This window comes from Tasmannia lanceolata, unplaced genomic scaffold (assembly GCF_043159265.1).
Source record: "Tasmannia lanceolata isolate RefF3 unplaced genomic scaffold, GAP_Taslan_0.1 ptg000037l, whole genome shotgun sequence".
In the NCBI taxonomy this organism is placed as follows: Eukaryota; Viridiplantae; Streptophyta; class Magnoliopsida; order Canellales; family Winteraceae; genus Tasmannia; species Tasmannia lanceolata.
Window position 1 is genome coordinate 45,305,687 of NW_027518714.1, and position 144,179 is coordinate 45,449,865.

General features: G+C 39.4%; 1 long non-coding RNA gene across 1 annotated transcript in view; it reads left to right on the forward strand.

Annotated features, from left to right (window-relative positions):
- Positions 1 to 4,084, forward strand: part of LOC143860126 (uncharacterized) — a 21,920-nt gene extending 17,836 nt beyond the window's left edge. The window contains exon 2 of the long non-coding RNA XR_013239606.1: positions 3,807 to 4,084. This is a non-coding gene — a long non-coding RNA (uncharacterized LOC143860126). The remainder of the gene's footprint in view (positions 1 to 3,806) is intronic.
- Positions 4,085 to 144,179: the final 140,095 nt, after the last annotated feature.

Sequence of the window (144,179 nt, forward strand, 5' to 3'; positions counted from 1 at the left end):
GGAAGTGGTTGCAGTGTTCCGGGTGGTCTCTGATGTTCTGCCTTAATCACTTGACAAGTTAGAGACTGAGATACATATTGGGCTATTTCCCCTTTCATATTATTCCACAAGAAATTTCCTTCCAAGTCCTTATACATTTTCGTACTTCCAGGGTGTATAGAATAAAGCGAACTGTGAGCTTCTTTCAAAATTTCATTTTTTTTCAAAACAAAGTCATTCAGAACACAAATGTGGTTACCGAACATCAAGGTACCATCATTGTGAATTCGAAATTCAGATTCAGATCATTCTTCTAACTTATTTCAGATTTTACAAAATTCTGGGTCAGATTCCTGAGCTAACCTGATTCTTTTTTGCAATGTGGGCCGTACTTTGAGTGCTGCCATCAGTACCCCAAAGTCTGGACCACGAATTTTTATTTCTGCTCTTTGGAGGTCTTTTAAAATGTACTTCTCAGAAGTAAGTATTCAGCAGTTTTTTATTATTTTTCTAAAACTTCAACAGACCATAACTTCTTCGTTTTAGCTTCGATTCGTGCGTGATCAGATCCGTTGGACTCGTATCGACGAGAGGAATCTGATCAAGGCTTGAAGGAGGACAAGGATTCAACCATTGATGGAGAAAAATAATAAAATTTTCCTGGTTCACAACACTGCTCTTCTACTTCTCCATCGGGTTCCTCATCATAAATTGGTTCTTTCTCCTCTTCCCCAAATCCCTCTTCAACAAGGCTTACTTCAGCCTTCTTTGTTGGGCATTCATAAGATCAATGGCCCGGTTCTCCACATCTAAAATATTTTGTTTGAGGAAGAGACACCCTTACCACGATCCTTGTTTCCTCCCGCATCGCGTGGGTTTGGACGTTCAAAAGTAGGTGCAGAAATTCTCTTTTCTTGCACAACCTTCTTTTCCTGCAAAACTTTAGAAGTTTCACCTCTTCTAAAAGAACTCCATTTACACTTATCTTTTGCTTTGAGTGCCATTTGATATGCCTCTTCAAGAGATTGAATTGAGTGCAACATTAGTTCACCACGAAAACTAAATTTCAAACCACTTCTATACCGAGCAACAAGTTGGCCATCACTTTTTGTCGGGCTCATTAACTTGTAGAACAACTCTATATAATCAGCAATTGATTGATCATTAAGCTGATGCATTTGATGAAACTTACTGTAAAGTGATTGAGGGTAGTCCAGCGGAAGAAACTTCTCATCTAACTTGAATTTCATTTCTGCCCATGACCCAATCCTTGGAACTCCTCTTCAATCTCGATTTTGTTGGTATTGTTGCCACCAAACAAGAGCATGTCTCTTCAATTTTGTAGCTAGGATTGTACCTTCCTCTTGTCTGAGAGATCCTTCCACTCAAAGAATGCTTCCAAAGAGGCTATCCAATCACAATACTCATCCGGATTGACTTTTCCTTCAAAATCAGAAATATTAACTTGAATGCTTCTATCTGATCCTTTAAGAGCTCTAGCTAAGCGTTCCATATTCCATCGATATTTTGTCGGGCTTCTGGAGTTTCAACGGAACTACATGAGTCACCGTCTTCATTCATATTCTTGCTTTCACGACCAAATGATGCACTCCTCCTACTTAGGGAGAAGAGGGTGCTGGCGCTCTTTCTAAAAGATCATTCACCATTTGTTGAAGGTATTGATTAGATTGAGGGAGTTCGGCAAGTTCAGTTCGCACATCATCATCATAAATTTCAGTAATAGGTCGTCCACGCCGCATTTTAAAAGCTTGAAAATTGAAGGAAATTCGGATTTGCAGTCCCCTTTGTCACCCTCTAGTAAAACGCTAATATCTCCATGTAGAAAACTCCGATTTACGATCCGTTTGTTGCGATAGAAAGCAGACTCGATGAACTTTCCGTTGGTATATGGCTTGCTCAGATCAGACACCGATAACCCCTTCAAAAACAGCACGAAACAGACCCCAACTTTCTGGACTGCAAAAATTCTGGATTGTGAACAAAAGTGCGCCACAGGTTCTTGTAGCTCTGATACCACTTTCATGCAGGCCGGAGCCCATGAGGGATGGCCAAGATCAAAATGATCTCAACAAAGAAGAAAGGATAGTTCCGGTAATCCTTAACCGGAGGCAACTGACGTCACTCAACGTTGCTAATAGCGGAAGCCACTCGACGCAACCATGCCACAAGCTTGATTCGTAGGAGGAATCACTCAACTCCAAGAGCAAGGAAACTTGCAGAGAAATGTTTTTACAACAATCAAAAGTCCTTCTCCTTCTATTCTCATTCATTTTTATAGAGATTACACCAAAAAACTTGTAGTCAAAGACTCCATAAATGCTAGACACATTTCCTAGACAAACACAACTTACTAGCTAGTCTAAGCACATTTTCAAAGCAAAGAAATTACAACTTCTAAGAAGACTGCAACTTTCCAAAGCCTAAATATTAAATACCAAAGACTAATATTAAAGACCAAGACAAAATAATAAATGGGGCTGCATGTGACTTTATGCTCCTGCATCATGTACTCAACCTTCCACATTTTCATTATTGTTCATTTATATGGGTTTACCAAAATGACGAGTTGTGTTTTTATGATAGACTGTTCATCTCTAACTTTTCAGTCAAATACTTGTCATCCACTTAAAAAAATTGTCCATGATAGAATGTTCATTGCAAAAGAGGTCCCTGATAATTTTCTTTTCAGATAGAAGTACATGATTGTTGGATTTCTTTTATGGGCAGCTAATTTTCTTCCATGAACCTTCCATCTTCCATATGTTGGAAAGGCTGATATGGTTGTTATAAAGTTGGCTATGTCAGAATGTGGATAGAATTGTTGTGGCACCTAACTAGTCCATGCCTTGTAATATATAAAGTTACTCATTGATTGAGAAATATGTGGCACCCTATGGGGTTTCTTGGTTGTATGTGGCTGGAGGCAGTTTCCAACATCTTGTGGCTGTCTCCAAGATTTTGTGTCTGTCTATGTATTCATATATTGTATAGTTCTTACGTGGATAGTTCAATGTATTATATCATCGATTAATTGTGTACAAAGCAAAGCGTGCTTGAAATTAGTGCTCTTAGAAGGCTGTAGCTGGAGTATGAAGTGTACTTGTCAATGGGGGTATACTTTATGCGACACGGAAAGCATATTGCTTTGAATTATAATTCCTTTGTTGCCTTTTTTCCATTCTTTTCGCTGGGATTGTAATAGAAATCAGTTGATATTGATGTTGGGGAGTTTCATGCTCTATCCGTCTTTATTTTATTATTGCTATGGTAATTTGGAGAGGGGGGAGTACTCCAATGCTCTTCATTCATGACGATCTTTGTATGTAACTTTTGTTCCTTTTCTATTAAGAGACATCTTAGTTTAACCTATTGCGTTAAAAGATGAAATTGACTGGACTCTCATGCCCGATGGTTAATTTGTAGTAAATTATTTCTCTGATATGAATTAGCTTGTAAATAGTCCAATTTTTTCCATCAATTAGAATCATTACCCATATCCATTGATAGTAGCATTTATATTGCTTGCTCTTAATGGCATTGGTATGTCCTTATGCTCCACTATGCTAGGAAACTGAAACCATAAAAGATAGAAACTAAGGCCATGTTTGCTTTGGATTTTGAGTAAAACCAATTGTGAGTCCAAAACTTATTATTGGACTCGAAAATACGTTTAATATCTTATATTTTCATTCCTCTTGAATTAGAGATGTGTCTCTCCAATTCGTGTTCCTCTAAATTGTGACAACAAGATCTTAACCCATTTGTCTATTGGTGCTTACATTTATATTTTCAATTCTTGTTTGCAGGGATACGGGTCGCTGCTTCCTTTCAAGGTCTCGATTGGTGCTTACATTTATTGAAGTTGAATTTACGTTATAACTTTTCTCGTCTTTTTATTTTCAATATTGTGAGAGCAAACCTTGGAATGACTACTTAATTTGGTTGTGGTTCAAAACGTATTCTTCTTAATTTACGGGTTAGCAGTGGCTCGTATTCTTCATTGTATTCTAGTGGCAACTTGAGTGGTAGTGGATACTTGGGCAGTGGGGGCTCTGGATCATATTATTGAGGTGCTTATTCTCTACTCATGTTTTTATCCTTGGTTGAATGTAATGGCATTGATGTTCATGGTTTGAGATCATAGGGTTGATCAATCGTTAGCATTATGTTGCATAGAGAATCACAATAGCCATGGAATGAAGTTAGATTCTACTTCCAAGGTATGACTAGGTTCTTCTTTAATGGCTCCAAGGTATGATTAGTTAGGCATTTATATTTTCCAAATGTAGCAAAGCAGTCTAATCTACATCTGTACTTGGATATTATTAATATGCATTGGACTCCCTTAAAAATGGGGTTTCTACTTGCAATTGATGTCAGTGTGCTCATAACTTAGTGGAAATGAGCTTTCCATTGAGACAATCCATCTTAGAATCCTGTGAATTGTCTTTTTTTTTAGTGTAAGTGATGTGTCTTCAACCATTATGTTCTTTTGGAAGACAATTTGTAAGCCCCAGGGTACATCCCTCTCTTATTTTGATGGTCAACAAACTCAAATTGATGGTAGTTTGCTAATTGTTGCTCCAGTGTTGTGATTAAGACAAGGTTCATTCATGTCAACACTTGGAGCAAGAAAAACAAGGGCTAGTCTTGAAGTCAAGTCTTGATGGTCTCCCTTCAAGCCGTATCGTGTATTGAAGAATCAAGGGAACCACAAGTACAAGAACATGTTCGAAGACTATCTCAAGACAAGGACAAGATCATGCAAGCGCTCACCAAGATTGAAGATCAGGAAGACCCAGGATTATAGTTTTTAGAATGCATGGGAGTTCTCTTTGCATTTTGTGTTTGCATGTTTTGATGTTTTCAAATCATCTTTAAAACCATTTTTCTAAGTGCATTAATGTATTTGGAAACACATGATTAAAGCCCAAAGACCATGGCCCAAACTCCCTCAAACAAATATTTTAAAACTAGATTTCTAACACAGGGCCGGTCGACCGGGCTAGGCCGGGCGACCGCGGGATGGAACCTGGAATTTCAGGGCATCTTGAAATTTATCGGGCCGGTCGACCGGGACAATACGGTGGACCACGGATTTGTTTTCTGGAAATCCAGAAAACATTCAGATGGGTATTAGAGGTCAACCGTGACCTCCTCGGTCGACCGCATAACTTTTTAAAGCAAAATAATTCTTCAGAAACAGTTTGCCCATGGCGGGCGACTGCGAGGGTCCGGTCGACCGGATAAGCCTTTTTCAAGCCAAAATATTTTTCAACAGTTAGCCCTCTACGGGCGACCGCATTGACCTCGGTCGACCGCGGCAATAAAGATTTTGAAAATAAAAAAGGCGCCCGATAAAGGCCGGCGACCGCGACGGTATCACGAATTAGCCGTTGGGGTATGTAGTGGGTAGGTGCAACCACCCAGTTTTATTACAGTTTTGCCCTTGGTTCTTCCCAAATGAACTAGGGCTATTTAAACCCCAACAAAGACCCTCATTACAACCTTTGAATATTTGAAAATCTAACTTAGAGCTTTCTCTTGAAAATCAAAAGGATTCTTCTTCAAATCTCTTGAGCATTTAAACTTGCATTCACTTCTTGCCAAGAGGTTCTCCCTAAGCTTTTAATTTCAATCATTGGGAGTCTTGTGAGATTTGAGAGTTGTATACGCCTATAAGAAGCTTCGGTGTTCTTCATTTTTCCTTATTCTTTCTTTCCTGTGTATTTGAGATTGCAAAGAGGAGTTTCTTGCTTCAAAGCCGAAGTTCAACGAAGAAGAACATCTTTGGAGGTGGATTTGTAATACAAGGGTGTGTCCCCTTGTTGAAGTGGTGAATGTGTATACGCTTTGTGAGACGGTGCCAAGAAGTCTCACCATAATGGAAAAAATCCCAAGGAAATGCGAAGTACTTGGGTAGTGGAGTAGGTCAAGTTGTGACCGAACCACTATAAATCATCGTGTGGTCTCCTTACTCTTCCTCCTCTCTCTTATAGTGTTGGTAATCTCTTTCCCTTTTATTTTTAATATCACTTGAACAAGGGTTAGAACTAATTAGGCCAAACTCACTTGCCCTGGCTTTCAAATAGAAAAATTTGAAAACACCAATTCACCCCCCTCTTGGTTGTTGCCCTTTGGGATTTCACTTGGTATCAGAGCTAAAGGCTCTTAAAGAGATTTTAGGATAAAATCTACAAGAGAAAGATTCATGCCAACCGATCCTCCTCCATCCTCATTTAATCCCCTTCCTCCTCCGGTAACTCCCTCAGGGTATATTGAGGGTCATGCCTCAAATAGACCTCCGTATTTTAATGGACTAAACTACGGATATTGAAAAATTAGAATGGCCATTTATTTAAAATTCATAGACTTTAAAATTTGGGAGTTAGTCCAAGATGAGTATATTGAACCCACAACTTATAGGAAGGAATGGAATCCTGCCGACAAGAGAAAGGCTACATTGGATGCCAAGGGAGTAACACTACTATTTTGTGCTCTTTCTCTTGAGGAATTCAATAGAGTCTCGACTTGTAAGACGGCAATGGAAATTTGGACCTCACTTGAGACAACACATGAAGGGATAACTCAAGTGAAGAAATTTAAAGTAAATATGCTTATTAGTGATTTTGAAGCCTTTGAGATGCATGAAGGAGGATCTATCTCCAACATGTTCACAAGGTTTACTAATATTGTAAATGAATTGAATGCTTTAGGAAAAACCTATACAAATTATGAACTGGTCCAAAGGCTCCTAAGATGTTTTCCCGACTCATGGGATCCAATGATCACGGCAATAGAGCAATCAAAAGACTTGGATACCCTTGAACTAAATGACCTCATGGGTAACCTCATCACTCATGAGATGAAGATGAATAAGAGGGAAAGCAAAAGAAAAGGAAAGAAGGAAGAATCTAGGAAGAAGGATGTGGCTTTCAAAGCCATGGTGAAAAGTGAAGAAGATGACAGTGAGAGAGAGCTAAGTATGGAAAACCTAACTTTGGAAATAGCTCTCCTCTCCAAATGGATCTCGTGGTTTGGGAAATTCAATCGGAAAAATAGGAGCTCAAGAAGAAGCACCTCCCCAAAGAGTGATAAAGACAGAAGAAGAAGAGATAATGATGATGATCCTAGCCGGTGTTTCGAATGTGGTAAAGAGGGACACATTCGTACTCACTGTCCATCACTAAAGAAGAAGGAAGATAGAAGAAAAGGAAAAGATGACAAGAAGAAGAAGAGTTTTAGTGTTAATTGGGATGGCCTGAGCGACACATCAAATAGCAAATCAAGTGGAGACGAGAAATCCAATTTTGTGTGCTACGTGGCAAATGATTTCTCCAAACTCAATGTAAGTCAAATCTTAGACACTTTTATTCAAAGTAGTGATAGTGATTATAGTAGTGGTAGTGAAAGTGATAATGAAAATGAATAACCTACCATGAATGAATTAATAGATACCTGTCAAAAAGTCAATAAAGCACTACTTCTTGAAGTTTCCAAGAACCAAAAATTAAAGAAGTCACTTGAAAATATAACCAAGGACTTTGGGAACTTGAAGAATGAGCTTGATGAAAAATCTTCTCGAAATGATAAACTCTTCATGGAAAACACCCTGCTTAAAGGAAAATATGAAAACTTGAAGTGTAAGTTTGATCATTTAAAAGAAGAAAATGAAAAATTGTATAATGATAATGAAGAAATATGTGATAAGAACAAGAAACTTAAATATGAAAATGATAAACTTATTCTTAGACATGCATGTGGAAAGGACAAACTTGATGAGATTTTAGCAAGCAAGGTTTTTATTGGGAAGCAAGGTCTTGGTTACCAAGATTCACAAAAGAAGGTTGCTCATAAAACTAAGTTTGTTAAGTCCAAAACCCCTTACAAGAAGTTTAACACTTTCTCTCCTACATGTTATTATTGTGGAAAATTAGGACATTATAATTATCAATGTAGATTGAGAAAATCATCTAACCTTGTCTGGATAAGAAAGGATATGTTTATTGATACTAACATTGGAGGACCCAACATAGCTTTGGTACCTAAGGGTAAGACTTAAATATTTTTTGTAGGGATGCTTGAGCTCAAGTGCCACAACAAATAGATGGTACCTGGACAGTGGATACTCAAGGCACATGACCGGAGACCCCACCAAATTCTCAAACATTATCATGGGAAATCAAGGACATGTCACCTTTGGAGACAATGGCAAAGGAAAAATCATTGGGAAAGGTACAATTAAATTCAAATGTCTTAGTATAAAAAATATTTTTCTTGTTGAAGGCCTACATCAAAATTTGTTAAGTATTAGCCAACTATGCGATGTTAATTGTGAAGTTTTGTTTAAAAACAACAAGTGCAGAGTTAAAAAAGAAAATGAGAGTAAAATCAAATTTGCAGCGGCTAGAGACGGAAGCCTATATTCATTGGTCCTAGAAGAGCTAGATGATCAAGACGTGAAATTTCTTTCCTCTACGGAAGACAATTCATGGATTTGGCACAAAAGGCTAGGACATGCGAATAGGGATCTAATGTCTAGGCTTGCTTCAAAAGAAATTATGAAAGGTTTACCAAAGTGAAATATGAGAATTAATTGTATGTAGAGGTTGTGAACTTGGTAAACAATACAAAGATTAATTTAAACCCAAGCATATCATATCTACTTCTAGACCATTACAATTATTGCATATGAATTTGTTTAGTCCCATGAAAACATGTAGTCTTAATGGTAAAAGATCTGTGTCCGTGATTGTTGATGATTTTTCCCGATTTACTTGGGTTTGTTTTCTTGCATCCAAAGATGAAACGTTTGAAAATTTTAATACTTTATGCAATAGATTACAACTTGAAAAAGGTTGCAAGATTTCAAAAATTAGGAGTGATCATGGAACCGAATTTGAAAACATTCACTTTAGTTCATATTGCAAAGAACATAGAATTGATCACAATTTTTCAACACCTAGAACTCCACACCAAAATGGTGTACTGGAGAGGAAAAATAGGGTTCTTTAGGAAATGGCTAGGTCTATGCTTCATGACAAAAATGTGCTTAGAATCTTTCGGGCGGAAGCCGTTAACACGATTTACTATGTCATTAATAGAGTCATGATTAGGCCTCACACTCATAAAACACCTTATGAGCTTTGGAATGATAGAAAGCCTAATCTTAAATATTTTAAGGTGTTTGGATGTAAGTGTTATATCTTGAATATAAAAGATAACCTTCAGAAATTTGATGCCAAATCCGATGAAGGTATTTTCCTTGGATACTCCACTAGAAGTAAATCATATAGAGTATTCAATAGAAGAACACTATGTGTTGAAGAAATTATCCATGCGAAATTTGATGAACATAGTGAAGAAAAAAAAAGATCACATGATAATGAAGATTATGAGGTTACCCCCCGAAACACAAACCAAAACAAAATTGAAAATGAAGTGCTTGTTGATAATATTAGCGAAACCTTAGAGACATTAGAGCTAAAAAGTCCTCCTATAGAAGTTGATGATCAAGGGAAAGGGAAACAGATTCTATCCGGTCACCCAAGTACCCAAATCATCGGTGATACCTTCTCAAGGAGTCAAAACAAGGTCTCAGTATAGAAATGTGTGTGTGTAAGCCCAAGGGTCTACTCTTCTACTTATTTTAATGATTCTAAACATAATTGATTGTGTTATTGAATACTAATCAATTTACTCTAAAGTGTTGTGTTTAAGATAGGATTGATCATTGATGAAACCAACACACTATATGGTCATGCTTGAAGATGTACCCAACAAGAGCCAAAGAAGCTAAGTGAAGCTCACATCATCTCTCAAGCAAGCATACACAAAATGAAAGATCAATTGAAGACCAAGACTAAAGAGAAATTGAAGGTTGCATAGGTATCATTGTACATCCCTTCTCTTTAGATTTTCAAGTCAAGGCAAAGTGTTTTAAAAATAGTTTTCAAAAACACTTAAAGAACTTTAAAGGTTTAGTGAATGGTTATGTGGTGGACCAACATGTTGGAACCCTCATAAACATTCCAAAATTATCATAGGAGTTGAGTTCCAAAAGCCAAAAATCAAACAAGCAATAAAATCTCAAAATATGCTGATTTTTAGGCTTCTCGGAACTCCGAGATTTTTCTCGGAGCTCCGAGCTCGGAACTCCGAGAGTTCCCTCGGAACTCCGAGAAATGGTCCAGTAGCTTCTGGCCATTTTCTCGGAACTCCGAAAAATGGTCCAGTAGAAAAATTCCATCTTCTGGCCGCTCTCTCGGAACTCCGAGAACCTCGCGACAGCTCAAAAAAGAGCCGTTGGGATTTCATTTAAAAATTGGTTTTTAATTTTCTTAAGCCCAAATGGTCATATTTTTACAAGAGACTATATATACTCATACAAGAGGATTATTTCCTCTCTCTTGATCATTTGAAAAACTTCCTTAAGCCTTCAAACACATTTGCAATCCTTTCAAGCTTAAGAATTTGTTTTTCCCAAACTTGCCTTGCAACTTGCAAATCTTTTGATTTGGGATTTTAGAGCTTTCACTTGCAACCATCATTGAAGAGCAATCAAGGGACTGCAAAGAGCATCAAGCTTTCAAGAAGAAGCCAAGCTATCTCTCTTTCATTTCTTGTAAAGGTGTAAGGGCATCCTATATTAATTCCCTAGAGAGCAAGCGCCTAGAACTCGGCGGAGAAGGAGAGTCATTGTAAAGGTGTAAGGGCATCCTTATTTAATATCCCTTGGAAGTGTAACCACCTCGGAGCCGGGCATCGTGAAGGTCTCGCATAGTGAAAATCCTTAAGGACGATCTTAAGAAGAGTGGAGTAGGGCTTTGCCCGAACCACTATACATCGGTGTGTCTCTTCCATTATCTTGCACTTTCATTCTTTTTGGTTTAGCATTTTACTTTTTCTTTTAATCTTATTTGCACTAACCAAAAATTTAATCAAGAGAAGAAAATTCAAATTAGGGTTCATAATTAATTTTCAAAAGGGCTAATTTAGTGTTAAAATCAATTCACCCCCCCTCTTGTCTATTTTAATTGGTATCAGAGCATCGTCTCTAATTTTTAAAACCCTAACCGATCTAGAATAAAGATTCTAAAAATGGCAAACCATCCTCAACACCATGAAGGTTACTCAAACACTAGGCCACCCTACTTTGATGGAACAAACTATGGATTTTGAAAAACCAAAATGAAAATCTTTTTAACCCAAGATTACCAAATGTGGAGAGCAATTAATAATGAATATATATTACCCACTAGAAATCTAAATGATTGGATCGAAGCCGAACAACAAGCCTCAAACTACAACGCCAAAGCCATGAATTCCCTAATTTGTGCTTTGTCTCCCGGAGAATTCAATAGGGTGTCAAATTTGAATTCGGCTAAGGAAATTTGGGACACCTTAGAAGTCACCCATGAGGGAACCAACCAAGTCAAAGAATCTAAAATGAATCACTTATTTAGGCAATATTAACTCTTTCAAATGACACCCGATGAAACTATTGCCGACATGTACACTAGATTCACGAACCTTGTAAATGGATTAAGGGGACTTGGAAAGCAATTTTCAAATAGAGATTTAGTGACCAAAATCCTTAGATCTTACCTTTGTCATGGGAATCCAAAACCTCCGCAATCACCGAAGCCAAGGACATGAATACATTGAACCTAGATGAACTAATAGGGTCCTTGATAACCCATGAGATGATTTTCAAAACAAAAGCACCCGAAATTGAAACTAAAATTGAAAAAGGAAAAGGAGTTGCTTTTGCTTGTAATGTAGGTGACAATGAAGATGCAAAGGAAGACATGGAAGATGAAGTTGCCCTCCTAACAAGAAGGATCAAATTCTTGCAAAGGAACATGGGAGGCATGAAAAATAGAAGGACCAATCCTCCATTCAAGAAGAAAGAAGAGCTCGGTGATGGATCGTCTCAACCCCGATGCTATGGATGCAAGAAGCTTGGACACATTCGCCTGGATTGTCCACTCAACAATGAGCCTTCTTCAAACAACCGTTTCAAGAGAAGAGAAGGCAAGAAAGGAATGACCGCCACATGGGATGAGGAAATTGAAAGTGAAGGCGAACAAAATGATAGAGAAGATTGCTTGATCGCAAGAAATGTTTGCTTCATGGCCTCAACAAACGACAATCAAGAGGTAAATACTTTAAATAATGTCATTGTTTTAAAAGAAGTTCTAGATTCCTTGCAAAATGCACATCATGAACTTGAGATTGAATTTGATAAAAATGTATCACTTGAAAATTCTCTCTCTAACATGACAAAAGAATTTGGTTGGTTAAAGAAAGATCATGAATTTTTAGAGGATGAAAATGAAAAATACAAAATTGAAATTCATGATTTAAATGCTTCTATCAAAATCTTAAATGAAAATCGTCAAGAACTTTCTATTGAAAACAACAAGCTATAGCATGAAAATAGTAAACTATCTTTTGAATATGATGAACTAAATAAACTATTTGAAAATTTTGAACATAGTTCATTGAAATTGGATAGACTTGTTAACATTCAAAGAATGCCACATGATAAAAGTGGACTTGGACACAAATGGAATACTACAATATCCAACTATAAAAACAAACTTGTAAAGGCCTCTTCTAGTAATACCAAAACTTGCTTTTATTGTGGTCTAGAAGGTCATTATAAAGTTGCTTGCATGCATGCTAAACAAGATAAAATCAAATTGAACTCTAAAGTGAAAATAAATGAACATAGCAAGATTATGAAGATTTGGGTACCTAAAGGATCTCACTTGCCTATTCATATGTACGTATGCCTTAAAAGCCATAACAAGAAGAACACATGGTACCTTGATAGTGGATGCTCTAGACATATGACCGGAGACCTCACTCAATTTGCATCCCTATCATTCAAGGATGGTGGAGATGTTACCTTTGGAGATGACAAGAAAGGAAAAGTCAAAGGAGAAGGCACCATATGTAACTCTACCTCTCCCATACATGATGTGCTTTATGTTGATGGCTTATCCCATAATCTTATTAGCATTAGTCAACTATGTGATAATGGTTTTGAAGTAGTCTTCAACCCCGACAAATGCATTGTTAAAAATAAGATAGATGGAAAAGTAAAATTCATAGGTTCTAGAGACAATAACATTTACACTATTGGACTAAATGATCTTAGACTCCAAAATGTGACTTGTCTTAATGCCATTAGTGAAGACTCTTGGTTGTGGCATAGGAGGTTGGGTCATGCCGGAATGGATCTCATTTCGACCCTCTACTCAAAAGAAATTGTTAGAGGATTGCCTAAGTTCAAATACACCAAAGATCACATTTGTAGAACTTGTCAATTAGGAAAACAATTAAAAAGCTCAGTTGCCCCTAAAAATATGATTTCAATCATCTACCCCTTGCATCTACTTCATATGAACCTTTTTGGACCAATGAAGACAAGTAGCTTAGGTGGAAAGAGGTACGTGTTTGTCATCGTGGATGACTACTCACGATTTACATGGGTCATATTTTTAGCACATAAAGATGAAACCTATGAAAACTTCCTTAAATTGTGTAATCAAATACAAAATGAAAAAGGTATTGCCATATCTTACATTAGAAGTGACCATGGAACGGAATTTGAAAATGTACACTTTGACACTTACTGTAATGAACTTGGCATCAAACACAATTTTTCCGCACCTAGAACACCTCAACAAAATGGGGTTGTAGAAAGAAAGAACCGAACCCTCCAAGAAATGGCTAGAACTATGTTGCATGAAAATGATCTCCCTAGATACTTTTGGGCGGAAGCGGTTAGCACCGCTTGCTATATCATAAATAAGGTATATATAAGACTAATTTTTAAGAAAACACCTTATGAGCTTTGGAAAAACTTGAAACCAAATATAAGCTATTTAAGAGTGTTTGGTTGTAAATGCTTCATCTTAAACATTAAAGATAATTTACACAAATTTGATAAGAAGTCGGATGATGGCATATTCTTAGGATATTCTTCACATAGCAAGGCATATAGAGTATTTAATAGAAGAACTCTAGTTGTAGAAGAATCCATGCATGTGACATTTGATGAGAGAGAGCCAACACATCAAGAAATGCCATATGATGAGGATGAACCTATTGAACATCTATTACCTAAGACAAATGTTCCTTCCCATGCATCTACAAGTGATACATTACCTAGTGAGGAAGTAGAAAATGTAGATGATGACTCATTGCCTAGGGATAGGAGAATATTGGTAGATCATCCGAATTAGAGCCTAAGTCCATCAGGGAAGCCAAAAATGATGAATATTGGTTGATGGCTATGTAAGAAGAGTTAAGTCAATTCGAAAGGAACAAGGTGTGGAGGCTAGTACCTAGACCTAGTGATCATTCAGTCATTGGCACGAGATGGGTGTATAGAAACAAGTTGGATGAAAATGGAATTATCACTAGAAACAAAGCTAGGCTTGTAGCCCAAGGGTACAATAGGAGGAGGGAATAGACTATGATGAGACATTTGCTCCTGTTGCCCGTATGGAAGCCATTAGGATACTCTTGGCATATGCATCTCACAAAGGATTTAAACTCTATCAAATAGATGTCAAAAGTGCCTTCGTAAATGGCTATATCCAAGAGGAAGTGTATGTTGAGCAACCTCCATGTTTTTGAGGACTGCAAACATCCAAATCATGTCTTCAGGCTTGATAAAGCTTTATATGGATTAAAGCAAGCTCCTAGAGCTTGGTATGAGAGGCTTTGCACTTTCCTAGTGGACAAAGAATTTGAGATGGGAAAGGTGGATAAAACATTATTTATCAAAAGAGAAAATCAAGATATCCTCCTTGTCCAGATTTATGTGGATGACACCATCTGTGGCTCAACTAATCAAAAAATGTGTGATGAATTTGCAACTCTAATGAAAAATGAATTTGAAATGAGCATGATGGGTGAGTTAACCTACTTCTTAGGACTCCAAATTAAACAATACCATAATGGGATATTTTTAAATCAAGAAAAATATACGAAGGAGTTACTAAAGAAGTATGGGATGGATAGCAGTAAGACATCAAGAATTCTCATGAGTACAACTACTAAACTAGAAAAGGATGAATTTGGCAAATCTATAGATCAAAAGATATATAGGGGTATGATAGGTAGCTTACTCTATTTGACAGCCAGCAGACCAGACATTATGTTTACTGTCTGTCTCTGTGCTCGATTTCAATCGGATCCAAAGGAGTCTCACCTATCGGCAGTCAAGAAGATCTTCAAGTACTTAAGAGGAACCCAAAGTCTAGGATTATGGTATGAAAGATCATCTGCCTTCACTCTCATTGGATATTCAGATGCAGACTTTGCTGGATGTAGAGTGGATAGGGAAAACACTAGTGGGACTTGTCAATTCTTGGGAAAATCACTTGTTTCATGGTTTAGTAAGAAACAAAATTCAGTAGCTTTGTCCACAACAGAAGCAGAATATGTGGCAGCTGGAGCTTGCTGTGCACAAGTCCTATGGATGAAAAGCACATTTATGGACTATGCAATTAAAATGAAAAATATTCTCATCCAATGTGACAATACTGGTGCTATAAGTTTGACAAAGAATCCCATACAACACTCTAGAACAAAACATATTGAGATCAGGAATCACTTCATTAGAGATCACTCACAAAAAGGGGATATTTGCTTAAAATATATCAACACTGAAGATCAATTGGCGAATATCTTTACAAAACCCCTTAGTGATGATAGAATTTGTTATATCCGAAATGCCTTAAACATTTGGAGTGCGGATCAAGTCAAAGAAATTACCAAATAAATACTTTGTGCCTTTCACCAGCTTATCTATATAGTATTTATATATATCATCCGTGTTTGGTAGTATCTGCATGAATGAGATGTCAAATATTAATCCTAAAAATCACTCAATTGGTACTCTTAGCCTTCTTAGTTTTCTAAGTTGGAGAGGTACCTTCACTTTAATTAAAAATACCTAACAATTTGACATTTGTCAACATCTCGATCATGAACAGGTATATGTGCATTACTTGGTTATATATTTTTATACCATAAGCACTGATTTAGGGGGAGTACCTAACTCAATCTTCATCTACTCCTAAATTGCTTTACTCTCTAGTACACCCTTTCTGTCGATGACAAAAGGGGGAGAAGTTTGAAATTGATTATCTATTCAATTGACTATATGCACCGTATGCTTTTAATTGTTATAATTTATCTATGTGTATATTTTGAGGGGGAGTTCCAGCATTCACTTGCCTACTATGTCACTCCACACACACCTCATAATCAATTTTGTTTGTCATCATAAAAAAGGGAGAGATTGTAAGCCCAAGGGTCTACTCTCCTACTTGTTTTGATGATTCTAAACATAATTGATTGTGTTATTGAATACTAATCAATTTGCTCTGAAGTGTTGTGTTTAAGATAGGATTGATCATTGATGAAACCAACACACTACATGGTCATGCTTGAAGATGTACCCAACAAGAGTCAAAGGAGCTAAGTGAAGCTCACATCATCTCTCAAGCAAGCATACACAAAATGGAAGATCAATTGAAGACCAAGACTAAAGAGAAATTGAAGGTTGAATAGGTATCATTGTACATCCCTTCTCTTTAGATTTTCAAGTCAAGGCAAAGTGTTTTAAAAATAGTTTTCAAAAACACTTAAAGAACTTTAAAGGTTTAGTGAATGGTTATGTGGTGGACCAACATGTTGGGACCCTCATAAACATTCCAAAATTATCATAGGAGTTGAGTTCCAAAAGCCAAAAATCAAACAAGCAATAAAATCTCAAAATATGCTGATTTTTAGGCTTCTCGGAACTCCGAGATTTTTCTCAGAGCTCCGAGAAATGGTCCAGTAGCTTCTGGCCATTTTCTCGGAACTCCGAGAAATGGTCCAGTAGAAAAATTCCATCTTCTGGCCGTTCTCTCGGAACTCCGAGAATTTCTCGGAGCTCCGAGAATGGTTCTCGGAACTTCGAGAACCTCGCGACAGCTCAAAAAAGAGCCGTTGGGATTTGATTTAAAAATTGGTTTTTAATTTTCTTAAGCCTAAACGGTCATATTTTTGCAAGAGACTATATATACTCATACAAGAGAATTATTTCCTGTCTCTTGATTAATTGAAAAACTTCCTTAAGCCTTCAAACACATTTGCAATCCTTTCAAGCTTAAGAATTTGTTTTTCCCAAACTTGCCTTGCAACTTGCAAATCTTTTGATTTGGGATTTTAGATCTTTCACTTGCAACTATCATTGAAGAGCAATCAAAGGACTGCAAAGAGCATCAAGCTTTCAAGAAGAAGCCAAGCTATCTCTCTTTCATTTCTTGTAAAGGTGTAAGGGCATCCTATATTAATTCCCTAGAGAGCAAGCGCTTAGAACTCGGCGGAGAAGGAGAGTCATTGTAAAGGTGTAAGGGCATCCTTATTTAATATCCCTTGGAAGTGTAACCGCCTCGGAGCCGGGCATCGTGGAGGTCTCGCATAGTGGAAACCCTTAAGGACGATCTTAAGAAGAGTGGAGTAGGGCTTTGCCCGAACCAGTATACATCGGTGTGTCTCTTCCATTATCTTGCACTTTCATTCTTTTTGGTTTAGCATTTCACTTTTTCTTTTAATCTTATTTGCACTAACGAAAAATTTAATCAAGAGAAGAAAATTCAAATTAGGGTTCATAATTAATTTTCAAAAGGGCTAATTTAGTGTTAAAATCAATTCACCCCCCGTCTTGTCTATGTCAGTGTGAGTTTGCTGCATTCTTGTCACATATAGAGCCTAAGAGTATAGATGAGGCGGAGAAAGATTATTTTTGGATTATTACCATGCAAGAGGAGCTAAATCAATTGGAAAGAAATAAAGTTTGGAAATTAGTTCCTAGACCTAGAGACCATCCTGTGATTGGCACTAGATGGGTCTATAGAAATAAGTTGGATGAACATGGGGAGATTCAAAGGAACAAAGCTTGATTGGTAGCTCAATGTTACAATCAAGAAGAAGGAATCGGCTATGATGAAACCTTTGCACCCGTAGCCCGGTTAGGGGCATTAGGATGCTTCTTGCATTTGCTTGCCATAAAGGATTCAAGCTATATCAAATGGATGTCAAGAGTGCTTTCGTAAATGGATACATAACGGAGGAAGTTTATGTTGAACAACCTTCCGGATATGAAGATTTCAAATTCCCTAACTATGTCTATAAATTGGACAAAGCCTTGTATGGATTAAAGCAAGCTCCTAGAGCTTGGTATGATAGGCTTAGTTCATTCTTATTAGACAAGGGCTTTGATATGGGTAAGGTGAATAAAACCCTTTGTTAGCCCAAGGGTTCAACAAGTACTCCTATTGAAATGTTTTGATGATTAACAAACTCAATTTGTTATAAAATAAAGTTTTTATACACTAATGATTTCCATTGGCAAAGTTATAATGTTCACAGCATAGCATCCTCAAGAGTGCATGACAAACGGCAATTCATTCTAGCTCAAAGTGATATCAAAGGCATGAAGAAGGCATCACCATCTCAAAGGCATTCAAAGACAAGGTTGAACTCTAGCCTAACAAGAATGACAATCATCTCAAAAGTTCAAGCTTGGCTCAAGCACAAGAATGACAATCAACTCAAAAGTTCAAGCTTCTACAAGGTGCTGAGTGAAGACATGTCAAAGCCTCTACAAGGTGCCAACAAGATTGAAGACCAAGTAAATTTTGAATGTAAATGGTCCTTCATGTTTAATCTAGGTCTATGGCACAAAGGAGAGAGTTAAAATCAACCTAGATAGAATTTAATTGGTTAGTGAATGTTCATAGTGGTGTCTCAACATTTTTGGACCCTCATGACATTCGATTTAACTTGATAAATCAAAGTTCCAAAAGCCCAAACAAAGACAGCAAAAATATAAGAAAATATCTGCTGTCATAGGCTTCTCGGAGCTCCGAGCTCGGAAAAAATTCTCGGAGCTCCGAGAATTGTTCCAGGTTAAAAAAAAAAAGGTCTCAGAGCTCCGAGCCCGGAGTCCGAGAAGACCGTTGGGGAGCTTAAAAATTGTGTATTTTCTCCCCTCTATATATATGAACCTTGGGACTCTTAGGGAACCAACTAAGGAGTTTACAAAGATTTCAAGAGCACTAAAAGGCATTCATTCTCCTTCTCTTGAAGATCTTCACTCTCCATCTCTCTCTTGTGCCATTTACGTTAGATTATTCTTGAGAGACTTTAGGACCTTTATTTGTTCATCTTGTTCTTGTGAGAGTGAGTGAGCTTTACTTTAAATTAGCCTATCTAGAGGCAAGCAAGCTTTTTCATTTCATCTTCTTTGTATTTTGCACAAAGGGCGCTGTAGAAGACCCTTGGAGCGTGAAGCTCGATTTGTACAAGGCGGAAGGAACGCCGTATTTAAGTTCCTTGGAGAAGATAGTGGAATCATCAAGGAGAGTAACTTGAGAAGAGTTGAGTAGGTCTTGAGCTAAGACCGAACCACTATAAAATTCTTATGTCAAAGATTCCTTGTCTCCTCACCTCTTCTCTTGTGGTAAGCTTTTTACTATTGCTTTAAATACTATTTTTGATTTTCTATTCAATCTAAAACTAGTGCAATCTAAGTTTTGAAAATCCTTAAAATTTGAAAAGAAACCCAATTCACCCCCTCTTGGGTTGCTAAGTGGAATTTCACTTGGTATCAGAGCATAGGCTCTTACATAGGATTTCTCTTTGAAAACCTACAAGGGAAAGATCTAAATGGCAACCTTTTGTCATAGCAATGAGGGGCAATCCACTACTAGACCTCCCTTCTTCAATGGCTTAAACTATTCATATTGGAAAGCTAGAATGAGAGTGTTTTTAAAATCCTTAGAATTTGATGTTTGGAGAAGTATCCAAAATTGATATAATGAACCTAGTATTGATATGGAACTTTGGGATGAAAATGAAAGAAAAGAATCCACTATCAATGCAAAAGCAATGAATGCCTTGATTTGTGCCTTATCTCCCGAGGAGTTCAATCGAGTTTCTACTCTTGAAACTCCTAAGGAGATTTGGGATATGTTAGAGATAGCTCATGAAGGGACAAATCAAGTGAAAGAGTCCAAGATGAATCTTCTCTTTAGAGGGTATGAACTATTCATGATGGACCCTAATGAAACCACTGCCGAAATGCATACTAGGTTCACAAACATAACAAATGGGTTGAGATCATTAGGTAAACAATTATCTAGCAAGGACTTAGTTACCAAAATACTTAGGTCATTACCTAAAGACTGGGATCCCAAGGTCACCGCTATTGAAGAAGCAAAAGACGTATCAAAAATGGGCTTAGAAGACTTAATAGGTTCCTTAATAACTTTTGAAATGGTTTTAAAAGGAAGAGAAACCTTAAACAAACAAAAGGAAGATACAAAAAGGAAAGGAATAGCTTTCAAAGCAAGAGTTGAGAGTGAAGAGGAAGAGAGTGAAGAAGACACACAAGATGATTTTGCTCTCTTCACCAAGAGATTCAGGAAATTTCTCAAGTTCAAGAAAGGAGGCAACTCTAGCCAAGGAAGAAATAGGCCTTCAAGCAAAGAGGAGATGAGATGCTATAAGTGCAACAAGGTTGGTCATATACGACCAAATTGCCCACTCATCAACAACAATGACAAGGATAGAAATAATAGAAGAAATGGCAAAAAGGCTTTGTGTGCGGCGGCTTGGGATGAAGGGAGTGCTTCATCCGGAAATGAATCCAACGGAAAGGATGAAGATGACCTTTGCTTCATGGGACTCGCCGATGTGACACAAGATATCTCTGTATCCGAGGTAAATGATGTTGATGATATGTCCCATGAATTCTCTAATGATGAACTAATATTTGCTTGTGAAAAACTTCATGAAAATTTGGATTTACAACTTGCCAAAAACAAAACAATGAAAAATCCTTACAAGATATCACTAGGGAATTTGGGCTCTTAAAAAAGGAATTCGATTTGCAAACCAATACAAGTGAAAAATTGATTTTGGAAAACAAAGCTTTGAATGAAGAAATAGACAAATTAATCCTTGAAAACAAAAGCTTGAAAGAGGAAAATGAGACACTTGTTTTGAAATGCAAAGAACTTGATTTAACGTTTAGAAAATTCTCATGTGGCAAAAACAAACTAGATGAAATTCTTGAAAATAAGCTTGTCTCTTTAGAAAAAAATGGTCTTGGTTGCCAACCCTTTTCTAAAGGAAAAGCTCCATTCAAAAATAAGTTTATAATGAATTCCTCCCACATCCATGTTAACACTAGTGCCTTTATTCCTACTTGTCACTATTGTGGTAGAATAGGACACTTAAGGTTTGCATGCAATGTTAAGAAATCAAAAGCATCTAAATTTATGTGGGTTAAAAAAGATGAGCTTTATGATGTTGCTAACCTTGAAGGACCCAAGAAAAAGTGGGTACCTAAAACTTCAACATGAGCTTTGATTCTTGGAGGTGTGCTTGAAAGGAAAACCCTCAAAGGACAAGTGGTTCTTGGATAGCGGTTGCTCAAGGCACATGACGGGAGATGTAACCAAGTTCGCCTTTGTCACCATGAGTCATCAAGGAAATGTCACCATTGGAGATGATACAAGAAGAAAAATCATCGGTGAAGGTACCATTAAAATTAAGGACATTAAGGTTGAACATGTTTTGCTCGTTGACGGTCTTTCATTTAATTTAATAAGCATTAGTCAACTATGTGATCTTGGTCACAAAGTTCTTTTTGAAAAAGATAGTTGTAAGATTTTGAATGCTAAGAATAATGAAATTGAATTTGTTGCATATAGAGATGGCAATATGTATTCATTAGCATTAGAAGACCTTGAAAATCAAAACATCCAATGTCACTCCGCCATGGATGATAACCCTTGGTTATGGCATAGGAGACTTGGTCATGCTCATATGGATTTAATTTCAAGATTATCTTCTAAGAATCTTGTGAGAGAGTTACCTAAACTCAAATACATTAGAGATAAAGTTTGTAATGCTTGCATTCATGGAAAACATGCTAAAGACTCTTTTAAACCCATAAGTGTATTATCTACCTCTTGTCCACTACAACTCCTTCACATGGACTTATTTGGTCCCATGAAGACTAGTAGTAGAGGAGGCAGTAGATATGTATATGTGATTGTTGATGACTACTCTAGGTTCACTTGGGTATTGTTTTAACTAGTAAAGATGAAACCTTCAAGAAATTTGTCAACTTGTGCAAGCGAATTCAAAATGAACAAGGGGTTTTCATAAATGAAATTAGAAGTGATCATGAAACCGAGTTTGAGAACATTGAGTTTGATACCTTTTGTAACGAAAATGGAATCAAGCACAATTTCTCGGCTCCAAGAACTCCCCAACAAAATGGGGTAGTTGAAAGAAAAAATAGATCACTTATTGAAATGGCTAGAACCATGTTAAATGAGCACAATGTTCCAAGAAACTTTTGGGCGGAAGCCGTTCACACGGCTTGCTATCTTTTAAATATAGTGCTCATTAGACCTCACCTTAACAAAACACCTTATGAATTATGGAGTGGAACACCCCCCAAAGTTAGCTACTTCAAAGTTTTCAGTTGTAAATGTTTTATATTAAACATGAAAGACACCTTGCACAAGTTTGATTCAAAATCCGATGAAGGTATCTTCTTAGGTTATTCAACCCATAGTAAAGCTTATAGAGTCTACAATAAAAGAACTCAAGTTGTGGAAGAATCCGTGCATGTCAAATTTGATGAGTCATTTGAACCTCCTAAAGTCATGAATGAAGATGATGACGGTGTCAATCCTCTAGAGCCTCATAGCCAAGAAGAGTCTATTGTTCAACCCTTAGAAAATCTTGATTTAGAAGGTCAACCTATAGAAGAACTTCAAGTTGAAGGTCTTCCCAAACATAGTAGAATCATGTATAGTCACCCTTCTACTCAAATCATAGGTGAAACCTCACAAGGAGTTAAGACAAGATCTCACTATAGGAATGTTTGTGCCAACACGGCCTTTATCTCCCAAATAGAACCCAAGTCCATAAAAGAAGCTGAAAATGATCAATTTTGGATGATTGCTATGCAAGATGAACTAAACCAATTCGAGAGAAACCAAGTATGGAGGTTAGTTCCTAGGCCTAGTGATCACCCGATTATTGGGACTAAATGGGTGTTTAGAAACAAACTCGATTAGCATGGAGATATTCAAAGGAATAAAGCTAGATTGGTAGCCCAAGGTTACAACCAAGAGGAAGGTATCGATTATGATGAGACCTTTGCTCCGGTTGCCAGATTGGAAGCCATAAGGATGCTACTTGCATTTGCATCCCATAAAAACTTTAAGTTGTATCAAATTGATGTAAAGAGTGCATTCCTAAATGGGTATATTATGGAGGAAGTTTACGTTGAACAACCTCCCAGTTTTGAGGATTTCAAATACCCTAATCACGTATATAGGTTGGACAAAGCCTTGTATGGTCTAAAGCAAGCTCCTAGAGCTTGGTATGAGAGGCTTAGCTCCTTCCTATTAGAGAGTGGCTTTCAAATGGGCACGATTGACAAAACCTTGTTCATTAAAAGAAAAGGAAAAGATATGCTTATTGTTCAAGTCTATGTAGATGATACAATATTTGGTGCTACCAATGAAAAGATGTGTGAAGAATTCGCACAATCCATGCAAAAAGAGTTTGAGATGAGTATGATGGGAGAGCTTACCTATTTCCTAGGACTTCAAATCAAACAATGTAAAAATAAAATTTTCATCAACCAAGAGAAGTATACTAAGGAACTCCTTAAGAAATTTGGGATGGATAGCTCACAAATCAAGCCAACTCCTATGAGTTCTTCCATCAAATTAGAAAAGGATGAAATTGGCAAACTGGTTGATGAGAAAAAGTTTAGAGGAATGATAGGTAGTCTATTATATTTGACCGCTAGTCGGCCGGATATAATGTTTAGCGTATGTATTTCTGCTAGGTTTCAATCGGCTCCTAAAGAGTCTTATTTGAGTGCCGTTAAGAGAATATTCAAATATCTCAAAGGAACTCCTTCTTTAGGTTTATGGTATGAACGATCGAATGAATTCAACCTAGTAGGATTTTTGGACGCCGACTTTGCCGGTTGTAGAATTGATAGAAAAAGCACAAGTGGCACTTGTCAATTTCTTGGAAGGTCTCTAGTGTCTTAGTTTAGCAAAAAACAAAACTCGGTAGCCTTGTCTACTACTGAAGCAGAATACATTGCGGCCGGCGCTTGTTGTGCACAAATCCTATGGATGAAGAACACTCTCATGGACTACAATCTTGTGTTTAGTAATGTTCCAATCCATTGTGATAATACAAGTGCCATCAACTTGACAAAATATCCAATTCAACATTCTAGAACTAAGCACATAGAGGTAAGGCATCATTTCTTAAGAGATCATTCTCAAAAAAGGGATATTGAAATTAAGTACATCCACACCAATGAACAATTGGCGGATATCTTCACAAAACCCCTTAATGAGGATCGATTTTGTGACCTTAGGAGTGGACTCAACATTTGGAGTTTGGATCAAGTGAGAGAGTTTGCACATGAAGCATGAATAGAAGACACAATTCTCCTTATATATATATATATATATATATATCTTGTTTTGATAGTGACTATATGGTTTTAGATGATCCAACCCTAACTCTAAAACTCACTCAATTGGTACCCATAGCCCACTTCATTTCAAGGGGGAGTCGGTACCATCAACCTTAATTAAGATACCTAAAACTTTGGCCATGTGCCATCATCTAAACCTTTGGTAAGTCATATGTGTGATTCATGCATTGGATCATGGTTTCACTTGCAATTTGAAATATCATATGTAACTATGTTCTCCTTACATTCAAAAAAAAAAAAAAAAAAAAAAATTCTCGGAACTCCGAGATTTTGTCTCAGAACTCCGAGAAAATGAACAGAGGGAACCTGGAACAGTTCTCGGAACTCCAAGACAATTTCTCGAAACTCCGAGATCTCGTCCAGGTTGTCCTCGGAGCTCCGAGAAAATTTCTCGGAACTCCGAGATTCGGCACAGTAGAAAAAAAAATGCGTGTTTTCTCGGAGCTCCGAGAATCGGGCCAGGAGCGTTAAAAGCCCTGGACCCGGTTCATATTTTTTTATTTTTCTCTCCTCTTTCCCTCTTCTTTCTACTAGTCCTCAAACCCTAACTCCATATTCCTCGTTTTTTTTTCTTCATTTTCTCCATACATCCACCTCCAAAACCCTCTTCTTCCTTCAACATCACTCTCTTCTTCCTAAAACCCTAATTTTTCCATTCAAATCCTAGGATTTCACCCATTTTTCATTTTTTCTTTCTTCCTTTCTCTATTTCTCCTATTTTCCTCCATTTTAGGGCTATTCTCTTTTTTTTAACACATTATCCTTCTCTATTTCTCCTATTTTCCTCCATTTTAGGACTATTCTCTTTTTTTTTAACACATTATCCTTCTCTACACCCCCATTTCCTCTCACCATGCTTCCTAAAACCAAAAATCTCAACATTGGGGGCTCCTCCTAAGTTGCAGACCCCGAATACGTTCCTGAAGAATTTCCCGAGGAAGAAGGGCCTTCACGGAAGAAGGCGAAGGCGAAGGCTGTGGTGGCCGAGGTTGTGTCCAACTCCTTTTTCACTGGGGATAAGGCCAAGAAACTCTGGGCCGACGTCGGCACTAGGGGCATCCTCACCGGCAGGTACATTGATCCCCCTATCCTTCAAAATTTTGATTTAAAGGCAAAATTTGATGCCATTCATTGGACACCCATCCTTCACCTCAACGAACTCGTTTACCCTCGCTTGGTGCGTCTCTTCTATGCCAATCTCACCATTTCCCCTTCCTTCTTCAAAATCGAATCCAAGATCAAGAAAACAGTCATCAAACTCAACTATCACACTTTTGCCACACTTCTTGGGATTAGCCATGAGGGCCTCTCACACTATTTCTGGCCGGAAGATGGGACACATTCCCTTGATGATCTTGATCATGACACTGTCTATGGTCGGATAACACGGCGCTACCACGCCAATATGCCCGTACAATCTGCCGACCTCATTCCAGTTGCGCGCATGCTTCATAACTTCATGTACCACATCTTCATACCTCGTGCTGGGATGCGTGAAGCCCTAAGACCCTTAGAGGCATATATTATCTATAGCATCTTAGAGGGCCGCCAGCTCTGTCTGCCTTATATCATGTTTCGGTACATGTTTCAGACCCCTGGCCGTTACCGGTCTTCCTTGCCATATGGCATGATTCTCACCCGTGTCTTTCGCCACTTTGGCATCATCTTGGATGGAGAGATGACCATGACTCCGACTGCCCCGTTTGATGTTCAGACCTTTAACTGCATGGCTCTCAATCAAGCCGCGATTGACATTGATTCTGACGATGGAGGCGGCTACGAAGCCGAGGACCATGCTGCACCGGCACCCCAACCATCACAGGATACCTCTCAGTTCTGCACTCGCCAGGATTTGGCTCACATGCAGGAGGCTATTGAGCGATCCATGGCCTCACAGTTTGCGCAGCTGTCTACCCATGTCGCTCTGAGATTTCGACTCGCTTCCAGACCTTGACTACCCACGTTGATGACCAGTGGGCCGCCTATTATCGCTACCTCTCCGGTGACCAGTGGGGCCAGGCGCCAGGCAGTTCTTCTCATCAGCCACTGCCTCCTCCGCAACAGTAGATGGCTCTCGTTCTCTGATGATGGATCCCATTTTGCTCTGATTTAGGCTTATCTATCTGTTTCTATTATTTGTTGGTTGTATGAATCCTATTAGCTAGATGCTTCTCTAGTTAGTTGGATCTTTTTTTTGGGATGTATTCGGTTTATCTACTTCTGTCGCTGTTATGATGTGTCATGAATGCTATGTCCTTTGACTGGTTGTATGCTCCTTTATGTATGCCATTTCACATCATCTATATATATATATATATATATATCTTTGGTTTACTGTGCGGTGTGCTTCCGGATCTGAAGATTTCAAATTCCCTAACTATGTCTATAAATTGGACAAAGCCTTGTATGGATTAAAGCAAGCTCCTAGAGCTTGGTATGATAGGCTTAGTTCATTCTTATTAGACAAGGGCTTTGATATGGGTAAGGTGAATAAAATCCTTTGTTAGCCCAAGGGTTCAACAAGTACTTCTATTGAAATATTTTGATGATTAACAAACTCAATTTGTTATAAAATAAAGTTTTTATACACTAATGATTTCCATTGGCAAAGTTATAATGTTCACAGCATAGCATCCTCAAGAGTGCATGACAAACGGCAATTCATTCTAGCTCAAAGTGATATCAAAGGCATGAAGAAGGCATCACCATCTCAAAGGCATTCAAAGACAAGGTTGAACTCTAGCCTAACAAGAATGACAATCATCTCAAAAGTTCAAGCTTGGCTCAAGCACAAGAATGGCAATCAACTCAAAAGTTCAAGCTTCTACAAGGTGCTGAGTGAAGACATGTCAAAGCCTCTACAAGGTGCCAACAAGATTGAAGACCAAGTAAATTTTGAATGTAAATGGTCCTTCATGTTTCATCTAAGTCTATGGCACAAAGGAGAGAGTTAAAATCAACCTAAATAGAATTTATTTGATTAGTGAATGTTCATAGTGGTGTCTCAACATTGTTGGACCCTCATGACATTCCATTTAACTTGATAAATCAAAGTTCCAAAAGCCCAAACAAAGACAGCAAAAATATAAGAAAATATCGGCTGTCATAAGCTTCTCGGAACTCCGAGAATTGTTCCAGGTTAAAAAAAAATAGGTCTCGGAGCTCCGAGCCCGGAGTCCGAGAAGACCGTTGGGGAGCTTAAAAATTATGTATTTTTCTCCCCTCTATATATATGAATCTTGGGACTCTTGGGGAACCAACTAAGGAGTTTACAAAGATTTCAAGAGCACTAAAAGGCATTCATTCTCCTTCTCTTGAAGATCTTCACTCTCCATCTCTCTCTTGTGCCATTTACCTTAGATTATTCTTGAGAGACTTTAGGACCTTCATTTATTCATCTTGTTCTTGTGAGAGTGAGTGAGCTTTACTTTAAATTAGCCTATCTAGAGGCAATCAAGCTTTTTCATTTCATCTTCTTTGTATTTGGCACAAAGGGCGCCGTAGAAGACCCTTGGAGCGTGAAGCTCGATTTGTACAAGGCGGAAGGAACGCCGTATTTAAGTTCCTTGGAGAAGATAGTGGAATCCTCAAGGAGAGTAACTTGAGAAGAGTGGAGTAGGTCTTGAGCTAAGACCGAACCACTATAAAAATCCTTGTGTCAAAGCTTCCTTGTCTCCTCACCTCTTCTCTTGTGGTAAGCTTTTTACTATTGCTTTAAATACTATTTTTGATTTCCTATTCAATCTAAAACTAGTGCAATCTAAGTTTTCAAAATCCTTAAAATTTGAAAAGAAACCCAATTCACCCCCTCTTGGGTTGCTAAGTAGAATTTCACCCTTTTCATTAAACGTCAAGAAAGTGAAATACCCATTGTACAAGTATATGTTGATGATACCATTTTTGGATCAACAAATGAGAGTATGTGTAAAGAGTTTGCTCAATGCATGCAAGATGAATTTGAAATGAGCATGATGGGAGAACTCAAATATTTCCTAGGTCTACAAATTCATCAATTAAAAATGGCATATTCATTAATCAAGAAAAATATACAAGAGAATTGCTTAAAAAGTTTGGGATGGATAGGTCTCCAACAAAGCCTACTCCTACAAGTACTTCCACCAAACTAAGCAAAGATGATTGATGAACACATTTATGTGTGAATGGTAGTGATAGGAAACATGCATATTTTGTCATTTAAAGCAGTGCTACTAAGGTATTTTCTCGTTTTTGGTGTTTCAGGGGGGTACTTTCAGATTTTCATGGAAAATTTGGGCTAAGAAGAAGAAATTTCAAGGAAACTAATTAAAGCTTGGAAATTCCTAGCTAGAATTTATTTGTGCAATATCTTTGGCCAAATTCACTTATGCCTCGTATGGGTTAGCTTTGTTATTGGCACCCTCACTTATTTTTACAGACTTAAGAGCTTGGATTTTGCCGCAAGCAATTTGAATGGTTCGGATCAGCTATAGACATGATTTAGAGGGCTCACTTGATTAGTACCATGACCTACTAAATGAACAGTTAGATCAGCCCATGGTAATGGTTTGGTGGCACGATTAAGTTATGATGTGGCCATCACTTGCACGATTTGGATCAGTCCACAATATGGATGGTTTGGATCATTTTAGGAAAACAATGGTGAGACAACCCATTTACAGTGAATTTGTTAATTTGGACCATTTGGATTATCTTAGGGGAATAATGATTCTACAATGCTTGAAGGGGTATAATAGGCATTTCAACTTATTCCCAAAAAGTCTGACTTTTATGGCAACAAGCCATATTCTATACTTGGGCGACGTCCAGCACTTTTCCTCAATATATCATTTCAGTTTTAATGTTTTGGGCAACACATGTGGGACCCGCCATGTGTTAAATTTTGGATTATATATGTGGGACCCACAAGGGCTGATATGGAAACTTAAAGCAAGAACTTTAACGATTTTGGCACCTTGCCTATTCCTTTGCATCTATTAAATGAACGGTCAGGATCATCAGCTGAGTTGATTTGATACACGTCCAAGCTGAAGGTAGCCCATCTATTAGACGGTCCAGATTCATTCAAGTCTATGCTCATTAATAGCAAGTTGTAGAAAAGATGGGACGTTGGCTCTTTATTTCTTTTTCTTCTTCTTGATAAAAATAGCAAAGTGGAGGCAACTATAATGAGATGGCAAAATTCAGAAAGTGCAACTTTGGGATGTGCTTAGAAATATCCTCTTACCAATTGGAGCAATTCCCTTATCCCACGATTGGCATCTTTCTTCTCTTACTTAATTGATATTAGCAGCCCTCTTTCTCTATTACCTTGTTAGAATATCATATAGCAGTTCTCTTTTATTCTAATTGGATACATGCTAATTTGGATAAAAAGAGAAGGGGATATATAAAAAGGGGCACTCTCATGCCAAGTCTGTCTGGACGTTTTTTTTTTCTCTCCCTCTCTTGAAATTTCTTCCAATACTCCCTTTTCTCCTAATTTTTGTGCAAAATTCTCTCTACTTTTCTTACCCCTACATACCCTCTATCTACTTCTCTCCCTTTTGCCTCTCTATCACCATTCTCTCTACAATTCTCCTCTCTCTCCATTCTCTCTTATTCTCTCTACCACTCTCAAGCACTCTCTCTTGTTCTTTCTTGTTTTCTTTCATCTTTTTATCTCTTCAACCAAAGATCAACCATCCAAGGCTCCACTCCAAGGTGACATCAAGAGATGGAGAATGACAAGTTGGCCGTTGCTTGAAGGAGAAAAAGACTAAGTTTTTCTTTTATTTTGTTCTTTATTTCAAGCTTCAATTTGATGTATTTTTAGTTTATTTGCCCATTAGTGAAGAAGTTATTTTCTTTTTATTTTTCTTTTTAAGTTCTTATATGGCACTTCTTCCCTTCTCTATCCCCTTTATTTTTGTTTCTTTAGCCTTCTCCATGAGTAGCTAAACCCACTATACTTAGGGTTTAGATGAAGCCATGGGGAAGGAGAATGAGAAGTAATTAAAACCAGTGGCTTATCTAATAAATTATGTAGAGTTTTGTTTTTGTACAAATCCCAATCATCCATGCCATTGGCTTTCCCCTTTCGTATGGATGATTGTTGATTGACAAAGACTAAATTCTATATAATTAATATAAATTAGAGGGTTAATTCGATTAAATACTCATAAATAATTACATCTTTTAGATCTTATTATTTATTGACTGTTTAGTTGGATTTTCAACCTAATTCAAAATAGTTGTTTTAATTAATCAATCCAATCCAAACCCATGGTGGATTCTAACCCTAAGTAATCTTTTATATTGAATTAAGTTTTTTTTACACTATTCCAAATTACTTTTGCAATTTTTCAATTTACTTAAGCCCTTAGAATTTAGTTTTCTAATTAAATTAAATAAGTAGTTAATAGAGATCATTAAAATTTGGTACACTTTGCCTAAATTAGGATTTTAAATCAAAAAGATCTTAGTTAAATTTGATTCTTAGATTGAATAGAATATACGCTTATATATAGTGTTGACTCCGAGGTCTAAGTCCACGGAAATCCTGAGTCCATTCCAGGCAACATTATATCATAGCTAGTATTCTAATCGGTAAAAGAATAGGATTGATAACTAGATTTCTCTTCCTTGAGTTCGACCCGTATTTACACGATCCGTGCACTTGCGGTTATTTAATTTTTCAAACAAGTTTTTGGCGCCGCTGCCGGGGAAGAGAGTTGCATTAGAATCTTAATTATTCGAAGTGTTAGATTAGTAGTTATTTTTATTTTTAGTTATATTTTTTGGTTTCTTGGCTATCCATCTCTCTTACTTGGTTTTCCTGTGTTTATGAGTGAAGGTTGGGTGCGGAACTCGGCCAATCGACTAGAAAGAGCAAACCGGTTAGAGACGGAGGAAGACATCGAACCAAATCCAAATCAAGTAGCCATGGCGGAAGACCAAGAGCCGCCAAAGAGTTTACGCGATCGCTTCTATCCGGCCCGAACCGCGCAACCTTCTTGCATTAGATTGCCGGTTGCGCAGGGCAATAATTTTGAGCTAAAATCGCAATTTATTTCTTTACTTCCTCGTTTTCATGGCCTCCCTTCGGAGGATGCTTATTTATTTTTGCGTGAGTTTGAAGATGTATGTGCTTTGATTAAGTTGCAACAACTTACCGATGATGCGGTAAAGTTGCGGTTTATTACGTTTTCACTCAAGGATGGAGCCAAAAAGTGGCTCTATGGCTTACCAACGAACTCCATCACCACTTGGGAGGAGTTCGCCGTCGCTTTCCTAAAAAAGTTTTTTCCATTACATAAAACTAATAAGCTTAGGAACGATATTTTACAATTCAAACAAAAGCCATTAGAGTCATTTTCTAAGTTTATGGAGAGGTTGAAAGACCTACTCCAAGAGTGTCCTCACCATGGAATTGATTTGTGGCACTTATGCCAAATTGTTTATGAGGGCATAGATTACCAAACAAAGCAACTTCTTGAATCCATGTGTCCTAACGGTTTTACATCTTTCACGGATGAGGCCGCGGCATGGAACTTCTTACTTGATTTGGCAGAAAAAACAAGAGAGTGGGAATCCACTCAAGATGGTGAGAGAGCCACTTCAAGTAAGGGATTTCTAATAGAGGGTGCCGTGGCAAAAGAGGCCCATCTTGATAGCCTAATCAAAAGGCTAGAATCCATAGTTGTCAAAGGACCTTCACAAGTCAATCAAATTGCACATAGTGTTCCTATGTGTAATTGGTGTCAAGCCACGGACCATGTCATGGAAGAGTGCCCAACTCTTGCTAAATTTGGTAATTCTAATGAAAATGCAAGTGCCATGTTTTTAAATAATCCATATAGTAGCACTTATAATCCGGGATGGAGGAATCATCCTAACTTTTCTTGGAATCAAGGGAATTATCAAGGAGGGCCATCAAATTTCCAAGGTCAAGGCCAATTTGTCCAACCTAGGCCCACCTTCCCTTCTATGCATGTTCGCCCACCCCTAACCACACCTCCACCTTTCCAAAACCCAATTTTAAATAATGTTTCAAATCAGCAACCACCGGGTTTTCAAAAACAAGGGGAGTCGGCACGCATAGCTTCCTTAGAAAAGAGCATAGAACTTCTCACTAGCACTTTCATGACAAGCCAACACAATATGGAGAAGCAAATCTCCCAACTTGCCATGGCTTTGCATGAAAGGGAAAAGGGGAAGATGCCAAGTCAACCCATTCCTAATCCAAGGAACGTGAATATGAATGTGAATCAACAGGTACCGCAAAATCAGTTGAATGTCATTCAACCAATTCTGCCGCTGCAAGAGCCCTCCAATGAATGTAATGTCGTATATGCTTTAAGGAGTGGTAAAGATTACCACAATGAGGAGGTCAGATCTGAACCTTCTATAGATCCACAAGATACATCCAAAGAGGTAAGAAAAGACTCCCCTCCAACAGGGTCGATTGTGGAACCCAAACAGGTAAGTGAAGAGCAAGCAGTTTCTCCACCTGAAAAGGAGTATGTGCCTAAAGCTCCTTTTCCAAGAAGACTTGCTAATAATAAAAAGGTGGATGCCATGGATAAAATATTAAATGTGTTTAAGCAAGTGCAAATTAACATTCCTTTATTAGATGCGATTTCCCAAGTCCCTACTTATGCCAAAGTGTTGAAAGATTTGTGCACACAAAAGCGCACAACTAATGTGCCCAAGAAGGCTTTCTTGGCCGCAAATATAAGTTCCATTTTATCTCAACAGATGGTGGCTAAGTATAAGGACCCGGGATGTCCCACTATTTCTTGCACTATTGGTAACACTAAAATTGAGCATGCTCTTTTAGATTTGGGTGCTAGTGTGAACCTCTTGCCATTCTCTGTATATATGCAATTAGGACTAGGAGACCTCAAACCAACCACCGTCACTCTCCAATTGGCGGATAGATCCATAAAGACACCTAAAGGGATGGTTGAGGATGTTTTAATTAAAGTAGGAGATTTTCTTTTTCCCGTCGATTTTATCGTGTTAGATACGGAACCTGTTGCTAATATCAAGGACCAAATCCCTATCATTCTTGGGAGGCCTTTCCTTGCTACTAGCAATGCTCTCATTAACTGTAGAAATGGCCTAATGAAACTCTCCTTTGGTAATACTTCAGTAGATTTCAATGTGTTTCGCTTAGGTAAGCAACCCAATTTTCATGAAGATATTAATATGTTGCATGCCTTTCCTGAAGATGTTATGACTAATTTTGACATCAATTTTGATGCAGGTTTTCAAGAATGCTTGGATGCACTAGGAGATGATGAAGGATATGATTTCTTTTCCAAAGCTTTTGCTATTCAAGACGTAGAGCCCGTGGGACCATTAGCCACATCGCTTCCAAAGCCTTCCATTGAAGAGGCCCCACAGCTAGACTTGAAGCCACTCCCTTCTTCTTTACGTTATGCTTTTCTTGGTGATAATTGTACTTTGCCTGTAATAATTGCTGCGGATCTAACCTCCACTCAAGAGGAGGAACTCATTAAATTGCTAAAAGATAACAAGGAAGCCATAGGGTGGACAATGGCCGACATCAAAGGAATTAGCCCTTCGATTGTGCAACACCACATCAACCTCATTGAGGGTTCCAAACCTTCAAGGGAACCTCAAAGAAGGGCTAATCCTGTGATGAAGGAAGCCATCCAAAAAGAAATTTTAAAATGGTTAGATAACGGGATCATATATCCCATATCGGATAGCCAATGGGTGAGTCCCGTTCAAGTAGTGCCTAAAAAGTCGGGAGTCACAGTTATACAATCCGCCACCAATGAACTCATTCCTACTCGTATTCAAACGGGGTGGCGGGTTTGTATTGACTACCGAAAGCTTAATGCCGCTACTTGGAAGGATCACTTTCCTTTGCCTTTTATTGATCAAATGTTAGAAAGGTTAGCGGGTCGTGAGTATTATTGCTTTCTTGATGGATATTCTGGTTATAACCAAATTCCCATAGCTCCTGAAGATCAAGAGAAAACGACATTCACATGCCCCTTTGGAACATTTGCTTATAGACGCATGCCTTTTGGGTTATGCAATGCACCGGCAACTTTCCAAAGATGCATGATGAGTATCTTTTCTGACATGGTGGAGACCTTTTTGGAGGTTTTTATGGATGATTTTTCTATTCATGGCTCCACCTATGCTGAATGTTTACATCACTTAAAATTGGTCTTAGAAAGGAGTAGAGAAAAGAACCTTGTCCTCAATTGGGAAAAGTGTCACTTTATGGTAAAAGAGGGCATCGTTCTAGGACATGTGATTTCTAAAGAGGGAATTAAGGTTGATAGAGCCAAGGTGGATCTCATTGTCCATCTTCCACCGCCCAAAAGTGTGAAGGATATTCGATCATTTTTAGGCCATGCGGGCTTTTACCGGCGTTTTATAAAAGATTTTTCTAAAAATGCTAGGCCTCTAACCAACTTGTTAGCAAAAGATCAAAAATTTGAGTTTTCCAAAGAGTGCTTCGATTCGTTTGAGTGTTTAAAAAATGAGTTAACTACGGCTCCCATCATTCAAGCACCAAATTGGGCCGAACCGTTTGAAATTATGTGTGATGCTTCTGACTTTGCCATAGGAGCCGTTTTGGGCCAAAGATTCAATAAATTACCGCATGTCATCTATTATGCAAGTAGGACTCTCAATGATGCACAACTCAACTACACCACTACGGAAAAAGAATTTCTAGCGGTTGTGTTTGCATTAGAAAAATTTAGGTCCTACTTGATTGGATCGCATGTGATAATTTATACCGACCATTCGGCAATCAAGTATCTTGTTGGAAAGAAGGATGCTAAAGCTCGCCTCATTAGATGGGTTTTACTTCTTCAAGAATTTGATTTGGAGATTAGAGATAAAAAGGGTACGGAAAACTTGGTTGCCGATCACTTGTCTAGACTTCCTAATGCAAAGAATGACGAAGGTCCAATTAATGAAAACTTTCCTGATGAGCAATTGTTTGCTATTTCTAGTGAACCATGGTATGCGGATATTGTGAATTACTTGGTTACAGGTGCTACACCGAATCATTGGTCCAACCAAGACAAATACCGGTTTCACTCACAGGTAAAGTATTTCTTTTGGGATGATCCCTATTTATTCAAAACTTGTTCGGATCAGATTGTCCGACGATGTGTGCCCGATCATGAGCACCAATCGATTCTCTCTTTTTGCCATGATCAAGCCTGTGGTGGCCACTTTAGTGCAAAGAAAACCGCGCACAAAGTTTTACAATGTGGTTTCTATTGGCCAAGTATTTTTAGGGATTCTTTTGATTTTTGTAAAGCTTGTAGGTCATGTCAATCCTTAGGAAGAGTTACTAAGCGAAATATGATGCCTCTCAACCCGATCTTAGTGGTAGAAATCTTCGATGTGTGGGGTATTGATTTTATGGGACCGTTTCCCAATTCTTTTGGCAACTTGTATATTTTGTTAGGAGTAGATTATGTGTCCAAATGGATTGAAGCCATTGCTTGCAAATCCAATGACCACAAGGTGGTGGTCAAGTTTTTGAAAGAAAACATCCTCTCGCGCTTTGGTACTCCTCGTGCGATCATTAGTGATAGGGGTAAACACTTTTGTAATAGACCTTTTGAAGCTCTTATGAAGAAATATGGTATTACTCATAAGTTGTCTACACCTTATCACCCACAAACGAGTGGCCAAGTGGAGGTTTCAAATAGGCAAATTAAGCAAATTTTGGAAAAGACAGTGAATCCAAACCGCAAAGATTGGTCCATTAGATTAGTGGATGCCTTGTGGGCTCATAGGACGGCATTCAAGACTGATCTTGGTCAGTCTCCTTACCGCCTTGTGTATGGCAAAGCTTGTCACCTCCCGGTTGAATTGGAACATAAAGCTTTTTGGGCCATAAAGAAACTAAACTTTGATTTGTCTTCTGCAGGTGTTCAAAGGCGATTACAACTTTCTGAATTGGAGGAGTTGCGCAATGAAGCATACGAGAATGCAAAGATCTATAAAGAGAAGACAAAAGCTTTTCATGACAAACATATTTTGAGAAAATCGTTTCAAGAGGGCGAAAAAGTACTTCTCTACAATTCAAGATTGCATATCTTTCCAGGTAAGTTAAGATCCCGTTGGGATGGACCATACATTGTTAATAAAGTTTTCTCCCATGGTGCGGTCGAGATTCTAAATCCAAGCAATGGTGAGATTTTTAAAGTTAATGGTCAAAGATTAAAGCCATTTATTGAGTTTTCAAAGCCGGATATGGAAGAGGTCATGGATCTCCATGAACCTTCCTATTCGAATCATGCCTAAACAAATACGGTACGTACCCTCCTTTCTATTTTTTTAGTCCTCATATTTTTCTTTCTATTTTTAATGCCTTGAGGACAATGCATAAATCGAGTATGGGGGGCTTTTAAAAAACTTTCCTTTTCTATTCTTTTCTATGGTTTAAAGTTAGAAATTTTCTTTTCCTTTTGTTTTTGGTATTTTTCTCAAATTAGAAAGAACTTGGTATTTTTAAAAAGAAAGTTGTTTTCCTATTTTAAGAAAGAAAGTTAGTGGATATTTTAATTTTGGAATTTGAAAAATTAAAAAGAATACTTTCCTTTCTTAGTTTTGTTTGCTTTTGGAATCTTTCTTTTAAAAGGATTTGAGTAAGAAATAGAAATAGAAACTTGCTTTTTATATGGTATGGATAAAAAGGAAAGAAAGGTTGAAACAAAAGAAAGAAAGAATGATTTTTTAGAAAGTTTGCTTCTTGATTATAGTTTTGATTTGTAGCCTTTTTGACTTGAGCTATTAAGTCTGAAGGGTTTTTATGCCTAGTTCCTTAAAGCCAACTGGCTTGAGAGCAATTGACTGAAAACTCCATACATGGGTCAATTAGAAAGCTTAATAAATCAAAGCATTGCACGTAATCAAAAGTAAAGCTTGAACTCATATGCATCAATGTCTATGACATATGCAAATCAAAGATTAGTCGGACACTGCTTAGTAGCCTGGGTGTCTGGTGCATGCCCTGCATGTCATTCACGCCAAAAGCAGTAGAGGATTACAAAAAAAAAAATGAGTTCTATTCTTAGAAACTATGGGAAAAGTTGAAAGAATGGTGGACCATATAAATTTGTAAGTTTTCTACGAAGTTTCCGAATCAAATTTCTTTTATGGTACGATTACATCAGAGGCAAGTTTAAGGGAGCAAAGTAGGACAAATTCAAAAGAGGATTCCTTGATTAAAATATTTTTCTAATTTTTCCGACTTGGGATAGGATGCAAAGTTTAAGTATATAGGTATTCTTGTTCTTCTATTTTGAGTAATTTATCAAACAAATAAAAAGGATTAGAAATTTTTAGCTTTATTCTATAGTGAGATTTGGAAAGATAAGTTTATTTTTAGAATTTTGTGTGTATATTCACTGCAAACACTCACGAGACAAAACTCGTCCACTAGGGTAACCTAGGGGTTTAAAGGCTTGTTGCACGTGCTAAGTGCAATCGTGATTCCTACGAAAGTGAGTTAGGATTTTATTTTATTCCTATTATGTTTTAGTTTTTCTTTTTGTTTGCTTGAGGACAAGCAAAGCTCAAGTATGGGGGAATTTGATGAACACATTTATGTGTGAATGGTAGTGATAGGAAACATGCATATTTTGTCATTTAAAGCAGTGCTACTAAGGTATTTTCTCGTTTTTGGTGTTTCAGGGGGGTACTTTCAGATTTTCATGGAAAATTTGGGCTAAGAAGAAGAAATTTCAAGGAAACTAATTAAAGCTTGGAAATTCCTAGCTAGAATTTATTTGTGCAATATCTTTGGCCAAATTCACTTATGCCTCGTATGGGTTAGCTTTGTTATTGGCACCCTCACTTATTTTTACAGACTTAAGAGCTTGGATTTTGCCGCAAGCAATTTGAATGGTTCGGATCAGCTATAGACATGATTTAGAGGGCTCACTTGATTAGTACCATGACCTACTAAATGAACAGTTAGATCAGCCCATGGTAATGGTTTGGTGGCACGATTAAGTTATGATGTGGCCATCACTTGCACGATTTGGATCAGTCCACAATATGGATGGTTTGGATCATTTTAGGAAAACAATGGTGAGACAACCCATTTACAGTGAATTTGTTAATTTGGACCATTTGGATTATCTTAGGGGAATAATGATTCTACAATGCTTGAAGGGGTATAATAGGCATTTCAACTTATTCCCAAAAAGTCTGACTTTTATGGCAACAAGCCATATTCTATACTTGGGCGACGTCCAGCACTTTTCCTCAATATATCATTTCAGTTTTAATGTTTTGGGCAACACATGTGGGACCCGCCATGTGTTAAATTTTGGATTATATATGTGGGACCCACAAGGGCTGATATGGAAACTTAAAGCAAGAACTTTAACGATTTTGGCACCTTGCCTATTCCTTTGCATCTATTAAATGAACGGTCAGGATCATCAGCTGAGTTGATTTGATACACGTCCAAGCTGAAGGTAGCCCATCTATTAGACGGTCCAGATTCATTCAAGTCTATGCTCATTAATAGCAAGTTGTAGAAAAGATGGGACGTTGGCTCTTTATTTCTTTTTCTTCTTCTTGATAAAAATAGCAAAGTGGAGGCAACTATAATGAGATGGCAAAATTCAGAAAGTGCAACTTTGGGATGTGCTTAGAAATATCCTCTTACCAATTGGAGCAATTCCCTTATCCCACGATTGGCATCTTTCTTCTCTTACTTAATTGATATTAGCAGCCCTCTTTCTCTATTACCTTGTTAGAATATCATATAGCAGTTCTCTTTTATTCTAATTGGATACATGCTAATTTGGATAAAAAGAGAAGGGGATATATAAAAAGGGGCACTCTCATGCCAAGTCTGTCTGGACGTTTTTTTTTTCTCTCCCTCTCTTGAAATTTCTTCCAATACTCCCTTTTCTCCTAATTTTTGTGCAAAATTCTCTCTACTTTTCTTACCCCTACATACCCTCTATCTACTTCTCTCCCTTTTGCCTCTCTATCACCATTCTCTCTACAATTCTCCTCTCTCTCCATTCTCTCTTATTCTCTCTACCACTCTCAAGCACTCTCTCTTGTTCTTTCTTGTTTTCTTTCATCTTTTTATCTCTTCAACCAAAGATCAACCATCCAAGGCTCCACTCCAAGGTGACATCAAGAGATGGAGAATGACAAGTTGGCCGTTGCTTGAAGGAGAAAAAGACTAAGTTTTTCTTTTATTTTGTTCTTTATTTCAAGCTTCAATTTGATGTATTTTTAGTTTATTTGCCCATTAGTGAAGAAGTTATTTTCTTTTTATTTTTCTTTTTAAGTTCTTATATGGCACTTCTTCCCTTCTCTATCCCCTTTATTTTTGTTTCTTTAGCCTTCTCCATGAGTAGCTAAACCCACTATACTTAGGGTTTAGATGAAGCCATGGGGAAGGAGAATGAGAAGTAATTAAAACCAGTGGCTTATCTAATAAATTATGTAGAGTTTTGTTTTTGTACAAATCCCAATCATCCATGCCATTGGCTTTCCCCTTTCGTATGGATGATTGTTGATTGACAAAGACTAAATTCTATATAATTAATATAAATTAGAGGGTTAATTCGATTAAATACTCATAAATAATTACATCTTTTAGATCTTATTATTTATTGACTGTTTAGTTGGATTTTCAACCTAATTCAAAATAGTTGTTTTAATTAATCAATCCAATCCAAACCCATGGTGGATTCTAACCCTAAGTAATCTTTTATATTGAATTAAGTTTTTTTTACACTATTCCAAATTACTTTTGCAATTTTTCAATTTACTTAAGCCCTTAGAATTTAGTTTTCTAATTAAATTAAATAAGTAGTTAATAGAGATCATTAAAATTTGGTACACTTTGCCTAAATTAGGATTTTAAATCAAAAAGATCTTAGTTAAATTTGATTCTTAGATTGAATAGAATATACGCTTATATATAGTGTTGACTCCGAGGTCTAAGTCCACGGAAATCCTGAGTCCATTCCAGGCAACATTATATCATAGCTAGTATTCTAATCGGTAAAAGAATAGGATTGATAACTAGATTTCTCTTCCTTGAGTTCGACCCGTATTTACACGATCCGTGCACTTGCGGTTATTTAATTTTTCAAACAATGATCTTGGCCCATCTATTGATCAAAAGAAATATAGGGGTATGATAGGGAGTCTACTATATTTGACTGCTAGCCGACCGGACATCATGTTTAGTGTTTGTTTAAGTGCTAGATTTCAGTCAGACCCTAAGGAATCCCATTTGAGAGGTGTCAAGAGAATATTCAAATATCTCAAGGGGACTCCTAGCCTAGGTTTATAGTATGAAAATTCTAATGATTTAAACCTAGTAGGATATTCGGATGCTGACTTTGCCGGATGTAGAATGGATCGAAATAGTACAAGCGGCACTTATCAGTTCTTACGTAGATCCCTTGTTTCTTTGTTTAGTAAGAAGCAAAATTCTGTCGCCTTATCCACTACAGAGGCCGAATATATTGCTGCAGGAGCTTGTTGTGCACAAGTCCTTTGGATGAAGAACACCTTGGAAGACTATTGTCTCAACTTTAAGTATGTTCCAATCCATTGTGATAACACTAGTGCTATCAATTTAACCAAGAACCCTATTCAACACTCAAGGACAAAGCATATAGAGATATGACATCATTTTCTTAGAGATCATTGACAGAAAGGTGACATATCAATTGAGTACATTCACACTGATGCTCAACTTGCTGACATATTCACCAAACCCTTAAGTGAAGAGAGATTTTGTGATCTTAGGAGTGGTTTGAATATGTGGTCACTTCAACATGTAAAAGAATTTTGAACTGGCATGCATATACATATATTCTATATATTTGAATACTTGTGTGTTATGGAAAGCATGGTCATGCTTGTATGTATCTAGGCATGTATTCTAAAAAAAAGGGGGAACAAAAAAAGGGGGTGGGATTTTCACTTGTTTTATCCTTCCCCATGCTTTTTGATGTGACGAAAGGTGGAGAAGAATCTTAAATTGCTTATGGATGCATGTGTGCTTTCACTTGTTTGCTCTCACACTTTTGTGTTCCATGCATATGATTTCCCAAGTCACCATGTTAGCTTTACCTATGCTTATCGTGGACTCATTGTCATTTATTCTAAATTGTGTCACAAATCTTTTAATCTTCATATGTATGATAAGAATATATTGAGGGGGAGGCAAAATGTACATAAATGTTTTATTAAGGGGGAGCCTCCAACCCCATAATCAATTTAGGTTTGTCATCATAAAAAAGGGGGAGAATGTAAGCCCAAGGGTCATCCCACTCTTATTTTGATGATCAACAAACCCAAATTGATGGTAGTTTGCTAATGGTTGCTCTAGTGTTGTGATTAAGCAAGGTTCATTCATGTCAACACTTGGAGCAAGAAAAACAAGGGCTAGTCTTGAAGTCAAGTCTTGGTGGTCTCCCTTCAAGCCGTATGGTGTATTGAAGAATCAAGGGAACCACAAGTGCAAGAATATGTTCGAAGACTATCTCAAGACAAGGAGAATGAAATAAACAAGAGGGGGGGTGAATTGATTTTAACACTAAATTAGCCCTTTTGAAAATTAATTATGAACCCTAATTTGAATTTTCTTCTCTAGATTAAATTTTGGTTAGTTCAAATGAGATTAGAAACAAATAAAATTCCAAACCAAGAACAATAATGAAAGTGCCAGAAAAGGAAAGAACACACCGATATATAGTGGTTCGGGCAAAGCCCTACTCCACTCTTCTTAAGTTCGTCCTTAAGGTTTTCCACTATGCGAGACCTCCACGATCCCGGCTCCGAGGCGGTTACACTTCCAAGGGATATTAAATAAGGATGCCCTTACACCATTACAACGACTCTCCTTCTTCGCCGAGTTCTAAGCGATTGCTCTCTAGGGAATTAAGATAGGATGCCCTTACACCTTACAAGAAATGGAAGTTGAATAGCTTAGCTTCTTCTTGAAAGCTTGATGCTCTTTGAAGTCCCTTGATTGCTCTTCAATGATGGTTTCAAGTGAAAGCTCTAAATCCCAACTCAAATAGATTTGCAAGTGCAAGGCAAGTTTGGGAAAAACAAATTCTTAAGCTCAAATGGGTTGCAAGTGTGTTTGAAGGCTTAAGGAGGTTTTTCAAATGTTCAAGAGAGAGAAAAATAATCCTCTTGATGTTCTATATATAGCATTTGACAAAATATGACCATTTGGGGGTGTTGATATCAAAAATCAAGTTTTAATTTAAATCCCAACGGCTATATTTTGGCCTGTCGCGAGGTTCTCAGAGCTCCGAGAAATATTCTCGGAGTTCCGAGAGAACGGCCAGAAGAAGAAAATATTCTACTAGACCATTTCTCGGAGTTTCGAGAAAATGCCCAGAAGCTACTGTACCATTTCTCGGAGTTCCGAGCTCGGAGCTCTGAGAAAAATCTCAGAGTTCCGAGAAGCCTAAAAATCAGCAGTTTTATTATTTTTATTGCTTGTTTGATTTTTGGCTTTTGGAACTCAACTCCTATGATAATTTTGGAATGTTTATGAGGGTCCCAACATGTTAGTCCACCACATAACCATTTACTAAACCATTTCTGTTCTTAAGTATTTTTGAAAAAACTCTTTTGAAAACCTTGCCTTGTCTTGGAAATCTAAAGAGAGGATGTACAATGATACCTATGTAACTTTCAACTTCTCTTTAGTCTTGGTCTTAAATTTGATCTTCAATCTTGTGTATGCTTGCTTGAGAGATGAGGTGAGCTTCACTTAGCTCCTTTGACTCTTGTATGGGACATCTCCAAGCATGACCATGTAGTGTGTTGGTTTCTTCAATGATCAATCCTATCTTAAACACAACACTTCAAGGCAAATTGATTAGTATTCAATAACACAATCAATTATGTTTAGAATCATCAAAACAAGATAGGAGAGTAGACCCTTGGGCTTACAATCTCCCCATTTTTTATGATGACAAACAAAATTAATTATGACAAACAAAATTGATTATGAGGTGTGTGTGGATTGACATAGTAGGCAAGTGATTGCTAGAACTCCCCCTCAATATATGCACATAGATAAATTATAACAGTTAAAAGCATATGGTGCATATAGTCAATTGAATAGATAATCAATTTCAAACTTCTCCCCCTTTTGTCATCGACAGAAAAGGTGAACTAAAATATAAAGCAATTTAGGGGTAAATGAGAATTGAGTTAGGTACTCCCCCTAAATCAATGCTTATGGTATAAAAATATTTAGCCAAGTAATGCACATATACCTGTTCATGATCGAGATGTTGACATAAGTCAAATTTGTTAGGTATTTTTAATTAAGGTGAAAGTACCTCTCCAACTTGGAAAACTAAGAAGGCTAAGAGTACCAATTGAGTGATTTTTAAGATTAATATTTGACATCTCATTCATGCAGATACTACCAAACAAGGATGATATATATATAAATACTATATAGATAAGCTGGTGAAAGGCACAAAGTATTTATTTGGCAATTTCTTTGACTTGATCAGCACTCCAAATGTTTAAGGCACTTCGGATATAACAAATTCTATCATCACTAAGGGGCTTTGTAAAGATATCCGCCAATTGATCCTCAGTGTTGATATATTTTAAGCAAATATCCCCTTTTTGTGAGTGATCTTTAATGAAGTGATGCCTAATCTCAATATGTTTTGTTCTAGAGTGTTGTATGGGGTTCTTTGTCAAACTTATAACACTAGTATTGTCACATTGGATGAGAATATTTTTCATTTTAATTGCATAGTCGATCAATGTGCTTTTCATCCATAGGACTTGTGCACAGCAAGCTCCAGCTGCCACGTATTCTGCTTCTGTTGTGGACAAAGCTACTAAATTTTGTTTCTTGCTAAACCATGAAACAAGTGATTTTCCCAAGAATTGACAAGTCCCACTAGTGCTTTTCCTATCCACTCTACATCCAGCAAAGTCTGCATCTGAATATCCAATGAGAGTGAAGGCAGATGATCTTTCATACCATAGTCCTAGACTTTGGGTTCCTCTTAAGTACTTGAAGATCTTCTTGACTGCCGATAGGTGAGACTCCTTTGGATCCGATTGTAATCGAGCACAGAGACAGACAGTAAACATAATGTCTGGTCTGCTGGCTGTCAAATAGAGTAAGCTACCTATCATACCCCTATACATCTTCTGATCCACAGATTTGCCAAATTCATCATTTTCTAGCTTAGCAGTAGTACTCATGGGAATTCTTGATGTCTTACTGCTATCCATGCCATACTTCTTTAATAGCTCCTTCGTATATTTTTCTTGATTTAAAAATATCCCATTTTGGTATTGTTTAATTTGGAGTCCTAAGAAGTAGGTTAACTCACCCATCATGCTCATTTCAAATTCATTTTTCATTAGAGTTGCAAATTCATCACACATTTTTTGATTAGTTGAGCCACAGATGGTGTCATCCACATAAATCTGGACAAGGAGGATATCTTGATTTTCTCTTTTGATAAATAAAGTTTTATCCACCTTTCCCATCTCAAATCATTTTTCCACTAGGAAAGTGCAAAGCCTCTCATACCAAGCTCTAGGAGCTTGCTTTAATCCATATAAAGCTTTATTAAGCCTGAAGACATGATTTGGATGTTTGTAGTCCTCAAAACCTGGAGGTTGCTCCACATACACTTCCTCTTGGATATAGCCATTTAGGAAGGCACTTTTGACATCCATTTGATAGAGTTTAAATCCTTTGTGAGATGCGTATGCCAAGAGTATCCTAATGGCTTCCATACGGGCAACAGGAGCAAATGTCTCATCATAGTCTATTCCCTCCTCCTGATTGTACCCTTGGGCTACAAGCCTAGCTTTATTTCTCATGATAATTCCATTTTCATCCAATTTGTTTCTATACACCCATCTCCTGCCAATGACTGAATGATCACTAGGTCTAGGTACTAGCCTCTACACCTTGTTCCTTTCGAATTGACTTAACTCTTCTTGCATAGCCATCAACCAATATTCATCATTTTCGGCTTCCTTGATGGACTTAGGCTCTAATTCGGATAGGAACGCCAAGTTATTGCTCACACTACGATAGTATGATCTAATTCTTACCGGCGATGTGGCATCACCTAAGATTTGGGATCCAGGATGATCTACCAATATTCTCCTATCCCTAGGCAATGAGTCATCATCTACATTTTCTACTTCCTCACTAGGTAATGTATCACTTGTAGATGCATGGGAAAGAACATTTGTCTTAGGTAATAGATGTTCAATAGGTTCATCCTCATCATATGGCATTTCTTGATGTGTTGGCTCTCTCTCATCAAATGTCACATGCATGGATTCTTCTACAACTAGAGTTCTTCTATTAAATACTCTATATGCGTTGCTATGTGAAGAATATCCTAAGAATATGCCATCATCCAACTTCTTATCAAATTTGTGAAAATTATCTTTAATGTTCAAGATGAAGCATTTACAACCAAACACTCTAAAATAGCTTATATTTGGTTTCAAGTTTTTCCAAAGCTCATAAGGTGTTTTTTAGAAATTGGCCTTATATATACCCTATTTATGATATAGCAAGCGGTGCTAACCGCCTCCGCCCAAAAGTAGCTAGGGAGATCATTTTCATGCAACATAGTTCTAGCCATTTCTTGGAGGGTTCGGTCCTTTCTTTCTACAACCCCATTTTGTTGAGGTGTCCTAGGTGCCGAAAAGTTATGTTTGATGCCATGTTCATTACAGTAAGTGTCAAAATGTATATTTTCAAATTCCGTTCCATGGTCACTCCTAATGTAAGATATGGCAATACTTTTTTCATTTTGTATTTGATTACACAATTTAAGGAAATTTTCATAGGTTTCATCTTTATGTGCTAAAAATATGACCCATGTAAATTGTGAGTAGTCATCCACAATGACAAACACGTACCTCTTTCCACCTAAGCTACTTGTCTTCATTGGTCGGTCCATATGAAGTAGTTGCAAGGGGTAGGTGGTTGAAATCATATTTTTAGGGGCAAATGAGCTTTTTAATTGTTTTCCTAATTGACAGGTTCTACAAATGTGATCTTTGGTGTATTTGAACTTAGGCAATCCTCTAACAATTTCTTTTGAAGAGAGGGTCGAAATGAAATCCATTCCGGCATGACCCAACCTCCTATGCCACAACCAAGAATCTTCACTAATGGCATTTAGACAAGTCACATTTTGGAGTCTAAGATCATTTAGTCCAATAGTGTAAATGTTATTGTCTCTAGAACCTATGAATTTTACTTTTCCATCTATCTTATTTTTAACAATGCATTTGTCGGGGTTGAAGACTACTTCAAAACCATTATCACATAGTTGACTAATGCTAATAAGATTATGGGATAAGCCATCAACATAAAGCACATCATGTATGGGAGAGGTAGAGTTACCTATGGTGCCTTCTCCTTTGACTTTTTCTTTCTTGTCATCTCCAAAGGTAACATCTCCACCATCCTTGAGTGATAGGGATGCAAATTGAGTGAGGTCTCCGGTCATGTGTCTAGAGCATCCACTATCAAGGTACCATGTGTTCTTCTTGTTATGGCTTTTAAGGCATACCTACATATGAATAGGTAAGTGAAATCCTTTAGGTACCCAAATCTTCCTAATCTTGCTATGTTCATTCATTTTCACTTTAGAGTTCAATTTGATTTTATCTTGTTTAGCATGCATGCAAGCAACTTTATAATGACCTTCTAAACCACAATAAAAGCAAGTTTTGGTACTACTAGAAGAAGCCTTTACAAGTTTGTTTTTATAGTTGGATATTGTAGTATTCCATTTGTGTCCAAGTCCACTTTTATCATGTGGCATTCTTTGAATGTTAACAAGCCTATCCAATTTCAATGAACTATGTTCAAATTTTTCAAATAGTTTCTTTAGTTCATCATATTCAAAAGATAGTTTACTATTTTCATGCTTTAACTTGTTGTTTTCAATAGAAAGTTCTTGACGATTTTCATTTAAAATTTTGATAGAAGCATTTAAATCATGAATTTCAATTTTGTATTTTTCATTTTCATCCTCTAAAAATTCATGATCTTTCTTTAACCAACCAAATTCTTTTGTCATATTAGAGAGAGAATTTCCAAGTTATGCGTTTTTATCAAATTCAATCTCAAGTTCATCATGTGCATTTTGCAAGGAATCTAGAACTTCTTTTAAAACAATGACATTATTTAAAGTATTTACCTCTTGATTGTCGTTTGTTGAGGCCATGAAGCAAACATTTCTTGCAATCAAGCAATCTTTGCCATCATTTTGTTCGCCTTCACTTTCAATTTCCTCATCCCATGTGGCGGTCATTCGTTTCTTGCCTTCTCTTCTCTTGAAACGGTTGTTTGAAGAAGGCTCATTGTTGAGTGGACAATCCGGGCGAATGTGTCCAAGCTTCTTGCATCCATAGCATCGGGGTTGAGACGATCCATCACCGAGCTCTTCTTTCTTCTTGAATGGAGGATTGGTCATTCTATTTTTCATGCCTCCCATGTTCCTTTGCAAGAATTTGATCCTTCTTGTTAGGAGGGCAACTTCATCTTCCATGTCTTCCTTTGCATCTTCATTGTCACCTACATTACAAGCAAAAGCAACTCTTTTTCCTTTTTCAGTTTTAGTTTCAATTTCGGGTGCTTTTGTTTTGAAAATCATTTCATGGGTTATCAAGGACCCTATTAGTTCATCTAGGTTCAATGTGTTCATGTCCTTGGCTTCGGTGATTGCGGAGGTTTTGGATTCCCATGACAAAGGTAGGGATCTAAGGATTTTGGTCACTAAATCTCTATTTGAAAATTGCTTACCAAGTCCCCTTAGTCCATTTACAAGGTTCGTGAATCTAGTGTACATGTCGGCAATAGTTTCATCGGGTGTCATTTGAAAGAGTTCATATTGCCTAAATAAGTGATTCATTTTAGATTCTTTGACTTGGTTGGTTCCCTCATGGGTGACTTCTAAGGTGTCCCAAATTTCCTTAGCCGAATTCAAATTTGACACTCTATTGAATTCTCCGGGAGACAAAGCACAAATAAGGGAATTCATGGCTTTGGCGTTGTAGTTTGAGGCTTGTTGTTCGGCTTTGGTCCAATCATTTAGATTTCTAGTGGGTAATATATATTCATTATTAATTGCTCTCCACATTTGGTAATCTTGGGTTAAAAAGATTTTTATTTTGGTTTTCCAAAATCCATAGTTTGTTCCATCAAAGTAGGGTGGCCTAGTGTTTGAGTAACCTTCATGGTGTTGAGCATGATTTGCCATTTTTAGAATCTTTACTCTAGACCGGTTAGGGTTTTAAAAATTAGAGACGAGGCTTTGATACCAATTGAAATAAACAAGAGGGGGCGTGAATTGATTTTAACACTAAATTAGCCCTTTTAAAAAATAATTATGAACCCTAATTTGAATTTTCTTCTCTAGATTAAATTTTTGGTTAGTTCAAATGAGATTAGAAACAAATAAAATTCCAAACCAAGAACAATAATGAAAGTGCTAGAAAAGGAAAGAACACACCGATATATAGTGGTTCGGGCAAAGCCTTACTCCACTCTTCTTAAGATCGTCCTTAAGGTTTTCCACTATGCGAGACCTCCACGATGCCCGGCTCCGAGGCGGTTACACTTCCAAGGGATATTAAATAAGGATGCCCTTACACCTTTACAACGACTCTCCTTCTTCGCCGAGTTCTAAGCGATTTCTCTCTAGGGAATTAAGATAGGATGCCCTTACACCTTTACAAGAAATGGAAGTTGAATAGCTTAGCTTCTTCTTGAAAGCTTGATGCTCTTTGAAGTCCCTTGATTGTTCTTCGATGATGGTTGCAAGTGAAAGCTCTAAATCCCAACTCAAATAGATTTGCAAGTGCAAGGCAAGTTTGGGAAAAACAAATTCTTAAGCTCAAATGGGTTGCTAGAGTGTTTGAAGGCTTAAGGAAGTTTTTCAAATGTTCAAGAGAGAGGAAAATAATCCTTTTGATGTTCTATATATAGCATTTGACAAAATATGACCGTTTGGGGGTGTTGATATCAAAAATCAAGTTTTAATTTAAATCCCAACGGCTATATTTTGGTCTGTCGCGAGGTTCTCGGAGCTTCGAGAAATTCTCAGAGTTCCGAGAAATATTCTCAGAGTTCCGAGAGAACAGCCAGAAGAAGAAAATATTCTACTGGACCATTTCTCGGAGTTCCGAGAAAATGGACAGAAGCTACTGGACCATTTCTCGGAGTTCCGAGGGAACTCTCGGAGTTCCGAGAAGCCTAAAAATCAGCAGTTTTATTATTTTTATTGCTTGTTTGATTTTTGGCTTTTGGAACTCAACTCCTATGATAATTTTGGAATGTTTATGAGGGTCCCAACATGTTGGTCCACCACATAACCATTCACTAAACCATTTCTGTTCTTAAGTGTTTTTGAAAAAACTCTTTTGAAAACCTTGCCTTGTCTTGAAAATCTAAAGAGAAAGGATGTACAATGATACCTATGTAACTTTCAACTTCTCTTTAGTCTTGGTCTTAAATTTGATCTTCAATCTTGTGTATGCTTGCTTGAGAGATGAGGTGAGCTTCACTTAGCTCCTTTAACTCTTGTATGGGACATCTCCAAGCATGACCATGTAGTGTGTTGGTTTCTTCAATGATCAATCTTATCTTAAACACAACACTTGAAGGCAAATTGATTAGTATTCAATAACATAATCAATTATATTTAGAATCATCAAAACAAGATAGGAGAGTAGACCCTTGGGCTTACAGAGAAGATCATGCAAGCGGCCAACAAGATTGAAGATCAAGAAGATCCATGGTTATAGTTTTTAGAATGCCTGAGAGTCCCCTTGGCATTTTGTGTTTGCATGTTTTGATGTTTTCAAATCATCTTTAAAACCATTTTTCTAAGTGCATTAATGTATTTGAAAACACATGATTAAAGCCCAAAGACCATGGCCCAAAGTCCTTCAAACAAATATTTTAAAGCAAGATTTTTAACACAGGGTAGGTCAACCGGGCTAGGCTGGGTGACCACGGGATGGAACCTGAAATTCCAGGGCATCTCGAAATCTATCGGGCCGATCGATCGGGACAATACGGTCGACTGCGGATTTGTTTTCTGAAAATCCAGAAAACATCCAGATGGGTATTGGAGGTCAACCGCGACCTCCTCGGTCGACCGCAGAACTTTTTAAGGCAAAATAATTCTTCAGAAACAGTTTGCCCATGGCGGGCAACTGCGAGGGTCCGGTCGATAGCATAAGCCTTTTTCAAGCCAAAATATTTTTCAACAGTTAGCCCTGTGTGGGCGACCGCATTGAACTCGGTCGACCACGGCGATAAAGATTGTAAAAATAAAAAGGCGCCCGATAAGGGTGGGCGGCCGCCGTGGCTCGGTCGACCGCGACGGTATAGCGAATTAGCCGTTAGGGTATGCAGTGGGTAGGTGCAATCACCTAGTTTTATTACAGTTTTGCCCTTAGTTCTTCCCAAATGAACTAGGGCTATTTAAACCCCAACAAAGACCCTCATTACAACCTTTTGAATATTTGAAAATCAAACTTAGACCTTTCTCTTGAAAATCAAAAGGATTCTTCTTCAAATCGCTTGAGCATTTAAACTTGCATTCACTTCTTACCAAGAGGTTCTCCCTAAGCTTTAAATTTCAATCATTGGAAGTCTTGTGAGTTATACGCCTATAAGAGGCTTGAGTGTTCTTCATTTTTTCTTATTTTTTCTTTCATGTGTATTTGAGATTATAAAGAAGAGTTTCTTGCTTCAAGGCCGAAGTGCAACGAAGAAGAACATCTTTGGAGGTAGATTTGTAATACAAGGGTGTGTCCGAGGAGTCTCACTATAGTAGGTCAAGGAGTCTCACTATAGTGGAGAAAATTTCAAGGAAAGGCGAAGTACTTGGGTAGTGGAGTAGGTCAAGTTGTGACCGAACTATTATAAATTATTGTGTGGTCTCCTTACTCTTCCTCATCTCTCTTATGGTGTTGGTAATCTCTTTCCCTTTTATTTTTAATATAATTTGAACAAGGGTTAGAACTAATTAGGCCAAACTCACTTGCCCTAGCTTTTCAAATAGAAAAATTTGAAAACACCAATTCACCCCCCTCTTAGTTGTTGCCCTTTGGGATTTCACAAATTTTTTCACAGTAGTTGCTTTCTCTCTAATGTTCAATCTTATTTTCAAGATTAAACCAAAAACCAAGACCATTTAGGTTTATAATTACTTTGAATTTTCCAATCTTTTTTATGTCGATATTGTTGACTTGTCCATCTTAAGTTATGTAGCTTTTACTATTATTATTAGGCCACAATAAAGTGATAAGCTATTGATGCTTTCTTTTTTTCTCCCTGCTTTTACACACTTGGGGTTCTTTCAAGTTCTTGCATCTGTTGAATCTCATATGTTTTTAGATATGGTTCTATATTCTATTGTTACGCTATGGTTGAAATCCCAAAATTTATTTTGTAAGCCCAAGGGTCTACTCTCCAATCTTGTTTTGACGATTCTAAACATAATTGATTGTGTTTTTGAATACTAATCAATTTGCTTTGAAGTGTTGTGTTAAAGATAGGATTGATCATTGAAGAAACCAACACACAACATGGTCATGCTTGAAGATGTACCCAACAAGAGTCAAATGAGCTAAGTGGAGCTCACATCATCACTCAAGCAAGCATACAAAGATGGAAGATCAATTGAAGACCAAAGCTAAAGAGGAATTGAAGGTTGCATAGGTATCATTGTACATCCCTTCTCTTTAGATTTTCAAGTCAAGGCAAAGTGTTTTCAAAATGTTTTTTCAAAGAACACTTAAAGAACTTTAAAGGTTTAGTGAATGATTATGTGGTGGACCAACATGTTGGGACCCTCATAAACATTCCATAATTATCATAGGAGTTGAGTTCCAAAAGTTAAAAAATCAAATAAGCAAAAAATACACAAACTGCTAATTTTTTAGGCTTCTCGGAACTCCGAGAGTTCTCTCGGAACTCCGAGAAATGGTCCAGTAGCTTCTGGCCATTTTCTCGGAACTCCGAGAAATGGTCCAGTAGAATATTTTGTTCTTCTGGCCGTTCTCACGGAACTCCGAGAATTTCTCGGAGCTCCGAGAATGGTTCTCGGAACTCCCAGAACCTCGCGACAGACCAAAAACTAGCCGTTGGGATTTAAATTAACTTGTGATTTTTTATATCAACACCCCCAAACGGTCATATTCTTTGGTGAGGCTATATATACAACATCTAGATGATTCATTTCCTCTCTCTTGATGATTTGAAAACCTCCTTAAGCATTGAAGAAAACTTGCAACCCATTTTGTGCTTAAGATTTGATTTTTCCCAAACTTGCCTTGCACTTGTAAATTTATTGAGTTGGGATTCTTAGAGCTTTCACTTGCAACTACCATCATTGAAGAGCAATCAAGGATCTACAAAGAGCATCAAGCTTTCGAGAAGAAGCCAAGCTATTCAATCTTCACTTCTTGTATAGGTGGCTAGGGCATTCCTTATTTTAATTCCCTAGAGAGCAACCGCTTAGAACTCGGCGGAGAAGGAGAGTCTTTGTAAAGGTGTAAGGGCATCCTCATTTAATATCCCTTGGAAGTGTAACCGCCTCGGAGCCGGACATCGTGGAGGTCTCCAATAGTGGAAATCTTTAAGGACGATCTTAAGAAGAGTGGAGTAGGGCTTTGCCCGAACCACTATACATCGGTGTGTTCTTTCTTGTCTTGCATTTCCATTATTAATTTTTGGTTTGGCATTTCATTTTGTTTCTAATTATTTGCACTAACCAAATATTTAATTAAGTGAAGAAAATTACAATTAGGTTCACAAGTAATTTTCAAAAGGGATAATTTAGTGTTAAAATTCAATTCACCCCCCCTCTTGTTTATTTCAATTGGTATGAGAGCCTCGTCTCTAATTTTTAGAAAATCCTAACCGGTCTAGAGTAAAGATTCTAAAATGGCAAACTACCCTCAACACCATGAAGGTTATTCAAACACTAGGCCACCCTATTTTGATGGAACAAACTATGGTTTTTGAAAAACTAAAATGAAAATCTTTTTAACCCAAGATTATCAAATGTGGAGAGCCATTAATAATGAATACATATTACCCACAAGAAACCTAAATGATTGGACCGAAGCCGAACAACAAGCTTCGAATTATAATGCCAAAGCCATGAATTCCCTTATTTGTGCTCTATCTCCCGGAGAATTAAATAGAGTATCAAATTTGAATTCGGCTAAGGAAATTTGGGACACTTTGGAAGTCACCCATGAGGGAACCAATCAAGTCAAAGAATCTAAAATGAACCATCTCTTTCGGCAATATGAACTCTTTCAAATGACACCCGATGAAACAATTGCCGACATGTACACTAGGTTCACCAATCTTGTAAATGGACTAAGGGGACTTGGAAAACAATTTTCAAATAGAGAGTTAGTGACCAAGATTCTTAGGTCCCTACCTTTGTCATGGGAATCCAAAACCTCCGCAATCACCGAAGCCAAGGACATGAACACATTGAACCTAGATGAACTAATAGGGTCCTTAATCACTCATGAGATGATTTTCAAAACAAAAGCACCTGAAATTGAAACTAAAAGTGAAAAAGGAAAAGGTGTTGCTTTTGCTTGCAATGTAGGTGAAAATGAAGATACAAAGGAAGACATGGAAGATGAAGTTGCCCTCCTAACAAGAAGGATCAAATTCTTACAAAGGAACATGGGAGGCATGAGAAATAGAAGAACTAATCCCCCATTCAAGAAGAAAGAAGAACTTGGTGATGGGTCTTCTCAACCTCGATGCTACGGTTGCAAGAAGCTTGGACACATTCTCCCGGATTGTCCACTCAACAATGAACCTACTTCAAACAACCGCTTCAAGAGAAGAGAAGGCAAGAAAGGAATGACCGCCAAGTGGGATGAAGAAATTGAAAGCGAAGGCGAACAAAATGATGGCGAAGATTGCTTGATAGCAAAGAACGTGTGCTTCATGGCCTCAACAAACGACAATAACGAGGTAAACACTTTAAATGATGTCGTTGTTTTGAAAGAAGTTCTTGATTCCTTACAAAGTGCAAATGATGAACTTGAAATTCAATTTGATAAAATTGCTTCACTTGAAAACTCTCTTGCTAACATGACAAAAGAATTTGGTTGGTTAAAGAAAGATCATGAATTTTTAGATGATAAAAATGAAAAATACAAAGTAGAAATTCATGAGTTAAATGCTTCTATCACCATTTTGAATGAAAATCGACAAGAGCTTTCGATTGAAAACAACAAGCTAAAGCATGAAAATGGTAAAATATCTTTTGAATATGATGAACTAAAGAAACTATTTGAAAAATTTGAACATAGTTCATTGAAATTGTATAGGCTTGTTAACATTCAAAGAATGCCACATGATAAAAGTGGACTTGGTCTTAAATGGAATACTACAATATCCAACTATAAAAACAAACTTTTAAAGGCTTCTTCTAATAGTACCAAAACTTGCTTTTATTGTGGTTTAGAAGGTCATTATAAAGTTGCTTGCATACATGCTAAACAAGATAAAATTAAATTGAACTCTAAAGTAAAAACAAATGAACATAGCAAGATTAAGAAGATTTGGGTACCCAAAGGATCTCACTTGCCTATTCATATGTAGGTATGCCTTAAAAGCCATAACAAGAAGAACACATGGTACCTTGATAGTGGATGCTCTAGACATATGACTGGAGACCTTACTCAATTCGCATCCCTATCACTCAAGTATGGTGGAGACGTTACCTTTGGAGATGATAAGAAAGGAAAAGTCAAAGGTGAAGGCATCATAGGTAACTCTACCTCTCCCATACATGATGTACTATTTGTTGATGGCTTATCCCATAATGTTATTAGCATTAGTCAATTATGTGATAATAGTTTTGAAGTTGTCTTCAATCCCGATAAATGCATTGTTAAAAATAAGATAGATGGAGAAGTAAAATTCATAGGTTCTAGAGACAATAACATTTACACAATTGGACTAGATGATCTTAGACTCCAAAATGTGACTTGTCTTAATGCCATTAGTGAGGACTCTTGGCTATGGCATAGGAGGTTGGGTCACGCCGGAATGGATCTCATTTCGACCCTCTCCTCAAAAGAAAGTGTTAGAGGATTGCCTAAGTTCAAATACATCAAAGATCACATTTGTAGAACTTGTCAATTAGGAAAACAATTGAAAAGCTCATTTGCACCTAAAAATATGATTTCAACTTCCTACCCCTTGGAGCTACTTCATATGGATCTTTTTGGACCAATGAAGACAAGTAGCCTAGGTGGAAAGAGGTACGTGTTCGTAGTTGTGGATGACTACTCACGGTTTACTTGGGTCATATTTCTAGCACACAAAGATGAAACTTATGGAAACTTCCTTACATTGTGCAATCAAATACAAAATAAAAAAGGTGTTGCTATCTCTTACATTAGAAGTGATCATTGAACGGAATTTGAAAATGTACATTTTGACACTTACTGTAATGAACATAGCATAAAACATAATTTTTCCGCACCTAGAACACCTCAACAAAATGGAGTAGTAGAAAGAAAGAATTGAACTCTCCAAGAAATGGCTAGAACTATGTTGCATGAAAATGATCTCCCTATATATTTTTGGGCGGAAGCGGTTAGCACCGCTTGCTATATCATAAACAGGGTATATTTAAGGCCAATTTCTAAGAAAACACCTTATGAGCTTTGGAAAAACTTGAAACCAAATATAAACTATTTTAGAGTGTTTAGATGTAAATGCTTCATTTTGAACATTAAAGAAAATTTACACAAATTTGATAAGAAGTCGGATGATGGAGTATTCTTAGGGTATTCGTCACATATCAAGGCATATAGAGTATTTAATCTAAGAACCCTAGTTGTAGAAGAATCCATGCATGTGACATTTGATGAAAGAGAGCCAACACCTCAAGAAATGCCACATGATGAGGATGAACCCATTGAACATCTTTTTCCAAAATTGAGTGCTCCTCCTCATGCATCTACAAGTCATACATTACCTAGTGAGGAAGTAGAAAATGAAAATGATGACTCATTGCCTAGGGATAGGAGAACATTGGTAGATCATCCTGAATCCCAAATTTTAGGTGATGCCACATCGCCAGTGAGAACTAGATCATACTATCATAGTGTGAGTAACAATTTGGCGTTCCTATCCGAATTAGAACCTAAATCCATCAAAGAAGCTGAAAAGGATGAATATTAGTTGATGGCTATGCAAGAAGAGTTTAGTCAATTCGAAAGGAACAAGGTGTGGAGGCTAGTGCCTAGACCTAGTGATCATCCAGTCATTGGCACGAGATGGGTGTATAGAAACAAATTGGATGAAAATGGAATTATCACTAGAAATAAAGCTAGGCTGGTAGCCCAAGGGTACAATCAGGAGGAGGGAATAGACTATGATGAGACATTTGCTCCTGTTGCCCGTATGGAGGCTATTAGGATACTCTTGGCATATGCATCCCATAAAGGATTTAAATTATATCAAATGGATGTCAAAAGTGCCTTCCTAAATGGCTATATCCAAGAGGAAGTGTATGTTGAGCAACCTCCAGGTTTTGAAGACTTCAAACATCCAAATCATGTCTTCAGGCTTGATAAAGCTTTATATGGATTAAAGCAAGCTCCTAGAGCTTGGTATGAGAGGCTTTGCACTTTCTTGGTTGAAAAAAGGATTTGAGATGGGAAAGGTGGATAAAACATTGTTTATCAAAAGAGAAAATCAAGATATCCTCCTTGTTCAGGTCTATGTGGATGATACCATCTGTGGCTCAACTAATCAAAAATTGTGTGATGAATTTGCAAACTTAATGAAAAATGAATTTGAAATGAGCATGATGGGTGAGTTAACCTATTTCTTAGGACTCCAAATTAAACAATACAAAAATGGAATATTTTTAAATCAAGAAAAATATACAAAGGAGTTATTAAAGAAGTATGGCATAGATAGCAGTAAGATATCAAGAATTCCCATGAGTACTACTGCTAAGCTAGAAAAGGATGAATTTGAAAAATCTGTGGATCAGAAATTGTATAGGGGTATGATAGGTAGTTTGCTCTATTTGACAGCCAGCAGACTAGACATTATATTTACTGTCTTTCTCTATGCTCGATTTCAATCGGATCCTAAAGAGTCTCACCTATCAGCAGTTAAGAAGATCTTCAAGTACTTAAGAGGAACCCAAAGTCTAGGACTGTGGTATGAAAGATCATCTTCCTTCACTCTCATCGGATATTCAGATGCAGACTTTGCTGAATGTAGAGTAGATAGGAAAAGCACTAGTGGGACTTGCCAATTCTTGGGAAAATCACTTGTTTCATGGTTTAGCAAGAAGCAAAATTCAGTAGCTCTGTCCACAACAGAAGCAGAATATGTGGCAGCTGGAGCTTGCTGTGCTCAAGTCCTATGGATGAAAAGCACATTGATGGACTATGCAATCAAAATGAAAAATATTCTCATCCAATGTGACAATACTAGTGCTATAAGCTTAACAAAGAACCCCATACAACACTCAAGAACAAAACACATTGAGATTAGGCACCACTTCATCAGAGATCACTCACAAAAAGGGGATATTTGCTTAAAATATATCAACACTGAAGATCAATTAGCGGATATCTTTACAAAACCCCTTAGTGATGATAGAATTTGTTATATCCGAAGTGCCTTAAACATTTGGAGTGCGGATCAAGTCAAAGAAATTGCCAAATAAATACTCTGTGTCTTTCACTAGCTTATCTATATAGTATTTATACATATCATCTTTGTTTGGTAGTATCTGCAGGAATGAGATGTCAAATATTAATCTTAAAAATCACTCAATTGATACTCTTAGCCTTCTTAGTTTTCTAAGTTGGAGAGGTATCTTCACTTTAATTAAAAATACCTAACAATTTGACATTTGTCAACATCTTGATCATGAACAGGTATATGTGCATTACTTGGCTATATATTTCTATATACCATAAGCATTGATTTACGGGGAGTTATCTACTCCTAAATTTTTTTTACACCCTTTCTGTCGATGACAAAAGGGGGAGAAGGTTTGAAATTGATTATCTATTCAATTGACTATATGCACCACATGCTTATAACTTGTATCATTTATCTGTGTGCATATATTGAGGGAGAGTTCCAGTATTCACTTGCCTACTATGTCACTCCACACACACACCTCATAATCAATTTTGTTTGTCATCATCAAAAAGGGGGAGATTGTAAGCCCAAGGGTCTACTCTCCAATCTTGTTTTGATGATTCTAAACATAATTGATTGTTGTTTTGAATACTAATCAATTTGCTTTGAAGTGTTGTCTTAAAGATATGATTGATCATTGAAGAAACCAACACACAACATGGTCATGCTTGAAGATGTACCCAACAAGAGTCAAAGGAGCTAAGTGGAGCTCACATCATCACTCAAGCAAGCATACAAAGATGGAAGATCAATTGAAGACCAAAGCTAAAGAGGAATTGAAGGTTGCATAGGTATCATTGTACATCCCTTCTCTTTAGATTTTCAAGTCAAGGCAAAGTGTTTTCAAAATGTTTTTTTCAAAGAACACTTAAAGAACTTTAAAGGTTTTGTCAATGATTATGTGGTGGACTAACATGTTGGGACCCTCATAAACATTCCATAATTATCATAGGAGTTGAGTTCCAAAAGCTAAAAAATCAAATAAGCAAAAAATACAAAAACTGCTGATTTTTTAGGCTTCTCGGAACTCCGAGATTTTTCTCGGAGCTCCGAGCTCGGAACTCCGAGATTTTTCTCAGAGCTCCTTGCTCGGAAGTCCGAGAGTTCTCTCGGAACTCCGAGAAATGGTCCAGTAGCTTCTGGCCATTTTCTCGGAACTCCGAGAAATGGTCCAGTAGAATATTTTGTTCTTCTGGCCGTTCTCTCGGAACTCCGAGAATGGTTCTCGGAACTCCGAGAACCTCGCGACAGACCAAAAACTAGCCGTTGGGATTTAAATTAACTTATGATTTTTGATATCAACACCCCCAAACGGTCATATTAATCTTTGGTGAGGCTATATATACAACATCTAGAGGATTCATTTCCTCTCTCTTGATGATTTGAAAACCTCCTTAAGCATTGAAGAAAACTTGCAACCCATTTTGTACTTAAGATTTGATTTTTCCCAAACTTGCCTTGCACTTGCAAATTTATTGAGTTGGGATTCTTAGAGCTTTCACTTGCAACTACCATCATTGAAGAGCAATCAAGGATCTACAAAGAGCATCAAGCTTTCGAGAAGAAGCCAAGCTATTCAATCTTCATTTCTTGTATAGGTGGCTAGGGCATTCCTTATTTTAATTCCCTAGAGAGCAACCGCTTAGAACTCGGCGGAGAAGGAGAGTCTTTGTAAAGGTGTAAGGGCATCCTCATTTAATATCCCTTGGAAGTGTAACTGCCTCAGAGCCGGGCATCGTTGAGGTCTCCAATAGTGGAAATCCTTAAGGACGATCTTAAGAAGAGTGGAGTAGAGCTTTGCCCGAACCACTATACATCGGTGTGTTCTTTCTTGTCTTCCATTTCCATTATTAATTTTTGGTTTGGCATTTCATTTTGTTTCTAATTATTTGCACTAACCAAATATTTAATTAAGTGAAGAAAATTACAATTAGGTTCACAAGTAATTTTCAAAAGGGATAATTTAGTGTTAAAATTCAATTCACCTCCCCTCTTGTTTATTTCATATTTTGATTGTTTGTAATTGTTATATGTGAAAGTGCTTTGATTTTTAAGGGGGAGTTGGAGGCATGAATTGCAACAACACTTTGGAATGGATTTCATTCTATTTGAGTATCTCTATGTTTTGGAAATATAGGTAGGTGTTGGTTGTAGTTTTTATATGTTTTGTTCATAATATGTCTTTTTTTTAGTTTCTTCCCTTTGTTTGGTTGTGTTTACTGTTAAAATGATAGTTGATTTTTGGATGTTGGAAGACTCATACACTACAAAAAACCTGGTTTTGAATGTGCATGATGATATTGGATGTAAAGTGAGTATAGTAAGTGTCCCGATATTGGGTTGCACAACAATCAAGACATATTCTCCACTTTTCATTAAATTGTCCTAGATAATATATAAGCCCTTTATTTTCTTAAAATTTGTTGTAAATGCATTATGGATGAGCTTCCCTTGGTTTTATCCTTGAAGTGGTTGTTGTTTGAGTACTTAAGACATCCATGGAAAAGCCCTTCCTTGACTTTGATTGTAATGCAGATTGTACAGGGACATTCATCTTTCAAAGAACTTGTGAATAGGTTTATAAATCTTATTTTATTTCACTGAACTATATTTAAATATTGGAATTAAGATTCTAGATAGAAACTACTGATAATAAAACACAATACAGTGCTATTATTCATCATTTTATCCTCCCTTTCTGAATGGCTTAGGAGCATTACTTTTCGCTATCCATTGATTCATTATCTTATTTCCGTGTATATGGGTGTTTTCTTTTTCTAGGTTTGAGAATGAACTTATCATCGCTGCTGGAAATGGGGAACCTGATGTGGTTATGTCTGAGTACGGATTTATGTGAGAGCTTATCTTATAGTCTTAGTTTGAGTATTCCTGATTTTCAGTAACTAGATTTTTCCATGGCCGATTTTTCCCCTGATTTTCGAAAAATTCATTTATGCCCCAACTATTAAATGACTTTTACATTTGATATGTGTTGGCCTGACTTATTTAGCTTGTGATTTTGATTTTTATTGCAGAAAAGTTCTTTCCATAGTTGAATATGTGTCCTAGCTACTTCAATGACATCGATCCCTTATCTCAGTATAAGAATTGGGTGACCAAGCAAACATTTGATAAGAACAACACCTCCAAGGACATGACTCGGTATGTTGTTGGTGACTTCTATTGCTCGTGGTACTATACTTTCCTATTGTGGACTCATTGGCAAGAATGGAGATTTTGGTTACACATGGTTTCGTCTTCGTGACACAGATTTGACAATGGAGGAGGCTGGTGTAGGCTGTCAATTTTTTTAAATCTTATAGGTGTGATGCCTACATTATTGAGAAGAGCATATATTACCAAGTATAGACAGCCTTTATGTTAGTGTGAAGAAAATATTTGTATGGACGAGTTGGAGGAAGAGCTGTAGGCATTGGCTCAGTGTAGTTCCCAAGTCATGGATTCAAGTGGATGTCTTATCTCGATGTTGAGATGTGTATACAGGAGATTAACTCATGTCGATGTATACTTTTCTTCAGTTCTTGTGAGATGTGGATGTATTTATATGAATGTTGTGTATACAGGTTCTAATAATAGAATTTGTAGATGTTGTTACTTGTACTTGTAAATAGGTTGTGCATAATCTGAAGGTTGTGTATACAAACAGGTTGTGGATGTGAATGTATTTATGTGGATGTTTGTATTCACGTTGTATATCAAATGTAAACAGGCGTGTTTTTGTGGACCCCCCGATCTCGAGGCGTGGAGGATGGGATGAGATCCTGTGGCCTCTCGATCTCCCACGGTGAATGGAGAGCTCCGCTACGGCTCTCTCAAAATAGTGCATTCACAGCATGAGTTCATGGCATGTGCGATACCTCTTGATTTGGAGTAGGAACTCGAAATCAAGACGTACCTAAATATAAATGAAGAGTAGTCATCCAGGATTAAGGCCTGAAACCCATTGAGTGCTCTGTGCAACGGATAACAAGAGAAGAAAAGGTTCGTGCCTGGTTACGAGTGGGGAAGGTGTTAGGCACCCCACTCGCCCAAGCGAATTCAGTCTTTTATGCCATTTTTATTATTTTTTAAGAAGTTTTGGGTGAAAATCATGTAATGGGAACCTCAATAAATGCATACTACAGCTAAGCAGATAAGCAGATGTATGATGAACAGATATGATAAGATAAGATAAGCAAATAAGCAAGAAATAAGCAGATAAATGCTACAGCTAAGCATGTGAATAAGCAAGTGAACAGTAAAGAGGTACAACTAAGAATGTGAATAGATATGTAATCATAGCAATAAGCAAATAGTACTGCATCTAAATATATATGAGCATGCGAGACTATAAAAAAGACATAGCAAAGGAGTAAACAATCCAATCAAGGAAGGAAACACACTATCATAGCCCTATATAAAAGATAATGATAAACAATAAACCTCAAACCCCTAAAACTCTAAGAACCCTATAAAAATGTGCATAGGGTGAGCTGGACCTGGATGGCCGTCCAAGCTGCCTACGTATCCAAGCCTTTGGAATCAAGATAAACGTAGTTCGGTGGCGCTATTCTAAGCAACAATGCTTATTATGCCTAGAACCACTAAACTAGACTTGATCAACTAGACTGGACTAGTGATTAAAGCTTATTGATGATGATTAGTTTAAGTTGAAGTTGATTGTGAATTTTAGGACTTCCTATATGCTCCTATCTAAATTTAGGTTTAACCCTGGACTAATGCAGGTGGGTCCTATCCCTAAGTGTGACTAGGTTGATCCTAGAAGTGAAAGATGGGCTATCTAGTGAATTATATTCTGGTCATCAGTTGAAAATTGTGTACAATTGACCTCACTGAGGCACTCGTAACTCTAGGACTCTTCTGGACATCTAGGACAGATTCCTACTGCAAAAGAAAGAATTTAAAAAAGTTTGACTGGACTTGGGAGGACGGTCCCAAGCTGCCTACGTACCCTGTGGAAAGGGATTAAGCGAACGTAGTTCGGAAACAGCTTTTTCAAAATACATTTTTAGAGTCTTTAACTTTTTCTGATATTTTTGTATTTTCATGTGTTTTCACCCTTTAAGCTAAAGGGAACCTATAAGACTACACTCCGTGATCCACAGCCTGGTGGAGTATCAACACTAATTGAACTAGTGTGCCACTAAATGAACTGATCCCAAAAAAGGTTCCAACAAGACTAAAGCTAGTCTCTATGAATGAGTGGGGATACCTATACTATAGGACAGACTCCTAACTAAAGGACAGACTCCAACCTTAAAAGGGCAAACTCCTAAGCTATAAATTAACTCCTACTCTATAGGGCTAACTCCTAATTTATAGGGCTGACTTCTAAACTAACAATCTACAAAAGGGAGTGCTAATAAGACAAAGAATGTCTCCTAGAAGAAGGGAAGACAAATGAATTGCTAATGAGACTGAGCAAGTCTCCTAGACACAGAGTGGGCTCCAAGTAACCTTATCATTGCCCCTGCAATGATAAATAAGGGTATATGAATGACTGAGTTAGTCTTCATCTAATAGGGGGAGTGTTTTATGAATGAGACTAGTTAAGTCTCATAGGGTGACTTTCTAATGAGACTAAAATAGTTTCCTAAATGATGACTTTTCTAATGAGGCAAAGCTTGTCTCCTAAAGAGGTGGGCTCCAGATAGCTCTTTCATTGCCCCTGAGATGAGGGAAAGAGATCTGAAATCAAAGAAAAATATAAGGACAACTAAAACCCTTGAACCTGATATAGAAATCTTAAAACAAAAAATCTAAAAAGCTTAACTTCAACTTTGTCCAATAAAATGATAAGAACACAATCTAGAAATAATAAGTTGTTCACTTGTACTGTCCAAATATGCCCATTGAGATGTCCAGTATTTTACTAAGGGAATGTTCAAATTTATTTTCTAGTCACAGCAAGAAAATTAAAACAAATAAATAAGTTTTTTTTCTTTAAAGTAAATGAGGTGAATATGACTTACATTTTAAAATTCATAAGGCACAAACCAAAAGCAATTATAACATGACTTTCTTAATTTTCTGGACTAATTAATTCAATCAGTTTCATCTCATATTTATATGCTAACTAGCCTTCGAATCCTTTATTTACTTTTAAAAATAAACAGAGTATATAATCCATGTTGCATAAACTTTGGAAAACATGTAAACCACAGAACTAAGCCAAAGAAAAGGTAAGTAACACTTGAACAGGGGATCAATGAAAGCCATAAATTCCCCGGTTCTCTTATAATGTATTTTACCATTTCTCATAGAAACCAAAATAAGATCGAAGAATAGCAAGTGATATAAAACCTGAACGATCAACACTCTCCTCTTCTTCTTTTTATAAAACATCATACCTGAGCATCTAATTAAATTATTACTGGTATGGTAATTTAGCTGAGTTAATCAAATGATGACTATTACTAATGGAGAGCAAAATATAAAAAAGAAATTAATCATATAATAAATGCAACACTACAACTTATTCATACATGAATCAGCAATATAATGGTATTTGAATCATATATTTCACGGCAATTTAGAAACTTCTAATAAATCTATAAACTTTTCCTCTATAAAGCACAATTTGTTTTAAACAACTACCAATTCTACGGCGATATTAACAATTCTTTGATAAACAAAGAAATGGAAAGGATCAAAATTGTTTAGATCATTAGGCATTTATGAAATAAACATCTAACTATCAACTTCTATTCCACATTTATCCCAAATAGGTACATAGTATTTAATTACAAGGCTGTTTAACAGAAAATGCCAAATGAGAATGTAAAACATTATCAATGCATCCTTTCACTATTCCCAGATAATATAACTAGATTTCTTTCTTTAAATAGTTTAACATTATTTGAGACAAAGAAACAGGATCATACCTACGTAATTTCCATCTCATATGTATCTTCAAAAAGAACTAACTAGGATATTATAGGCCTCATTCAATACAACCATATCAGTATCATTTACCTAAAAGAAATCAAACAAACTTAATGCTATTATAACAAGATAGTATCAATATCTGCCTACACTAGCATTGGCCATGTCTTATTTATACAAGCATACCACCAAAAGTTATGAGAACAACAAGATTTGAGTGTATAAATTTCATGAATAAAAAATATCACACAGTACTACTACATACTTGCTAATACCCTTTTTCTCTAAACTAAATTACCAAAGAAATTTTGGTTCAGCCATATTCTGTACCAGGCTTGTAGAGCATGACAGGATCAACTTTACTTGTCTAAAAAGTCATTATGATGATCATCTTATCTCAGTAACTATGAACATTTTTGTAAATCTCCTTCATTTGAATAAATACACTTAACTATTTCACTTCTTATGACAAAATATGGTCATATATGCCTTATGAATAAACAAAGGATATTAATTAAACAAATAAATCATATTGTGCAACCAAACAAACAATATTCATAATCTTAATACTAAACCTTATTATACCATACACTAAAAAAGATGTGTTCAACTATGCTCGTATAACAGACTCACTAAACAAGATAACATAGATAACATTTTCATATAAACCAACACTCACATCAACTTTCCTACTTGTAAACCATTATTCCAACCTCATTTTATTTTTATATAAATATATTGGCTCAAACTTAGATTACTTCTAGCAATCATTGGTGCATGAATAATTGATAAACAACATATAGAGTTAAAGTAGATGGATTAAGGTGAATTATATGCAAAATAGAGTAATAAACACCTGTCTTCACAAAGAATCTTGAAATTTGCATAGGCTTATAGCAATACGCATAACTAGAATAGTCATAAATTCATAGCTTAATATCCTAAACTTTAAAAATCAGCTTCCAATATCATTGATTCAATTTTATGAACATCAAACAACACCTCTTCTATATCTAACCTCGACTCAAAGCATCATTGCAATCAATTTAAATACATTGAGCTCACATAATCCAAGCGAATCAATGATGAGTCTAACAACACTTCAGATTTACAGGCATTGTAAAAGCAAGTAACTGAATGCAGACAAGATGAGATCTCTGCTAACTTATTCAACACAGAAACATTGCATAACTGGAAATTCAAAGCAATTTACTCATCCTAATGACTCCGAAAGTAGATTATAATCAAACAACAAAAACACATCCTCACAAAGAATTAGCATGCAAATCTTTAAAATAATAAAATGAAAATTTAACCAAAACAAATTTTCAGAGCATATTAACCAAAACAAATTTTCAGAGCATATTAACCAAAACAAATTTGCATGAAAGCATGGGCCATTAACAAGGACAATCAGTAGCAAACTTCAATCCATAGCATGACCTCAATTAAACGTATAAATTTGAAAGAAAAGGGAAGAATCTACCTGTGAAATTAATGAAAACAAGGCCAGAATCCAAAATACTTCCTCACTGCTATTTTGAATGATCGGATCTGGTGATATGGAATCAGAAATGATTACTAGATCTGAAATTTCTCAGATCAACAACAAATACGGAGAAGTGACTGGAATATACACACTCTCTCTCTCTCTTTCTCTCTATCTCTGTCACTCTCGTCTTTCCTCTACAAAATAAACATCTTCATCTCAATTTTTTATTATCTCTCTCTGATTTTTCCTCTATTCTCTATTTTCTCACAAAAATCAAGTCTCTTTAAGAAAGTGATCCAAAAAATGATGAGTGTAGCTCGGATCTGAGTTAGCAAGGGTTAGATTTGATGGCAAATGACTGATTTATAGTGAATCTGTTTAGATCTAGGGTTTAGAATGAGGAAAATCTAAAATTTCTAAAAATAACTATAGATCCAAGGATTTCTAAGCTAGAAAAGATAAGATCTAGCAGAAAATGAAGATTTATAGCAAGGGAAAAGCTCGTTGGAAACTTGCTGGAGCTCCGGTAGGCCTGGCCGAGGAAGATGGCAATGAAAGGGTTTGGGAAATTTTCTTTTCTCTAGCTTTCTCTCTCTAATTTGTAGGAATATGAAACCCTCATTCTCAAAAATGAGGCCCAAGTCTCCTATTTATAGATTTTAGGTATAAATTTTACTCCCATTAGTTTCCTTGGACACCCCAACTTTGAGTATATTTAGCTTGTATTTTGTTTAGATGGGGGGGGGGGGGGGCGGGGGGGGTTTAGGGGAAAATGTAAATGAAAGTTTTTAAAAGAGAAACTTACCCCCTTTGGTTGCCTAGGGACAACTCTCTTGCTGATGTGTTTACTTCTAAAATCCAACCCCTATTTTGGATAATGCACTCTCCTTTCTATAATGTATTACTAACTCGGGTCGTCTTATTAGGTAACTTTAGCCCGATTTCAACTAAAATTTGCAGGGATCTTATTGGGATCCTAAACTACTATAGGGTTAGATTTGGGACACTATTTCATTCATTTAAAGGATTTTTACTCAAACATATTGGTTTAAGGTTCGGTCAAAATGTGGTGTCTATAGTTTTGCCCATATTTTGGTATTTTAAATATTATAAATCATTTAAAAAAAAAATTGGTACTTTTATTGGCGGTCCTGACCGCCGCTATATGGGATATAACTATCAAGGAATACACAGGAAAATTTTAATTTTTAGCAGTAGTTCTGACCGTCGCTATAGTGTAGACATTTAGCAGTGGTCTTGACCGCTGCTATATGGGTGAAAACAGTTGTCTTAAACTTGTTAAATAGCAGTGGTCATGACCGCTGATCTATGGCTGTTAGCCCAAGGGTTCTCATGGGTTCATTTAATCACCTTGTTTTGATGATTAACAAACTCAAATTGATTAGTCGTTTATGGACTGATCATATGCCTTGAGTGTTGTGCTATAGATAGGTAATTCACAGGTCAATTCATGTTATCACAGACCATTGATGGCCTATGCTTGAAGATGGACCAAACACAACGCAAATGAGCTAAAGCATACTTGGATTAATCATACCTTGGAGGATCAACCAATGAGAAGCTCAAAATTAGTCATATCAAAGCATTGAACAAATAAAGGAAGATCAATGAAGGCCAAAGCTTGTGGATCAACAACTTGCAAAGGAGCTTGAACCAAATGGTGGCATAATTCTTAGAACGTGTCAAGCAAAGAAGCTCAACCTTGAAGATCCCAAAGCAAGCCATGCACTCAAAGAGAAGATCAAGTAATGGCTACCTCAAGAGTTCATTCAAGAGGGTGGTAAAAAAGGTAGATTGTATCACCTATCTCTCTTGTGTTCACTTTAGTCAAGGCACATCTTAAAACCCCTAAAAATATATTTTTTAAAGACACCAATAAGCTTAAAGAATGACTTAAATGGATAAGTGAATGGCCATGGTGGTGTACCAACATGTTGGGACCCATATGGCATTCCATCACATTTGAACAAAAATCGAGTTCCGAAGGCCAACCTGGACCAGCAACTAAATCCCATCAAAACATGTTTATAATATTCTCAAATATTTTTGAAAATATTTTTAACTGAAATATCTCATCGTTTTCATTCAAATCAAGTATAAGAGAGTCAAAATCCGATAAGAAACGAGTGAGTTATGAATTTTACAAAATAGGAAATCATGCTGAAAATTGCCTACTCGGAATTCCGAGAATTATTCTCGGAGCTCCGAGAAAACAACCTCGACTCAAAAAATATAGCCGTTGGGGGTCCAACGGCTAGTAGTTTTTTCACCCGAAAAAGACCAAAATACCCCCAAAACGGTCATATTGAGTTGGAACTCTATATATACACATTGTATGGACCTAAAACTTAATGATGAACATGTTCCAACCTTAAGAAACCCTAGAAATTCATTTGCAACTATTTTTGGGTAAAATCTCTCACTAACTTCATTAGGCCTTGATTAGGAAAAATCTTTTGAGATTGGTTTAGGCTTTATTTGTATTCATCTTTGAGAGTATCTTAGAAGCTTCAACTTGCATTATAACCTACTTAGAGGCAAATATATTTTCTTCTTCCTCATTTGTATCGGTGGTGAGGGCATCCGTTTTTAATTTCCTTTGGTTGATCGGTGGAAATGCATCCGTATTTAATTCCATTTGGATTGTAAAGGTGGCAAGGGCATCCTACATTAATTCCCCTCGGTTGTAAAGAGCCTTGGAGATGGGCGTGGTGTGGTCTTCGAATAGTGGATATCCTTGAGTTCGACCTCAAGAAGAGTGGACGTAGGCCTTAGGTTTGAAGGCCGAACCATTATAAATCTTTTGTGTATGTTCTTCCTCTCTTTCTCTCATTTTACATTATCTTGCTATGGTGTTTATTCTTTATTTTGTTTTACTTATATGAACCATCCACAAAGTGTTTGTCAAAGGAACTATAGAGAGTAGATTAACTAGGGTTCCACCAAGTGTTTGATAAAAGGCCTAAACGAAACCATTCATCTTATTCCTTTATCTTGTTGTGGGATTTGCATTATATCATCCACCAAGTGAACCTAAATATCTTAACCTTGCTTATTATTTTTTATACTAAATAACCGTAAGTGCACGAATCGTGTAAGTACGGGTCGAACTCAGGGAAGAGCTTATTGTGATTTCTACCCTTATACTATTAGAAAATAAACTTATGATATATTGTTGCTTGGAATGGATTCAGGATTTCCATGGACTTCAACCTCGGATCCAACAATATATTTTAAATTTATAAACTAAATAGACAATGATCGAAAATAATAAAGAAACGATTACAACTTTAATCCTTATATTTAGGCAAAGTGAACCAATGGAGAATTTCTATTAATTATCTAACCTAATTAGAAATCTAAAATCTAAAGCCTCTATTAATTAGAAAATTTGATTTGAAAAACTACTCTAAAATAAATTATAAATTAATTGGAAAAATAATTGGAATTGGCAGACAAATCTTGATTCAGTTAAAAGATTACTTAGGGTTAGAATCCACCATAGGTTTGGAATAAATTGATTAATTAACAGAATTCTTGAATTTGGTAGAAAATTCAATTAATTAATCGATAAGGAATAAGACCTAAAAGTTGTCATTACTTATGAGTACTTAAATCAAATATACTTCAAATTTAATATAATTATATAGGATTTCATATTTGTAAATCAACAATCATTCGTACGAAAGGGGAAAGCTAATGGCATGAATGATTGGGATTTTCCAAGCACACAATCCTATACAATTTTTCAATTGAGTAGATTGAATTAATTAGAAATATTTCTCCTTCCCCATGGCTTCAACTAAACCCTAAGTAATTAGGATTTAGTTGTTCATGGAAAAGGGATAAAAAACAAAAATAAAAATAGAGAAGAGAGGGAAAAGAAGTACCATCCAATAACTAAAAAGGAAAAGTAAAACAAAAGTACTCTCCGCTAATTTGAGTTTAAACAAAAGTATATCAACTTGAATAAATAACAAAAATAAAAAGAACTTATTATTTTTCTCCTCCAATCTTTGGTTGAATCTTCCTCCTTCAAGCTTTAATGTCACATTGAGTTTGAATGGTGGATGATAATGCCTTGGATTGAGAGTTGAAAAGAAAATGAACTTGAAAGCAACCAAGAGAGAACAAGAGTGTAGAGTGTAGAGAGAATAGAGAGAGCCTTCACTTTGATATATAACCTTCTTCCCCTCCTATATTTTAAACCCAAGAAAAAACACAAAATTGGAAAGTGTCTTGTATTTTTGGAAACTACCACCTGTCTCTGGTAATTTAGCAACTTACAGTATTTGTTAGTAACTCCACAAATTTGTATTAGTATTTGTTAGTAACTCCACAAATTTGTATTTACTCTTCTCACAATTTCAGCAACTCGGCAGTTGGCACCCTTTTTTGGTAACCTTTTAACTTTTGTTGACTTTTTCTTACGTTGGAATGAAGGAAATTTTGTCAACTTTCTTCACTTTGGTGGTGGGTCCCATGTTTATTGTATATTATATACAATACAAGCTTTTAAAAAGTACAAATTTCTAATCCCAAAATCGTGGGCTATTGTGAATCAAAGAAATTTGCATGAATTTGCACCACCATGTGGGTCCTATATGTATTATAATAGCAACCTTTCAACTTGGAAACGACTGTTTTGAACCAAAGACGTGGGAGAGCTGCAATGTTTGGAACTTCAAGGTGGGTCCCACATGATTGTATTCTTGCAATATATGCAAAGTTTAGAAAATTGCTATTTTATTTCAACCCAAAACGTGAGAACCGTCCATCAATAGATTCCAAAAGTGAAACTATTTTGGCCTCTTCCCTCCACCAATAGGAAATTGCTATTTGTAACTCATCTTGTGATCATCCTGCAACACATGGCAAGTACAAGGTGGGCCCACATGAAATATAAATGGAAGGAGAAAGAGAGTTGGCTGAAACGGGGAAGAGAGAGAATCGGTTGAAATTCTTTCCTAAGTTTTCTTATTTGTGCCCAAAAATGACCATGAAGTGTTAGCACAATAACACTTGAACCCATTCCCATTTGATGATCCAAACAATCCAATTATTGGGCTTGATCCAAATCGTCCAAATTGTTAGCCAAAACGTAAATTGTTTTATGTAAAATTCTCCACCAAAGCAAGGATAGAGATAAACTCGGTTGGGACTCTTCTTCGCTTTTGGCAATAATAAATCAATCCCATCTTATTTGCTTTGGATGATCTCAACCGTCCAATTGATGGCCATCATGTAAATTCGTTGTTTTCCAAAATCCTCCACCGAAATAGCAAGGAGAGAGAGAGAGAGAGAGAGAGAGAGAGAGAGAGAGAGAGAGAGTGGCAACCCAAGTATGTGATGTGAAAAAGAACTTTTCAAAGAAAAAAAATCTCACGGCCCTTTAGAGCCCCTTTTTTCGTATGTGATTCCAACACTACTCAAAGTGATATTGGCACCATCCTCTTGATTTTCCCCCGCTTGTAGGCTATCCCCCCCCAGGGCTGGCTAACGTATTCCCACCATTTGACCTCTCTCTCTCTCTCTCTCTCTCTCTCCACACACACACAACAGGAACAGTTGATGGGCCTAACAGAAACCATTGGTGGAATGGTGGGCCCATCTTTGAACAACATAGGCCCCGCCCATATCACACCATAGGATAATCCAAACCGTCCATTTGATGGGCCATAAACGTAAATAGGTTGCGTCCCAAAATATTTTTCCATATCCTAGCCCTCCGATCTAAATAGAAACTACATCTTATGCAACCTCTATAGATTGTAGGGTTGTGATCATCCTACGGAAATGATTTTTGGGGCACAACCTATTTACATTGTGGCCCATCAAATGGACGGCTCGGATCATCCTATGGTCTGGACGGTACACTTCATTTTCAAAAATATGGGTGGGGCCTAAATTGGTACGAACCACACCATAGGATGATCCAAACCATGGACGGCTTGGATCATCCTATGTTGTGGACGGTATGCTTCAATTTGAAAAATATCGGTGGGGCCTACGATTGGGTACCTTACCAATATTCCAAAAGCTCCAGAGCTGATGGAACATGTTAGGCAAGGCCTCTTAAACCTATACAATACTAGGATGGGACCCACGTAATCTCATACCTAGGTGGGCCCCACCGTAACATTCCACCACGCTTCTGCATCCGCCGTCATCGGCAGCCCACTCTGTGACGGCTTTCACTCTCACATTTTTTCCAAGTATCCCTTTCCCTGGCGGCCCACTCTGTGGCAACTATACTCTGGCGGTTTTCACTTTGGCTTTTTTTTACGAGGTAGCCCTTTCCAGGTAGACATCTCCACTGGTCGCCCCTTCTGTGACTTGAACACGGGAAGTAGTGGCTGCTCTGATTCAAAATGTTAGGTACCTTAGTATTACGCCAAAGCTCCAAAGCTGCTAGAGCATGTTAGGTAAGGCCCTTTAAACTTGTCCCATAATAGGCTGGGTCCCATCCAGTCCCATACCTAGGCGGACCTCCACTCAAGATCTTAACACTCTCTTTCTTTCTCTACAAAAATCTTAACACAGCAATAAGATTGTTTTACTTCTACAATCCAAGAGAAAGATACTCTATTCTAAAGAAATTACTTTATTTCTTAGCTCATACAAGCCTCTCCCTAATCACCCAAATCATCCAATTATGAAGATGTTCTGTTATTTACTAAGAAATATGCATAAGTGAAAATCATGTAGAATTTGGAATCAAAAGGATACTAAAACAAAATTGGCACTTCGACGTCTTCACCATAGATTAGAAATACTTCCCTTATAAGAATTAAGAATTGAATCTTATCACTTTTGGTGGGTCTTGTTTCCAAATTAAAATAAATTAAATTTCACAAGATCCCTTCCTTTCTCTCTCTCTCTCTAACAACAAAATGGGAGGTTCCCTAAAAACTAGCTACCCACATCCCATTTCCTAAAATCTTATGGAAGGAAATCTCCTATAATCACGCCTATGCTAACTTCATGCCCAAACTAGACTAGTTGTTTCTTTTATTAATTTTTATTTATACTTTTAGAAAAAGAAGCAAAATAGCTAATTTAGAGTTAATCATCAGAAAACTCCTAAAAATCTTTCCCTCACTCTAGATGAGATAGCTCTCTCAATATCCTTCCTTATATGTCAGTTGTGTGGACCATCTATCCACTCCCATGAGAGTATCATTCTAATGGGGAGCGCTTTCCCATATGAAATAATTTTCAAGAAAAGATAAACAAAATGGGGTGGAAATGTAGGCATTTTGTTTTAGAAACGACAAACAAGTGGGGGTTGAAAAGGTGAAAAGAGGGTGAGAAAATCATTTCCCTTTGCTCTCTCCCATTTTGTTGCATTTTATTTTTTATATAATTGTGTAACATTAAGGGATGATATATCCACCTTTTTTTAATTGGGACTTCCCTATCTAGGGTAAAAGAAATGAACTCCTACCTCGATCTCTCTCTCTCTCTCTCTCTAACAAAAACAAGGAAGAAAAGAACAAAAATAAGCAGAAGGGCAGTGATAAATTGACTCCCCATTTGTATAAATCGACTCCCCATGTGTCTATCTCCCTCCTCTTTCTCTCTCTAACCTAGAGGAGAGACAAAGACACATGGGGAGTCGATTTATCAATTTGGGGAGTCGATTTATCACTCCCCTAAGCAGAAACGATCATTCCTTATAACATTTTATTATATCATAATCCCATTTCAGTGGTAAGCAAGGACCTTAATGGACAAAAATAGTGCTACTACTTGTCCACAACCACCATTTACATGTCCAAAAAATATGTAGGGATATTGGAGTTATTTGCTAGGATGACAACACTTGAAGCAAAGAAATCCAATGACGCAGTTGCAGCACCAGCCACTCGTAATGCATGCATCACGACATCCTGAAAAAAAAAATCCAACCATGAGTCCTCCATATCCTTTCATAAAATATACAAAATTAGTACAAAAACCAATATTGAAAAGCTCTTCTTAAAGCTATTCTTTTCTTGTAGTAAAGTCTCGATGACAATAGAAAACAAAAAAGAAATAGGATGTTTACGACCTAATTTGTTAGGGATACGCATGATGCCATTGAGCTCCTCTACTAATGGATGACGATTTGTTGCTTCAGCAACCTCTTTTGTTACAACAGCTGCCACAAGGAGTGCTACAAAGAAGAATTTCAAAGAACCCATTTCTCCAAAGCTTGTGCCTGGCAATGTCTTTGTATGCGCTATATATATATATATATAGCAGAAGAGAAAAGGAGAGAATTATTTGAATTTCTCCCAAAATTCTATGAGAATTACACATCACTTTTTGTGACTTTTTTTTAACAATGGCACCCATTCAACCCACATAATTTCAATCCTAGCCCCTCCTTTATGCTTTTTAACAAAGGCACCCATTAAAGCCACATAATTTCAATCCTACCCCCCTCCTTTATGCTTTTTTAATTATGGAAACCTCTATAAATTGGAGGCCTAGGATCAGCCTATGAAAATGATTTTTACGAGCACAACCTATTGATGTTGTGTTCCATCACATGGACGGTTTGGATCAACCTATGATGTGGTCCGTACAGTTCTTTGTCGGTCCATGCATCGCACGGGGTTTTTTACTAGTATATATATGTGCCTATGAAAAATATTCTTTGTGAAAAATTTGGATGTCTATGGCAAGTTTATTCATCTTTCTTTTTCTATGGCAATTTGGATATCTATGGCAATATTATGAAAAATCTGCAAGTTTATCTTCTTGACTTGATTAGATAAATTTGGAGACATGCAGACAATGTTGCATTTTTGGAATAGTTTTAATTTGAGGAAATCTAAGGAAAGTTTAAAAATGACTAAAATCTTGACCCATAAAATTGGCAAGCTGGCAAGGGACAAGTTGATGTGGCACCCCTTGCTATTTGACGTAGGTGGTTCTTGCCTATGCGAGGGCTACTACGACCATATTAGGAACATTCTAACTCATAGTTGCAATTCTCAGCCAAACACCCAGTGCAATGAACCATGTTTTGATTGTAAATCGAAGGTGACCCCTTTGTACTGCCCATTAAATTCATTACATTTACTCCTAGTCTCTCTCAACACACATGAACATATATATGTGTGTCTATATCTATATCTATCTCTCGCTCCCTCCCTCGCTCCCTCTCTCTCTCTCTCTCTATATATATATATATATATATATATATATATATATATACACACACACACACACACACACACTGAGAGAGAGAGAGAGGGAGAAAAGTGTTCCTACACGATCGTGTAGATAAGTTAACTACTCCATCGGCTTAAAATACAGTGGGGGCCCACATTGTTTGGGTGATCTAAACAATTCATTTGATGGGCCCTCACATAGATAAGGTGTGACCAAAAAATCAGCTCCATAGGAGCATCCCGGCCCTATCGTTTGTGTGTATGTACGTGTATTTAATGAAACTGATATTAGCACTACCATATCTTATGTTTACAACCGTTTTGGGCACGATCGGTCAAGAGAAACCGGATAACCAAACGATGACCCGTTTGGACTAGGTTAAGGAAGTTATATGCCAAATTGAAATTTAGTGGGAGCAAAGGGAACATTCGAACTAAATGATTATGATAAGTTCCCTCCTACATACTAATTCGATCGGTCAAGTGACCGAGTTACTTAAACTAACCAGTTGGACTGGGTCAATTATGTGGTGCATTTAATGAAAAGTGAATGACAACCACCTAAGGAAAGGTGGATGTTCAAATAATGGAGCTTGAGATAGGTAGTTAGCAGAAGAGCTCCCTCCACAAGAACGTGAGGTAATGACGAGTGGTTACCCAAATAAAGCTATATAAGGAGATGCCTATCTCCAAGGAAGAGGCCCAAGGACCAAACAACATGCTTTGGCATTTTATCATTTATCTTTCTAGTATTGTACTTTTTGCTTTTCGTAGTTGTAGCTTTTACGATTAAGGAAGCAATGAATGCATCCTCCCACTCGAGTCTTTCTCCTTAATTCAACTATCCCTCGTATTGGCATTTCACTTTCGTTGTTCTCTTTGTTATCGAAATCGAACAGTCTGATGACAATGAAAGTCACTTACACTCCGTGTCCACCGGCGGTAGCGTATGTGTTTTGTGAGCATTGACATTCTAACAAAGAGTCGTTTATGATCTGCGCATGTCGACTTGTCGTTCACATTTTGCGTATGTCGACATCCAAACATTTGGCATCTCATCATTACGGTAAAAAGTCCTATCCATTTATGTAAAGGTAGAGCAGCGCAAGGAAGAATTGTCGCTCCCTACTTCTTCTAAAATGCCTGCAATCCTATCCCATGGGACAAAAATGTTTTAGTCGTGGACCTCTTGATTTGAGATTCTGATTTCTTGCCTTCCAACAGACTGGCACGCCCGCACATCTCACACACACACACACATTCCAAAATTGGTGAACTGACCACTGCGCCGGAGCGTTTTAGACCAAGCATCTTAATAAAGACACTACTATGTTTTAAAATTTCTTGATTAGTTTTCCATGGTTGTTACAGTACTCAACATGCTATCAAAATCCAATCAAAAAAGTCTAAACTAGATTGATTTTTATCTTAATCAAAACATTGCTCACCTATATATATATATATTATATATTTAAAGAGAGAGAGAGAGAGAGAGAGAGAGAGAGAGTCAGAGAAATTATATGGTGGCCGACCGTGAAGTCCCGTCAAGGTGTACTTCAGATGTACCACCCTTGATATCTGATCCAACAGCAGCAGTCTCTTAAAAAGTGGGCTACTGTTGGATCAAATATCAAGGGTGGGACCCCTTTGACGGAACTTGATGGTCGAGCACCATATATATATATATATATATATATAAAGAGAGAGAGGAGAGGCTATAGCTTAGATAAGCTTATCTAAGCTATAGCTTCGGAAGACATCTGGCCCCACATTTTTTGGGGGATCCAAAACATTCATTTGGAAGGCCCTTTCATGGATAGGGTGTGAAATACAGGTGTGACAATCCAAGAGGGGGGGGGGGTGAATTGGTCAATTAGAAATTTTAGGCTTAATTAATGGAAGATTAAAAATTAATCCTCTAATTAAACACTAATTAGACTAACCCTTTTTCAAATAGGTATAACAATAAAAGCTAAGGTTTAGACATTCTAATCATGCACATTTGCTAACCCTTGTTCAAATAGGCATTATAATGCAATTAGGGTTTAAATATTTCAATCAACTGCATTTACTAACCCTTGTTCCATTTAAAACATAATCACAAGTTAGGTTAGAGATTACCAATCACCACAGTGCATGAGAACGAAAGGAAGAGAGAGAGAGAGACAATGAACACAAGATTTATAGTGGTTCAGTCTATCACAAGACCTACTCCACTCTTCATGTCCACACGCGAGTTCCACTACCTCGATCCTACTTCAAGGCCGGATCAATGAGCCATTATATGACCAAGCTTTTCCATTCTCAAGTGCCAAAGCGAAGCCCATCTGCACGAAGCCTTTGGCGTGAAGACAAACCATCATATGTCATCTTCACCTTTCTTAACGGCCAGAAGAGGAGACTCTCGTCTTCACAATTCTTAACGGGTCGAAGAATTGAGTACATCAACCATCTGTTCATCCTTCACTGTGGAAGAATGTAGAGATGGACAGAGGAAAATTGAGTACATCAACCATCTTATTACATCTGACATGATGGAAGGAGACAAGTACCATAGACAAGTTGCGAAGGACATATGATTTGAGTGGAGTCCTCCGAAGCTAGAATCTTGGAAGAGATGATGGGACATGACAAGATCAAAGAATCAATTCTCTCTCCGAAGAGATTGTTAGTGGCCTTTGATAAAACCTATGGGGCAAGGCATGACAATATAGAATGGCTATAGATAAAACTGTAAAAGTATAGCTATAGAATCTTATCATGATGAAAGATATCTTTTGATGGCGTCTGAATCCAGGCCTGCGATTGCGCGGTCGGTAGAGGGCCTCCGCGGGGTCTGCAATCACAAACAAAGGGGGTCAGGGGGTCCGGGGTGGGTCCCGGACGACCACTTCAACACCCAAGTCAGTTCCTTCGACCAATCAATATAAAGAACAGCGAGATGGGGAAGGGGTTTCGATCAGGGTTACCAAGGGCAGCGTGCGCAATCTTTTCTGGGTGCGTGAGTGAGTGGGTCGGAGGGGATTAGCAGGGAGAGCAGGATTGAGTTCCTAGCCTCCTCTGTTGTTGCCTCGCCTCTTTTTCCGGTGTCCGGAGTGGAGAATGGGTGAAGTCCTTTTTTCAGCGGACCAGCCTCTCTCCTTCTTCCTTTTCCTCCCTTTTAAAGGGAGGCGCACGGCCCTTTTCATCATTATGGAGAGAAAACCTTCTTTTGCAGGATTGGGCCGTCCCCCTGCTTCGCCGGCGCGCATGGCTTTGGCGGCCATTTCCTTCCATAATTTGTGATGATGAAGCCTGGGCGGCGAGGGGGTGACACGTGTCATGATTGTGTGGTCTTTGCCATTTTCCAACACCTTTTCTTCATGATGATTGGGCTCTGCTCGTGCATGGACGACACGTGGCGATATCTGAGAAAAAAACCGTATTTGTGTCCCATCATAACTCCCCCTTACTCCTTTGGTCCATTGAATGGGCCAAGGGAGTAACGTTTTGTTCGAGCGAAGTCATGATGAGGATATTTACGAGAGCTCCAGGGAACAAGGAGGCGCGCCGTTTTATCCGGCGGCCGTCCCCGGGAATCGGTAGCGTCGTTAAATGGGTTGCCTTGTTTCGAGGTACCAGGATTCCCTTGTTGAGTTTAAAAGGGGGATCGCCCTGGCGCCTTGCAGTAGGTGTCCTTTCGCGCCTTTTTCAACAACATGTCGGGTTTTCCTTCGCGAGTTAGGGGCAAGGCCCGCCTCCTCTAGGAATCGTCAAGTGGCCCCGACTTGTCTTCCGATCCGAGGGAGGATCTTGCGGCTCGTCGGAAGAAGGCTAGGAGGAACCCGGGTTCTTCCTCCGGCTTCCCCCCCCTTCGCCTTTCCTCCTTGCCCAGGGAAGACAAGTCGTCTTATTCCCATGTCGCCAGGGAGTGGTCTTTTTTCTCCCGAGCCTATCACGAGGGGACGGAATTACGTGGCCGTATTGTGAAGATGGGCAAGGAGATCGAGGTCTTGAAGCAGGAGAACGAGGCTCTACAGAAAAAGGTTGACCTTCTCAATGAGCAGCTGTTTGAATATGAGGTGGACCCCCTGCTGGAGAATTCTTGGGAGGAGGAGGGGAACCCTTCGGGAGAGGAGTCTTTCTCCGATTAATCTCTGGCTCTTTTTGTGTTTTTGCGTGCCTTTCCCCTTCCTTGTTGGGGATTTTTTTGGGGCCTGCGTGCCTCGTGCTTTGTTCCTCGTTTCCCTTTCTTTTTGTGGGCCTGTGGGCCAGGAGGATGTGAATGGATGATCTTTATGAATTTGTGCCGTGTTTTTTTTTGTGTTGCTTTTTGTGTTTTGATAGGTATTATCTTTGTTTGTAAGGAATTGTGACGTTCTGATAGTACTTGCGCGGGATTCCAAGCCTTTTCTGGCGCTTTTAATCCCCGTTGCTCATTGTGCTCGTGTGCCGTGGCCTTTGCACCTGGGCTCCGGGCCTCGTCCTTTTCTTTCTTTATTTTTGAAGGCCTGCGCTCCGGGCCCCGAACCTGTGTGGGGTCGAGATAACGATACGTGTTGGATTCGTACGATCTTGCTGTTTCCCATCGCCCTTCTTTATGAAGTTTGAGCTTTATATAGGTGTGGGGGCGACACGTGGCGTGTTCTAGGAATAACGCCGTCTTTATGTCTCATCATGGTATTACCTTTAGTCCATTGATTGGTCCCGGGGAGCGGGCTTGCTTGGTGGTTAAAGAATATCGTGACGAAGGCATTTATGGGAGCTTTGGGGTACGAGAGGACGTGCTGTCTCGTCCGACGGTTCCTTCCCGAGGAATTGTGTCGCCATTACGCGGCGCCGCTCGGTCGTCCAATAGGAAACGAACACGCGGATGGCAATCGCTTCGCTTTCCTACCCCAGGGCTTCCCATAGGGTTTTATAAGGGGTGGGCTCTCCTGCTTTCATGCAGATTGCCTTTTGTTCTTCGTCGTTCTCCTTAATTTTGCTTTCTTCCGGCCTTTCTTCAGGCTTGTCAGAGATGTCGTTGTCTTTCCAGGGCCTCTCTATTAGTGGTGGGGGGAGAGTTGCTACCGAGGGGAGTCCTCCCAGCAGTCCCGAGAGTAACCCCGACGGGTTGGGGCCCCGGCAAGCGATTCCTGAAAGGAACCCGCCTCCAGGGTTTTCCTCGCGTTCTCCCCTTCCTCCGTTTTACGAGAGGGAGTACCATGAAGCTTTTGTCCATCGCCACCGGTCGTTCTTCTCCCATGTCCATCGTAGGAAAATGACGGTTTGCAGTCGGATGATTGACATGGATCGGGAGATTGCGGCCTTACGGGCGGAGAATGAGTTGTTGAGGAATCGGGTGCGCTGGTGTGGGACCCGATCCCGCGAGAGGGGCGTGGTGGCGCGAGAGCCGCCACGCACTATCTCTTGGTCTCTCGTACCCACGCGATTGGCGTGTGCCTTTTATTATTAATTTTAATTCATCTTTTATGTGAACTTGGGATCACTAAGGCAATCCGAATTCCACACAAAAAAGACTGACAGAGTCGCCACCTAGATGTGGGATCTAGGACCCATAATTAACCAGAAATCTAGACTCGCTACCTGGTTACAAGAATGGAAGGTATGGGGATTTATCCACCACATGCACCATTCCTGCCCGATAATCGGTCTTCAATTCCAAAAGTTAACTCTTTTAAATTCATTTTTAATGGCTCATTCAACTCTCTGCTAATGTGCTATCTATGTGACATGCATCCTATGATCTAATTTCAATGTGAATCCTAAATGTGTATCTTGATTTCTTAATTGGTTTGGATTCAATCTAAGTGAAAGTTCTCCTAAAATTCTAATTTCATGGAAAATCCTAAGTGATTCGATTGTTTCAACAGTTTTAAAAGTGATTAGCCCGAGTCCTCAGATGATCTGGTATTCATCCAAAGAAGCCTACGTATCCCCGCCTCCACGAGAATCAAGGCAACGTAGTTCTCCGCGCCTATTCTAAGCTAGGATGCCTAAGACACCTAGACTTCTATCCTAGACTCGATCTAAAAGACCGAACCGGTTATTAAAGTTTCTTGTACGATTATTTAAATTTCAGTGAATTGTGGATTTTATGACACCCTATATGCCCTAACTAAATGCAGATTAGCCCTAAGCTAATGCAGGTGGTTCTTACAACCTATGTGTGACTAGGCTGTATTTCTTAAGGAAAACCAAGGGTGGACTAGCGTATCATACTCTAGTCATCACTCGGCGATGTGGATCGCCGACTGACCGGACGGAGGCGCTCCTATAACTCTAGGACAGACCCCTAACTCTAAAACAAGCACACAACAAACAAACAATCAAACAACCTATCAAAAGAAAAACCCTAACTCTAAAACTCTCTATCTAGGAGAAACTCCTAACTCTAGAGGAAGATCTTTTGAAAATAAGATTTTAAAGGTTTTTGAAGAAAGTTTTAGATATTATTTACAAAAAAGGTTTGGCTGGACTTGGGATATAAATCCCAAGCTGCACTACGTACCTCGGAAGAGGATCAAGCCAACGTAGTTCGAAAACGAACTCTCAAACTACGCTTCTAAAAGAAACACTCACACTTCAGATTTTTTAAGGTTTTTTTTATAATATCAAATGTTTTTGATATTTTTAAAGTTTTCAAATGTTTTTGAGTTTTAAATTTCTAATGTTTTTGGATTTTAAAGCTTTTCCAATGCTCAGGACCTTTAGATGTTTTCAATCTTAAAGGGAACACGCAAGAACAACCACAAACTAGGGCAAAGCCCTAAATCCAAAAGGGGAAACCCCGAACAAACAACTAACGTCTCAAAGAGACGAACCATAACAAGAAAGATAGCGTCCCAAGAAGAGAGAAAATGATCCAAGATCCCAAGCAAGCAAAGCTCTAATAAGACTGAGTTAGCCTCTAATTAAAGCGAAGTAATCAACAACTCTAAAGGAGAAACTCCTAACTAAAAATATTAAAGAAGGGTACAAATGAGCAAATGAGTCAATGACTCTCTAATAGCGGTGGAAAAACGAGTCAAAGACTCCACTGATAACAACTAAAGGATAGACGAGTCAAGGACTCCCTAAAAGAGATGGAAACACAAGTCAAAGACTCACTGACAACAACATCACACAAACAAATGAGTCAAAGACTTTTATATGAGGCAAAGCATGCCTCCTATGGGTACACCAATTTCGGCCCAGAATGGCATCCAAGGGAGGGAATCGTGCGCTCTTTCCTTGCGCAATTTAATACTTAGGTTATAGCATCTTATTGCCTGGCAGATCTCAGGATTTCCGTGGACAGTAACCTCGGAGCCAATAACATGTTATAGCTTAAATATCTAAATTGTCAAAGATTGGTTGCAATTGGGATACGATTATGGATGCACTGGCCATTTTTCGAGGGAAATCTAAAGACCCTAAGATTTCTGTTTCAATGGATTAATGAGTTAACATGTGACAGAGATTTAAGGTTCTTTAGAAATTTTCAGATGATTTTCAATTAATTTCGGATTTTTAATGGATTTTATCAATTTTAAACATATGAGTGTTTTTACAAGTGAAACTGTAGCAAACGAATTCGAAATGAATCAAAATTTCTACAGCAGTAAGATGGGTATCCATGCAGCTTACGGGATGAATTTTGTGGATTTGTACATTAAGCTCATATTTAATTTTGATTTAACAACAATAAGACCAGATTGCAAAAATAACATAGAAACTACTAGAAATAGAAATTTAAATTCCATGAAATTTCTACATTAGTAAGATATAAGTGAAAATAGCATGCTGTAAGATTTCCATGAATTTAGAAAACTATTTACTATCAGTTTCGAATTTTTTAAATTTCAAACCAGATTATGAATTAACACTACAGCTCATATGAAACAAGATCAAAATCACTTGAAAATTTTACAGAAGCAAGAAGTATAGAATTTAAGACTACTGTAAAAATTTGGAGAATTTTATCTGTGATTTGACATCAGTAACAATTCTCCCAAAATCTGATAATTTTCAAAGAATGCATAAAATAGTATACCAAACAAAATCCAAAAATTCTCACAAATTCATGGTAGAATGTATCATTATCATATTATTTTCCCACGAAATTTCATTATTTGTGGAATCTGTTTAGTATATCTTTTAGTTTTCTTCGTTAAAAATCATGCAAAAATCCGAAAATATACCAAATAATTCTAAAAAATTCTGAAAACAGTGTACCTACCTGTGATGAGTTCCTCGCCGAATCCAAAAGCCGAAAAAAGACTCAAAAATCCCGCTATGTGCGATCGCTTCCGCGTTCTTCCTTGTTTTTTTCTTTTTTCCTCTCTCTCTCTCTTATTTTCACTCCCTCTCTTATTTTCTTTCTCCCCTTCTCTTTTTTTTTTCTCCTTCTCTCCTCCTTATTTTCTTTCTCCCCTTCTCTCCTTTTTTTTCTCCTCTCCTTTTTTTCTTCTCATCACCTCTCTTTATATAGTGAAAAACTTAGTGGAGAGGTGGAAATAAATAATGAGAATGGTGGGTGTGGTGGAGAATAATGGAATATATAATGGTAATGGTGGGAATGGTGGTGGGAATAATGGAATATATAATGGTAATGGTGGGAATGGTAGTGGGGATAATGGAATATATAATGGTAATGGTGGGAATGGTGGTGGGGATAATGGAATATATAATGGTAATGGTGGGAATGGTGGTGGGAATAATGGAATATATAATGGTAATGGAGATAATGGTGTTATTTTAAAGGGAAAAATGAAGTTAGTGGAAATGGTAGAGAAAGTTAAGTCATGCTAGTGGTGAGTCCCACTTTGTGGGTTCCGCACAAGCGGGTCCCACATCAGCGGGGTATATAATCTACTCCTGCATCCTTCAAACCTCATTAAAATGCTTTTCATCTGTTAAAGAGAGTCAGCACCTAAAAATCTCATCAATCTACTTGAGTTTTGCTTTCAGCAAAGATCATGCACTCCCATTTATTCTCGGCAGGAGATCGCTATGCTATCAATGAACTCGATATAAGATCGATAAATATTTTTGTGTTGATTTGAGACTCTTTGAGTAGTTAAGGCCCTTTGAGTGTTACAGACTCTTCGGGTAGTTGAGACTCTCTGAGTATAAATGTTTTGATTTGTTTTGAGACTCTTTGAGTAGTTGAGACCCTTTGAGTGTTACAGACTCTTCGGGTAGTTGAGACTCTTTGAGTATAAATGTTTTGTGTTGATTTGAGACTCTTTGAGTAGTTGAGACCCTTTGAGTGTTACAGACTCTTCGGGTAGTTGAGACTCTTTGAGTATAAATGTTTTGTGTTGATTTGAGACTCTTTGAGTAGTTGAGACCCTTCGAGTGTTACAGACTCTTCGGGTAGTTGAGACTCTTTGAGTATAAATGTTTTGTGTTGATTTGAGACTCTTTGAGTAGTTGAGACCCTTCGAGTGTTACAGACTCTTCGGGTAGTTGAGACTCTTTGAGTATAAATATTTTGTGTTGATTTGAGACTCTTTGAGTAGTTGAGACCCTTCGAGTGTTACAGACTCTTCGGGTAGTTGAGACTCTTTGAGTATAAATGTTTTTGTGTTGATTTGAGACTCTTTGAGTAGTTGAGACCCTTTGAGTGTTACAGACTCTTCGGGTAGTTGAGACTCCTTGAGTATAAATGTTTTGTGTTGGTTTGAGACTCTTTGAGTAGTTGGGACCCTTTGAGTGTTACAGACTCTTCGGGTAGTTGAGACTCTTTGAGTATAAATAGTTTTTGATGTATTTGAGACTCTTTGAGTAGTTGAGACCCTTTGAGTGTTACAGACTCTTCGGGTAGTTGAGACTCTTTGAGTATAAATAGTTTTTGATGTATTTGAGACTCTTTGAGTAGTTGAGACCCTTTGAGTGTTACAGACTCTTCGGGTAGTTGAGGCTCTTTGAGTATAAAAGTTTCTTTGATGTGTTTGAGACTCTTTGAGTAGTTGAGACCCTTTGAGTGTTACAGACTCTTCGGGTAGTTGAGGCTCTTTGAGTATAAAGGTTTCTCTATGTAGTTGAGACTCTTTCGAGTATAAAGGTTTTTCGTGTGCGTTTGAGACTCTTTGAGTAGTTGAGACCCTTTGAGTGTTAGAGACTCTTCGGGTAGTTAGGGCTCTTTGAGTATAAAGATTTCTGTATTGTTTTGAAACTCTCAGAGTGTTACAGACTCTTTGAGTGATTGTTTTGAGACTCTCAGAGTGTTACAGACTCTTTGGGTGATTGTTTTGAAACTCCCAGAGTGTTACCGACTCTTTGAGTGATTGTTTCACATTTGTTCGGGTGATTGATTTATATTTGCATTGATAATGGTCTACATTCTCTAAAAATAATTTCATTGTGTTAGTTTTCTTAAAGCTTTGTTGTTAAAAAGAGTGTGTTTGTGTTTGCTTTAATAGAGCCCTTGCGTATTTGTTTTAGATAGTTGAGTCATGAGTATTAGGGAGAGACTATCTCTTTGAGATGTCTTAGTTGCCGAGTTAAGAGTTAGTGAGAGGCTATCTCTCTATTGTTGGTAGAGTTTTATCTTTGTGAATATCATTTTAAAGCTGAAAAAAACCAAAAATTTGTTTTGCTTTTGGGTCAGTCAAAATGTGTCGTCTGTTCAGCTTTGCCATTCGCGTGTTACACACGCTCTGCCAAAGAGGGGCATCTGTAGACACCCCATTTTGACCGGACCCAAGTTCGCTATGCTTGGCGTGTAGACACCCCATTTTGCTCTGCCTTAAGAAATTAGAGTTTTTCCATCGGTTTTCCAATGTCCTTCCTTCCCGCGTCCGTTTGTTACATTTCTAAATATTTTTGGTCGTTTCCGTCATGTTTCGTATTTTTCCGTTGAGTATTGAGAAGGGTTATTCATGAGAATCCGAGCAAAAGAGAATGTGGGACCCGCTGGTGTGGGACCCGTTTGTGTGGGACCCGCTAGTGTGGGACCCGTTTGTGTGGGACCCGCTGATGTGGGACCCGCTGGTGTGGGACCCGCTAGTGTGGGACCCGCTGATATGGGACCCGCTGGTGTGGGACCCGTTTGTATGGGACCCGCTGATGTGGGACCGGCTTGTGTGGGACCCGCTGATGTGGGACCCCCGCTTGTGCGGAACCCACAAAGTGGGACTCACCACTAGCATGACTTAACTTTCTCTACCATTTCCACTAACTTCATTTTTCCCTTTAAAATAACACCATTATCTCCATTACCATTATATATTCCATTATTCCCACCACCATTCCCACCATTACCATTATATATTCCATTATCCCCACCACCATTCCCACCATTACCATTATATATTCCATTATCCCCACTACCATTCCCACCATTACCATTATATATTCCATTATTCCCACCACCATTCCCACCATTACCATTATATATTCCATTATTCTCCACCACACCCACCATTCTCATTATTTATTTCCACCTCTCCACTAAGTTTTTCACTATATAAAGAGAGGTGATGAGAAGAAAAAAAGAGGAGGAGAAAAAAAAGGAGAGAAGGGGAGAAAGAAAATAAGGAGGAGAGAAGGAGAAAAAAAAAAGAGAAGGGGAGAAAGAAAATAAGAGAGGGAGTGAAAATAAGAGAGAGAGAGAGGAAAAAAGAAAAAAACAAGGAAGAAAGCGGAAGCGATCGCACATAGCGGGATTTTTGAGTCTTTTTTCGGCTTTTGGATTCGGCGAGGAACTCATCACAGGTAGGTACACTGTTTTCAGAATTTTTTAGAATTATTTGGTATATTTTCGGATTTTTGCATGATTTTTAACGAAGAAAACTAAAAGATATACTAAACAGATTCCAAAAATAATGAAATTTCGTGGGAAAATAATATGATAATGATACATTCTACCATGAATTTGTGAGAATTTTTGGATTTTGTTTGGTATATTATTTTATGCATTCTTTGAAAATTATCAGATTTTGGGAGAATTGTTACTGATGTCAAATCACAGATACAATTCTCCAAATTTTTACAGTAGTCTTAAATTCTATACTTCTTGCTTCTGTAAAATTTTCAAGTGATTTTGATCTTATTTCATATGAGCTGTGGTGTTAATTCATAATCTGGTTTGAAATTTGAAAAATCCAAAAATGATAGTAAATAGTTTTCTAAATTCATGGAAATCTCACAGAATGCTATTTTCACTTATATCTTACTACTGTAGAAATTTCATGGAATTTAGATTTCTATATCTAGTAGTTTCTGTGTTATTTTTGCAATCTGGTCAATTAATTTTTAAATCCAAATTAAATATGAGTTTAATGTAATAATCTGTAAAAATATTCCAGTAAGTTACATCTCATCATATCTTGTTTCTGGAGAAGTTTCAACTCATTTCGAGTTCGTTTGCAACAACTTCACTTGTAAAATCACTCATATGATTAAAATTGATAAAATTCATTGAAAATCCGAAATTAATTGAAAATCATCTTAAAATCTTTAAAGGACCTTAAATTCTGTCACATCTTAATTCCTTAAGAAGGTCTGCTTTGCCTCATTTGTAGAATCCTCTCTGAGGTTGCACCTCAATTTGTGCCTCTGTTAATTAGAGACCAATTTGGTCGATTAGTTGTCTTAGCCTTGCTTCCCCCTTGCAAGGGCAATGATAAGGTTACTTGGAGCCCATATTTGTGTGTGTTTGGGAGACCCGCCAGGTCTCATTCTCTCGTTAGTCCTCTTTGTGCGCCGTTTGGTTTTGGGAGAATACCCTACTCGGCTTGGCTTCATACCCCTACCCTTATGGGTATTGGGTTGCACATTTGTTGCACCCTAGGACTAGGTAGCTGTCCGGCCCGGCTTGGTGTTTTACCTCTGCCAAATGTGCAAATTCGTGTTTCCTTTTCTTTTAGAGAGTCTTTGACTCATTGTGGTACCCGATCCCGCGAGAGGGGTGGGGCGCGAGCCGCCGCGCTCTCTCTCTTGGTCTCCCGTACCCACGCGATTGGCGTGTGCATTTAATTATTGATTTGAATTCGTCTTTCATGTGAACTTGGGATCACTAAGGCAATCCGAATTCCACACGAAAGAGACTGACAGAGTCGCCACCTAGATGTGGGATCTAGGACCCGAAATTAACCAGAAATCTAGACTCGCTACCTGGTTACGAGAATGGAAGGTATGGAGAGTTATCCGCCACATGCACCATTCCTGCCCGATAATCGGTCTTCGATTCCAAAAGCTAACTCTTTTAAATTTATTTTAAATGGCTCATTCAACTCTATGTTAATGTGCGAACTAAGTGACATGCATCCTATGATCTAATTTCAATGTGAATCCTAAATGTGTATCTTGATTTATTAATTTGTCTGGATTCAATCTAAGTGAAAGTTGTCATAGAATTCTAATTTCATGGAAAGCCCTAAATGATTTGATTAAGCATTTACGAGAAAGTTAATATACAAAACACCACAATTTGTTGTGGTGCCGACTCGCGGATGGTATGCCATCAGACATCCAAGCTGCCTACGTACCCAAGCCTCACTGGGATCAGAGTCGACGTAGTTCGATGCACCTAAGCTAAGTTACATATGCCTAACTCAACTAAGACACCGACCTAGACGGGATTGACTGTTTCAACAGTTTTAGGAGAAGTTATTTAATTCAAGTTGAGGATTTTATTATCTTAGGATTTCATCGAAGATGCTATATGATTCTTATCTAAATGCAAGTTGTCCCTTAGACTAATGCAGGTTAGCCTACATCCTAGTTTACTAGGCTTGTCCTAGGGAAAGATCGGGTGACTAGTGTAACTAGACCTATGGCACGGTTGCTATACATAGCAAACGTCCGTGATGAGGCTGGACTCCTAACTCTAGGACTCCCTAAAACTTAGGACACGACACGACACCAGTGTTCCTAAAGTGGGCTCTAATGGTTCTTAAGACGGAAACCGTGATCCAACGGTTCCGAAAGACACCAGACAAATCGATTTAAATTCTCGAGGTTAGTGAAAAAAAGGATGGAAGAGATGATGAAATAGTGTGAGGGAATGAGAAAGATAGAGAAAGGTGCGACTGAACTTGGGAGTGCCAAATTGCCTACGTACCCCGCGATGGGGATCAAGCCACACGTAGTTCCGCTGGGGAGGTTGCTTGGATTTTGGAAAACAGGATTGGTATTTGGATCAGGAATCGGGTTTGTATTTGAGCATTGGACTTGAGATTCAGAAACATTGATTTAGCAATGGGATTTTGGAATTGGGAATTTGCATCAAAGAATTGAGCATATAGGAATCATCAAGGGTTTGAATTTTGGGAATTCAAAATGGGCGGGCTTATGAGATTCGGCCAAATGGATTCAGACATGCGACTCAGATTGTGTTGGGATATGACTTGGTTAGGCAAAAGGGAGGAAGTTCTATTAGGTGTAAAAGGGCATTAGTAGAATAGGGGAATGACTCGGTTGTGACATGGAAGGCCGCAACTTGGTCGAATGCGACTCGGTTGCATTGGGATGGGTTGATTAAGGAATTGGATTGAGTCAACTAAGGGGAGAGTCCAATCAGTTAAAGAGGTTGAGCATACTCGACTAGAGAGTTGGGTCAACTCGACTAGGGAGGTTGGCTAGAGTTGACTCAGTTGAGCTGGGTTGGGATCCCACTTGGTTGGATTGTATTGGGGCGATTTGACTTAAGCTGCAGGTGGCCTGGCTGGGTTAGATTTAATGTAACCAGATTTATGGATAAATGGTGTGCCTCAGTGAGTGGACAAAGGTATGGCTTGGGTTGATGTGACTCGGTTATAGGGTTTAAGGCTTATGGGTATGGGGTTTAGTGAGTTGGGTCTAAGTTAGGAGCAAACCCGAGACTAGCCATGGTCTAACCAGGAGGAAGCAGGGTACAAACCAGGGTGCGGACCAGGGTGCACCAGGGTGCGAACCAGCAGGGAACCAGGGTGCGAACCAGCAGGGGAACCAGGGTGCAACCAGCAGGGAACCTGGGTGCAACCAGCAGCGAACCTGGGTGCAACCAGGGTCTAACCAGAGTGCGAACCAGCAGGGAACCAGGGTGCGAACCAGTATCGAACCTGGGTGCAACCAGCAACGAACCTGGGTGCAACCAGGGTCTAACCAGAGGCTAACCAGGGGGAACCAGGGTGTGAACCAGGGTACGAACCAGAGTACAACCAGGGGCTGGCCAGGGTGCGAACCAGGGTGCGAATTAGTAGGGAACCAGAGTGCGAACCAGCAGGGAACCAGGGTGCGAACCAGCAGGGAACCAGGGTGCAACCAGTATCGAACCTGGGTGCAACCAGCAGCGAACCTGGGTGCAACCAGGAGCTAACCAGAGGCTAACCAGGGGGAACCAGGGTGTGAACCATTAGGGAAAAATAAAAATGAAGATCAGATGGGTTAAGAGAAGAGGGAAACATGTATAACTTCAAAGTCTACCATCAAGAAGAATATGAGTAAAGATTGATCCTAGATGCTTCCTAACATGGTTTTTCTTTTAAAGTAAAAGATATGCATGAAAACAGACCCTACATAAAATTGAAATAAATGCCTACCTCTTTGAAAACCCACTTTGTGTTTGATTTTTCTTTGATGTTAATTCCTTGAAGATGATTCCTTGCTTGATAATGACCGCTTTTGATATATATCACCCAACGTATAAAATCACCCGATCCGGCAAGGATGGCCGAACCCTTGAAGAGATGAGGGAGAGGGATGAATTTTCTAAGAGAGGGGTTCTTTTTTTTTCTTCTCTTCTTCCTCCTCCTTTGGATGGTGGGATGAGAGGGTATTTATAGGAGAATGGGATAGGAGGTTAGGTGAGGTTAGGTGAGGTTAGGTGAGGTTAGGTGAGGTTAGGTGAGGTTTGGATGGTTAGGATGAGAGGAGAGGTTAGGTGAGGTTAGGTGAGGTTTGGATGGTTAGGATGAGAGGAGAGGTTAGGTGGTTTTGGATGGTTAGACCCAGGTCAAGATCTGCCATTGATCTAACGATTTACGGAAATCGGGTCTCGGAATGGAATCAGGGTCCGGGCTATGAAGTGACCCTAGCTTATTTTGTCCCGATTGATGATCCGTAATGTCAGATCAAGATATTAATGACCTAAAACATATAAATCAATGATAGAGGGGGTTCTCACATGGATTTAACACACTAAATTCACCAATCAGGGTATTTTTCAATTTTTCGGATCTAATCATCTCACCAGGTACATCTCTTTATCATTTTGTTTTTTTCAAGAAATTTGAGGATGCATACTTTACCAATGAAATTCTACGGATCAATATATTAGGTTATTGTTGGTTAAAGTAAAGCAAAATGTGGGTGTCTACAGATGCCCCTCTTTGGTAGAGATGACGTAGTCATTGAATACCAAAGTTAAAAATGACAGAACCATTTTGCGTAGCTTTAATCGACAAAGGACTCTCTAGACACAACGCACCTTAACATAATGCAAAACCTTAGATGAAACCCTAGAACTTGAATAATAAAAAAAACTCGATGCGGCGCCGTTCACAAACGGGCAATTAGAGAATGAGATATCATTTTCGAATGGATTCTGAAGGGAAAGGACAAAGATCGCTCTCAAACAGTTTTTAGAAGGAGATGAGACGCCGCTCACAAGCGGGTTCAACGAGGATAAGAAGCATTCCCAAATGGACTTGGATAATGAGGCACCGTTCACAAACGGCCTCAAGGAGGATAGAAAACCATTCACAGATGGACTCGAGAAATGAGGCACCGTTCACAAACGGGCTCAAGGAGAAGACAAGACCATTCACAAATGGACTCGAGAAATGAGGCACCGTTCACAAACGGGCTCAAGGAGAAGACAAGACCATTCACAAATGGACTCGAGAAATGAGGCACCGTTCACAAACGGGCTCAAGGAGGACGATACCATTCACAAATGGATTCGAGAAAAGAGGCACCATTCACAAACGGACTCAAGGATAAGACAAGACCATTCACAAATGGACTCGAGAAATGGGGCACCATTCACAAACGGGCTCAAGGAGAAGACGAGACCATTCACAAATGGACTCGAGAAATGAGGCACCGTTCACAAACGGGCTCAAGGAGAAGACGAGACCATTCACAAATGGATTCGAGAAATGAGGCACCGTTCACAAACGGGTTCAAGGAGAAGACGAGACCATTCACAAATGGACTCGAGAAATGAGGCACCTTTCACAAGAGGGCTCAAAGAGGACATGAGACCATTCACAAATGGACTCAGAAAATGAGACACCGTTCACAAACGGGTTCAAGGAGAAGACGAGACCATTCACCAATGGACTAGAGAAATGAGGCACCATTCACAAACGGGCTCAAGGAGGACATGAGACCATTCACAAATGGACTCAAAAAATGAGACACCGTTCACAAACGGGTTCAAGAAGAAGACGAGACCATTCACAAATGGACTCGAGAAATGAGGCGGCCCCGTTCACAAACGGGCTCGAAGAATTTAGAGATTTTTTATGAACTTGAATTTGACGTAGGATTGGATTTTTTATTTTTTATTTAATTAAGGATTTGGATTTGATAATTTTTTTTATTTTTGGAAAATGAGGTACCGTCCGCAAATGGGCTCAAGGAGAAGATGAGACCATTCACAAATGGCCTCGAGAAAAGAGGCACCGTTCACAAACGGGCTCAAAGAGGACATGAGACCATTCACAAATGGACTCAGAGAATGAGAAACCTGTTCACAAACGGGTTCAAGGAGAAGACGAGACCATTCACAAATGGACTCGAGAAATGATGCACCTTTCACAAAAGGGCTCAAAGAGGACATGAGATTTTTTATGAACTTGAATTTGACGTAAGATTGGATTTGTTTGAATCGGGGATTGGATTTGATGAATTTTTTTTATTTTTGAGAAATGAGGTACCGTCCGCAAACGGGCTCAAGGAAAAGACGAGACCATTCACAAATGGCCTCGAGAAAAGAGGCACCGTTCACAAACGGGCTCAAAGAATTTAGAGGTTTTCATGAATTTGAATTCGACGTAGAATTGGATTTTTTTTTAATTAAGGATTTGGATTTGATAAATTTTTTTTATTTTTGGAAAATGAGGTACCGTCCGCAAACGGGCTCAAGGAGAAGATGAGACCATTCACAAATGGCCTCGAGAAAAGAGGCACCGTTCACAAACGGGCTCAAAGAGGACATGAGACCATTCACAAATGGACTCAGAGAATGAGAAACCTGTTCACAAACGGGTTCAGGGAGAAGACGAGACCATTCACAAATGGACTCGAGAAATGAGGCACCTTTCACAAAAGGGCTCAAAGAGGACATGAGATTTTTCATGAACTTGAATTTGACGTAAGATTGGATTTGTTTGAATCAGGGATTGGATTTGATGAATTTTTATTTTTGGGAAATGAGGTACCGTCAGCAAACGGGCTCAAGGAGAAGACGAGACCATTCACAAATGGCCTCGAGAAAAGAGGCACCGTTCACAAACGGGCTCGAAGAATTTAGAGGTTTTCATGAATTTGAATTTGACGTAGAATTGGATTTGATGAATTTTGGATTTTTTTTTTTTTTTTTTTTTTTTTTTGAACTCAATGAAATCGGTGACATTATAGATCGCGCCCAGTAAAGACAGTGGAAACCAAGACTTTGACGAATGATGAGACGACCAACCTTATGAACGAAGAACCATTAGTAACAAGGATGGATTAGGAACACTTTTATGAAACTTCAACAAGATTTTTCTCAATGAGACTGTTGGTCTTGTCTTCTGGGGATTTTGATAACTGAAACCTTGAACAAGACATTTGAGATTGGTAATTTAGAACAATGCCTCTCTCGGATATAATCATGGAAAAGTGGGATTTGCCTCTTGACAGGTGTTTAGATAAACATTTCTTGACCAGGATAGTATTTAACAAACTAGAAGGAGATTCCGAATTTTAATGGTTCGTCTTTCTGAGAAATTGGCTCAACCACCATTGCATCTGGGGCTCTTCCAAGCTTAAGGTGCCTTCCTGGGGTATGATCTTTTTACGGAAGCTGGGCTTTCTGATGTTTCTACTTCTGAACTCTTCTGAGTTGATCTTCTTTGAAATGTAGCTGTTTGACTAGATTCTCGAACCCTTTCAGGTATAATTGCAGGGAGCTGCCTAGGCCGGGCCTCCTTCACCAAGACAGTTACATCATTTGGACATAGGAACGACGATTGACTCTTTCTAAAGAGAAAACTTAGATGAAAGGCACTACTCAAAGGATTGAGCAGCCCTGAAGGAGTGAACTTAGAATAACAAAGATTGACTGACTATACTGACAAACACAGTGATGCTTCTGACTTAGTTAACGTTTTATTTGGTAAATCTATCATTTCAAGGAATTTTTTTTTTTTTTTTTTTTTTGAAATCGTAAACACTGGACTTCTTCCTCGAAACAGTAATGCCTCAAGAATTTAATTACGACCCCTAAGATTGCTTAGCTTCAATGCCCCCAGTTTTGAGGATATCACTTGAATTTGCTTGAACTTCAGTTGATCTTCAGTCTTGATACCGGCTGTTGCCTTCTTATACTGATTCTCTTACCGTGACCAAGTCACCTCTTCAGGGTTTTTGACTTGGCGGACCGCGCTAGCCTTAACTTTTGCCTGAACCACCTTTCTAGGTTTTCGATCCAGCAGGCTATCCCCTTAGCTTTTGCCTAAGTCGCCCTTTCGGGTTTTCAACTTAGCAGGGGAATGATCTTAAATTTTGCCTAAACCGCCCTTTCAGGTTTTCAGTCTAGCAGATCTTCAAACTCCATTTTTTTTTATTCATCATCATTTTTTTTTCTTTTTGTGTTTCGGGACCTAGATCATTAGTTCTGAACACCGGAAGGACTTTATAGGTAGGATAGGGCTTTTCAAAGAATGGCTTAAGTTTCAACAAAGATTTCGACCGAACCTGTGAACAGGTTGCCTACATATCCCAAGGTAGGAATCAAGTCGTGTGTAGTTCAGGGCGAATGCCCCTAGTTTGAAGATAAATTGTTTGAAGGTTAATTGATTTTTCTTTTTTCTTTTCTTTCTGGAATAATTAACTTCTCTTCTTTTGGAACTTGTCCCTCTTTTTTTTTTTTTGGAACGATTGATTTTTCTTTTTCTTTTCTTTTTTTTGAATCGACCGAATTCGGTTTAACCGAGCTGCCTACGTACCCCAGTGTAGGGATCAGGTCTCGCGTAGTTCGGGGGCGAATGCCCCGAGTTTGATGGGTTTTCAAGAAAATTTTACTCAGGCTCGAAGGGTTTGCAATCGGTATTCTTTTGACGTTGGGTTCTGATTTTGGGATTTATTCGGCCAAAGGAGGCCTTCTGATGTTCAAATTGGGAATCGATCCAGGTTACTAGAGTCCCTCTGGTACTGATTATTTATTTATTATTATTTTTCTCTTTTTTTTTTTTTTTTCGCGGAGTTTGACGGCATTTCCAGGTAAGAGATAATGGATCTTCTTCTTTCAAGATTCTAATACGTGCTTTTGACTTTCATAGAGCGAAACTTGTTCTTTGACATCCTCCATCTATGGATTCGTACTCTCGATATCTGATGATCACTTTTCATTGTTTGCTCTTGAACTTTTCATCTTGAATTTGTTGGCTTTATGTTATGAATTTGAGAACCAAGGTCATTGATTAGAAATATGAAAGTTGTTTCCACTCTATGCCCCTTGTATAGCATATATCTTCTCACTTTCTTCATTTTCTTTGAGCTTTCCATCTATGTCTTGCCCCTGGTATCGGTTGTAGCTTTTCTAGACAATCTTCTTATTCTTGAAATAATTTTATCAATTCTTCACACTCTTTAGAGGGTAATGTATTTTCAATCGGCATTCACTGAATCAAAGTTTCAGTGCCAGTGTTTATCATTTCAATTTTATCTTTGAAAGGTTGGGATTGGCGCTCCTCCTCTCGTTCAAGTAATTGCTGTGACTCAAGTGGAGTTTCGTGAATTTTGTCCTCATTTGAGGAGGGAGTCTTATTTTAAGATCAGAAGCACACTTAAGAAACAGACACAAGTGAACTTTTTGGAACTGACTGAAATTTTATTTAAAGAAAAGCTATTACATCAGACGACCTATCCTGAACATGCTCAGGATTCACAACTCTAAATAAGAAAGGGAAACAGAAGATAACTTGCCTGGACTAGGCATTGACCTTTAACTGTAAGACCGGACTCAACAATTATACTGACCATGATGACTGACTCAACATAAAATAGTAAGTGACTAAAACTTTAACTGCTGCAACTGTTTGGCGTTGAAGGCTCGGCGAAGGCTGGTTCGTTCTGAACATCATCATGGCTGATACTTTCAATTTTGGACAATGATGACTGATTCGCATAGGGGAATGCCCCTAGCTCAAGGATTCTGAGAGTGAACTCTGAAGGACTTAGCAAAATAATCTTGAAAAGGTAGCCCCTAGAGGAGGAAGAGACCAGGGGTACAAGCAAGATTGGATTATATGGACCAGGCATGATCAGATCATGAGAATGCATAATAGAAAGATTGTGAGATTCTGCATCTGCCAGTTAGGGGATGGCATGAAGATACGATCGAATCGTATGACAGAAGAACGAAAGACGCACGATCAAAAGATTAGATGAGATAGCATAAGATTGCTTTCAACGGATAGATCATGAATGACTAATCCTATGAGATTTTTGAAAATGATGGGATTTATATCCTAACCCAAAGGGAAATTTTTTTTTTTTTTTTTTCACATTTTATCAGTGTTACTTGAAGGCATCAACCCTAATCCTAATCTATCGGAGTGGAGAGAGAATCTCGACTCATGCCTTTGTTCGTGTATCTAAGGACCGATCGTAGCCATTGGAAGATGGACTACGGCCTAATCTAGACACAAATAGGTAGAATATCCTAAACTAGGCTCACACACGTGATGCACATGTGTTCGTATATTACATGCATGTGTGGGTTAATCTAGGGGTAAGGCCAAGAGTTCCCTTAGCGCGAATCCATGTTCGATATACTGTACCAGTGTCCGGCGTATCAGTACGTGAACAAGGGATCCGTTTACGTACCATAAAGGTACTAGGCTAAGGGTGGAATGCTTCTCTAGCACAGAGGCACCAGGTGATGAAATCCCAGTCAACCATGCTAGATAACACTCCGGGTTCCTAAAATAGGATGTGTGTGCACGTGAGATGCATGGTTTAGATGCAAGTGATGTAAGTGTGTGCAATATGTTTGCGCAATCTATGATGCCTTCAGGTTTTGTTAAATTAAGTTTGAGTAAAATGTGATGAGAAAATAAAACAAGACAAACTAATCTAACAAGTATAGAGTTTTTATGAGCCATTTAAAATTAAATTCAAATAAATTATCTTTTGAAGTTTTAATGAAGTTAGGTGATCCCCAGCAGAGTCGCCAGACTGTGGTACCCGATCCCGCGAGAGGGGTGGGGCGCGAGCCGCCGCGCTCTCTCTCTTGGTCTCCCGTACCCACGCGATTGGCGTGTGCATTTAATTATTGATTTGAATTCGTCTTTCATGTGAACTTGGGATCACTAAGGCAATCCGAATTCCACACGAAAGAGACTGACAGAGTCGCCACCTAGATGTGGGATCTAGGACCCGAAATTAACCAGAAATCTAGACTCGCTACCTGGTTACGAGAATGGAAGGTATGGAGAGTTATCCGCCACATGCACCATTCCTGCCCGATAATCGGTCTTCGATTCCAAAAGCTAACTCTTTTAAATTTATTTTAAATGGCTCATTCAACTCTATGTTAATGTGCGAACTAAGTGACATGCATCCTATGATCTAATTTCAATGTGAATCCTAAATGTGTATCTTGATTTATTAATTTGTCTGGATTCAATCTAAGTGAAAGTTGTCATAGAATTCTAATTTCATGGAAAGCCCTAAATGATTTGATTAAGCATTTACGAGAAAGTTAATATACAAAACACCACAATTTGTTGTGGTGCCGACTCGCGGATGGTATGCCATCAGACATCCAAGCTGCCTACGTACCCAAGCCTCACTGGGATCAGAGTCGACGTAGTTCGATGCACCTAAGCTAAGTTACATATGCCTAACTCAACTAAGACACCGACCTAGACGGGATTGACTGTTTCAACAGTTTTAGGAGAAGTTATTTAATTCAAGTTGAGGATTTTATTATCTTAGGATTTCATCGAAGATGCTATATGATTCTTATCTAAATGCAAGTTGTCCCTTAGACTAATGCAGGTTAGCCTACATCCTAGTTTACTAGGCTTGTCCTAGGGAAAGGGGTGACTAGTGTAACTAGACCTATGGCACGGTTGCTATACATAGCAAACGTCCGTGATGAGGCTGGACTCCTAACTCTAGGACTCCCTAAAACTTAGGACACGACACGACACCAGTGTTCCTAAAGTGGGCTCTAATGGTTCTTAAGACGGAAACCGTGATCCAACGGTTCCGAAAGACACCAGACAAATCGATTTAAATTCTCGAGGTTAGTGAAAAAAAGGATGGAAGAGATGATGAAATAGTGTGAGGGAATGAGAAAGATAGAGAAAGGTGCGACTGAACTTGGGAGTGCCAAATTGCCTACGTACCCCGCGATGGGGATCAAGCCACACGTAGTTCCGCTGGGGAGGTTGCTTGGATTTTGGAAAACAGGATTGGTATTTGGATCAGGAATCGGGTTTGTATTTGAGCATTGGACTTGAGATTCAGAAACATTGATTTAGCAATGGGATTTTGGAATTGGGAATTTGCATCAAAGAATTGAGCATATAGGAATCATCAAGGGTTTGAATTTTGGGAATTCAAAATGGGCGGGCTTATGAGATTCGGCCAAATGGATTCAGACATGCGACTCAGATTGTGTTGGGATATGACTTGGTTAGGCAAAAGGGAGGAAGTTCTATTAGGTGTAAAAGGGCATTAGTAGAATAGGGGAATGACTCGGTTGTGACATGGAAGGCCGCAACTTGGTCGAATGCGACTCGGTTGCATTGGGATGGGTTGATTAAGGAATTGGATTGAGTCAACTAAGGGGAGAGTCCAATCAGTTAAAGAGGTTGAGCATACTCGACTAGAGAGTTGGGTCAACTCGACTAGGGAGGTTGGCTAGAGTTGACTCAGTTGAGCTGGGTTGGGATCCCACTTGGTTGGATTGTATTGGGGCGATTTGACTTAAGCTGCAGGTGGCCTGGCTGGGTTAGATTTAATGTAACCAGATTTATGGATAAATGGTGTGCCTCAGTGAGTGGACAAAGGTATGGCTTGGGTTGATGTGACTCGGTTATAGGGTTTAAGGCTTATGGGTATGGGGTTTAGTGAGTTGGGTCTAAGTTAGGAGCAAACCCGAGACTAGCCATGGTCTAACCAGGAGGAAGCAGGGTACAAACCAGGGTGCGGACCAGGGTGCACCAGGGTGCGAACCAGCAGGGAACCAGGGTGCGAACCAGCAGGGGAACCAGGGTGCAACCAGCAGGGAACCTGGGTGCAACCAGCAGCGAACCTGGGTGCAACCAGGGTCTAACCAGAGTGCGAACCAGCAGGGAACCAGGGTGCGAACCAGTATCGAACCTGGGTGCAACCAGCAACGAACCTGGGTGCAACCAGGGTCTAACCAGAGGCTAACCAGGGGGAACCAGGGTGTGAACCAGGGTACGAACCAGAGTACAACCAGGGGCTGGCCAGGGTGCGAACCAGGGTGCGAATTAGTAGGGAACCAGAGTGCGAACCAGCAGGGAACCAGGGTGCGAACCAGCAGGGAACCAGGGTGCAACCAGTATCGAACCTGGGTGCAACCAGCAGCGAACCTGGGTGCAACCAGGAGCTAACCAGAGGCTAACCAGGGGGAACCAGGGTGTGAACCATTAGGGAAAAATAAAAATGAAGATCAGATGGGTTAAGAGAAGAGGGAAACATGTATAACTTCAAAGTCTACCATCAAGAAGAATATGAGTAAAGATTGATCCTAGATGCTTCCTAACATGGTTTTTCTTTTAAAGTAAAAGATATGCATGAAAACAGACCCTACATAAAATTGAAATAAATGCCTACCTCTTTGAAAACCCACTTTGTGTTTGATTTTTCTTTGATGTTAATTCCTTGAAGATGATTCCTTGCTTGATAATGACCGCTTTTGATATATATCACCCAACGTATAAAATCACCCGATCCGGCAAGGATGGCCGAACCCTTGAAGAGATGAGGGAGAGGGATGAATTTTCTAAGAGAGGGGTTCTTTTTTTTTCTTCTCTTCTTCCTCCTCCTTTGGATGGTGGGATGAGAGGGTATTTATAGGAGAATGGGATAGGAGGTTAGGTGAGGTTAGGTGAGGTTAGGTGAGGTTAGGTAAGGTTAGGTGAGGTTAGGTGAGGTTAGGTGAGGTTTGGATGGTTAGGATGAGAGGAGAGGTTAGGTGAGGTTAGGTGAGGTTTGGATGGTTAGGATGAGAGGAGAGGTTAGGTGGTTTTGGATGGTTAGACCCAGGTCAAGATCTGCCATTGATCTAACGATTTACGGAAATCGGGTCTCGGAATGGAATCAGGGTCCGGGCTATGAAGTGACCCTAGCTTATTTTGTCCCGATTGATGATCCGTAATGTCAGATCAAGATATTAATGACCTAAAACATATAAATCAATGATAGAGGGGGTTCTCACATGGATTTAACACACTAAATTCACCAATCAGGGTATTTTTCAATTTTTCGGATCTAATCATCTCACCAGGTACATCTCTTTATCATTTTGTTTTTTTCAAAAAATTTGAGGATGCATACTTTACCAATGAAATTCTACGGATCAATATATTAGGTTATTGTTGGTTAAAGTAAAGCAAAATGTGGGTGTCTACACTCATCTATCCTTTAGTTGGTGTTATTGGAGTCTTTGACTCATGTTTCCATTTCTTTTAGAGAGTCTTTGACTCATTCGTTCTTTTGTTGTATTACTAGGAAGTCTTTGACTCATTGGTTCTTCTGTTGGCGTTATTTGGGAGTCTTTGACTCATTCCTCCTCTAAGTTGTAGTATTAGAGAGTCTCTGACTCATTTGTTCCCCTCTTTAGTGTTGTTAGTTCGGAGTTTCTCCTTTAGAGTTGTTGATTACTTCGCTTTTGATTAGAGGCTAACTCAGTCTTATTAGAGCTTTGCTTGCTTGGGATCTTGGATCGTTTTCTCTCTTCTTGGGACGCTATCTTTCTTGTTGTGGTTTGTCTCTTTGAGACGCTAATTGCTTATTCGGGGTTTCCCCTTTTGCTTTAGGGCTTTGCCCTAGTTTGTGGTATTACTTGCATGTTCCCTTTAAGATTAAAAATATTTTAAGGTCCTGAGCATTGGAAAAGCTTTAAAATCCAAAAACATTAGAAATTTAAAACTCAAAAAACATTTGAAAACATCAAAAACCTTAAAAAAATCTAAAGTGTTGAGTGTTTCTTTTAGAAGCGTAGTTTGAGAGTTCGTTTCGAACTACGTTGGCTTGATCCTCTTCCGAGGTACGTAGTGCAGCTTGGGATTTATATCCCAAGTCCAGCCAAACCTTTTTTGTAAATAATATCTAAAACTTTCTTCAAAAACCTTTAAAATCTTATTTTCAAAAGATCTTCCTCTAGAGTTAGGAGTTTCTCCTAGATAGAGAGTTTTAGAGTTAGGGTTTTTCTTTTGATAGGTTGTTTGATTGTTTGTTTGTTGTGTGTTTGTTTTTAGAGTTAGGGGTCTGTCCTAGAGTTATAGGAGCGCCTCCGTCCGGTCAGTCGGCGATCCATATCGCCGAGTGATGACTAGAGTAGGATACGCTAGTCCACCCTTGGTTTTCCGTAGGAAATACAGCCTAGTCACACATAGGTTGTAAGAACCACCTGCATTAGCTTAGGGCTAATCTGCATTTAGTTAGGGCATATAGGGTGTCATAAAATCCACAATTCACTGAAATTTAAATAATCGTACAAGAAACTTTAATAACCGGTTCGGTCTTTTAGATCGAGTCTAGGATAGAAGTCTAGGTGTCTTAGGCATCCTAGCTTAGAATAGGCGCGAAGAACTACGTTGCCTTGATTCTCGTGGAGGCGGGGATACGTAGGCTTCTTTGGATGAATACCAGATCATCTGAGGACTCGGGCTAATCACTTTTAAAACTGTTGAAACAATCAAATCACTTAGGATTTTCCATGAAATTAGAATTTTAGGAGAACTTTCACTTAGATTGAATCCAAACCAATTAAGAAATCAAGATACACATTTAGGATTCACATTGAAATTAGATCATAGGATGCATGTCACATAGATAGCACATTAACAGAGAGTTGAATGAGCCATTAAAAATGAATTTAAAAGAGTTAACTTTTGGAATTGAAGACCGATTATCGGGCAGGAATGGTGCATGTGGTGGATAAATCCCCATACCTTCCATTCTTGTAACCAGGTAGCGAGTCTAGATTTCTGGTTAATTATGGGTCCTAGATCCCACATCTAGGTGGCGACTCTGTCAGTCTCTTTTGTGTGGAATTCGGATTGCCTTAGTGATCCCAAGTTCACATAAAAGATGAATTAAAATTAATAATAAAAGGCACACGCCAATCGCGTGGGTACGAGAGACCAAGAGATAGTGCGTGGCGGCTCTCGCGCCACCACCCCCCTCTCGCGGGATCGGGTCCCACAGCTGGCTGAATGACCGGGCCTGATTTGCTGAGAGTCGCCGCTGGGGGAGCTCTTCGGAGGGGGAGCAGAGTGATAAGGAGGTCTCCGATGCGGAGAACTCTTTTAGCGGCCAATCGCTCTGAGCTCGAGGTGGCGGGATGAGTATAATTTTGGAGGAAGCCTCTTTTCTCTGTGTTTTTTTTTTTGTTAGGGGCCTTGGGGGTCCAGGCCTGCGTGCCTTCTGTCTTTACTCCTCCCTCTTTTGTAGGCCCGTGGGCCAGAAGGAAGTGGTTTATGAATGGCTCTTTTGTCTTTTTCTCTGTTTCTTACAACTTATATCTTATGTTTGCTTTCTCCTTACGCGTTTGTTTTCCCGCGCGACTCGAGCCTTTTCGTTGTGTTTGGTATTATTTGCCTGGTGGCACCGTGTGTCGTGTCTTCGAAACTTGCTCTGAGCCTTTCTTGGCCTTACGTAGCATTTTCCACCCCACAGATCCGCATACCGTCCCCTTGTGAAGGGTTCCGAGCTCTTTGCCATCGAACGTGGTCTTTCCCATCTTGTGGATGTGTATGCCGAACCCTTGTGACGGGTCCGAGCCTTTTGCTGTTGAGCGCGGTGAGGGTTTAAGGATGGCTTGCTGGGGAAGTCACGTAGGGGTAGGGGCGTCTTTTCCGTGTGGGACTTTTGGCGGTTCCCTCGGGTTTCCCAATCGGCGCCACGTGTGCGTCTCCCATCGATTCAGAAAAGGAGGGAAATCAAACGACGCGTGTCGAAACCCTAGCCCTTTTTAAAGCATTTTGGGGATTTCATCCTTTGATTTATTTCTTCGTCTTCCTCGGGTGAAACGGGTTTTGCTCCGCGGTGATTTTTCTGCGCGTTGCTTGTTCATCAACCTTCTTCCGGTGAGTTCTGTGTGTTTTTTTATTCGCCATTTGATAGTTTACGATATCTGTCGCGACTGTACCTCAGAGCCCTTCTTCTGAGTCGGTAGAAGTAGTGGAGAGGGCTCCGCCAAGAAAAAGGAGGCGGTTGTCTGTGTAGACACCCCCATTTTGATTTGTTTTAATCAACAAAGAAGTTAGTGTGACGTTGTCGGATTCTAGTGTTTTCCATTCCCGTGTTCGTCCCTTATGCTATCTCAATATTTCCGATCAATTCTGCAATGTTCCACATTTTTCTTTTCGCTAGTGTTGAGGATGGTTATTCAGGAGAATCCAAGCTAGGGGAGAATTCAGACCCATTCGGTGGGTCCGCATTGAACATTTATTGAAGCTCGGACCGTCGGTGGGCCCGTATTGGATATTTGTTTAAATTTGGATCAATCAAGGGGCCCGCATATTGTTTAAATGAAAATAAGTGTTAAACCTTCTTCGATCTAAGGCTTATAGATGGCCCCATCAAATGAACAGTTTAGATCATGATAGTGGAAACGCATAGTGAAGAAAGATTCTTTACTTATTAAAAAAATAAAAAGAAAGGCGTGCTTCTCGCGTGGGAAATATTCCCAAGCAATTGTCAAAGAAGGAAAAAGGGGAATTGAAATGGGAACTGTATTTAAGATTAAAAAAAAGAAAAGAGTTGAAATGGAGGAATATTTAAGATTAAAAAAATAAAAGAGTTGAAATGGAGGAATATTTAAGATTTAAAAAAAGAAAGAAAAGAGAACTGCGGTGGAGGAATATTGACATTTTCACGAGAGTTCGGCAATTTTCTATTGTGGAGTGTGGAATTACAAGAAAGAAGCTCACTATTCAAGAGGGAGGTGGCCCACAACAGGAAGAACAATTCTCGATAATTAGCGGGGAATACGGAGATCTGATGCTAAAAATAAAAAAAACAAATGAAGAAAGCTCTTCTGGCTGGATCTATAAAGAGGAGGCTACACTGGGATGTTGCGAGGAAAAAGACGCTTGTACTCTCTCTTCTCTCATCTCTCAAAGCAACAGCCCTCCATCACTCTTCCCTCTCTCCCTCATCAGCAGCCTACGTTCTGCCTCCCTTTCTCTATCCCTCTGTTTCCCTCGGTCTCTCACCACCATCTGTTTCATCCGATTATTCTCCTTCATTTCCCATACATCCCTCTGCAGTTTTTTTTTTAAGAAAAAAATAAGAACGTGAGCAAAAACAGAGTTTCATAAAATCTGTCCCTGCTCTCTCTCTTTCCACTCTCTGTTATCAGTTTCTTTCTCTCTCTCTCTCTCTCCCTCTCTCTCTTTGTCTCCTTATCTCTCACACACTTTCTATCTCTGCTGTGAAAAAAGCAAGGAAAACAAGAAAAAAAAAAAAAAGCATCTGTTGTGGTTTACACTCCCTCACGATCCCATCCTCCGTGTTCCCATGCTCTCCACCCCCTCTCGCGGGATCGTGTCCCACAGTTTGGCGACTCTGCTGGGGACCACCTAACTTCATTAAAATTTCAAAAGATAATTCATTTGAATTTAATTTAACTGGCTCATAAAAACTCTATACTTGTTAGATTAGTTTGCCTTGTTTTATTTTCTCATCACATTTTACTTGAACTTAATCTAACAAAACCTGAAGGCATCATAGATTGCGCAAACTTATTGCACACACTTACATCACTTGCATCTAAACCCTTGCATTTCACGTGCACACACGTCCTATTTTAGGAACCCGGAGTGTTATCTAGCATGGTTGACTGGGATTTCATCACCTGGTGCCTCTGTGCTAGAGAAGCATTCCACCCTTAGCCTAGTACCTTTATGGTGCGTAAACGGATCTCTTGTTCACGTACTGATACGCTGGACACTGGTACAGTATATCGAACATGGATTCGCGCTAAGGGAACTCTTGGCCTTACCCCTAGATTAACCCACACATGCATGTAGTATACGAACACATGTGCATCACGTGTGTGAGCCTAGTTTAGGATATCCTATCCATTTGTGTCTAGATTATGCCGTAGTCCATCTTCCAATGGCTACGATCGATCCTAGGTACACAAACAAAGTCATGAGTTGAGATCCTATCTCCACTCCGCTAGATTAGGATTAGAGTTGATGCCTTCAGGTAACACTGATAAAATGTGCGAAGATTAAAAAACTTTCCCTTTGGGGTTAGGATTTAAATCACATTCATTTCCAAAGATCTCATAGGATTAGTCATTCATGATCCATCCGTTAAAAGCAATCTTATGCTATCTCATCTCATCTCGATCGTACGATTTTTAATCTTCTATCATCTGATTCGATCGTGTATCCATACTTCCTTTATACTGGTAGGAACTCATCCTAATCTCATGTTCATGTAATCCTGATTATCCCTGTATCCTTTCTCCTGGCTTACAGACACCATGTCTACTCGTACAATTCTTGATTGGATCCGTGGTACATTAAGAGAATCCCATATCTATGCCATAAGTGAGCAAGAGAAAAATCTCTTCGGTTACGTGGCCACCATCAAGCTCGATTGGGGATTACTCTATGCTGCATCAGAGTGTTGGGATCCCGATCATCATGTCTTCCGTTTTGGCAACCAAGAAATGTGTCCCACCTTTGAAGAATGGTGTGCCTTATTGGAATATCCTGTAGATGGCCCTCTGGTGAAGCCATCCTGTGTTCCAGATTATCGTCCTTTGTTCCTTTGCTTGATGGATAATCCAGATGAATCCATGAACTCTTTCATGAAAGGCCAAGAAGTGTCCATGCAGCGACTGATTGACATTTACCCTCCTGTTGGATACATTGGTGCTGTTGATATTCAAAAAGCTCGACGGCGCGCTTTGAGATTCTGCTCCTTTGCTAGGTTCCTCACTGTCCAGCCTTCTCGCTTTGCGTCAGCTGTTCTTCTGGACCTCGTTGATCAAATGGATCGTGGCGCCAATCCAATTCCTACTATGCTTGCAGAAACTTTCAATGGATTGGATGATATGGCTCACCTTCGTGCCAGTTCAGGTCCAAGCTCTTATATTCGCTCTTTCGTTGGGTCTTTCTCAGGATGTCCTGCATTACTTCAAGTGTGGTTATGCCACAAGCTAAAAATTGCAGCTCCTGTCCATTTTGATCATACGTTATACACCTTCAGTGAATGGCGTCATGATGTTTCTTTCGATCATAAAAGCGATTGGGTTGAATGGTTAAATTCTCGCCAAGAAGATCAGATTTATTGGCAAATTCCCGGAATCCAAGAAGCTGTCTTCAACACCGGAGAAGCTAACTACGTTCGCCTTCTTGGTCTCAAAAAGACTTCCTTTTATGTTCCTGCCAGGATTCAGCGTCAGTATGGAAGGGAGCAATCCATTGTGCCTCCCCTTCATCATTTCTATCCGCCTGAGGGTCTCAAGCCCAAGATTGTCAAAGCTGTTTCATCTGCTTGGGATGCAAGAATCATCAAACCTTTAAAGGAGTCAGTTGAGGAAGATTGTCGTCCGAAGAAGAAGTCTAAAAAGAATGCTTAGTTCCATGTTTATCTTTGAAAGATTGAACCATGTACTCAAATTTTAATGATTGATCAATAAAGTCCATCCTTCTCTTTCATTATCTTTGTCTATGTGTGCATCATCGTCTATTCTTCTCTCTGATTTTAAAATATGTCTTTCGGATATTACAGGGCAATAAACATCATAGCTAACCCTAATACTCCTTGGGTTCGGGTCTCTTCGCGGTTAGAGAGGAAATCTGTTTCTCCGCCACCTTCTCTAAGAACCCCAGCGTCTCCTTCTTTCCCGTCCTCATCCTCACCAATGGCAGACAACCAAGATGGTCTTCCACCCGCTGCTATTACCGATACTCTTACCTTGATTCTCCAACAGCTTCAAGAACTCAAAGAAGAAAACCGAGTTATCAAGGCTCAGCTTTCTGAAAAGTTGGAACCGTCGTTGTCCAAGGATAAAGGGCCTATGCGCCAAGCAGCTACTCCAGTAGCACCTGCCCAAACAGTGTTCATCAATATCCCTGATAAAGTCGAAGAAGACTTAGAAAAAGAGCAGTACAGCGAGAATCACAGTAGGCCTTCTCAGTCCATGGTTGATAAGTCTGTTATGGAGAAATTAGAGACTCTTACCAGGAAAGTTCAAGGCATTCAGTTTCAAGACCAGGGTGGTTTCAATCCAAGTGATCTTACTTTATTTCCCGAAATTCGCCTTCCTGCCAATTTTCAAATGCCCGATTTCGACAAATATGATGGTGTGGGTTGTCCAATCACACATTTGCAAATGTTCACCATCATGTGTCAGCCTCAAGGCTTATCTTCTGAGCAAATGGCTCAATTGTTCCCAGTTTCCCTAACCAAGGTTGCGAGGAGATGGTTCATGGTCTTGGACAAGACTCGTTACAGGACATGGAAGGATATCGGCGAGCAGTTCATCAGGCAATTCAAATACGATGATGGGACAGAAATCACCAGAAAGGATTTAGAGAGAACAAAGCAAGACTTGAGGGAATCCTTTTTGATTTTTGTGAAAAGATGGAGAAGAATAGCAGCTCAGATGATGGAGCGCCCTTCTGAAGAAGAGCAGGTCCAGATGATCATGAAAAATATTTCCCCCCAGCTCCAGTATCACATGTCATTGCAATATTATCCAGACTTCAAGCACTTCATTGTGGCTGGCACCCAGATAGAAGAGGCTATGGCTCAAGGTGTATTCAACCGTAGCAACCCAAACCCCAGAGATTTCAAAAAATCCCCTCCAGCCCAAGTCAGTAGTATCTCCCGTTCCAATACTCAATCCTCTAAATCCCAGGAACCTCTAGTAATGGACTATGCTCAACCCGCGACCGCACCTCGGCAACAAGCCCGGGTAGAATTTACTCCTCTTCCCATTCCATCTTCAGAGGTGCTTAAGCAGTGTTTGGCTTCAGGTCGCATAACCCTACCTGCCACCCGGCCTCCCCCCAATCCTTTACCTGCCAATTGGCGAGCCGACCTACACTGTGAGTATCACAGGGGTCCTGGTCATCTTACAGACAATTGCATCGCCTTAAAATTCAGAATCCAAAAACTTATTGATGAGAAAGTCATTGCATTTCAACCAAGACCTAATGTCACCCAAAACCCACTACCTGGTCATGCAAATCCTCCTGCTGCCGTTAATGCCATAACCATAGGAGATCCTGAGTTTGACCCTCTCACCCTCATATGTGCTTTAGAACCCGTTTCTGAACCCCAAATCATCTTCTGTGATGAATCATGCCTGAGGGAGTCTGTACCTCCCTTGGTAATCACCTATGAGCCACAAGTCCCTCAAATTATCACTTATGATGAGCCTGAATTGGATGAAGTCAGACATGTGACAAGGGGCGGAAGAATTTTCAAACCTGCTGAATTGAGAGTCGAAAATCCAGGGGCATTGGCTCGAGGAGAGGAACCGCAATATGTGAAAGACCCGGACGATGAAGTTGTGCAGCAATTGAAGAAAACACAGGCTGTTATATCTGTTTGGGGGTTGTTGATAGCATCGAAGAAACACAGAGAGGCTGTGTTGAAAGAATTGAATACCACACAGGTGTCCTCAGAAATATCTCCAGAGCAACTAGCTGAAGTTGTCGCTCTGACACACGCCACCAGGGCCATTAGTTTCTCAGACCAGGAGCTGCCTCCTCAAGGTCGGAATCATGCTAGAGCTCTTCATGTCACTGTTGTTTGCGAAGGCAAGAAAGTACCGTCTGTGCTGGTAGATAATGGATCCGCGTTGAATGTATGTCCATTAAGAACTGCCATTACATTGGGTTTCGGTTCTACTGATTTTGCCGAATCAACCCTTGGTATCCTCGCATATGACAATACCCGCAGAAATGTGGTCGGAGTCCTTACCACCAGGATCGTTATAGGCGGTCAAGAATTTGAAGTGGAATTTCAAGTTATTGATATCAAGGCCTCGTTCAATATACTTCTAGGACGACCCTGGTTGCATAAGGAAGGTGTTGTTGCCTCAACCCTTCATCAAAAACTGAAGTTCATTAAAGAAGGAAAATTGATCACTGTCAGAGGCGACGAAGAGCCAGAAATAGGGCAGATAACAGGAGAAACTCGGATTCTTCCAGTTACAAAAGCAGATGATTACAACTTGAATGGTTTCGCATTCGATGTTACTGCTATTTCCTATGAAGATGCCTCTCGGGAGGAGTTGTATTTGCCTTTTGCCATCAGTCCTGTGGTTGCCAAGATGATGAGAAAAATGAACTACTTTCCGGGTATGAATTTAGGCCGTGATCCAAGCAAAGCGTCTCACTGGCGCCCAATCAAAGCAAACTCTGGAGCTTTCGGTCTTGGGTATATACCTACTGAGGAGGAGGAGGAATCCATGAAAGAATTGTTGAAATTGAAGGAAGAAATCCGCCGCACTGGAAGGATACTCCCGATGACTCCATATTCCTTATCAATGAATGGTCACTTTATCAAAGAAGGTGAGACTTCTCCATACTATGGGTTTTCTGAACCATGGTATGACTCAGTAACAGGGATCATGATACCGGGTTTTGAAATATTCAGTGGCCTTGCTCTCCCAGAAACAGAACCGCCGGTATATTGTGTTGAAAAAAATGTTGAGGATTGGATAGTCTGCCTTGAGCCAGATATGTTGGGGTCTTTGTTCGAAGAAGATGTGCCTGATGTTGTTTGTCAGGAGTTGCCCGTTTTAGATCATTCTAAAAAGCAAGAAGAGACTGACTGTGAAGATGTGCTAGTGGCGGTTATTCAGGGCGATGCTACCTTTACTGAACCTCAGAGTCAGATTGCACCTGCAACAGAAAATCTTTCCAACTGGAGTTCTGATATTTTTCCATCTTATTTTACGGCTAAGTCAAGTCCAGTCAAGCCAACTGAATCAGTGTCAGTGCCTAGTCCAGGCGAGTCGTTTTCTGAGTTTATTTACTATATGAATCCTGAGCCTGTTCAGGATGAGTCCAAGAATAATGATGTAATTTCTTTCAATTCGATGAAATCCGATTCTCAGTATGTCTCTGTGTTTGCTTCTGACTTTAATAATAATGATAACACTCCCTCCTCAGATGAGGAAAGGGGGATCGACGAAACTCCCCTTGAATTGCAGCATATGCTCAAACAAGAGGAGGAGCGCCGAGCCCAGCCTCTTAAAGATGAAATCGAAATTATAAACGTCGGAACAGAAGATTTAATACAGGAAATACGAATTGGAAATACTCTATCCTCTGAAGAGCGCGATGAATTAATAAACCTACTTAAGGAATATAAAGAAGTTTTTGCCTGGTCCTACAAAGATATGCCCGGGTTGAGCGAAGACATTGTTCAGCACAAGCTACCTTTATTGCCTGGGATTAAACCTAAAAAGCAGAAGCTAAGGAGAATGAAGCCTGAGTGGGTCCTGAAAGTAGAAGAAGAGGTTACTAAGCAGTTGAATGCTGGATTTCTGCAAGTGGTGGAATATCCAGAATGGCTCGCAAATATAGTACCTGTACCGAAGAAAGATGGAAAGGTGAGAATGTGTGTAGATTTCAGGGATTTGAACAAGGCAAGTCCAAAAGATGATTTCCCTCTACCACATATCGATATCTTGGTGGACAATACGGCCGGGCATGAATTACTATCTTTCATGGATGGTTTCTCGGGCTACAATCAAATTAAGATGGCACCCGAGGACATGGCTAAGACCTCGTTCATTACACAATGGGGGACATATTGCTATCGGGTAATGCCATTTGGTCTTAAGAATGCCGGTGCGACATACCAAAGAGCAGCTACAGCCTTGCTCCATGACATGATACATAGAGAAGTCGAAGTTTATGTCGATGATATGATTGTAAAAGCCAAGGAAAGGAAAGATCATATCCCGAACCTTAAGAAGTTCTTTGAAAGAATTCTCAAATACCAGCTTCGCCTGAATCCTACCAAGTGTGTGTTCGGGGTTACCTCCGGTAAGTTGCTTGGATTTATGGTGAGTCAAAGGGGTATAGAGGTAGATCCTCAGAAGATTAAGGCTATCCAGGAGATGCCACCGCCTAGAACCGAGAAGGAAATTCGGGGATTCCTAGGAAGGATACAGTTCCTAAGGCGATTCATCGCTCATCTGACATCAACTTGTGAACCTATCTTTAAGCTCTTAAAGAAGAACTCTTCCAAAGAATGGACAGAGGAATGTCAACAGGCCTTTGAAAAGATAAAGCAAAGTTTGTCTGAGCCACCGATAGTAGCACCAGTGATACCGGGGCATCCATTGCTGCTTTACTTGTCAGTAACAGAAACCACAATGGGTTGTATGTTAGCACAGCAAGATCCAGAAACCAAGCATGAAAAGGCTGTGTATTATCTTAGCAAGAAGATGTTGGAGTATGAACAGAAGTATACTGTCCTAGAAAAAACCTGCTTAGCCTTAGTTTGGGCCACTCAGCGACTCAGGCATTACCTTTTATCACATAAGGTCCTGCTTTTGTCGAGGATGGATCCTCTGAAATATCTCTTTGAAAAACCAGCCCTGACAGGCAGGACTGCCAGATGGTTATTATTGTTGTCTGAATTTGACATCACTCATGTAACCCAAAAATCAGTAAAGGGCCGAGCCATTGCTGAACAATTGGCGGAAGCACCCCGAGAAGAAAGTCAGCATTTCAAGCCGATGTTCCCAGATGAAGAGATCATGATGGTTGAAGATGAATATCCAGAAACTGGTTGGACCCTCTATTTTGATGGAGCAGCAAACCAAACAGGACAAGGAGTAGGGGCATTGCTTGTGTCGCCTCGAAATGAGCATGTCCCCGTTGCCGTTAAGTTACAATTCAATTGCACCAACAATATGGCAGAATATGAAGCATGCATTGTTGGGCTTGAGGCTGCATTGGCCTTAGGCATAGAGAATCTTGACGTATATGGAGATTCGAAGCTAATCATTTGCCAAACTCAAGGAGAGTGGAGAACCAAAGAAGAAAAGCTATTGCCATATCATGAATACTTGGATATTCTCGCTAAGCAATTTCAACGCGTCACTTTCAGTTATTTGCCAAGGTTGAAGAATAGATTCGCCGATGCCTTAGCAACGTTAGCTTCCATGATTGACATACCTCACAATATGAAGATGAGGCCCATCACGGTTCAAGAGCAATGGGCTCCTGCATATGTTGATGCTATAGAAATAGCTGCAAGATGTCCCGATGGAAAGCCATGGTATACAGACATAAAGAACTACATCTCAGGCCAGGGGCATCCCAATGAGGCGTCGAGTAAAGAAATAAGGACTTTGCAGAGATTGGCAGCTAATTTCGTCATTTGTGGAGGAGAGTTGTATCGACGGTCTTTCGATGGAATTCAACTCTTATGTGTCACTGAAGATCAGGCAGAAGAAATTCTCGCAGATATTCATGAAGGGGTGTGTGGGCCTCATATGAATGGGAAGATGTTGGCAAGGAAGATCCTACGTCTGGGGTATTATTGGCCGACATTAGAAGCAGATTGTCACACATTTGTGAAGAGATGCTATAAATGTCAGATACATGCGAATCTCATCCATGTACCACCCACCGAATTGCATTCTCTTACCTCTCCTTGGCCGTTTTCGGTATGGGGAATTGACATCATTGGCAAGATTTCTCCCAAGTCGTCTAATGGTCACGAGTACATACTCGTTGCTATTGATTACTTCACCAAGTGGGTTGAGGCCGCTTCTTATGCAAAGCTTACATCCTCATCAGTTGCTAAATTCATACGCACCAACATAATTTGTAGATATGGAATTCCCCATGAACTTATCTCAGATAATGGATCTCATTTCAAGAAGGAAGTAATCTCTCTTTGCGAAGAGTTCAAGATTAAGCATCATAAATCCTCGCCTTATCGTCCGCAGACAAATGGAGCGGTAGAAGCTGCAAACAAAAATGTCAAGATTATCATTAGCAAAATGTCAGAAACTTATAAAGATTGGTCGAATAAGTTACCATACGCCTTGTGGGCTTACAGAACATCAATTAGGGCTTCAACTGGGGCAACCCCTTACTCTCTTGTTTACGGGATGGAAGCAGTGCTACCTGTTGAGATCCGTGTACCTTCGCTCCGAGTATTGACTGAAGTCAAGTTGCCAGAAAATGAATGGGCAGATGCCAGATATAAAGAGCTGAACGTGCTAGATGAGAAGAGATTAAAAGCGCTTTACCATGTACAGGGCTACCAGCGCAGAATAGCCCGGGCTTTTAATAAAAAGGTTAAAATTAGAGATCTAGAAGAAGGCAATCTTGTTCTGAAAGAGAATCGAGCACCAATGTTTGACCCAAGGGGCAAGTTCAAACCAAATTGGTCAGGACCATACATTGTGGACCAAATCTTACCCGGAAAAGCCGTCAAGCTCCGTAATTTAAATGGAGAAATATTGCCGGAACCGACAAATCTTGATCAACTCAAGAGGTTCTATGCTTGAACACCAGAAGGCCGTCTTTTGGCCAAATAAAACCCAAATTCATAACCCAAAATCAAAAAATATATAACCTGTTGCAAACCCTTTTTGAGCCTAAATAAAATTTTCTTGCAAAAACCCAATGTACCAGGGGCATTCGCCCTGAACTACGCATGACCTGATTCCTACACTGGGATACGTAGGCAACCTGTTTACAGGTTCGGTCGAAATTCTTGCAGAACCTTAAGCCATTCTTTGAAAAGCCCTACCTTACCTATAAAGTCCTTTTGGTGTTCAAGTAAAATAAAAAAAATGGAGCTTGAAGATCCGCTAGATTGAAAACCTAAAAAAGGCTATCTAGGCAAAATTTAGGATCATTCCCCTGCTAAGTTGAAAACCTGAAAAGGCGGCTTAGGCAAAAGTTAAGGGGTGGCCTGCTGAGTCGAAAACCTGAAAAGGCGATTCAGGCAAAAGTTAAGGTTGAGCGGTCCGCCAAGTTGAAAATCTAAAAAGAAAGACTTGGTCATGGTAAGATTGGGTTCACGCCAGAAGAATTATCTCGATCTCTGAACTCGCGGTAGGTCAGATAAAGCTAATAACAATGATTCCCGAAACTAGGGGCATTAATTTCAAAGCAATCCGAAAGTTGATAGAAAGATATATGAAGTATTACTGTCTTAAAAATAAGTGAAGGTGTTTATCAATGGAGAAACATTCTTTAAAAAAGAGGCAAGCCTAACCCAAAAGAAAATACTGATAAGTCAGAAGCATCCCGAGATTACTGGAGTAATCCTTCTTATTTTGTTTTTTTTATTACAAATGTCTGTGATTTTATTTGTAGAAAAATTTACGAACTCTATTTTTAGAATTGTTGTAGGGTACAATCACTCTGAAGGCAGGTTCATTAACAGGTTCCGAGAAACTGGGAAAAGGCGAGACTGCCACGAATGGCGACAAATCTCTGAAGAATGATCTCTGGTCAATGAATAGAAGAAAGTTAGAATACCTCAAATTGGGACAGGTTGCTAATGAAGTGGCATCTCATACTCAAGCTTTGAAAAGACCTTTGCTGCATGGTGGTATTGAATCATTTGCTTCCAAAGTTGTTAATTGGAGATTTCAGTTCCCTTTCCCCGATAATCTTTATCAAAACCCAAATTTTCTTATCTTTCTGAGTTCAATCAAAAATGTTCTCTGATTCTCTTTGAGCATCATACAAATATGATGTCTCATTTCCTTGGAAGCCGTACAAATGCTGTATTCCATTCTGAGTTCATTCAAAATGTTCTCTTTGAGCATCATACAAATGTGATGTCTCATTTCCTTGGAACTCCGTAAAAATACAGTGTTTCATTCTCTTCGAGTCCATACAACTGTGGTCTCTTATTCTCTTTGAGCATCATACAAATGTGATGTCCCATTTCCTTGGAACTCCGTACAAATACGGTATTTCATTCTGAGTTCATTCAAAAATGTTCTCTTATTCTCTTTGAGCATCATACAAATGTGATGTCCCATTTCCTTGGAACTCCATACAAATACGGTATTTCATTCTGAGTTCATTCAAAAATGTTCTCTTATTCTCTTTGAGCATCATACAAATGTGATGTCTCATTTCCGTGGAACTTTGTAAAAATACAGTGTTTCATTCTCTTCAAGTCCATACAACTATAGTCTTTGATTCTCTTTGAGCATCATACAAATATGATGTCTCATTTCCTTAGAAGCTGTACAAATACGGTATTTCATTCTAAGTTCATTCAAAAATGTTCTCTTGATTCTATTTGAACGTTGTACAACAATGATATCTCATCCATACAAATATGGTATCTCCTACTCTCTTGAAAGTCGTATAAATATCTCATCCTTCCTCAGTCTATTCAAAAATAGTCTCTTATTCTTCTTTGGGATCCATACAAATATGGTTTCTCATTCTTTGGGAAACCGTACAAGGACGGTGTCTCATTCTGATATCTCATTCCTTGTGGGCCTGTATAACTACGGGGTCTCATTCTTATCAAGCCCATACCGATACGGTCTCTTAGCCCTTTGACCTCGTACAAATGCGAGGCTTCATTCTGGTTGAATCCATTCGAAATAATATCTCATGTCCTTTGAATCCATACAAATATGGAGCCTTGCTTTATCTGAGCCCATTCAAAAATGATGCTTCGTTCTCTTCAAAAAAAAAAAAAAAAAAAAAAAAATTAAAAAAAAAATAAAATAAAATCTTTCGAAAGTCATCCATTATTCTCTCTGAGACGGTTTGAAAATGGCGACTCGTTTCTTCTGAAACCGTTCAAAAACGGTATTCCTTTCCCTCCTAAAATCCATTTGAAAATGGTATCCCATTCCTTCATTGCCCGTTCAAAAACGGCGCCGCATCTTTTGTTCTAGATTGCAAGATTTTTGCATTCAAAATAAATCCGATTCTCCGTTATTCTAAACTACCATCTCATGGTATTTAGAGTAAGTGTTTTTTTGATATATGTTCAAGTTCTAGTATTTCATCTAAGGTCTTGCATTATATTAGGTTGCGTGGTGTCTAGAGAGTCCTTTGTCGATTAAAGCTACGCAAAATGGCTCTGTCACTTTTGCTTTGGTATTCGATGACTACGTCATCTCTACCAAAGAGGGGCATCTGTAGACACCCCCATTTTGATTTGTTTTAATCAACAAAGAAGTTAGTGTGACGTTGTCGGATTCTAGTGTTTTCCATTCCCGTGTTCGTCCCTTATGCTATCTCAATATTTCCGATCAATTCTGCAATGTTCCACATTTTTCTTTTCGCTAGTGTTGAGGATGGTTATTCAGGAGAATCCAAGCTAGGGGAGAATTCAGACCCATTCGGTGGGTCCGCATTAAACATTTATTGAAGCTCGGACCGTCGGTGGGCCCGTATTGGATATTTGTTTAAATTTGGATCAATCAAGGGGCCCGCATATTGTTTAAATGAAAATAAGTGTTAAACCTTCTTCGATCTAAGGCTTATAGATGGCCCCATCAAATGAACAGTTTAGATCATGATAGTGGAAACGCATAGTGAAGAAAGATTCTTTACTTATTAAAAAAATAAAAAGAAAGGCGTGCTTCTCGCGTGGGAAATATTCCCAAGCAATTGTCAAAGAAGGAAAAAGGGGAATTGAAATGGGAACTATATTTAAGATTAAAAAAAAGAAAAGAGTTGAAATGGAGGAATATTTAAGATTAAAAAAATAAAAGAGTTGAAATGGAGGAATATTTAAGATTTAAAAAAAGAAAGAAAAGAGAACTGCGGTGGAGGAATATTGACATTTTCACGAGAGTTCGGCAATTTTCTATTGTGGAGTGTGGAATTACAAGAAAGAAGCTCACTATTCAAGAGGGAGGTGGCCCACAACAGGAAGAACAATTCTCGATAATTAGCGGGGAATACGGAGATCTGATGCTAAAAATAAAAAAAACAAATGAAGAAAGCTCTTCTGGCTGGAGCTATAAAGAGGAGGCTACACTGGGATGTTGCGAGGAAAAAAGACGCTTGTACTCTCTCTTCTCTCATCTCTCAAAGCAACAGCCCTCCATCACTCTTCCCTCTCTCCCTCATCAGCAGCCTACGTTCTGCCTCCCTTTCTCTATCCCTCTGTTTCCCTCGGTCTCTCACCACCATCTGTTTCATCCGATTATTCTCCTTCATTTCCCATACATCCCTCTGCAGTTTTTTTTTTAAGAAAAAAATAAGAACGTGAGCAAAAACAGAGTTTCATAAAATCTGTCCCTGCTCTCTCTCTTTCCACTCTCTGTTATCAGTTTCTTTCTCTCTCTCTCTCTCTCCCTCTCTCTCTTTGTCTCCTTATCTCTCACACACTTTCTATCTCTGCTGTGAAAAAAGCAAGGAAAACAAGAAAAAAAAAAAAAAAAGCATCTGTTGTGGTTTACACTCCCTCACGATCCCATCCTCCGTGTTCCCATGCTCTCCACCCCCTCTCGCGGGATCGTGTCCCACAGTCTGTAGAGGGTGGGGGCGGCGTCTCTGAAGATGTACGGCAGCCCACGGAGTTGAGAGATAGCTCCGGGACCTCTAGGTCATCGGTGGGGGCCACTCCTTCGGAATCTCGGGCTCGAGTTTCTTCTGCTCGTGAGGCGGAGATTGGGGATATTCGGTCTGGTGCCGTTATTTGTCCCGGTCGGGTTGCGTGTTTCAGGAACACTTTGGGAGAAGGGGCGGCGGAGAAAATTAGGAGGGAGTTCCACGTTCCCGATGATTATGGGATTAGGGTTCCTTCATTTGTAGAGGGGGTGTGTGGAGGTACTACTGAGGAAGAGGTAGCTTTCTACGTGGAGGCTTTTTGGGCGGGGGTTAGGTTCCCGCTCTTGGACATTATAGTAGAGGCCCTCGAGTTTTACCGGATGGCCCCCTCCCAACTGGCGCCTAATAGTTGGCGCACTCTCTTGGCCTTTGTGGCCAAGGCGGGTCTTCACAAGGTTCAGCCTACCCTTCCGCTGCTCCGGGCCTGTGTTGCCCTTAGTCCATTAGTGAAAGGGGAGGACAGCTGGCTATATCTGACCCAGCGTCCTCAGGTGAAAATGGTGGCGAACTTGCCTTCCTCCTTCAAAAAGTGGAAGAAGGAGTATGTGTTCATCACCCCTCCGTCGGACACCGGCTGGCACTTTCCTCGGTCGTGGAGGCACTCCGTTGAGTGGCGGAGGAAGTCCCTCCCTGACGAGTCTGACTATAGCAAGTTTGACTTGGGGAAGCTCGCCTCTGGGGAGGCTATTGACGTTTCCGAGTTTAGATGGGAGAGGAGCTTGAAGAGGCTTGGTTTGCTGGGAGCGGTGGAGAGGAGGACCCGCTGTGTGGGCGAGGGAACGGGGGAGAGTTCCGCCAGCCGTCGTGGTGAGCGCCTCTCCTCTTTCTCCCTCTCTATTTCTCCCCTTTTTTTTTCTTTTTTTGTTGCTTTCCTTCGTTCTGAGCGGTTGTTGTTCTCCTGTTTTTAGCAGGAGGTAGGTCTTCTTCTGGTGACGCTGGGAAGGGGAAAGGAGTTGTGGTGGTGACGAAGGGTTTGATGAGTCACAAGAAGATCCCTTCTGATTTCATGGCCGCGGGCAGGCTGGGCCGGTCGCAAGCGAAACTCGCGGCATCCGTGCCTTCTAGCCCCTCTGCTCGAGCTGTCGGAGAAAAGGGGGCGGCTAGGCTTTGTCCTTCAGAGTCGGAGCCGTCCACCAAGAGGGCTGCCCCTTCTAGCGCTCGGCAGGGGGATGCTATTCGCGTGGCGCGTTCTCCTGCCTTTGCGGAGGACGTGCCAAGTCGGATGGAGGGGGCGGTTATGACCAAACTTCTTCTGGAACGGGTGGTGCTTCCTCCGTAGAGCTTCCAGGCGTGAGGAGAGCTGTTTAAGCCTAACTGGAAGATTGCAGTTGAGGATAGCGTTCTTGCGAATCCCCGGGTTGGGGTGGAGCTGGGGGTGACGACCGCCCTTCCTGGCGACGAGGCTGAGCTGGAGGGCTACGATCGTAGGGCCCTTGGGGCTCAGTATTTTCAATCAACATCTTGCGTATGTACTGGGTGGCCGGTTTTCTGTTTGTACGTTTCTCTCTTTGCCATTTTGAGAACGTACGTTGGAAACTTTTTGGTATGTTGCTTTCGCAGTCCCAGAGTTATGCCAGGAGGATGGTGCAGTGCCTGCTCGAGGATGAGGCTGAGATAAGTGCCTTTGAGGAGCGAAACCGGCAGCTAAGCAAGGATTTGGATAGAGCCCAGGCAGAGAGAACGACCTTTGATGATACTGTCGCTCGACTTCGGGAAGACCTCCGGACAACTATGGAGGGGAGAAGTCGTGCGGTGGACAAATTGGCGGTGGCTCGTCGAACGCATGCCCGGGAACTGGCGGAGGCGCGGGAGGAATGGCATGGCTCAGTGGAGTTCCGTAGGGCTGCGGCCGCGTTTAGTGTGGATGTTGAGATTGATGCTTTTCCTGAATGCCGGAGGCATGTTCAAGAGGTTGATCCTTCCTTTCCCCTTGACAGACTGATGCATGAGGCTGAGGTCGATCCTCCGCTGGCCGCTGGTACCACTAGAGGCACCAGAGCTGGTTGGAGACGAGGTGGCTGCCCTGGTGGATCCGGTAGTCCCTGAGACCTCTGAGGGGGCTCAGTGATGCCAGGATGTATTTTGGACCTTATATTTTACTTTTTCTTGCGGGGTCTGTAATAACTTTTGAATTCTCCTTATTTCCTTCCTTTTTTCTGCTTTCTTCCTTTTTTTATATATATACGATGTGCTCCGGGTTATCCGAGCCTTTTGGTATTGAATTTCAAGCTGACTATCGAGGATATTTCTGGTGCACCCCGTGGGGTGTCTGGAAGGACTATCTTCCCCTCGGGTGATCAGTCCGGGGTTAATGGCTCCCGCCTGCCCCTTAAGGGGAGGTCTTTTCTTCATGGGGAGCGTTTTAGGGTATTCTCGGGGGGATCGGCCCCGATGTTACCTCTGTCTCACTCCCTGTCTTCTTTCGGGTCCCTCGTTTATTATGGGCCGGAAAGTGGAGATACGTATGGTTTTAAGTAGAAACGCTATTCCATTGATTTGTTTAAGGAGAAATTACATCTTTGCTTCTAGAGACACAAAAAGAAACAAACAAACATTCGTCATGCTTTTAAAGAAAAACACGGAACTTACCCTGTCTTTTTACTGGTAAAATTCTCGGAGGTTGTCCATGCTCCAGCTGCGAGGAACTGGGGTCCCATCAAGGCGTTCTAGTTGGTAGGCCCCGGGGCGGAGTGCTCGAACGACCCTGTACGGTCCTTCCCATTTAGGGGCAAGTTTTCCGGTGTTGCGGGGGTCGGATACCTCCGCCCGCCGTAGCACCAGGTCTCCAGGCTTTACCGAGCGCTTTTTTACCTGGGCGTTGTAGTAGGATGCCACCTTTTGCTGGTAGGAGGCGGTTCGGAGAAGAGCTTGCTCTCTTTTTTCGAGCACGAGATCGAGGGTGTTCCGGAGGAGCTCAGAATTTCCCTGTTCGTCATAATTCGCGGTGCAGAAGCTGGGGAGGCCAATTTCTAGTGGAATGACCGCTTCGGCCCCGAAGGTTAAGCTGAAAGGGGATTCTCCAGTCGCAGTCCGGGGCGTCGTTCGATAGGCCCAGAGGATGCTAGGGAGCGCCTCTACCCAGTTTTTTCCGGCTTCTCCCAGTCGCTTCTTGAGGCTCTGAAGCAAGATCCTGTTAGTTACCTTTACCTGCCTATTGGCCTGCGGGTGTGCTACGGAGGTGAAGCGATGTTCGATGCTTAGGTTATCGTAGAATCTGCTGAATTCAGCACTAGCAAACTGGGGACCGTTGTCTGTTACAAGTGTCTTTGGAATGCCGAAACGGCACACCACGTCGTGATAGAAGAACTTCTCCGTCACCTTGGAATTGGGTTTTACCACGGCTTTGACCTCGACCCATTTGGTGAAGTAGTCGATGGCGACATACAACATTGTATGCCCCCCGGGAGCTTTTGGGAAGGGTCCGAGTAGATCCATGCCCCACATGGCGAAAGGCAGGGGCCTTGCTATCGCGGTATATGGTGTGGCTAGTTGGCGGGGGGTGGTCTCGTACCTTTGGCATGGGCTGCACTTCTTGATGAACTCCTTGGCATCCCTGAGGATCGTAGGCCAGAAGTAGCCATGCCTCACGATTTTTTGAGCGAGAGTCCTGCCGCCTCCGTGGTCTCCGCAGATCCCTTCATGTACTTCTCGTAGCGCGTAGTCTGATTCGGAGGGCACCAGGCATCGGAGGTACGGCCATGTGTATGACCGTTTGTAGAGCCTGGGCCCATGGACCACGTAGTGGGCGGCTCTTGCAGTTAGGCGCCGGACTTCCAGCTTATCTGTGCTTCGTGTCTGCTGCGGGATCGGCGTCTGCTTCGGGAGCGATGCCGGCTAGGGGATCGGTGTCGGCTTGTGGATCGGCGACGGTTGTTGGACCGGCGTCTATTGGGTGACCGATGCCTAACTCGGGGCTCCTGAGATATTGATGTAGGTGCCCTTCTTCGGCCAGCTTTTCGAGCTGTAGGCGGAGGTGGAAGCAATGGTCAGTTTCGTGGCTGTGGTCCCCGTGGAATTCGCAGAATTTTCTGACAGACCTCTTCTTTGGGTTTGTGGCCATTTTCTTGGGGGGGAGTCAGGAGACCCTGATCCCTGATAGCTAGTAGAACGTGGGAGAGGGGGAACTTCAGCGGGGCGGTTCCCAGTCTCTCGAAGACAGGGACGAGGTTCCGGCTTGCCTGCCTCTCGTCGGCACGTGGCCTTATGGCCCTTCGGTCGTCGTTTTTTCTCTCATCGGGGTCGGGCTGATTCTGCTCTCGAGCGCAGGCTTCTTCTGCTCGGACGAACTTATCAGCCTTGGATTCAAGTTCCTGCAGGTCCCGTGGTGGCTTGAGGGTGAGGTGCAGCTTGAGATTCGGATCGGTGGTGGCGTGCTTTAGCGTCGCGACCGCTATTTGGACGTCCATGTTAGAAAGCTGGGCCAATTCGGCGTTAAATTTTAACATGAAGTCTCTTAGGGTCTCATTCCTTCCCTGCCGGAGGGCTAGGAGGGCGTCTGCTGGATCATGGCGGAGGCGGCTGTTGGCGAACCTTGTGCTGAACCTCCTCCCGAATTCGTGGAAGGATGCGATGGAGTCGGGCTCCAATCTCATGTACCAGTCGTTAGCGGTTTTTCTTAGCAGGGACGCAAAGGCTCTGCACATGAATCCGTCCGACGCACGTCGAAGCATCATTACCCTTTTGAAGGTTTGGAGGAACTCGAGAGGATCCGTGCTTCCATCGTATAGGCCGAAGCGGGAGAGGTCTATGCCTGTTTCTGCTGGGGTTTTTAAGACCTCCGAGGTGAATGGGGATGCCGTCTCCCTTTCCCACTCATCGACGATGCCGTGGGCGTAGGGTTTTTTCATTTCCAGTTTTACCTCTCGGATTTGCCTTTGTAGGTCGGCTATCGGATCCATGCCGGGCGGCTGTGCTGAGGCTGCTACTTCTTCCACCCGAGCCAGGGGCGGTTCCTGGAGATGGGCTGCCTGGACAGGGGGGGCAAAGGGTTGTTCGTGGATGGGGACGGTGTCCGGCGAGTCGGTACTCGCTTTCGCCGGGGATGACGCTCCCGTGGCTGTTCCTCGTTGCCTTCATCATAGGCTTCTGTCTGGTCCTGTGTTGTCAGGGGCTTCTTCGGGGCCGGAGGAGGCAAGCGCTGGAGTAGTTCTCGGCGGAGTTCGTTGAACATCTCCATGGTGGGGACCATCTGCGGCGCGCTAGAGGAGGGCTGGTGTCGGCCCGAGGGCGGTGAGTTGGGTTCTCGGGAGCTTGAGGTGTTGGTTCGTGCGCGTTGAGCCTGGGTTCTGGTCATTACCCCTATCTCAGATCCTTCGACCAATCAATATAAAGAACAGCAAGATGGGGAAGGGGTTTCGATCAGGGTTACCAGGGGCAGCGTGCGGAATCTTTTCTAGGTGCGTGAGTGAGTGGGTCGGAGGGGATTAGCAGGGAGAGCAGGATTGAGTTCCTAGCCTCCTCTGTTGTTGCCTCGCCTCTTTTTCTGGTGTCCGGAGTGGAGAATGGGTGAAGTCCTTTTTTCAGCGGACCAGCCTCTCTCCTTCTTCCTTTTCCTCCCTTTTAAAGGGAGGCGCACGGCCCTTTTCATCATTATGGAGAGAAAACCTTCTTTTGCAGGATTGGACCGTCCCCCTGCTTCGCCGGCGGGCATGGCTTTGGCGGCCATTTCCTTCCATGATTTGTGATGATGACGCCTGGGCGGCGAGGGGGTGACACGTGTCATGATTGTGTGGTCTTTGCCGTTTTCCAACGCCTTTCTTCATGATGATTGGGCTCTGCTCGTGCATGGACGACACATGGTGATATCTGAGAATACAGCCGTATTTGTGTCCCATCATCTTTATCTTCAAAAACACATGATAAGAACCAACTTCATAGGCAATGAAATGATCAATTTAAGCATTATCCTATTAAGGAGAGTTCTAAAGATTTTTCAAACTCTAGAACAAGATACTTATCATTGGAAATGATGATATAATATGAGTCCATCCAAGATAAGTATAAAGCCTAAGATGATGAGGCATTGAGGCTCAGGCTAAGAGATTTTGTCACAAATGAGAGATGATCTCAAAATGTAAGCATAAGACAAATTTCAAACTCAAATGAAGCAACTAGGCTTCAAATGAGTACACTTATCATATGTAATGAGATACCCATATCAACTTCACATATGATTAGAAGGAAATGACGGATAATGCATATAAAGCTCCTTCTTTGTTAGAGACTCATACATAATATGAATCCAAAGGGCTGTCCTAACACAAAAGCACCAAGGGATTTAAAGGTGAATGATTGACAAACCACCATTGGGCTACAAATGCATGTTTGCTACAGGTAGTCATATGATACCAAAAGAGATGACAACCTAGCAAACCATGCTCCCCCTAAATATGTGCATATAATATATAAGTATAACATACACGGCACATATGGCTTATCATGGTTAAGATGTTGGCTAGAAGCCAAAGTAATTAGTGTTTTAATTAAAGGTGAGTGTACACTCCATCTTACAAGGTAAGAGGACTAAGAGTACCAATTGAGTGATTTTTAAATTTAAGTTTACCATCTTTACCATGAGCTAATACCATTCAAAGGGAAATAACAATAGATTATATATATATATATATATATATATATATCTATTAAGCACAGATCTATAGAGCTCAGACAAAGTATGAATAGTCTGTAAAGAGCAAGTCTGAGAGAGACATACATGGCTCATGCAAGTGATAATATATCACTTATGGGTAAACATGAGCAAGATATGACATTTTAAGCCTCCATGTATATAGTCTACAATGTTTGGACACAAGGATTATGGTCCAAATATCAACGCCTACATCCACAAACCACCATATAAAGATAGGGCCTTTAAGCACAGAGTGCAAAAGGCCCATGAAAAACCAATATGTGTGGGATACAAGTGTTCCCATCACAATATGTTATACGATAACCACTACAATGAGTAGCTGCCCAACAGAGATACTAGATTCCTATGACATTTTTAATTTTACTCAATTGAGTTTTTCACATTGAATCTAGACTCATTTTTAATTCTCTACAAAAAAAATATTGATGCAGGACTATAGAGAATAATCTAAGGACTTCTAAAGAATGTCAAGTGATGAACACCTTGGACACATACATTCCAAAATAAACTACTATGACTAGATAGTTTTATCTTAGTCAATAGAGGATATTCATTTTAATCTTTTTGGAATATATCAATTTAACCCATCAAGATTTCTTATGCATTTAATGATAATCATTAAGCACATAAGAATGGGTTTGAATGACAACTAGGTGCATAGTAATAAACATACTTACTCACCTAGGATATAAGAGATATCTAAGAAAGGATTTGAGTGGATTTCCTTAGATAAGGCTTTTAACACGCAATCTTGCTAGAAATGATATTCTACCTAAGTTAAATATACCAAGATCTAGAAAATACCAAAATTGTCCTAAATAGAGTTCAAGAATGAAAGAAATGAACTTGAAAGATCAATTTGAACTCGAGGGCAAAAAACGGTGGTCAATTTTCATAGAAGCACACATATGGTTTTCACATTGAATTTTCTATTGTGGATGCTAAGTACACAAGTGATGTGATTTGCACTTAGATAGGCTTTTCAAGAAAGGATATTCAATAAAGCACATAAATATAGTCTAAGATAAAATATATCAATGAATTATATTTAGACTATATCAAGAAAAATATGTGATCATTTAAGCACAAGAAAACTAGATACAACAAGTATTTAATGAATTTAAAGTATCTAGCATGAATGTGAATGATATAACAATTTAGTATAGCCCCTAAACTAGCTCATTCCCTAATTAGTCTAGAGGGATTCTTTTGGAACCCAAATCCCTTTGGTTCCATCCAAGGTTGTTTGTGGGAGTGTACATTTTCTTATCCAAACAAACTTGTTAGATTTCACAATTATAAGCCTACACTCAATATTGTGATGTCCAGATCTACCACAATGAGTACAACAGTAATGATTGGTAGATAAGGAACAAATAAAATCACAAGACTTAGAAGTATGTTTATCTTTTTCTTCTTGAAGTCTTTAATTCTTATTACAGAGTTTTTCATTTATTTGTTCTTCAATTTCACGAACATGTTTATATTTTTCAATAAGTTCAATGTTTGTGATTTCAAGGCTTTTAATTTCTTTCTCAAAGGCATTGCATCTTTGAACTAAGTCAACATTTTTATTTATCAAAAATATGCTTAATTGATTTAAATTTTCACTTATTTTCAAACTTTCATTTATTTCCAATTTCAAAATTTCAATTTGAATTTCCAAATCAGAAATTAAATGTTTAAAAGAAACTTCATTTGCAAAAGATTTTTGTAAAGTCCCTTTTTGTTTAAGAATTTCATCATTTGAAAAGAGACAAAAAAATTTCTCAAAAATATTTTCTAATGAAGTCCAAATATCTTTTGCACTGATGCAATTTGAAATTTTATCAAAAATGTTAGAAGTTAAACCACAACATAATAAAATCATAGCCTTGAGTTCAAAGAAAATAATTTCATATCACCTTCAGTGCATTTCCTTGAAAAAGAAATTTCCTCATCAATGACATCTAAAATGTCATGATCTATGGATTTGAGATAGGCTTGCATTTGTGCTTTCCAAGCTCCATAATTCGTTCCATCAAAGAGTGGACGAATTAAGGTGGATCGGCATTTCTCAAAATCCATATGGATTGTCACAGATCTTTTCTCTTGTAGATTTTTTGTAAGCCCAAGGGTTCCCATGGGTTAATCATTCATCTTACCTTCTTGTTTTGATGCTAGCAAACTAAATTGATTAGCATTTATTGACTGATATGTTGCTTTGAGGTGTTGTGTTGTATACAAGAATTTCATGTCATGATTGTCATTACATAACTCTTCACAACACATGACTTGTGGATCAAGGATCAAATGAACCAAGATCTTGCACCTACATTGGAGTCATCCTCATTTGAAGATGCTCAAGTAAAGTAGCTCAACATGAAGATCCCACAAGTTCCTAAGCAAGTGTCAAGAAGGAGCTTAGAGCTGAACATACCATTAGTGACACCTCATGCACCTCACTACATGCAGTGAAGATTGGAGGATGCCACAAGAGCCAAGACAAGGTCAAGATGTTCACCCAAGCCGAAGAAGTCCAAGAAAGTGCAAAGGAGCCAAGACATTCAAAGACGACTCAGGGTTCTTATCTTTAGAATGTATTTGGAGTCCTCTTGACTTTATGTTTAAATGCACTTTCAAAAGGTTTTCAAATGGTTTTTATACTTAACATTTCAACACACCCAAAAATGTGTTTGCAAACCTTGGACTTAAGCCCAAAGACCATAACCCAAAAGCCCCTGAATTTTAAAGTTAAAATGGAATTTCACTCAGGGCCAGTCGACCGGGCTATGCCGGGCAACCGCGGGATGGAACCTAGAAATCCAGGCCATCTCGAATTTTATCGGCGCGGTCGACCAGGTTAAGTTGGGTGACCGCAGATGCGCTTCTGTTTCAAACAGAATAATCCAATTTGGTTTAGGACGGGCGACCACCGTGGGTCAGTCGACCGGGATTGGTTTTTGAGCCAAATTTTTTGAGCAAACAGTCAGCCCTTGCCGGGTGACCGCCATGTGGAATGTCGACCGCGATGGTAAGAAATTCAAAAATAGAATAGGGTGCTCGATAGGGGCGGGCAACCGTTGTGGCTCGGTCGACCGCCGCGGTCGAGCAAACTAGCCGTTGGGAAATTTCCTGCTTGACTTTTTCAAGCCATTTATTTACAGTTTTACCCCAAACGTTCATATTTTCAAATCCACTATACATACATGATTAAAACCTATCTCTACAAGCTTTTGAACATTTGAGAAAGGTCAAATCCCATTTCTCTTTGAGCTTCAAGTTTTATTTCAAAAGCAAACACCTCTTTGAACTTGTATTTACACATTCTTTCAAGAGGCACTCCATAGGGCTTTTCTTTTGCTAGTTCTTGAGAGTAATTGTGAGCCATTAAAGTTGTAATCCGCCTATTAAGAGGCATTGAGAGTTTTTCATTTTTATTTGTTCTTCATGTGAGGGTCTTCTCTTCGGACCGGAAAGAATTGTGAAGAAGACGGTCTTCTCTTCGACCTATGAACAAAGGTGAAGACGAGGGTCTCCTCTTCGGCCCAAGAAAGGTGAAGACGGCATATGAGGGTTTGTCCCCTTGCCGAAGGCTTCGCGAGACGGGCTTCACTTTGGCCCTTGAGAATGGAAATGCTTATTGTAAGAGCTTTGAGATTAGGCTTGAAATCTTACCATAGTGGAGTACCTAAGGAGCCAAACTTGGAAGAGTGGAGTAGGTAAAGTTGTGACCGAAACACTATAAAATCTTGGTGTCCTCATTGTGATGTGCATCGTCTCTCTCTATCTTTCTTTCCTTCTCTTGCACGTGTGGTGATTGGTAATCTCTAACCTTACTTATGTTTATGCTTTAATTGAACAAGAGTTAGTAAATGCACTTGTGTTAAATGTTATAAACCCTAATTGCATTATGATATCCATTTGAACAAGGGTTAGTAAATGTGCATGATTAGAATGTCTAAACCTTAGCTTCTATTGATAAATCTATTTAAATAAGGGTTACATTAATTAGTGCTTAATTAGAAGATTATTTTTAACCTCCCCTTAATTAAGCCTAAAATTTCTAATTGACCAATTCACCCCCCTCTTGGGTTGTCACATCTATATTTCATTTTTAAAATTAAAAATCTCTTTAAGAGCCTCAGCTCTGATACCAAATGAAATACAGGTGTGACAATCCCAGAGGGGGGGTGAATTGGTTAATTAGAAATTTTAGGCTTAATTAAGGGAAGATTAAAAATTAATCCGTTAATTAAACAGTAATTAGTCTAACCCTTGTTCAAATAGGTATAACAATAAAAGCTAAGATTTAGACATTCTAATCATGCACATTTGCTGACCCTTGTTCAAATAGGCATTATAATGCAATTAGGGTTTAAACATTTCAATCAAGTGCATTTACTAACCCTTGTGTCATTTAAAACATAATCACAAGTTAGGTTAGAGATTATCAATCACCACAGTGTATGAGAAGGAAAGGAAGAGAGAGAGACAATGAACACAAGATTTATAGTGGTTCAGTCTATCACAAGACCTACTCCACTCTTCACGTCCACGCGCAAGTTCCACTATCTCGATCCTCCTTCAAGGCCGGATCAATGAGCCATTACATGACCAAGCTTTTCCATTCTCAAGGGCGAAAGCGAAGCCCATTTGCACGACGCCTTTGGCATGAGGACAAACCCTCGTATGTCGTCTTCACCTTTCTTAACGGGCCGAAGAGGAGACCCTCGTCTTCACAATTCTTAACGGGCCGAAGAGACGACCCTCACATGAAGAGCAAAGAAAATAAAAACTCTCATGCCTCTTGATAGGCGGATTACAATTTTGAAAGCTCACAATCATTCCAAGAAAATACAAATGTAAAGGGCTATGGAGTGCCTCTTGAAAGAATGTAAAAATACAAGTTCAAAGAGGTTTTTGCTTTTGAATGGAAAATTGAAGCTCAATAAGAAATGAGATTTTTTGTTTCTCAAATGTTCAAAAGCTTGTACAGATAGGTTTCAATGATGTATATATAGTGTATTTGAAAATATGACCGTTTGGGGTAAAACTGTAAATAACTGGCTTGAAAAAGTCAAGTAGAAAACGCCCCAACGGCTAGTTTCCCGACCGTCGCGGTCGACCGAGCCACCGCGGCCATCCACCCCTATCAGGCGCCCTTTTATATTTTCAAATTTCTCACCGTCGCGGTTGACCGGCCCCATGGTGGTCATCCGGTGAGGCTAACCCGTTAGCTCAAGAATTCGGCTCAAAAACCTATCAGCGGTTGACCGACCCACGGCGGTTGCCTGCCCAAACCCATGACGGATTGTTCCTGACTTTCCAGGAACACCTCCGCGGTCGACCGGATCATCCCGGTCGACCGGCCCGATAAATTTCGAGATGTCCAAGAATTCCAGGTACCATCCCGCGGTCACCCGGCCCTGTATAAAATTCCATTTTTACTTTAAAAGATAAGGGCCTTTTAGGCCATGGTCTTTGGGCTTAAGTCCAAGGTTTTCAAACACATTTTTGGGTGTATTGATGGTTTTCAAAGACGTAAAATGTTAAGTATAAAAAGCATTTGTAAACCTTTTAAAAGTGCATTTAAACATAAAATCAAGAGGACTCCAAATACATTCTAAAAATAAGAACCTTGAGTCTTCTTGGAATGTCTTAGCTCCTTTACACTTTCTTGGACTTCTTCGGCTTGAGTGAACATCTTGAACTTTCTCTTGGCTCTTGTGACTTCTTCCAATCTTCACTGCATGTTGAGAGGTGCATGAGTCACCAATGGCTTGTTCAACTCCAAGCTCCTTCTTAACACTAGTTGGGAGCTTGTAGGATCTTCATGTTAAGCTTCAAGACTTGAACATCTTCAGATGAGCATGCCTCCAATGTAGGTGCAAGCTCTTGGTTCCTTGCTTTCTTGTTCCACAAGCTATGTGTTGAGAAGAGTTGTGTAATGGCGATTATGACACGAAATTCCTGTATGTGACACAATACCTCAAGGCAACACATTAGTCCATAAAAGCTAATCAATTTAGTTTGCTAATATCAAAACAAGAGGGTAAGGTGAATGATTAGACCCATGGGAACCCTTGGGCTTACAGGGTGTATACCAAAATCTGCCCTATAGGATCTTCCTAACCCTGCCATCTGTTGAGGGAAAAAATGGGCAGAAACATGGACATACATTGTTTGTCCATTTTCCACTCCACCTTTGATTGGGTTAGGATGATCCTATAGGGATGATTTTTTGTACACACCCTATCCATGGAAGGGCCTATCAAATGAATGCTTTGGATCCCCCAAAAAATGTGGGGCCACATGTGTTTTTGAGCTATAGCTTAGATACGCTTTCATTAGCTATAGCTTAGGAACACTTCTCTCTCTCTCTCTCTCTCTCTATATATATATATATATATATATATATATGTATATATATATATATATACATATATATATATATATACATATATATATATATATATATATATATATACAGTGCTTGACCATCAAGTGTCGTCAAAGGGGTCGCACCCTTTTGACGAGGGGGCAGTATCTGAGCTCAAGCTCAGAAATTCTATCTGAGGTAGAGTTTTTATATAAGGCATCTCCCATGTTGTTTGACCATTCATTCCATAGAAGCTGACATAGATAGGTTGTTCCTAAGAAACCATCTCCATAGGATCCTCCTAACCGTTCGATCTATAGAGGCACAAAATGGACCATTTTGTAGTCATCCATTTTAAACCTCCACAAATCAACGCTTACCATGATCCTATGAAGATGATTTCTTAGGTACACCCTATCTATGTTAGGTGAAATTCCAATAGGCAAACCAAGAGGGGGGTGAATTGGGTCTAATTAAAAATCTCTTCAATTTGCAATTTGTTTAAGCCCTAGAAATTTAAATTGCGACTAGCCCTTGTTGATTAATGAATGGACAAGTAAAAGATATTACCACAATCTTGCACAAAGGAGAGAAGAGAGAAGGAGACAATGTACACGAGATTTATAGTGGTTCGGTCTATCACAAGACCTACTCCACTCTTCACGTTCACGCGCGAGTTCCACTATCTCGATCTTCCTTCAAATGGCCGAATCAGTGAGCCAATTACAATGATCAAGCTTCTCCTTTCATGGGCCGAAGCGTAGAACCCTTTACAACTAAGGTTTTCTTTTCTCAAGGGCCAAAATGTAAAACCCCTCTCACAAGCTTCTCCTTTCTCAAGGGCCGAAGCGTGAAACCCTCTCCTCAAACAAGCTTCTTCTTCTATAGGGTTAAAGCATAGAAACCCTCTTTACAAAAGTTGGAAGAAAGAAAGAAATGAAAGCTCTCAAGCCTCTTAAAGGCAAATACAAACAATCAAAGCTCACAAACACTCCAAGGAATAGATACAAATGTAAAGCCTAAGAAGATCCTCTTGATATGATGTAAAAATATAAGTTCAAAGAGGTTTAACCCTTCATATAAAAGTTTAGGTTCAAGAAGATAGGATTTGATTTTTCCAATAGCTTGTTTAGAAAGGTTTGGATAGTGTATATATAGCCTATAAGGAAATATGACCGTTTGGGGGTAAAACTGTAAATACAGGGTTGAAAAAGTCAACCTGCGAAAGTCCCAACGGATATATTTCCATGTCGCAGCAGTCGACCGAGGCAGGACGGTCGCCCGCCCTTATCGGGCTCTTCTTTTGAAATTCAAAATTCATACCGGCGCGGTCGACCGGCCATATGGAGGTCGTCTGGCGAAGGCAATATGTTTAAATAAAAATTAGGCTCAAAAACACTATCGCAGTCGACCGGACCCATGGAGGTCGAGATCCCAAACCATACTAGATTGTTTATGTCTGAAACAGAAACGTATCCGCGGTCGCCTGACTTACCCCGGTTGACCGGCCCGATAAATTTCGAGATGTCCTGGAATTCCAGTTAGCATCCCGTGGTCGCCCGGTCCACCGGCCTGAGTAAAATTATATTTTTAACTTTAAAACCCAGGGGCTTTTGGGCTATGGTGTTTGGGCTTAAGTCCACTGTTTTCAAACACATTTTTAGGTGTGTGTTGATGGTTTTCAAAGATATAAAATGTAAGTATGAAAACTATTTTGAAAACCTTTTGAGAGGGCATTTTAAACATAAAATCAAGAGGACTTCAAATACATTCTAATAGTGTATACCAATTGAGTCTTCCTAGAATGTCACCACTTCCTCAGACTTTTTCATCTTGAGAGTGAACATCTTGAACTTTGTTTGACTCTTGTGACTCCTCCAATCTTCAATGTATGTTGGAAGGTGCATGAGGTGTCACCAATGCCTTGTTCAACTCCAAGCTTCTTCTTGACACTTGTTGGGAACTTGTAGGATCTTCATATTGAGCTCCTTGACTTGATCATCTCCAAATGGTGATGACTTCAATCTAGGTGCAAACTCTCTGTTCCTTGCTTTCTTGATCCACAAGCTATGTGTTGAGTTGAGTTGTGTAATGGCGATATAACATATCAAATTCCTGTGTAGAGCACAACATCTCAAAGCAACACATTAGTCTGACAATGCTAATCAATTTGTGCTTGCTAGCATCAAAACAAGAAGGTAAGGTGAATGATTGAACCCTTGGGCTTACATTCTCCTCCTTTTTTATGATGGCAAACAAATTGATTAGGGAGGAAGGAGATATCAGCCAATAGATGAATAAGCATGATATGATATACACAATAGAGCGTAGGTCCCCCTCACTATATGCACAAATATAATTAATGACTGTAAAACATATGGTGCATATACAATTGGACTACCTAATCAATTCTAAAAATTCTCCCCCTTTTGGCAACAACAAAAAAGTAGGGATCTACAATTGAAAGTACAAGTGGGGTGTCAAGATGAATAATAGCTTGACTAAACATAACAATTCTCCCCCTTTTAATCGAATGATTTGCAAGTTAAACATAACAATAAGGGTAATAAAGCATATGAGCATAGCACATTGGTCCATATAAATGTGAATATATAACCATTTAGCTCTCCCCTATGAATTTGTCATTGGCCCGAGGTAGAACTTATGTAATAGGGCACAACAAACAAGATAGCTAGTGATATGACAATTATAGCTTATCTTGGACAAACTCATCATGGAGATAGATGTGTATATTTTCAAAAATACATGATAAGCTTAAAGATACATAGGATAAAGGATTAATCAACTGAATTAGGTTCCTATGAATGAGTTTGAATGAAATTGCAAGTTAAGGCTCAACATTTGAAACTGATCAAGGGTAGATGTTGAACACATGAGGTGCCACATGACAAGACCAAAATAGGACATAAATACCTTTAAAACTCCTCCTTAGATAATGACTCATACAATGGATGCGTCCAAGGGATGTCCAAACATAGTCCTCAAGGGATAACAATGAGAATAGGTAAAGAAGAACCCTTGGGCTACAAAATTGCATTATTTCTAAATGAGATTATGAAATAATTTAGCATACACATGCATTTAAAAATTGTATTAAAAAAGATATTACAATTAAGCACACCCTACAAGATAAATGATCAAGTCTTAGTTTTAGGTAGGGTTACAACTTGGGTCGGGTTTTACCCGGCCCGCATCAGCCGAGCCCGAAAAAAGCATGGGTCGGGTTCAAAGTGGCCGGGTAAGTTGGTGGGCTGGGTTTACTTTTCCAAAGCCCGAGTGATTCTCTGGTTGGGACGGTTTTAAAGGTGGAAAACCCGGCCCGCCCGAAAACCCACACTTATTCCTTTTTTAATATTATAAGTTATAAATAATAACATTGATATGAGTAATTTAGTAATTCTCATTTCTCATCTCACCAAGATAGTAAGAGTGTAAGACACGAACGAAAGAAGGTCTATTTCTCGCATTTATGCCTCAATTGCCTATTGCTCTGATGGCCATCGAAGTCATAAGAAGGTCTATTTCTTGCATAAAATAATCTTTGTAGTTCTTTAATTTATTTACAGTGGCATCTTTACTCATATTTGATTGTCCATTTTATTCATGCTTTCCAGAAATGTACATGTTTGTAGGATACGTATCAGTATATCATCAATAGGCAAACAGAGGCCATGACTGCATTCTTTTTTTATCGAACCTCAGAACCTGTGTTTTGCATAAATATTTAGTGAGTAGTGTTTAAAAGCTTACAGATCAGTCTGGCCACTAACAAGTTCATTGAGAATTAGAAAATGTTTAAATCATACTTTGTCTAATCATATCACTTATCAGCATGTTTCAATCAACATGTTAAAATCAGGTTTAAAGTGGGTCTAGAGTAAATTAGGACAATTTGGAATAAAAATGAGGGCATTGCATGAAGTTGGAGGCGGCAATGCGGAAAAACCCGACCGGACCCGACCCTACCCTACCCGAGAAATTATCTCGGGTAGGGCCGGGTTTAAGAATCACGGGTTTTCCCCAAAAAAACCCGGCCCGACCCGAGGTTGTTTCTTGGGTAGGGTAGGGTTCTAGAAAACCCGACCCGCATTGCAACCCTAGTTTTAGGTACCCAAACTTTTTTGGGTTCATCTATGTTTTAACTAGTTAGGACCCTTCCTAAGTGACTGGTCGTTTAGTAGATCTTCTTATAGAGTTTTTGTCTGTCCCCTTTTGATTAGAAGTTTACCCTTTGGGTTAGAGGTTTGTGAAGCAATTCTCTTATGGTGATGATTTGGATGTCACTCTATGAGAGTTAGAGACCATCAAACAAGAACCCAAAGAACCTTTCTTGGTGTTCGTCAAGAGATGGAGGTCAAAAGAGGCACAAATGTTAGAGAGGCCTTCCGAGCAGGAGCAAATAAATATGATTATGACTAATCTGATACTTCCCTTTCTTCTTCACATGTCTAACTAGTGCTGCTCAGGTTTCAAACATTTCATTGACACTGGTAATAGGGTCGAGGACTCCATGAATAGGGGTTGGCTTGCAAAATCAATACCATACATGAAAACTATCGCTTCTAAGAAGCTACCGGTTAGCAAGGAAGTTAACATTGTAAAAAATGTTGACCAATCAGATCGATCACTAGTTTGGAATGCAGAAATTGAAGAAGAGAAACCTGTTGCTAGACCTCAAAGAGAATTCTCTCAATTACCTTCCTCATCGGCTAGAGTCCTAAAAATCTTGTTGAAAAACAAAAAGAGTACCCTCTTGGAGCAGAGGCCTCCCCCTAACCCCTTGCCTAAAAACTACAATGAAAAGGAGTATTGTGAATTCTACCAGGGTAAGGGTCACTCTACTAATCGTTGTTTGGAATTGAAGCATGCTATCCAATACCTCATAGACAGCGAGAAATTTATCTTCCCCAAGAAAGATTGTGTCACTACCAACCCTCTTCCAAAGAATCCCGTGAATACACCCTCAACTTTTTCCACTAATGCTATACTTACTTTGCCTGTCAATCTTGGTCCCATCATCTGCACCATTTCAGCTGATCCTCTAATTTGGGAAAGCGATTTAGAAGACAGTGGGACAGTGACAAGGCCGAATCTGCTACTCAAAAGAAGAAGTCTAACCCAGTAGTATCTTTGGTTGGTGAATCTATTCCCTACATTCTTGATGGGGAAAATTCGGAAGACGGGTCATCACCATTTGTTTGGCCCTCGAGTGATGATCAATTAACTCTGTCAAATCCTGAGTGTGACGAAATGAAACACGTTACAAGGGGTGGAAGAATATTCAAACTAGCCAAGCTGAGAGCAGAGAACCCTATGGAAGTAGTTAAGGCCATCAAACCATCTCAAGTTAATGTTGATGAGGAAGACCATATTGTTATCCACCAGCTGAAGAAAATTCAAGCAAACATTTCTTTGTGGGGACTACTCATGAGCAACATCGGGATATTGTTTTAAAGGGATTACAATCAGCCCAAGTACCCTTAGAAACTACTCCTGAACAAATTGCTAACTTGTTGGCCATAATGAGGGTATCAACAACGTTGTCTTTCTCTGATCAAGATACCTCTTGAAGGAAGGAATCATACAAATCTTACACATTACATGCCTATGTAATGGGAAGAAAATTCCATCTATTCTAATTGACAACGGGTCAGCCATAAATGTCTGTCCATTGAACACTGCCACAATTTTGGGGTTTAGGCCCGAATGTTTTGTCCCCTCATAAGAGGCATCCTTGCCTATAACAATACACGACGTGATGTAATTGGAACCTTGATCACCACCATTAGAATAGGGGTAGAAGATTTTAATGTAGACTTTCAAATTTTGGACATCAAGTCCTCCTTCAACCTGTTGTTGGGATGCACTTGGCTTCACAAAGTAGGGGCAATACCCTCTACTCTTCCCTAGAAACTCAAGTCAGGAAAGATAATACGGTGATTACAGTCTATGGGGATACTGATATGGAAATTGAAAATATTTCACAAAATCGGAAAGGGAAACAACTTGAAATATATGTTAGCCTTACAGGGTTCCCAATGGAGATCACATTCATTAACTGGGATGAAACTCCTGAAGAACAACTTCCTCTTTGGAATTTAGACAGTTTTTGAGTTCCAAGAATGCTACGAACAATGGGATTCTTCCCCGGTGTAGGGTTAGGAAAGAAATGTCAAGGACTTTTTGAGTGGTCTCCTCCTCCATCCGTTTTTGGGACATTTGGTCTCAGTTATTACACAACTGCTCAAGAGACAGATGAAATGCAACAGAAAATTGCTGATAGGACCTCCTTGTGCAAATCTGGTAAAGTCCTTTCTATGAAGCCGATTCGCCATACTTTGAATGGGTGTTTTATGAAAGAAGGATAGGATTTTCCATATCATGGGTTTCTAGAATGGACCTCTGATCCAAAGACAAAAGAAAGAGTTCGAGGTTTCCAGATCTTCTTTAATTCTTTCTAGCCAAATGAGAAGCCAGTTCCGAGAGAAAGGATCGTCGAAGGGGCAAATGATTGGATCGAGTACCTTGAGCCCAATCCCCTAAATCCTTATTATTTGAAGGTCTTATGGTCACTACTGCAATAGACATGAACTTGCCATCAATTGCCCCCCAAAACATGATCGTCAAAGCTAAAGGTGAACCTCCCAATTGGTCTTTTGTCGACTTACTTGTTATCACCCTAATACATAATCCTGTGTCTCAATTCTCACTAGAAAATTGTCATGAATCTGATTCAAACTCTTCATTTACTTCGTTCTTACTTGATGATGTAAGTGAGCCCAAGGTAGGCGCATTTAAAGTCAAATTCTCTGATGTAAATGTTGTTTCTAAATCAATAAAAGATCTTTTCCAGTATTCCTCTATGTTTTCTTCTGGAATTAATGCATTAAATGATAATCAATATTTCTCATCAGATGAGGATGCCGATGAAACTTCTTTTGAGATCAAACAAGAGGAGGAGCGTTGTGTACAGCCTCTTGAAGAGGAAATTAAAATTGTAAACATTGGGAATGAAACCGAACTTAAGGAAATTAAGATTGGCAAAACTTTATCTCCTGAAGAGCGTGAAGAATTGATAAACCTGATAAAAGCATATAAAGAAGTCTTTGCATGATCATACGAAGCTATGCCTGATCTAAGTGAAGAAATTGTGCAACACTACCTCCCTCTAACAACAGGGGAGAAACCTAAAAGGCAAAAGCTTCGTAGAATGAAACCAGAATGGGTGCTTAAAATCAAAGAGGAAGTAACCAACCAGTTGAACAGCGGGTTCCATCAGGTGGTTGAATATCCAGAATGGTTGGCAAATAACGTTCTAGTCCCAAAGAAAGATGAAAAAGTACGAATGTGCATTGATTTCAGAGATCTGAACATGGCTAGTCCAAAGGATGATTTCATTTTCCACAGATAGACATCATGGTTAGTAAAACAACAGGATATGCTCTCTTATCTTTCATGGATGGATTATCTAGATACAATCAGATCAAGATGGCACCTGAAGGCATGATGAAAACAACATTCACAATTCAGTGGGGATCTGTTACGGAGTAATGCCGTTTTGGTTGAAGAATATTGGGGCCACATATCAAAGAGCAGCCACTACACTTCTCTATGACATGAATCATAAACGAGTAGAGGTTTATGTTGATGATATGATAGTCAAGGCAAGGAAAAGGGAAGAACATGTTCAAGCCCTAAGGAAATTCTTCAACAGAATTTTGAAATATCAACTTTGTTTAATCCAACTAAATGTGTATTTGGTGTCACATTAGGCAAATTGCTAGGGTTCTTAGTTAGTCAACTAGGAATTGAGGTGGATCCCACCAAAATCAAAGCGATTCAAGTCGTGCATGTACTTAAGAATGAGAATGAAATCAGAGGATTCTTGGGAAGGCTTGAGTATCTAAGTCGATTCATAGCCCAGTTGACTATGACTTGTGAACCGATATTCAAACTGCTTAAGAAGAATGCTTCGACAGAATGGACTGATGAATATCAGAAAGCTTTTGAGAGGGTCAAAGAATACTTGACGTCACCTCCAGTTTTGTCACAAGTCACACCAGGACGACCCTTGTTTCTTTATCTCTCAGTGATGGATACCGCAATGGGATGTATGTTGGCTCAGCAAGTTCATGACACTAAAAAGGAGAGAGCCATATACTATGTTAGTAAGATTTTGGAGTATGATCAAAAGTATTCATCAATGGAATAGACCTTTTTGGCATTGGTCTGGGCAACTCAAAGGCTCAGACATTACCTTATATCCAATCAAGTATACTTATTATCCAGAATTGATTCATTGAAATACTTATTTGAGAAACCTGTCTTGACAGGAAGAACTTCTCAATGTCTTCGTTTGTTATCAGAATTCGACAAAACCTATGTAACCCAAAGGTTATCAAGGGAAGAGTTGTCGCAGAACAACTGGCTCAAGCTCCGGTTGATTGTACGAGTGATTTGAAGACAGAAATCCCGGATGAGGAGATTCTTATGATAGACAAAAATTCAGGAAGCATTACCTGGACGATGTACTTCAATGGTGCTTGTAACATGCATGAGAATGGAATAGGAGCTTTGTAGGTCTCACCACGAGAGGAACATGTGCCAATTTCTGTAAGATTACAATTCCAATGTACTAACAACGTAGTTGAATATGAAGCTTGCATAGCTGGATTAGAAGCTGCTTTAATCTTGAATTTGTCTGACATTGAGGTATTTGGGGATTCAACCCTAATTATCTGTCAAACTAAAGGAAACTAGAAAACTAAAGATGATAAACTCATACCTTATCATACTTACCTCAAAAGCTTGGTGAGGAGATTCCAGAAAATCAGTTTCACATATTTGCCCAGAGCAACGAACAGCTTTGCAGATGCCTTGGCTACTCTCACATCAATGATTGACATCCAATATGGAGATCAAGTCCGACCCATTTCCATTAGGCAGCAATGGACTCCAGCTTATGTAAATGATATCGAATTAGCAGCCAGATGCCCAGATGACGACCATGGTATTTGGACATTAACAACTTCATTTCAGGGAAGGGGCACACCCCAAAAGCGTCCAAGAAGGAAAGAAAGGCTTTACAGAGAATGTCTGCCAATTATGTTTTCTGTGGAGAAGATTTATACAGGAGGTCATTCGATGGGATTAAACTTCTTTGTGTTGATGAAGAAAGGTATTTGAGATCCTCAAACAGATCCATGAAGGGGTTTGTGGACCCCACATGAACGGAAAGATGTTGGCAAGAAAAATCTTGAGGCTTGGATATTACTGGCCTACACTAGAAACAGATTGTTTTGCTTTTGTACAGAAATTTCATCAATGTCAGATCTATTTCAATTTGATACATATACCACGTACCTTCAGAATTGCACTCACTTACTTCTCCTGGGCCATTTTCGGTTTGGGGAATTAACATAATTGGGAAGATTACACCGAAAGCGTCGAGCGGGTGTGGGAGCCGGTTTTTCCCGAGGGCACAAGGCGACAGGGGATCACCATGTCGGGCTTTCTGGGAGTACTATTTGATCGGCATTTCTTGCGAACTTCGGCTCGTGGTCCGGATTTCACAAGAAAGAGAAACTCAGAGTCGCCACCTAGGTTAAGGCCTACGACCTATGTCTGTTCCTTCGATGAAATAGGGATGTATACCTGAGTTTCATTTGAGGAAAGTAACCAAAGGGGTTCTTTTGCTCTGGGCCTAGAACCTGTAATTTTGCTCTCTTTGTTAAGATATGGTCCTTATAGATATCTGGGTAAGGGTTATAATTACATTCGAGGAAGGTGTTAGGCACCCCTCATGCCTGGTTAAATCCGGTCTCTTGACTTGATTTGGCATTTTTGAAGAATTTAAATGAATTTACAAAGAAAAGAAAAGAAGTAGGTGTTATCCTGATTGAAGTCGTATGCTGTAATATGAGTCATGAATGATCTCGCAGCTGACCACAATCAGGTTAACTAATCAAACGGAAAAGACAATACATAAGGGAAAAGAAACTCTGGGTTTATGATTTCCTCCATTTGTCCAACACCGTGGAGTACTAGGGCTCTCATCTATGTCTCGTTTGTCTATGGTAGAACTGGAGACAGAGTATAGGGATAAGGAGAGGGATCGTAGCCCTATTTAAAGAGAAGAGAGGGGTTTATGTTATAGGATCTAGGGCAAAAGGAGCCTTAAATCCCATAACTACCCTGCACCGAGTTTTGTAATAGAAGTGCAGAAAGCTGGGAAATAAATGTAAATTTACCAGGGGAGCGAAGACGCTTGCTGAGAAACCGACGGCGTAATGACGCTAGTTGGAGGAAGGGGCTTTCGGGTTTTACCGAGATTTTGACATAACAATGGCGCTATGCAGACGATAGAGCCTCGTGTTCTCAGAAAATTTGTCAGAACAATGACGCTGTTTGGGCGAAGGGGCTTCTGTTTTGCAGAGATTTCGGCAGAACAACGGCGCTATGTGGACGATAGAGCCTCGTGTTCTCCAAAATTTTGGCAGAACGATGGCGCTGTTTGGGCAAAGGGGCTTCAGTTTTGCCGAGATTTCAGCAGAGCAACGGCGTTATGCAGATGATAGAGCCTTGACAAAGAGGCTTCGAATTTGCCGAGATTTCGGCAGAACAACGGCGCAATTATGGAAAAATAGCTCATAGTTCTGCGAAATTCAGAATCTAGGGTTTTCTGAAAGTTAGAAGGAAAAAACAGAAGGAAATCCTCTGAAAATAACTCTGGAAGTTAAAAATAAAAAAATAGAAAGTTAAAATCTGAGCTTGCACTTATGCCCCCCCCCCCCTTATATAGGGGTCGACCAAATTTCGCAGAGTGCGAAATCCAATGTCGCACACTGCAAAATTTGAAAAGGGCAATTTCGCAGAGTGCAAAATTGCATGATTTGACACTTGTCAAGGTCAGGTCGGTTGCATCAAAAAATGTGATTTATTGTATTGTTTTGACTCCAAAATGTGATTTTTCATCTGTTTTGAGGGGTTTTCGGGGAGTTTTGGCGGGTCATATAACTCCTCTGTTTGAACTCCGAATCACATGCGGTCAGATTCGTTGGATTCCTCGTTCCGAGGGATTTCCAATGAACCTAATATCGAAGTTTTTTTTGGGTAAAAATGAATATTTTTAACTCAAAGTTAACTTCTTGGTTGAAACACAGTATGAAAATGGGTTTTTTTACTGCGCCGTGAAAGGCGGGAGGTCGTGTAAAGATGGGCTTTTGTTACACCTCTGGGATAAAGTACATTTTTGAGAAATTTTCCTAGTATCATAACCTAGAGAGAGATTGAGAGAAAGAGAACATATGCTCTGGGACTCGTCATGAGACTCTTCCTTGCGACAACCTATCATTAGTTCCACCTTGACAAAATTGGGTGTCTACAGATGCCCCTATTTCGTAGAGGGTGCAAGGCGCCTGAATGCTAAAGTAAGAAGACTACAAAATTTTCTCATTGGGGACTAATGATAGGTTTGCAAGATTCGCATCGGGTCCTTAGGTGTACAGCCTTCACTGAGGAATCTTGTTGTCAAGTCCTTGAGTGGAAACCTCTCGCTAACAGTTTTTTGAATTTTGAAAATACGACTGTTAGAACAAGTCTTGGGTGAACATCATTTTCAACAGCCAGTAGGGTCATCTGAAGTCAAGTTTGACACCTAACTTGGGGAGGGACCTCGGGGGATGTCGTTCTGACATCCAGTGCTAACACTGATAAAGGAGATGCCGAAGTGGCATCTGCTACGACGGATCGTACACAAGATTTGATTTGAGCAGAGCAGATGCATGACTGTCATTTGATCTTTGGTTTGGGTAAGTGATCTGATTGGATGTAATACTTTATTTTAACAGTCTTGATCCTGAGAAGATGTTTCTTTGACATTTAGAGTTGATTTCTCTTAAGGGTTGGCCAAAAGACTAGTGCTTGTACGGATACGAACACTTACAGATGTTTTTATAACATCACTTATGTTTTTTTAAGATTTATTGATTTTAGGGGGCTACCGCGTAGAAACTGACTTACTCCGATTTGGGGAAGGTTATTGAAATTCCAAGGGTACGTCCAAGTACTATTCTAATGGCAACTTATGAGGAGGGAAAATTAGGTTCCTAACAAGTTTTAAGCTTTTGAAAACTCTAACCCAATTTTGAAGATTTAAGAGATCAAAAAGGCAATTAAGCACACAAGTTAAATCCTAAGTGCAATGCAACTATAAAGCAAGAGATAAG